The sequence below is a fragment of the Balaenoptera acutorostrata genome, chromosome 2 (assembly GCF_949987535.1).
Source record: "Balaenoptera acutorostrata chromosome 2, mBalAcu1.1, whole genome shotgun sequence".
NCBI lineage: Eukaryota > Metazoa > Chordata > Mammalia > Artiodactyla > Balaenopteridae > Balaenoptera > Balaenoptera acutorostrata.
Window position 1 is genome coordinate 171,008,429 of NC_080065.1, and position 124,553 is coordinate 171,132,981.

The following is a 124,553-nucleotide window of genomic DNA, read 5'->3' on the forward strand; positions in this document are numbered from 1 at the left end:
GTTAAGTGCATCCTTTGAGCAGCTGGAAGCACTGGAGGCAGAAAAATAACAACCTATTACCACTTGAAATAAAAGTCACTTGTGTATTTGCCCTAGGCCTGCCTTCCTAAAAGCTACATTTGCTTGTCAAAAGCATTTGTATTTAGAAACATTTCAAACAAACATTAATGTAGAAAGAAAAATATACGGACCTCTCCTTATATCCACCACCCAGGTGCATAACTACCACATTTGCTTCATCTCTGTCCATTTCTTTGCTGAACTCAATCCCAAAGCAAATCCTAGACAACTTGTCATTCCACACCTACATAACTCAGGAAGGAGTTTCTAAAAAACATGGGCATTTTCTTACAGAATTTCAGGACCTTGTCACATCCAACAATATTAACAGTAATCCTTGGTAGTGCTTAATGCCCGGTGCATAATTAAATTTCCATGATGGACGTAAATATATCGTTTTAGTGCTAGTTTTTGGATTTGGAATCTAAATAAGGCCCACTCAGTCCCCTTTCTGTCTGTACTTCTCCCCATGCCAGGGATGCATTCTCGTGGTATTTCCTTCTTGTAGAAATGAGCTCTAGAGTCCACTTTTGCTTTCTGTTTTCTAATAATCATTGTAGTTGAAGGACACTGCATTTGCTTGTTATTTACTCAGATGCTGTTTATAACTTACAGGACAACATTCTTGTCCCTGGAAATGTCACACATAGAATTTGGGATGTTTCCCTTGTTGACTGAACAAAAATTGCACAACCTAAAAGTGAAGAATTATGTTTTATTTGGTGGTCTTACTGAGGACTAATAGCCAAGAAACAGCCTCTCTGATTGCTCTGAGGAACAGTTCCAAAGGGGTAAGGGAGGAGCCAGGATATATAGGAGATTTTGTGGGAAAAAAACAACATGTAGTCGAACATCAAAAGATTACCGCTAATCACACAAAACATGCAGACAACTCGAGTTAATAATTTTAGTGTTTTTCTATGTAAGGGCACATGCAAGAGTCTGGGCTTATTGAAATCATTTTTTTGATACGCATCTTAATATCTAGGGCCATTATCCTGTTTTTTCCATTTTTCTCCATCCTAATTCCCCTTAGGGTGCAGCTGCAGTGGCTGATGGCTTTAAGGCCCCAACATCTTTTGTTTACTGAAATCGCAGGTGACATTCTTTGTCTACACCCTCATGTGAGAAAAACAGAAAATGGATTCAGACCAGGTCTCCTGGGTTCTGTGGCTTCAGCAGATTTAGGAACCCTCTATGATTGTGTGTGAAAAATTGAGTGTGGCCTTTTTTTGGGTGGTGGTGGGGGTGGGTGGGGGATGTTGCTTAAAGATTTAATAAAATTCTCAAAGTCCCGGGACTTCCCTGGTGGCTCAGTGGTTAAGAATCCGCCTACCAATGCAGGGGACAAGGGTTCGAGCCCTGGTCAGGGGAGATCCCACATGCCACGGAGTAACTAAGCCCATGTGCCACAACTACTGAGCCTGTGCTCTAGAGACCGCGAGCCACAACTACTGAGCCCGAGCGCCTAGAGCCTGTGCTCCACAACAAGAGAAGCCACTGCAATGAGAAGCCCACGCACCGTAACAAAGAGGAGCCCCTGCTCTCCGCAACTAGAGAAAGCCCGCGCGCAGCAACGAAGACCCAACATAGCCATAAATAAATAAATAAATAATTTTTAAAAAATTCTCGAAGCCCCTCAAAGTCCCTTTGTTGAAGGAAAGGTAAGTGACAACTGGCTTAGAAGGGCACTCCCCCAAATCTTTTGAATGAAACAATTCTGGGATCTTACTGCCAAAGCAGAGAAGAAAAATGAGAAGACAGAAATGGGAGAAGAAGGCAGGTAAGGACAGAGACAAAGACTGAGCAGAGAGAGAGAGTTATGCGGAAGGCAGGTTATGTGACAGAGCCCCTCAAAATGGGTAGAGGTACAAACCTGCTCTTAATATCAAGCCCCTTGCCCCTGGCCTGTATTTTCAGTCCAAACTCAAATGGAGACTTCAGTGGGTAAAAACCAGCCCCAGGACCACGGTCTGGGCAGGATCATTCAGGATTGGCCCATTTGGAACCACAGTGTTCAATGAAAGTCAAGGCCAAACTGATCATGCATCATCAGTTATCAGGCAGATTACTCCTATTCACTTTGCATTAGTGAGGTGTAAACACCTCACCAGTTTTCATGTTGGATTGGTCTTAACAGTTTAGAAAAAAAGAGAGTGTAATTCAAGTTTGTTACTTTACTCATTTACGTGAATACTCGTTAGGTCAACTGGCCGCTTAGTCTGCCAAGTAAGCGAGCAAGAAATGAACCATTACACATTTTGAGCCATTATACATTTTGGCTCTGATACAGCAGTCTGACACTTCAACTCTCATAGAATTCAACTTTTTCTCCTGACATACACTTGGCTCTGGAGTATTTGTTTTTATGCTTTATGTGACAAAAAATATCTATAATACTGGAAACGGAATGGGAATGGAGAAGTGGGGGCAGGTATCCAGCCATACAGGGAAGCACGGGGAAGCATGAGCACCTCCTTCCCAATCCATCTTCAACTCTTCACTCCTTCTTTCATTTCTTCCTCCACCGACAGCTCTGATCACTTCTGGGTTGAGAAGGACAGCAGTGCATTGCCAGGAACAGCCTAGACAGAAGGGTGGGTGGCAGTTCTGGAGAGGGGAGAGACAGTGAGCCTGGTCTTCCCAGGTGCTTACCTGCCCTGTGCTGAAATCCCAGATACCCCTCTCTTCTCCTTTCTTCTCTTGCCCTTCCTCTCACTCTCCACTGCAGGTTTCAGAGACGTTCCCACAGGCCTGTTGTGTCACCCTGCAGGTATATCTCTGCTCCTCCCCAAGGATGGCCTCCACTGACGTTCACTTCTGTGAGTCTCATGTCTGGAAGTTCCTCCCAGGCCATGTCATCAGTGTGCTTTGTGTCTTAGGTCAGCTCTTCCCTGTCCAGTAGCCATCCAAGCATCGCTTTCTTGAGGGAAATTTAGACAAAATGTCACCTGCCATTTCAGTAATCAGTGAATGTTGCAGCTACCAAGTCATCAGCCAATCTGGATGGTGCAACCTGAGAGGAACTAAGGATGGAGATAAACCGGATACTGGCCCTAGATGGTTAAGGTGCATATCAAAGGAATAATTCAATAAGCCCAGATTCTTGCATCTTCCCATACAGAGAAAAGCACTAAATTCATTAACTAGAGATGTCAGATTGTCTTTAATTAACAGTAATCTTTTCATGTTCAGACTACCTGTTTTGGGGGGGTTTTTTGTTTTGTTTCGTTTTGTTTGCAAAAACTCTTATATATCCTGGCTCCGCCCTCACCTCTTCAGAACAGTCCCTCAGAGCTATCTGAGAGGCTGTATCCCAGGCTAAAATCCTCAGTAATGCCCTAAATAAAATATAATTCTCAGCTTTTACATTGTACATTCTTTTTTGGTTGACAGAAATAGCTAAGAGCCCAGCACTTGAAAATGGTTTCTTTTGCACCTCAGTGAGTGTGTGAGTGTGTGTGTGTGTGTGTGTGTGTGTGTGTGTGTGTGTGTGTGCGTGTGGTCACCTGTGCTGATGGAGAACTGGAACTGGGCCAGTGGAAATGGGGTTAGGGTGAGACAGAGACTGAAGGGGCTATACCCTGGAGCCCTGTCCCCACTCCCATGAGCTGGAAAATGGGGGGCTTGTTTGGGAGAAAACTCTTCCAGAGACAGACTCTGTTTTGAGTTTCTAGGCTATATTAAGTTGGGGCCATCCACCCCAGGTTAAAGGAAGAGTGGGGAGTCAGAGCTGGCTGCTCAAATATACCCGTGAATTTGCTAAGTGGCATACATCCAACATCATTCATTACAGCTTCACCATAGATGGAACTATACCAGAAGTCCATCCATGGGGACTGTTACTTACGTGATGATACGACCATATATGTAGAATATTATGCAGCATGAAAGAATGAGAATGATCTCTATGTACTGACATGGAAAGATCTCTACAAAAGATTGTTTAGTGAAAATGGCTGTCTATTATGCTACTTTTCCAGAGAAAAATAAGAATCCATATTACTTCCTTATATATGCATAAGGAAACTATAGAAAATATATCTACAAGAAATTAAGCTGTCATATAAAGAAGACATGTAAAATATAAATAAATAAATATAAACATTTTTAAAAGAAAACATGTAAAAGACTTATGTAAAGAAGACTTATTCACAGGTCAGAACTTTACTATAGTAGTGGTCGGTTCTTCTCAATTATCCTATGGATTCAATTCAATCTCAGTCTAAACCCCAGAAGGATGGATGGATAGATGGATGAATGGATGGATGGATGGATTTATTTACTTATTTATTTATTATTTAAAATTTTAAAATAGAGGTAAATTCACATAGCATAAAAATTGCCATTTTAAATGACCATTTTAGTGGCATTCAGTACATTCACAATGTTGTGCAATCTCTACGTACTTCCAAATATTTTTATTGGCAATGAAAATTCGGAAAAATTTCCAAACATTTTCAGCACCTGAAAAGGAAACCCTGTACCCATCAAGCAGTTGCTCCTAATATCCCCCTCCCCATAATGCTGGTAACCACCACTATTAGTTTCCTATGACTGCTATAACAGAGTACCACAACCTGGTCAGCGTATAAAAAAAGAAAAGCAGAAATTGATCCTCTCATGGTCCTGAAGGCCAAGAGTCTGAATTCAGTGTGTTGGCAAGGCTTCCAAGGCTCTAGGGGAGACTTCTTTTGTTGACTGAAAAAAGATGCTCAACCTAAAAATTGACAGTTATGTTTTATTCAGCAGACAAAACTGAGGACTTAAGCCTGGGACGCAGCCTGTCAAATATCTCTAAGGGACTCCTCCGAAGAGGTAAGGGAGGACATAGGATATATAAGAGTTTTTGCAAAAAGAGCAGGTAGTCGGAACATCAAGAGATTACTGTTAATTAAAGAAAACCATACATCTCAAGTTAATGAATTTAGCACATATCTATGTATGAGAAGATGCAAGAGTCTGCTCATTGAAATCATTCTTTTGATATGCACCTCAGCTACCTGAGGCCAGTATCCTGTGCTTTCTCATCCTGAGTCTCCTCAGGGTGCATCACTGGGGTTGGCTGCAGTGTGACGGCTTAATGGTTCAATATCCTTTGTTTATTGATATGGCAGGCAGCATTCTTTCATTGACATTTTCTTGCTTCTTTGAGCTCCTGTTAGCAACAGGCATTGCTTGATTTGTGACAGCCTCACTCCCCTGTCTGCATACATCCTTCCTCACAGGGCTGCCTTCCCTTTGTGTCTCTTCTTTTCTTCTTAGGGACACATGGTTGGATTATGACCTACCCAAATTCAGTGCATCTGCAAAGACCGTATCTCCAAATAAAGTCACATTCATGGCCACTGGAGGTTAGAACTTCAGCATATCTTTTGGGGGATGCAATTCAACCCATAATGCCATCAATCTGCATTCTGTCTCTATGGATTTACCTTTTCTGGATATGGGATTTGGATTTTTATTGTAGATTGCCATGCTGATTCTAAAATTCACATGGATGAGCAAGGGGCCCAGAATAGATGGGACAATTCTTGGATTCTCAAGCCTGGGTTCTCTGTCTTCCTCCTAGGAACCAAGAACCCACTCCCTTTTGCCAGCTCCATGTGGGTGAGGAAGAGGGCCTGGGAGAGGAGAAGTGCGAGGAAGTCAGAGCCAGGGGAACCTCTCCAAGGGCCAGGGAGGTGACACTGCCTGCCTTCTTGTGTAGGTAGGCTGCAGACCTGGAGGACAGCATGGGAACTGAGATTACGGGAAGAGCTGCAGCGGTGTGGCTGGAAGCAGATTCCAGGGCTATGGAATGAGAGGAGACAGAGCCAGTTTTGTTGTTATTCACTGTGCTGTTTGTCATCCTGGGGTGCCTGTTTCCAGAGCTGGGAGGCCCTTACTATTTGGCAGAATGATTCTGCCAGGTCTGCCTCTTCCCTCTCCCTCCTGCCTCTCCTCCTTCTACAAAGGGATTACAGGGGATTGGAGGTCGGCCGGGGGAGGCTGGTACAGAGAGATTCGGAGCAATCGCTTGTTGACTTCCTTACTGAACAAATTCACAGTCGGGGTGCCAGCACCCCACTCTGGAGGAGCCCAACTCTTGCTCCTCATGATGCAGTTTTCGGCAGAGCTGAGAGACTGTCCAAAGTCCTGTGAATTGGGTACCTACGTCATATCAGACCAAATCGTTGGGCAGGCCTGTAGTAACCATGTTTCCTTTTTATTGTTCACATACTTATAATCCATGTTATCTCATGTTTTGCCTTAAATAAGTTTTCAAGCAAAGTAGAAGCGTAAATATATGATAAACACTAAGTGCTTTTTTTTTTTTTTTTTTTTTTTTTAAGGATTTTCTTATTTATTTATTTATTTTTGGCTGTGTTGGGTCTTCGGTTCGTGCGAGGGCTTTCTCCAGTTGCGGCAAGCGGGGGCCACTCTTCATCGCGGTGCGGGGACCGCTCTTCATCGCGGTGCGCGGGCCTTTCTCTATCGCGGCCCCTCCCGTCGCGGGGCACAGGCTCCAGACGCGCAGGCTCAGCAATTGTGGCTCACGGGCCCAGCTGCTCCGTGGCATGTGGGATCTTCCCAGACCAGGGCTCGAACCCGTGTCCCCTGCATTAGCAGGCAGATTCTCAACCACTGCGCCACCAGGGAAGCCCCAACACTAAGTGCTTTTAAAAAATTCAACTATGTTTACGGGATTTTCCACCCTGAAGGTAGACATGGGCAAACACCTGTCATAGACAGTTCCTTCACTTTCAGCTGGCATCGGCATGTTGGAGTTGTGTCTTAGTCCAGTTTCCAAAGAAAACAGAGCCTGAGGCAAACATGTGCTGACACTTTAGCATATCCCTTCAGTGAGGGCTTCTACATTTTTGTCTTCTATCAAAAGATGATTAGAAACACCCCTCAAGTGTACCACCACTACAAGGGTGGTCTCAAACTTGGACTTGTATGTGAATTCCACAGAGGACGAGAGCTCCTAAACACTGGTTGCTGGGCCCACCCCTGCATCTCTGATTCAGTGGGGCCTAGAATTTGCATTTCTAACACATCCTCAGGGCATGCTGATACTGAAAGTATGGGACCATGCTCTGAGAACCACAAACCTTCCTCCTGCCAATCCTAAATTCGACCTCAGCAAGTGTCACCTCCTCTGCAAAGCTTCTGGGCCCTTCAGCTTCAAGGCCCTAGCACCCTAAAAGAGACTTATCTGTGGCTCCCTCCTTCCAGCATTGTGGATAAATGCAGTGTTTCCTTTCTGTTTTTGATAGTTGTACCTTAAAAACTAAGGTGTGGAGAGTCAAAGTTGAACCGTTGTTTACTGATTGGGCCTGTGGGCAGCTGGTCATCACAGCACAGAGCTGATTATGAGGAAGTTCAAAGGTTCCTTTTGTGTTTCTTTCAGAAGCCAGTGGAAAACTGTGAGCAGTCGGTCTGAAATTTCCTGGGACGGGGAGAGGGGATGGAGAGGTTGGTGGTGGGCTGGGAAATAATCCATACGTCTCACAGCCCCTGTCTCCTCCTGTCCTGCTGACTCCCAGCACTCAGGGGACCCGGGTGAGTTGGTGATTATGGGGGAAAGAGAAGTGACCCTGCCCTAGGCCCCTTCTTCTGGGTCTTAGGCTGCAGGCACCAAGGTAGCCATTGCTGGTCTCCTGTGTGATCCTCCTTCCCTTCCTCTTCCCCTTGGTCCCATGGGCCCCATGCTCTCCACGTTCCCAACCTCCCAGGTAGCCAGATCACAGACTTTTGCAGGGGGTTCTCATTGCTCCAAAAAGGACACTGAAAAAAAAAAAAAAAAAAAAAAAAGACACTGATCCCCCAATGGTGCAAAGGCCACATGCAGTTAGTGTCTGTGTGGGGACCAGAGGTGGAGTTCCTGTCTCCTTGTCACATTCCTGACCCTTTGGTTCCCTCCACAGGGCCTCCTCCCTCAACACCCACTAGCCGCATGTGTGTAGGACTAGCATTCCAGAAGATCCCGTGTTAACCCTGGGGAAGTTCCAGGGGGGAAGCTGTGAGTAAGTGATAAAGGAGGAATCTGGGAGAGGAAGACCTGAGGATTTAGGACACCAGATGTGAGATCAGAGGAGGGTTTTATAGCCCAAACCCACCCTTACCTTGGAAGGGGCCTGGGGTAACAGAGGGGTGGTCAGCAGGAATGTCCCCTCTGAGAATGCTGAAGGAAAGCCCATGTGCCCAGCCTCTTGGTTTCATGTCTGGTTGGCATGGCAGTTGACAATCCCACTGGCCACCTCACACAGAAGTCCTCCCAGCTTATAGCAAGGGTTTGGATGCGGCCACCACTGGGCTTCACAGCCCCAGATAATCCTCTCCCTCCTTAACTTTTAAGCTTATTTTTTTTTCTTTCTTTTAAAACCGTTACCAAATTAGGACATATGGACCCCCCACTCAGGCCATAGACTGGCCAAGGCCCCCTGTCTCTCAGTGGAGAACGTACTTTTTCCATGTGAGTTTGCACAGCCAAAAACGAAACCAAAGCTTAGACTGGAGTGACGCAAGCTTTATTCAATGGCCAGAGAATGGAGAATTGGGAACTTAGTTCACAAATCGACTTCTCACCTTAGTGGCAAAGAGGATTTGCTCTTAAAGGGTAAGAACAATGAGGGGTGAGACTAACGATGGGAAGGCATAGGCATTAGTCTTCTGAGAAGGAGGCGGGACTTTCCTGGAACTGGGATGCCACTCCTTTTCTGTCCTTTTTTGGTCTGTGACTTCCGTTCATGGCCGCCCGTAGGTGTGTCACTTAGTGGCTAATGCAGTAAAATCAGCGTATAATGAGACTCAGGGTCTGTTGGAGGTCAGATTCGGCACCATCTTGGTTTCAGCTGGTTCTATCTGGTTTTTGTCTTTCTCTTGCTATGGCTTCCTTTCTCTGCGTTCTGACCTTATGACTTAAAGATATATGTTAGTTCCTGTTCAACGGAGGTGTTGGTGGGTTTTTAGCAAGGGTCTGTGGCAACTCTGGTAACAAAATCAATCAACTTTTTTGGGCCTGCTGTCCAGATTAAATTGGCCCTGCTGTCCAGATCATGGCAAAGCACTGTCTTTGTTTAGTGCACAGCACACCTGTTGTTTTTAATATTAGCTCATTAGTGAATCAGGTCCCGTTCCTGCCCCATGCCCTCATTCTGCTCCTCTCCCACACAATGGCAATTGTTTCCTTTGATAAAAATTGTTGAATTCAATTTCATCTTTAAATATTCTGTGCTGTATTTTTATTTTAAATTTACACAACTAGTGCTATCCTCTGGAACAGATTCTTTCTTACTTTTTCCTCACAGCATTGTGTCCACCTTGCCGCGTGGACAGACAACTACATGATAATCCGCAGCGAGTCCTTGCTGCATCCGACTCATATCACATCCCTCTCCAGTCCCCCAGGCTGGCTCCCAATCTCTGCTACCAACTCTGCTGCAATGCACATTTGGGCCATGTTCCCGCCTATGCCTGTGTGAGAAATTCTGGCACTGACGACTTTGCCTGACTGCTCTCCAGAAAGACTGCGCTACCTGCCCTGGGGCCAGCAGAACAAAGATCTTGCTTCCCTCCATCTCCCCCCACAAGTGACCCTCCTCTGATTTCTCATATTTGATAGGCATGGAGGGGTGTCCCTCTTTTGTCTTCATTTCCATTTTTACTCATGACACTTGATTTTGAGCAACCTTTCACCTATCTGTTGGCCGTTCTTTTTTCAATTTCTATAAATTGCCTCCTCACAATTTTATTTTTCCATAGTGATTTCTGTCCATTTCTTCTCAGGTTGTAGAAGTTACTGGTATATTCTGGCCATTGACAGCTGCTGTAAATGTATTTTTTCATTGGTTCTCTTCTGTGGTGTATGTGGTGACCACCTTTGAAGAGGTATCTTCCTTTTTGCTGTCATCAAAGCTAACAATTTTCTTCCTAGGTTTTTGTTTTAGAGATTTTTTAAAAAATAATATCACCTATTCTTTTCATAAGACTTTTTTATTGGTAACATCTTATGGGAAAATGCGAATGAACTTTTTGGCCAGCCTTATATTTTGAGATAATTGTATATTCACATACAGGGTTTTTTATTTGTCATTTTTTAAAATGTAGCAGTGTGTACATGTCAATCCCAAATCTATCCCAAATACCAATCTATCCATCCCCCACACCCTTCCCCCCCGGTAAGTTTGATCTTTAAGTCTGTGAGTCTGTTTCTGTTTTCTAAATAAGTTCATTTGTATCATTTTTTTTAGATTCTACATATAAGCGATATCATATAATATTTGTCTGACTTACTTCACTTAGTATGATAATCTGCAGGTGCATTCATATTGCTGCAAATGACATTATTTCATTCTTTTTTATGGCTGAGTAATATTCCATTGTATATATATGCCACGTCTTCTTTATCCATTCCTCTGTCAATGGACATTTAGATTGTTTCCATGTCTTGGCTATTGTAAACAGCACTACAACGAACACTGGGGTGCATGTATCTTTTCGAACCATGTTTTTCTCTGGATATATGCCCGGGAGTGGGGTTGCTGGATCATATGATAGCTCTATTTTTCATTTTTTAAGGAACCTCCATACTGTTCTCTATAGTGACTGCACCAATTTACATTCCCATCAACAGTGTAGGAGGGTTTCCTTTTCTCCACACCCTCTCCAGCATGCATTTATTTATTTGTTTGTTTGTTTTTTGTTTATTTTTGGCTGTGTTGTGCCTTTGTTGCTGCACGCGGGCTTTCTATTTGCAGCAAGCAGGGGCTACTCTTTGTTGGGCTGCGCAGGCTTCTCATTGTGGTGGCTTCTCTTGTTGCAGAGCATTGGCTCTAGGCATTGGCTCTAGGTTTCAGTAGTTGTGGCACGTGGGCTCAGTAGTTGTGGCTCGCAGGCTCTAGAGCACAGGATCAGTAGTTGTGGCACATGGGCTTTGTTGCTCCATGGCATGTGGGATCTTCCTGGACCAGGGCTCGAACCCTTGTCCTCTGCATTGGCAGGTGGATTCTTAACCACTGTGCCACCAGGGAAGTCCCCTCTCCAGCATTTACTGTTTGTAGTTTTTTTTTTTTTTTCATATCCAGTGTTCCTAATTTTTTTCATTTTTATTTAGTCAAAATTATTTTCATTAGGATCAGTTCTTTTCAATTTCAAATCAATTTGAGCCATGGAGCAGTTTCATCCACAAACTTTACTCATTATACAGCCTATGCCATGGAGTTTTCCATTATTTCTGTCAAACTCAATTTTCCTGGACCAATTTTTGCAGATCTAAAAATGTGTTGAACATATGGGACATCAATTTTTAATCAGTCCCAAATGTTACCATGTACAGTTTGAGCCATTATCAGTTAATATTAAACTGTATAATATAAAACATATTAAACAATATATATTACAAATTACATGAAAGATCTATGGTGCGTATCTCTCATTAGAGAAATACGAGGAAGCCGTGAGCAGTCTTAAGAGACATCGTACAGGGCGGCCTGCAGCTGGTTTAGTGGAAGGCTCGTCAATAAATCAGAATGTCAGGAGTCCTGCCTCGCCACCCTCCGTGCCTCCCAGTAGGGCTTCGAGTCTTCCACAGCTTTGCCGATTTTCTTCACCAGCTCATCTAGTTTCACCGTTGCCTCAACCAGAACAGAGCGGAACTTCTGACGAATGTCCTCAAGTTCGGTCTCCCGTCTGTTGATATCATCCGTGGATTGATTTAACTTCTCCAGTTCTCCCTGGATCCGGGGGTCCACCTCTTTCTCCTCCTCCAGCCCCGGCTCCATCCCCTCCTCCTCCTCCTCCTCCTCCTCCGAGTCCCGGGCTAGCGGCGGCAGCTCGGCCGGCTCCTCCGGACGGCTCTGCTTCGGCGCCGCGTCCATGCGGGCAGCGGACTTGGGAGCGCGGGGGTGGCGGCCGCAGACTGGGCCGGAGCCATCTGGCCACCGCCCGGCGTGCTCGGAAGGCGCCGCTCGCCGCCGCGGGCTCCCGGGCCCAGCTCAGGAGGAAGTGGGCGCCTGTTTGTAGATTTTTTGATGATGGCCATTCTGACTGGTGTGAGGTGATACCTCATTGTAGTCTTGATTTGCATTTCTCTAATAATTAGTGATGTTGAGCATCTTTTCATGTGCCACTTGGTCATCTGTATGTCTGCTTTGGAGAAATGTCTATTTAGATCTTCTGCCCATTTTCTGATTGGATTTTCTGGTTTTTGGATATTGAGCCACATGAGCTGTTTGTAAATTTTCGAGACTAATCCTCTGTGGGCCACATTGTTTGCAAATATTTTCTCCCATTCTGTAGGTTGTCTTTTCACTTTCTTTGTGGTTTCCTTTGCTGTGCAAAAGCTTTTGAGTTTAATTAGGTCCCATATGTTTATTTTTTTTTCCGTTACCCTGGGAGACAGATTTAAAAAGATATTGCTGCAATTTATCTCAGGGAGTTTTCTCCCTATGTTTTCCTCTAAGAGTTTTGTAGTATCCGGTCTTACATTTAGGTCTTTAATCCATTTTGTGTTTATTTTTGTATGGTGTTAAAGAATGTTCTAGTTTCATTTTTTTTACATGTAGCTGTCCAGTTTTCCCAGCATCATTTATTGAAGACACTGTCTTTTCTCCATTGTATAGTCTTGCCTCCTTGGTTGTAGATTAATTGACCATAGGTGCATGGGTTTATTTCTGGGTCTTTTATCCAGTTCCTTTGATCAATATTTCTGTTTTTGTGTCAGTACCATACTGTTTTGATTATGGTAGCTTTGTAGTATACTCTGAAGTCATGGAATCTGATTCCTCCAGCTCTGTTTTTCTTTCTCAAGATTGCTTTGGCTATTTGGGGTCGTTTTTGTCTCCATACAAATTTTATTTATTGTGGTAAAATATGTGTAACAACAAACTTACCATCTTCTAAAAAAACTGAGGTATAATTGACTGACAATAGTATATTACTTTCAGGTATACAACAAAATGATTCAGTATTTTTATGCATTACACAATAATCATCATGATAAGTCTAGGTAACTTCTATCACCATACAAAGTTATTACAACATTATTGACTATATTCCCTATGCTTTACATTACATCCCTGTGACTTCTTTATTTTATCAGCCAAAGTTTGTATCTTAGTCTCACTCACCTATTTCATTCATTCCCCTACCCCCTCCTTCTGGCAGCCATGAGTCTATTCTCTGTAGTATCTATGAGTTTCTTTCTGTTTTGTCATGTTTCTTCATTCATTTTGTTTTCTAGATTCCACATATAAGTAAAATCATATGGTGTTTGTGTTTCTCTATCTGACTTTCACTTAGGACAATATCCTCTAGGTTCACCCACATTGTCACAGATGGTAAGATTTCATTATTTCTTATGGCTAATATTCCATTGTGTGTGTTTGTATATATATATATATGCCACATTTTCTTTATCCATTCACCTATCAATGGAGACTTAGGTTGCTTCCATATTTTGGCTATTGTAAATAATGCAGCAATGAATTTTGGGGTGCATATATCTTTTCAAATTAGTGTTTTTATTTTCTTTGGAAAAATACCCAAAAGTAGAATTGCTGGATCGTATTTTAGTTCTATTTTAATATTTTGAGGAACTTCCATACTCTTTTCCATAGTGGCTGCATCAATTTACATTTCCCTTTAATTCGGTAAGAATCGTACACTCTCAGAAGGGAGAGCGGGCAGGCTCATGTGAGTAGCTGCCCTGAATTCCTTTGGCAAACTGGTTCTATGGTGTGTAAAAATGTTTGGGCAGAATATTCATTGAGGAGGGGAGGGGGTTTATTGTACTGATACTTCCTGATTTTCATCCCAGCTCCACCTTCCCAAGTGGAGGAGGGATTTTAGTTCTTATTTGGTCTTTTTTTTTTTTTTTGGCTGTGTTTGGTCTTTGTTGCTGCACGTGGGCTTTCTCTAGTTGTGGCGAGCGGGGGCTACTCTTCGTTGCGGTACACAGGCTTCTCATTGTGGTGGATTCTCTCGTTGCGGAGCACGGGCTCTGGGCACGTGGGCTTCAGTAGTTGTGGTGCACGGGCTTAGTTGCTCCGCGGCATGTGGGATCTTCCCGGACCAGGGCTCGAACCCGTGTCCCCTGCATGGGCAGGCGGATTCTCAACCACTGCACCACCAGGGAAGCCCCTTATTTGGTCTTGATCAGAAGTGTCATGGCTTCAGTGCATGAAGGGAACTTCTTATCTGCAAGGCTAATTTTACTGTAATAAGGGCATAATGAGCAAAAGGTTACATTCTGACCCCCAGAGATTCCCACCTTTTGCCACCTTTCTTTGTCTGCCTCTAGGACCCCTGTCACCACAAGATGTATGGTTTCCTGCCACCTGGCCCATGACCCCCTTTTTCTCTGCTCATATCTAGCAATCTGCCTGCTCTAACTCTTAGAAAGCACTTGCTTACACACTTGCTGCATTCCCTACACCAGCTGCTACCCCTGTTGCATCTACAGCTCAAAGCAGAGACCAGCTAGAAGCAACCTCTTAACAACACAAGCAAGGACGGTGATGCTTTTCCTGCTTTTGCCTCATTTACACCACCACCTGGAAGATATGACAGAGGATCCAGGAAGGCCCAGTGGAGAAAAGAGGTCTTTTGTAAACCAGAGTAGTGCCTCCCTTACTCCATCCTGGGCTCCAGGCTCCTCTGGCCAGCAGCTAGTCTCCGGGGCTCTCTCCAAAATCCCACCACTCTGTCAACACCTGTTCCTAGGTCTCCAGGACACCCTCTGTGGGGAAAAAACTCTTTCCCAGTGTTGATGGATCTGTTACAGAACCGTTGACTGAAACCTCCCTCCTTGGCCAGGCACAGTGATAACCACTTGCATGAGCTGTCTCGCAACAAGAGGTCCCAATAATGAATGCCGTGCTACCACTGAAAACTAACCTGAAGAATCTGGGAGGGGCCAAAAGGAGGGAGGAGACACCAGTCCCTGTGTCCTACCAACCTCCCAGAATCCTCCTCACTGGAATCCATCTTGGCTGAGAGATGTGTGCCACCAGGAAGGACCCTGAGTCAAACCAAATATGGGCCAAGCAAGATGATTGTCCAGAGACAATCCAAAAACTAACCCCATTACCATACAACCCAAGACTGTGAGCCACGTGGCAGAGCAGTTCTCCTGGGTTCCCTTCCCCTGCTGCTCTCAACCCAGGTGCCACTTCCCAATAAAGTCTTTTGCTTTGTCAGTACGTGTGTCTCCTCAGGCAATTCATTTCCGAGTGTTAGACAAGAGCCCACTCTTGGGCCCTGGAAGGGGGTCCCCCTTCCTGCAACAGATCTGTCCTTAGAATGCATTTCTAAAGGAGCCTGGCTATTCCCTGACCCTCCTTCTCTTCCCAAGTATAACTCACCTCAGTTAGGTTTCCCGGGCTACCTCTGTTTCATCACCTCCTGAGGGTTGACACCACTGCCCACACTGGGAGGTGGAGGACTGAGCAGCTGAAATCAGTTCAAGACTAGATGGTGGCCTCCGAGAAGGGGCCATCTCTAGAGGGAGGGACCTGGATAGGCCCCTGTCCTCTGCTTCCCCTTGTCTAGACCCTCCCAGTGTGGCTTTTGTTCCCATCCCTGTCTCCTTTCCTTCTTCCCTGATTTTAGGTGCAGCAAGATGTAGAGGGATATGAAGTCCCGTGTGATTCCCCAGGACTCCTAGTTCCTGGGGAAGCCCCAGGGCCCAGCTCTACCGCTAGTGACACATCTCCCATTGTGCAGCTCTGTGTATACCCACCTCTCCCAGTCCCCAGCCAGCCCTTCACCCAAGTCACTGCCCACCCACCTGCCTCAAAAAGAAAAGAGATTTAGTATTTTAGAGACTGTTGTCCAAGTTACACAGTTAGCAAGGACCAACCCAGGGCTGGACCCCAGGGCTTCTGAGTCCTTGAGGGGTGGGAGTGTGGTGGCAAAATCACTGCGGTTTCCCTCCAGACTTGCAGGGATCCTCTGTGTGCTCTGAAACCTCATGGTCTGGCTTCTAACCCAGCACTACTGCTTCCCAGCTCTGTGATCATGAGCAGCGGCCTAACCTCTCTGTGCCTGTGTCCTCATCTCTAAAGTGGGGATCATGCAAAGGGCTTGAACCAGTGATGGCAGAACAACTCAGGTCACTTGTGACCTAGAGATGGGACCCTCTGCCCTTCCCAGTGTTCCACTCTCTGCTGTTCTTGCACATGTGGCATCAGAGGCTCAGCCCAACATACCTGGGTACATTGCCTTCACGTGCCTGGGGGTCCAGATGGTCACCTAGTCTGACAGTGAGCATCGGAACGTGGAGTCCTTGATGCCAGGGATCCGAGATAGGAGGGAGCCTCCTGGGAGTAGAAGTGACCTGGGTGCTGGGCTGGCAGTGCTTGTTCCAGGACTACCTGTATGCCATGATGGGCTACTTCAGTGACAGCCAAGGTGAGTGATTCAGGAGGCAGCACAGCTTCCTGCTGCAGAGACCCCAGGCCTGAGGTCAAGGGCCTCTCACCTCGCCCAGCAGGTCAGGGGGCAGCAATGCAGCCCCTGTTTGGCTGGCCAGTGCCAGTACCCTGGGGAGGGATAGGCTGTCAAGGTTGGGGTGGGGGAAGCAACCCTGAAAAATGGGCAATTCACCTAAAAGCACTGTGTAGAGGGGAGGATCATAAAACAGACTCAGAGGGCTTCCAGTCATTCATGTTCAATGTCACCAAAAAGCACAAATACAAACTGCACGTTTTGAAAGGGTCCTCAGGCATTTTTTTTTTTTACATTTTAACATTTATTTTGCATATTAAATATACATAAAACCTTTTCAAATAGTAAATATTCTCAATAATAAAACTTTAATAGTGACAATGTGTTTGAATATGCATCATTATGTTTTTTTAATATTTATTGGAGTACAGTTGATTTACAATGTTGTGTTAGTTTCAGGTGTACAGCAAAGTGAATCAGTTATACATATACATACATCCACTCTTTTTTTTTTTTTTTCAGATTCTTTTCCCATATAGGCCATTACAGAGTATTGAGTAGAATTCCCTGTGCTATACAGCAGGGTTTTATTAGTTATCTATTTTATATATAGTAGTGTATATTTGTCAGTCCCAATCTCCCAATTTATCCCTCCCCCACCCCTTATCCCCTGGTAACCAAAAGTTTGTTTTCTACATCATGCCTCTACTTCTGAGTTGTGAATAAGTCCATTCGTACCTGAAAGGGTTCTCAGGCTTTGAGCAGAAAACCAGTGTGTGAGGCAGCCTGTGTGACCCCTGGGTTCTCACCCCCCCCACCACCTCCCACCCCAGAGCACCCTTGATGAGTCTGGGGCCTTCCAGGGTTCACGTTCTCCAGCTCATGGCCAGATTCAAGGTTCCGGCTGATGGCAGCGTCCAAGGGTTTTGTCAGTTTGCTCTGATGTGGAGAACTACATCACTTAGAGACTGATGGCTGCCATCATGTCACCCTCAACACCAAGTGCAACTGGGAGACAACGTGGCCATTGAAAAGCAAAGGAAGTCTGGTCTGGGGCATGAGTGTGTCTACCTCCTGAAGAGGTTCCTAAAGGACCAGAGCAAGCCCGTGGGTCAGACAAGTACCCGTCCCTCCAGCCTCTCATCCCAGCAGCTCACCATGTCCAAGGTCCCACCAGGTATAACAGCAGGGTTTGGGACCATCAGTGTTGAAGCGGTGCCCAGTAGAGCTGATGGCCAAGCTGCACCGCCCACTGCTTCTCCCGTGATTAGAGACTATGCATCCACAATATCAACACCTCATTCAGCAAAGGCGGAAGCACTACCCCTGTGCCTGTCTTCTGGGGATACTAGGCTGAGAACATCCCAGTGCCCACCCTGGGGCTTTACCATCTCCTGGACAGAGGCTGTCCTCCTACAGGAAGGGCTGAAAATTAATTAATTTTGAAATTAACGTTGAGCCAGAGCACATGGCACATGAGTCTTGATTCCACATCTAGCAGCACCTGTCTACGTCTCTAGCTCTTCATTTGGAAAATGGGGGTAAATTGCATGCACCTCCACACTGGTACAAGGACCACATGAAATTTTGAAAGTGTCCAGTAAGGTGCGAAACACCGTTCACAGGTAAAGTGACGTCATTATTGTCAATGGATGTAGCAGGACACAGGGGCTCTCTGGGGGCATCTCCCTCCCCCTCAAGTGTACAGGCACTCACCTGAGCTTACCTGAGTGCCAGTGTGAGTGTACAAGAGAGGCTGTGAGGGACTGTCTTTCTCTTGTGTCTCCTTTCAAAATGAGGCTGTGGCTCTGGGTGACCAGAACTCAGTGGATTGGAGAGCAAGCTGAGAGGTGCTTCCAGGACCTGCCCCGGAGGTGCAAACGCACCCCCTTATCTCACTTACGGACTAGATGTTTCTGTTTACAGAATGCCTCCTTGACTGGAAGAACAGAAACATGGTGCATTTTGCTAACCCAGCTGGGCTCCATGCTGCCTCTCTCAACCTGCCTCCTCCGATATGAGTCCCAGACCCTCCTCCATTTCCCATCCTGTTGCTGGAGGCAGGTGGCATAGAGCAGCCTTAACTCAGGTCTTGTCCTGGGACTTGTAAGGGGGCGGTGGGAGGGAGGTCCAACAGGGAGGGGATATATGTATACATATAGCTGATTCACTTTGTTGTACAACAGAAACTAACACAACATTGTAAAGCAACTATACCCCAATTAAAAACAAACAGACAAAACAAAACAAAAAACAGCTCCAAACATGATGGAACACCTGCTGTGCACCCTGCACCCTCAAATGTGTGTCATCTCAGCTAATCAGCCTTCCTTCATTTCCTTGTCTTTTTTTAACATCTTCTAAGCAAAACTCTTTGCTAAACTCTCGGTAGATTACAGTTTACCTCTGTGGTTAGTGAATTTCCAGAACTTCAAAGATCAGATGTATAGAAGAGTTATTTTACCAGCAGTAGAGGGTTCCCCGGGTGAGGCATTTCAAGCAGGTGTAAAGGGGGTCCTCAACTCACAGACGTCTGGGGCTCCAAGGGGAGGGTGCTGGTAAGTGTGAAAACCCAGGTGCTCTGGGTTCCCAGAGCAGAGGTCCTGGGGTACAAGTATTCGCTGCCTGGGGTTTGCCCCCAGAAACCAGGAAGGGGACAGGGGCAGGGAATGCACCCTCTCATCTTGGAAGGGATCAAAGGCTGGGTACCTTTGATCAAAGCTGGGTACCCCGTGTGGCTCCTCCTGGTCCAAGGTGTGGATGGAAAGACTCTCTGGCAGGAAGCTCCAGCACCCCGCATCCCCCCTGTAGCTCTCTCTTCCCCTCCATTAACACCCTCTTCATGGGTGTGCTGCCATAAGGCAGGTTTCTGAGGATAAGGTTGCCAGGACCATGGTCACTTTAGCTTCACATCCTCACTGGCCAGGGGCCCTCATCCACTTCAACTCCTCTCTCTCCTTCTACAGCACACACGCCCCAGTGTCCCTCCTGACTGTGGACCTGGACAACTTTTAGTATTTCTTCTCTTGCCTTGTCTTTCTCTGAAGGTGAGCTAAGCAGACCTTGGAAGGTGGGGGAAGTGTGAGAGAGGGCAAGGGCTCCAGCTCAGAGAACTTTGTGGTTCCTTCCTGCTCTTAGGTGATGGTAGCCAGCACTCCCCCACAGAAGGAGGCCTGTTTACCATCTTCCTTCCTCCTTCCTCCCCTCAAAGCTCTCAAGCCAGAGCAGTGAAGACCTTGGCCAGGGAGTCTCTTATTGGTAGATGAAGCTTACCCAAAGGATGTGAAGGGTGAGAATTTTTTTTTATAAATTTATTTATTTTTATTTATTTATTTTTGGCTGCATTGGGTCTTCGTTGCTGTGTGCGGGCCTTCTCTAGTTGTGGCAAGCGGGGGCTACTCTTCATTGCAGTGCGTGGGCTTATTGCAGTGTCTTGTTGCAGAGCATGGGCTCTAGGCGCCCGGGTTTCAGTAGTTGTGGCATGTGGGCTCAGTAGTTGTGGCTCACAGGCTCAGTAGTTGTGGCGCACGCCTTAGATACTCCGCGGCATGTGGGATCTTCCTGGGCCAGGGCTCGAACCCGTGTTCCCTGCACTGGCATGTGGATTCTTCACCATTGTGCCACCAGGGAAGTCCCTCGATTAACTAGATTTTTCTGATGCCCAACTTCCTCTATTCTTTCCCCTCCTTGTGTTCTTTTGACAATATTAAAACTCAACAAACGTTGTGTTCTAGACTCAGATCATTACAATCCGGCTTCTCCTCTCCTGTTGGCCTGGCAGGACACCATGTGTGTGGTGGCCCCGAGACAGTGCAAAGCTGTACTTCTGGCCTTTCCCTCTGTTGTGTAAATTGCTCCCCTCACTCGCCCCAATCAGGATCACCAAAGCTCTACCTATGAATTTTCAAATATCAGAAAAGGCCCAGCTGAAAACTATTATCCTGAATATGGGAATCCCTGGTCAGAATTCAGGGGGTCTGTGAACCCAGATGGGGAAAATAACCTTTATTTTCGCTAACTTCTAGCTGAAATTTAGCCATTCATCCTGTGATGAGTAGAGGTAGCAAAGCTCAGTGGTGGTAGCAGGACGGTTGCCTCGGTCCCCAACAGAAACCACAGGTGTTTTCGAATCACATGACAGTTGTCTCAGACACGGCCCGACTTTCCAAATGCTTGTAACTTAAGCTTCACTGCCTGGTCTCGTGGTCTCATTTCGTGAGGCAGTAAAGAAGCATATGTGCTGTATTTCACAATTATCACAAACGATTGGGGGTTATTTCATGTTTTTTTCCCGAGACCACCAGAGGGCGCCATCAAGGACCTGCGGGCGGGCCCCAGGGTGAGTGCGGTGGAGCCGCAGCCAGAGACCGGCCAGAGCCTGAACCTGAGCCAGGACTGGGTCGCAGCTGCCGGGGTCGCAGCTCTCCCGCCCGGACCCCGGCGAGGGACGCGTCCTACGGTCGGACGGCGGCCGGCGTTGGCACGAGGCCCCTGCCCCACAGCTGAAGACGGACTCCACCGGGACCGGCACCCTGGGGCAGCGCGTGAGGCTGCCGATCAGGCGGCCGCAGAGTCCCGGGAGTGTGCGGGACCGGCGCTCGCCGCCGCCACCGCTGCTGCTGCTGCTGCTGTTGGGACTGGTGCGGGAGGGCGCAGCAGGTAACCGGGCGGAAAAGTGTGGGAGCCGGGGCGGACCCCCAATCGTCCCCCAGCCTCCCGTCTGTGGCGGTGCTAGGGAGAGATCCGCCAAGAACGCGGAAGCTATTCCGGGTTTGGGGGAGGGGGCGGGATGGTGAATTGGAGAGCTGATCCAAGATCGCAGGGGTCGCTGAGGCCCGGGCTAGGCAGGACCCCTGTTTTGCCGCCTCCCATTTCAGACCCCTGATCGGACTGATCGGCCAAGAGGGTGGGAACCCCGGGGGGCTGGCGGGGCGCGGGGGCTGGCAGTAACCCCCCCTCCCCCGCCCGGGACCCAGCCGACGCCGCAGCTTCCTGGGGGTCCCTTGGCCTCTCTGGAGGACGCCGCTCGCGCTCGGCTCCCAGGGCTGGGTCCTCCAGGAAGGCCCTGGGGAAGCTCCGTGGAGGCAGGAACCTGAGCGCCGCCTGCACAGCCTCTGCCTGCTAGCTCGGCGAGGCACCTGTCCATCGCTAAAGGTCTCCCTGGCTCCTTGGCGAGGTTCTCTCGGGTTGCCCGGGCAGCCCCTTGTTGAGGTGGCGGGTGATGCGGAGCAACAAGGATTTTTCTGACCCAGCGGGGAATTTCCATCCTTTAGCCATTTCCGTGCGGAAGCACGCAGAACTGCAGGGCCGGACCTCCCCCTGGATTCCCAACCGCTCCCACCGAGCACCGCCCACCCTGACCGCACAGATGCCTGAAAGTTTATTAGCACAGGCGGGGAGTGTCCACCATCATGGCAGTAATAATAGCTGATGTCCTTTATTCCAGGCTGTGTTCTAAGGGCTTCACGTCCAAGAAGCCATTTCGGCTCTCAGAACACACAAAATTTACAATTTACAGATTTAAAATAGGGCCCAGAGCGGGCGCTAGGTGGCAGCACTGGGATCCAGAGTCGGAGTTCTTAACTTTTTTGTGCTTGGACCCTGTCTCAGAATGTTTCTAATACATAAAATGACATACATAGGATTCCAAAGGAACCCAATTATGTTTTTATAAAGCTATTAAAAAATTTAACTAGAAATATAAGTTTGTGATATATAATATATGTGCTTCTAAGTTAGCACATTAAAGAATGCATTAAATTAGCAACAATTCCCAGAATTTGGAAGTAGTGAGGGTAAAGTATATTTCCAGGTGTCTGCAACAACTGTCATGTGATTCGAAAACATCTGTGGCTTCTATCGGAGACCAAAGCACAGGTTCTGCTAATCCTGCTGAGCTTTGTTGCCTCCATTCAGCATGGGAGAAAGGCCAAACTTCAGCTAGAGGTTAGTGAAAATAAAGAGGTTATCTTTTCTCTCCAAGTTGAGGCTCCTGAACGCAATAGGATGCACCTCCAGGAGGATTCAGCCCTCAGCTCCCCATGGGAAACACTTGAAGGAGAATCACCCTGGATGTCTGGGCAGGAGATCAGTGGAGAGAATGGATCCAGGGATGGGGAAGAGTTTGGCCATTGTCCCTGGAACAGGGACCCCAGGGAAGTGGGGCTGTGAACCTGAAAACCAGGACTGGTCACACTGTGTCTCTGGGCCAAGACTGTAACCAGTCCTGGTTCTCAGGTTCACACAGCCCCTGAGGATCCTTCTTACAGCTCCCCCCAGGGGTGATACAGGGGCGCATAGGCGATTCCAGTTCTGCATGGCAGGGATGGTCATGGGTGTGTGTGCATAGACCCTGTAGCCTTGTGAGGGGAATGGTCAAGGCTGGCCCAGGGGGACAGGTCCCCAAGCCAAGGAGGGAAGGAATGGAGGGTGACCCTGGTGTGTGCCAAACTGTAGGAAAGAGGTGGCACATGGCAGGGAGGTAGCTAGGCATCTCCAGCAAGCCCCCTCACAAACACTCCTGGATGCCAGGCTTTCCCTGCAGGAGGTGGGGAATGAAGAAGTGGATTTCAAGGGGCAGATATCATGAGTCATGCAGCAGGGAGTTCTAAGCCTCATAGCAGCACCCTATGACAAGGATTCAATTATTATCCCCATGGTAAATATAGGGAAACTGAGGCTCAGAGAGGTTAACTGGCTACCCAGGGTCTCACAGAGTCTCACGGCTGGTTAGGATTTGGATTCCAGGCTGGCTCTGGAGCCCATGCTGCCTCAGGCAAAAGCTGAGGCAGGGAGTCCTGGCCGGGTGAGAGGAGATGGCAGAACTAATCAGTGGCCCTTGGGATCAAAACTGTGAGAGACAGATTAAGTAGAGATAAATGATTACAAAGCTGGTTACTACAGCAAAGCTGGAATTAGGGCCTGGGGAGTGGGGGTGAGAGCAGGGTAAGGGCCGTACTCTTGGGTATCTGGCCTGGGCAACCAGCGGGCACCGAGATAGGAGCAGCATCAAGGGCAGGCTAGGGGAGGGACTGCAGAGGCCAGTCCTATAGAACTTCAAGGGCCATGACCACTGAGACTGCTTCTTGTCTCCCTCTTCCCCTTTCCACCCTCCTCCTCACGTGACTCTGCGGGCCCTTGTTACTCTGCCTCCCCCTTCCTGCACTCCATCTCAGGTTCATCTAAGCCAGGGATTCAGGGTCCCCTCCATGCTGTCCACAGCCACACCCTTTCTCTGGCCCAGACCTTGCCCTTGAACTCCAGCCCGTAGGACCTGACCCAATTTGGCCTCAAGGAGAAACTGAGGCACGAAGAGGCAATCTAGCCCTTATTTTCCTCCCCAGACTCATCTCTTGCATTTGCAGTCGTCCGTTGACCTTGGTTTTCCTGAACACACCACACTCTTTTTCGTTCCAGCCATTCCCATGTGCTAGTGCTTTTCCCTAGAGCAGTCCTCAAACCTTAGAATCACCCAGAGGGCTTGCTGAACTACAGAAAGCTAGGACCTACCCCCAGAGCTTCTGATTCAGTAGGGCTGGGGCCCAAGAATTTGCATTTCCCCAGGTGAGGCTGATGCAGCAAGTTCTGAAACTACACTAGACTCACGAGCCCCAAATTTTCTTCCCTCCTCACCCACCCTACTGCCTGGTAACTCACACTGGGGAGGTCTCCTCCAGGTTTCAGCCTACAAGACCTCTGACCTCAGCACCCTCCTGCCCCAGGATGCTGGGCACCTGGTACCTCCTGCTCCCCAACACTTGTCAGCCCCCACTGGCCTTACTGGATCTGCTTGTTTAATTGCTCAATTGTCCCCTTCCCTGCCAGACCTGAGCTCCCTGGAGGCTATGCCTGTCTCTCTGTCCCCACACACACTCCCACCTGGCTCAGTTGCTGGCTTGTAGTAGGTGCTCAATAGATGTTTGTCAAATGAGTATTATTGCAAGGGGAGAAGTCAGGGCCAGCACAGCTGAGCAGGTGGACAGGGCAGAGCCAGGTAGAGCCAGGAGTGTACCTGGGCTCTCCTCCTGGCAGCACATGAGAATCACCTGGGAGTTTTCAACGCCCGCCAGTGTCCAGCCCTCCCTTACCCCCAAATCCACTAAATCCATATCAATGGCAGGACTGTCAAAGCAGTGTTGGGCAGCCGGATGGAGAACCTCTAGCAAAGCCCAGTCCTGGTTTCCCTCCTCTCCAAGTGGGAACAATCAAGACCTGCCTCACAGGAATGCAGGGAAAACACCACGAATCAATACTTGTAAAGCTCAGGAACCACGCCTGGCACCAAGGCCCAGAACTCAGCCCTGCTGGCTTTGTGCCTGGATGCTGGGGGGAGTTTCCAGCCACTCTTGTGGCAAAGGCGCCACGTCCCTCTTCCCTTTCAACGTGCCTCTCATTGTCATTCCATACTATCTCTCCCAGTGAACACAAGGATGCGTAGGATGTTTATAGCTTGAGATTCATACTTCCCTTTTCCATTTCTCCCTTGCAGAGAGTCCCTGGGGGCTGCCCTTGGTGGCCGATAGCCCGGCGGCCAGGGCAAAGGTAGTGATGGCAGAACTGGCACACCTGAAGTTGGAAAAGAAGCCGTGGCCTGCAAGTAAGATCGTGCCTGCCTGCTCAACAAGGGGTAGGATGGTGGAGGCCAGGAGCCCCCAGTCTGCAGGAGGCCGTGTGCACAGTCTGGGAATCTGGTGAACTGTCTTGGGGTGGGGGAACTCTACCAGAGTAGAGGACACAGAGGCCAGAGCCTTTGGAGGGTGTCCCAGGGGATGAGACCTGACCTCCAGCAAGCTGGCCCCGCACTCAGGCATCTTTCCCCACCCCCGACTCCAGCTCTCTCCTTCCCACGGCCACCTCTCCCTTCAGAATAGGAAAGGACTGAGACTAAGAAGATGAGGTCTCCATGCCTGTCCTTCTTCCTTATCTTCATTATCTCACTGAATGCTCTAGCACTCTGGAGCAGGTCCGTTAATTGCACCCACTTACAGATGAGGACACCAAGGCTTGGAGCTGTGAAATGACTTCCTCAAGGCCACTGGCAGTGCTACATGATTGTGGGGGAAGTGAGGCAGAGGCAAAACAGTCTCCTGGGCAGAGTGGGAAAGGGGCTGGTCTCCTCCCTCCTCCACCACAGTCAGAGGAGGTAAAAGGCTGGGCCAAAGCGGGTGCAGGACTGCTCCTTGTTAGGGGGCTGGCCACACGGCCCAGTGACCAGGAAGTGGCAGTGGAGGGGGTCGGGGGTGGGAAGCTGATGATACAAACAGGCCCTGAAGCAACGATGGGCGTGTAGCCACTTCCTTAGGCCATGTCACAGCAGGAGCAGGTCCCCCTGGACGCCTGCTGTGTGTCCCCCACTTCCTCCTGCCATGGTCCCACAGTGCCTGGCACTGACCTCTCCCAGCCTGGCAGGTGGTATCACCTCCAAAGCCAGGAGATGGATGGCCTCCTTCGGCTTCTTTTGCCACACTCTGGGCTGCAGCCCAAGGCATGCTGATCCCTCCTGGGCCCAGTTAGCAAGTGGGAGTCTAGTCCCAGCTGAGACTGTCCTCCTGGGGAAAAGATGGGAATGGGCGGGGTGTGAGCCCCTGCAGAGAGCCGGCTGGGCTCTCAAGACCATCTGGCAGGCAGAGCAGAGAGCAGTGGGATTTTCAGAGAGGAAGGGATGGCAGGCCCCTCCCTGGATACATGGGAGGCAGTGCCTGAGTCAGCTGAGGGGGTCACAATCATGAACTTGCCCTAAAAGCAGGTCCTTGACTCTCAGGATGGGTACCAGATGCCAGGATGTAGGCCATGGTGAAGCAGTCCAGGGCAGAGCAGATGCCAGGAACCAGAGCCCTCGTGGCAGGGAGGGCTAGGCCAGAGGGCTATATCCAGCTCATTCCAGACACCATCTGGACAAGCCTGGGAAGGATTCAGAATTCAGCCCCTTCTTTCACCCCTACACCTACTACACTGAATCACACCACCATTTTGTTTTTCCCCTGCATTCTTGCAGCAGCCTCAGAACACCCCAAGCATGCTCCTGCCTCAGGACCTTTGCACTGACTTTCCCCTCTGCAGACCTGGAATTCTGTCTCCCAGATCTTTACATGCTGGTTCCTTGCTACCATACATTTTATTCATTTATCTTGCTTATCCTACATTCATGTAAGCTTCCTGAGAGTAGGCACTTGGGCTCTTTGGGTTATCCCAGCATCCCCAAGGCCTCAGAGATAGCCAAACAGTAGGTGCTCAGAAAGTACTTGCTGAGTGGGGCGGCAGGGTAGGCCCTGCTGGGCCATATGATCTAGGCTGCCAGAATGAGCAGAGCTGAGCCATCTTAAATTGCAGCCAGGATGGTGTCTTGGGAGGGCAGAGAGTGGAGAGATGCCATGGGGAGGGGCCTTCTCATGTGTCCCTCAGTCTTTGGCACAGCTTTCAGAGGATGTCCTTGCTCCCAGATGGTGCATCCTCCTCTCTCTCTCTCTCCCTCCCCCCTCCACTACCCTCCCCCGGCCCCAGGACTCACTGGCCACCAAACTCTCAGGACCTAATGGGCTTCAGTCGAATACTATTTGTTTCCTGTAGCTGCTGTAACAGATGGCCACAACTTGGTGGCTTAAAGCTACACATTTATTCTCTTACAGTTCTGGAGGTCAGAAGTCCAAAATGGGTTTCACTGGGCTGAAATCAAGGTGTTGGCAGGGCCATCTCCCTAAAGAGGCTGTAACGGAGAATCTGTTTCCTTGCCTTTTCCAGCTTCTAGAGCTGCATTTCTTGGCACATGGTGCCTTCCTGCATCTTTCTCTGCTTTCACATCACCTTCTCCTCTGACGTCATGGACTCTGCCTCTGCCTCCCTCTTCTAAGGACACATTTAGGGCCTGCCTAGACAACGCAGGATAATCTCTCCATCTCAAGATCCTTAATTTCATCTGCAAAACTCCTGTTACCATATAAGGTAACATTCAAAGATTCCAGGGATATCTTGGGGGGCCATTATTCAGCCTACCACACTATGCTTCCTGAGCTGGGGAGACAGAGGCAGGACAGGAAGCCCAGCTTGCATGGCTTCCTCACCACCCAGGAGGCCAGCAGCTACCCAAAGGCACAGGATCTTTGCCCTCCCTCACTTCCAGGGCAGGTAGAGCTGCTGCAGATCAGAGCTAAGGAGTGGGTGGGTCACCTTGACACAGAGAAACCGTAGCCTCTGTTCTCCCCAACGCCTTTGTGCCCGTTCACATCTGCCAGCACAGGAGCACGCCACACTGATCTTAAGTCAATGGTGTGCAAGCAAACAGCACCGTGAGAGAGACTCCAGGCGTTTCCCAGGAGGCCCACACCAGCCCAGACCCGATGTTAACCCTTCACTCAAACACTCTTAACATTGACCCCTCTTGCCTCCCATGAGGAGGTTTCTCCAGCCGTGAGAAGAGAACACCTCTTTCCTCAGCTTAGAAAAAGGCAGCAAACCCTGGGGAGAGAATCTGGGCTGCCCTCTTTCTAGTGCATGCCTTTGAGTGCTATACGTGGCCTCCCCTGGACCTCGGTTCCTTTATCTGTAAAATGGGGCCAACCACACTGACCTCTTAAGTTTATTGTAAAGATCAGCTGAGATAGTGAGTGAGGAGCAGTTAAACCAGTGCAGGCACACAGTGGTCATTCCAAAAACGTCAGCTGTGATTATTGTCACTGCCATTCATGTTCTTATTTTTTGTCCAGTTCAACAAAGGCCGGAAGTAAGTGCTCACTGTGTGCCAGCTGTGCTGCTAGGCCCTGGGGAAACAGCGATGACAGAGTCGGATGTATTGCCCACCCTCATGGAGTCCACAGTTTCACAGGGAGCACAGGAAACTATTGAGACCCCTCTGAGGGACATCAGGCTGAAATCAGGAGGACTTCCTGGAGGAGGGGACACCTCACTGCAACCTGAGGGATGAGGAGACTGGCTGAGAGAAAACAGAGAGGGGAGTGCCCAGGGCAGAAGAAACAGCAGGTTCAGAGGGCCTGGGCGGAGTTTGGTGTGGCCTGAAGTAACAGGAATGCAGTAAAAAAAGAGCTGTGAGTGTGGAGATGTGTTTGACTTCTTCTTTCTCACTTGAATGTTCAACCATCGAGCACCTACTGTGTGCCAGAAGCTAATCTAGGTGCTGGGGAAACAGAACAATCCATACAGGAATCGCTGCCCTTAGGGAGCTGACACTGCAGAGGAGAGACAGACCATTAACAAGACAAACAAAGTGCATATTCTCAAGGAAGTGTAGTGCTATGGAGAAAGATAACACAGAGACAGGAGTGTTGAGGGATAAAAACTTCTGAGCAAAAAGTTTTTTTTTTAATTACGTAAGAGAGTAAGCCAGGGATATCTCTGAGAAATGTGGCCTGAGTTTCTTAAGATACAGCATTTGGGCCTTCCCTGGTGGCGCAGTGGTTACGAATCCGCCTGCCAACGCAGGGGACACGGGTTCGAGCCCTGGTCCAGGAAGATCCCACATGCCGCGGAGCAACTAAGCCCGTGCACCACAACTACTGAGACTGCGCTCTAGAGCCCGCGAGCCACAACTACTGAGCCCGCGTGCCACAACTACTGAAGCCCGCGCACCCTAGAGCCCGTGCTCCACAATAAGAGAAGCCACCACAATGAGAGGCCTGCGCACTGTAACAAAGAGTAGCCCCCGCTCACCGCAACTAGAGAAAGCCAGTGCGCAGCAATGAAAACCCAACACAGCCAAAAATAAAATAAAATAAAATAAAATAAAATAAAAAGATACAGCATTTGTTTTAATAGCTTGAGTCAGGACTGGCTACTAAGTAGATTTCATCTCCAGCACCAAGTTTAATTGATGAGTTGGCGCTTTGGGAGACATAGTAGAGAGGCAGCATTTGGACTCAAAGAGAAAAGAGATTGGCTAGTAATGTCTGCTGTGGGAGCAGGAGGGAGTGGGAAATGGAGTCAAGATGCTACCAGCTTGGCAGCAGTGATTCAAGCTAAGAATGATGGCCAACCTTTCCCAGGCATGTCTGGGCAATGAATAATTTCACATAAATTAAGCTTCCAAACAACCAACTCTTAAAAAGAAATCTTTTTAATTCTGAAATGGGAAACCAGACAATCATACTTATTAGAGATGAGTATAAAGTATGAGTAAGGAGGCCCTGAGTGAAGAAGAGCTGAGAAACTTCCTTAATGCATGAACTTCGTTCTCAGTGTTTGACTGATTCTGTCTATATTTAAACTCTTTGGATGCCCTTATTTTTTCCGCTGAAATTCCCAGTTCTTGCTCTTGCTGATAACGAATTCTCTGGATAAGTCTCCACTGCCAACCCTACCCAGCACACTGACCACCACCCCCCGACCCCCACCCAGTGCAGACCCTGGCAGTCCACGTGAGCCTGAGACCAGTTTGTGTTTCCACAGGGACACACTCACTCCACTACTATTACCTGGCCCTATCAGAGCCAGGCCCGAGCCTCCCGAAGTTTCTGGCTGTGGGCTACGTGGACGACCAGCCCTTCATCCGGTTTGACAGTCGTGTGGGCAAGGCTGAGCCCCAGGCCCCATGGATGACGCCAATGGATGCCCAGTACTGGGAGACGGAGACCAAGAAGCAGGAGAAATGGGCGGAGGTGCAGCAGGTGGAGATGTGGACGGTGATGGGCTACCACAACCACAGCAGCGGTGCGTTGGGCGGACTCGCCATGCTCCTTCCTTCATGCTCTGCACACTGACCCTCGAGGCAGCCATGCCTGTCATAGGGTGTGGGGCAAGCTTCTGATACTTGGCTCTTCTCAGTCTCCTTCCCCCCACAGCCAAGCAGGGGCCTCAGGGCCTCAGAATCAGTCGGGGCTTCAGCAGCCAGCCCACAGGCCAGTGCAGCAAGCATCCACAGGAGCAGAGGGCCCATGATACCTCCCCCTCTCCCCTTGGCTACCCAGGGTTCTGCACCTCCGCAGACTGGGAGAGGCTTTTCCCTGCCTCACGCACCACCCTCAAATCACGCCTGCCCACCCCAGGTCCTCAAGATGCCATCTCAGCTTCCCCATCTCAGCAACAGCGAGCTTACACCTACCACCAAGGCTGCTGCTAATTCTTATTAAAGTGCTTATGGAGCACAGCTTGTTCACACAGCACCCTCCTGCTCTGTGCCCAGACACACCCAAATGACCAGACTAAAAGCCTTGGGTCCCCAGAGGCCTCAGAAAGAGTAGATAGAAAGGACTGAGCCTGGGAAGGGCTGTGCATCAGCCCAGGGCCCCCGGGATAAGCATGGCATGACGTAGTCTTAGCACTGAGGACATTATACACCCATAAGTAGTGTGGGATATGAAATAAGGATGTGTCTAATTATGAACTTGAGTGTTCGTCCCACATGAGAGGCCCAGCAGGTTTCTCAGCCCAGGCTGCTTATCAAAATTACTTGGGAGATTTTTTTTATAAACTTATTTATTTCATTTATTTATTTTTGGCTGCATTGGGTCTTTGGTTCTGCACGCGGGCTTTCTCTCTAGTTGCAGTGAGCGGGGGCTACTCTTCGCTGTGGTGCACGGGCTTCTCACTGCGGTGGCTTCTCTTGTTGCAGAGCACGGGCTCTAGGCGTGCGGGCTTCAGTAGTTGTGGCTCACGGGCTCTGGAGTGCAGGCTCAGTCGTTGTGGCCCCCGGGCTTAGTTGCTCCGCGGCATGTGGGATCTTCCCAGACCAGGGCTCAAACCCATGTCCCCCGCATTGGCAGATGGATTTTTAACCACTGCGCCACCAGGGAAGCCCCAGTTTTTGTTTTTGTTTTTTTTAAATGCTGACACCCTGTCCCTCCGCCCTTTGGAGGCCCCTCTGGGTGGTGGGCTTCTCCGCGGCTCTCAGGGACTTGACGCCCCCGGCCACCACTAACCAAAGCCTTCTTACCTGCACACACAGGCATGCACAGCACTCAGCGCATGTTCGGCTGTGAGATCCAGGAAGACGGCCGCTACAGGGGCTTCTGGCAGTTTGGCTACGATGGGCAGGACCACCTGTCGCTGGACCTGGAAACCCTGAGCTGGGTGTCAGCTGAGCCCGTGGCCACGCGGACCAAGCACTGGTGGGAGACAGAGCGCTGCTACGCAGAGTACGACAAGGCCTACCTGGAAGGCCCCTGCCTTGCCTCCCTGCACAGATACCTGGAGCTGGGAGGCCAGAGATTCAGCCGGAGAGGTAAGGCCCACCCTGTGGCAATGCAGAATGGCCCCATGCTCCCATTCTCGAGAGCCATCCCATTTGACAGAGAAGCCTTTGGCGGGGTGGTGAGGAAGTAGGCAGTGTCCCCCTGGCTCAGACAAGCCCACCGGGACCCAGAAAGATGGCCAGCTAGCCAACAGCTTTTTCCTGCAGAGGAGGAAGAAAGCCCAGACCACAGGCCTTCACTCCAAGTGAGGTGGAGTGGGGAGTTCCGGAGTCTCCCCTGTCCCAGTGTGATCTTGGAGAATAAACCCTCTTATTCTGGGCCTCATTTTGTTCATCTACAGAGCGAGTGGGTTCAACTAGGTGCTCATAAAGTCCTTTTGGGGTTTAACATCCTTTGGCTCTGCTCCTTGGGAAACAGACCCCAGGCCCCAGGGGATAGCATCCCTCACCACTCCCTGGACCACTGGGGACTGCCAGGGAAACTGAAGCCCTTTGCCCCTCTCCTCCCTCATACCCCTCATGCTAAACATGCTCCCCAGACTCCAGGTGCATCACAAATTTCTCCTGAACCCAGTCAGCAGGGCTGGAGACACAAGGGCTGGGATGGACACTAGGGAAGGTGGGTGCTTTGGGGTGCCGAGGGTGAAAGCCTCACGGCTGTGGTGGTCAGGGAGGTTGCTGGGGGTTGGGCTGATCAGAGCACCCAGCACACCGTGATGTCTGGTGATTGAGTAGTGGGATGTGAATCAGTTGAGGTAATGGGGAGGATATTCCTCAAAGGGAGGACAGGACAGATAACATCAGGAGCAGAAGATGTGATTATGAGAGCAGAGCGTGGTGGTTCAGGGCCCAGGCACTGGAGCCTAGCCTCTAGATACACATCCCAGCTCCAGGATTTGCTGGCTGTGTGACCTTGGGCAAGTTACTTGCCCTCTCTGTGCCTCAGTTTCCTCATCAGTATAATGAGGATGGTAATAATACCTGCTGCCTCCCCAAAGCAAACAAACATATTGGTGTACATTAAATAAGTAGTGTAGAACTCTCATTCAGCACCAGGTGTTGTCCTATGTCCTTCACCTGGTAAATTAGTCAGGATTCTCCACAGAAACAGAACCCACAGGATGCATAGAGAGAGAAAAAAAGAGATGTGTTCTAAGGAGTTGGGTCACATGACTATGGAGGTAGAGAAGTTCCAAGATCTGCAGTCAGCAAGCTGGAGACCCAGGAAGAGCTGATGTTGCAGTTCTGGTCTGAGACCAAAGGCCTGAGAACCGGGAGAACCAGTGGTGTAGTTCCCGTCCAAATGCTGGAAAGTTCAAGACCCAAGAAGAGTCAGTGTTTCATTTTGAGTCTCAAGGCAGGAAAGACCAGTGTTCCAGCTCAGTAGTCAGGCTAGAGGAGCTCCCTATTACCCAGCCTCCTTGTCCCATTCAGATCTTCAGCTCAGTGAATGGGCTCACCCACATTGCTGAAGGCAATCTGCTTTACTGAGTCCACTGATTCAAATGTTAATACCACCCAGAAACACCATCACACACCCAGAAAGATGTTTGACCAAATGCTTGGGCATCCCGTGGCCCAGGGAAGTTGATACAGAAAATGAACTATCACCCCTGAATTACGTCATTTGGAACTCGAACTCTGAGCGGAAGGAATGATGAAGGAAGGCCCTGAGCGCTGGCAGAGGGTTGTGGACAAGAGTCAGACTGGGCTTCATATCCAGGATGTCCAGCTCCGGAGCCCACAGTCATAACCATTCTCATTATAGGGTCAGAGAAGTATCATCCTTCTTGCCCTCATTTAACAAACTCTTTTTTTTTTTTTTAATAAATTTATTTATTTATTCATTTATTTAATTTTTGGCTGCATTGGGTCTTCGCTGCTGCACGCGGGCTTTCTCTAGTTGCAGTGAGCGGGGGCTACTCTTTGTTGCGGGGCGCAGGCTTCTCATTGTGGTGGCTTCTCTTGTTGCAGAGCACAGGCTCTAGGCGCACGGGCTTCAGTAGCTGTGGCATACGGGCTTCAGTAGTTGTGGCTTGCGGGCTCTAGAGCGCAGGCTCAGTAGTTGTGGCGCATGGCCTTAGTTGCTCCGCGGCATGTGGGATCTTCCCAGACCAGGGCTCGAACCCGTGTCCCCTGCATTGGCAGGCAGATTCTTAACCACTGCGCCACCAGGGCAGCCCCAGCAAACTCTTATTAGGCACCTCCTGTATGCAGGAAGTCACAGGGGGAAGTATGTCAAGTCTCTGAGAAAACCCTAGGGTCTCTGTAGGGAGAAGGGGGAGGGTCAGTCTAGGGCCCAACAGCCCCACCCAGGACCCTCCTTGGAGGTTGAGGGCAGGAAGTCATATCCCCCTCATAGAAGTTCCCGGGACAGTGCCCCTCTGGAATGGTGGGCAATGGGTTGTCCCTGCTTGCAGCAGTAATTGGGTGCCTCCCCTGGAGAGAGACCCTGTCCCTATTTCCTTGCCCTCCACCCTGGAGGCTGCGGGAGGAGCCCAGGATTAAGCATGAGGGATGGGCAGAGAGCAGGCACTCACCAGCCTTCCTCGCTCCACCTCTCCCCGCAGAGCCACCCGCAGTGCGGATAACAAAGCACTCGGCCAAGGATGGGGGCACCACCCTGAGGTGCTGGGCCCTGGGCTTCTATCCACATGACATCTTGCTGAGCTGGTGGCTGGGGGAGAAGGAGCTGGATTCTGAATACGTGGAGACACGCCCCAGTGGGGACGGCACCTATCAGACGTGGGCGGCTGTGTGGGTGCCGGCGGGGGAGAAGGCCCAGTACACCTGCCACGTGCAGCACTCCAGCCTGAACCACACGCTCACTGTGTCCTGGGGTGAGGAGCTGGGGCTTGGCCCGGAGCGGGTGAGGAGGGGCAGGGGAGGGCCCGGGGCACCTGGAGACAGTCCCCTGGACTGGGGTGAGGGGGTGCCCCCTCTTCTCTGTCTTTTCTTAGAGTCCTCTCATCCTGGACTTATTGCCATGGTTATCTCCCTCATCCTGGTCTTGCTGGTGGTTGTTGGTGGTGTAATCTTGACCAAGTGCATTCAAGGTAGGTGGGGAAGAAACAAAGGAGTGGGAGGCCCTCTGGCTGGTCCAGCCTTATAGGGAAGAATGCTGTGCTCCCATCCCTGCAGCTAGAACTGTTCCCTCCTGGGGAGCAGCAACTACTGCTGAGGTCCTGCCCCCTGTCCCCCACCTGTGGAAAAGCCCAAACGTCCCCACCCCACGGCTGCACCCCACCCCGAGGACCCTGCAGATCCCACAGTCAGGGGAGACCACTGGGCCTGACTTTGGAAAGGGCCCAGAGCGGGAGCGGGAGGGGGAGGGTGGGGACACACCACCCACCTCCTCTCTTGTGTTCTCTTTCCCCACAGCCAGGAATAAGGAATCTTACGAGCAAGCCCCAGGTGATTGTGGGATGGACCGGTTGGGGAGAGGAAGCCCCAGGTGTTCTCAAGCATGGCCGGGATGCCTTGGAACTCAGGATGGGGGCGGGGCATGGGGTGGGTGCCTTCCCTGGCCTCAGCCTCCCGCCCCATCCCACCATCCTGGAGCCAGGCAGAGGGGGCAGGGAGCACTCCAGGGAGTCACCACCTGGGCTTGGGGGAGGGCTGGGGTCACCTCCCTCCTTTCTCCCTGCAGGTGGAGAGGACCCCCATAATTCCCAAAGCCCAGCAAGAGCAGGGGCTACTCAACTCATCTGCTGACAGAAGGTCACCGTCACAGATCAAGGAGGTGTTTTGTGGGGTGTTTGGGAACCTGAAGGCCCCCTGCGCGCGCTGGCTGGCTGGTGTGAAATCTGGCTGTGAAGGGCCCACCCCACCCCAGCACTGACGCGTCCTCCCCCCTATCAGCCTTGTTACAAGCGGCCTGTGCCACTAAGACGGCTTTGCCATCTTCCTGAAGTCCTTTTAAAAGTCTAATTATTTCCTGTTTCGGGGATGGGGAGGAGGGCAGTAGTAATTCCTCAGATTGTTTTACACTTGACAAGTTGCAAAATGATTTCATGTTAAGTGTAAATCCCACTTGAGCCTCTCAGGCCCCCTGTGAGTTTGGCTATGTTATTCTCATTCCCACTTCCCCAACGTGAAAACCAAGGGTCTGGGCAGTCAGGGAAGAACCAGAACAATAGTCACAGAGTTACAGGGGTAGCACCCTTCATGCACCTGCCAGCATCAGGAAGAAATGGCTGAATGCCTGCCTCATTTATAAGTGTGTTCTTTTATGTATGTCTGATCCCCTTTTGTAAAGATTAGAGTGTTGGGGCTGTGAGGGTGTAGGGGAGGTGGCAAGGGTGGGAACATGTGTATGTGAGGGTGTGTGGGTGTGTATGTGTGAGGGTGAGAGGATATAGGGTGTATGTGAGGGTGAGTGTAGGTGTGGTGAGTGGGTGTTCTGGCGTATATGAGGAGAAGCTCAGAGAGACAGGTGCCTGGGGGCTTGTTCGTTGGTCCCAGGCAGCTGGAGGATGAGAAACAACACAGGCCATATTTTCCATTATTTCCTGTCCTTTTAAATGATTTGAATTTTTGCAATAAGCACGTGTTACTTTTACAATAAGGGAAAGACCCCTTTTCGCTGTGTCCTGTGGAAATGCTTGTGAAGGATATGTCTGGAGAAGGCCCAGCCTCATCTCTGCATTTTCAGTGGAGCAGAAACCGCATGTCTCCTCTATGAACAAGAATCCAGTCTCACGGCCATTTGATGTGCTAAGGGGCTGGGACTCCAGAGCCCTGGCAGAGAGAGGGAGCGCTCCACTGTCATAAAGGACACAAGGCCAGACCCCTCCCAGGGCACCCTCTGCCTCCCCTTCAGCTGACCCCAAGGTGTGACAGAGACTCCTGTGGGGACTTTTGAAACCTCCGTGTCTGCAGCCCTGGGAGGTTCCGAGCCTGAGGATGTGAACGACTGTAATACTGGAAAAAGATTCAGCCTGCCCTGGTGGCTTGCAGGACCTCAGCAGTGAGCTTGTAATTATCAGATTGTCCTGAAGACGTGTCTTAAATGTTTGTCTTTCTCAGTGATGTTGTCATGTTCCATATATGCTGAGCAAACCACATACTAAGCAGGGTTCTAAGCACTTTACTGTATACTAAGCTGTTTAATCCTCAAAGCACATCTGTGCAGGAGAATTAATACTCCTGTGCTATAGGTGAGGAAACTGAGGCCCAGGGTCCCACAGCTGGTTCATGCCAGAGCTGGGATGTGAGGCCAGGTAGTCTGGCCACTGCACCAAAAGTCTCAATGACAACTGTGCTGTTCTGTAAATAGGCAAGCAAGTACAGGTCTGCAATCCCTTATCTGCAATTCTGAAATCCAAAAAAACCTCCAAAAGCCAGAAGTTTCTTCCTAACTTTGTCATCATAACCTGACCTGAGGGACTTCCCTGGTGGTCCAGTGGTTAAGAATCTGCCTTCCAATGCAGGGGACATAGGCTCGATCCCTGGTCGGGGAACTAAGATCCCACATGCCGCGGGGCAACTAAGCCCATGAGCTGCAACTACTGAGACCGTGTGCCACAACTAGAGAGCCTGTGCACCACAACTACTGAGTCTGCTTGCTCTGGATCCTGTGCACCACAACTAGAGAGAAGCCTGTGTGCCAAGAGGAAAGATCCCATGTGCCGCAACTAAGACCCAACACAGCCAAAAATAAATAAATAAATATTAAACTAAAACTAAAAAAAACAAAAACAAAAAAACTGACCTGGGAGAGAGGTGGGAGGAAAAACAAACAAACAAAAAACCCTAAAGTGAAGTGAGGTTCTGTGCTTCCACTGCAGGGGGCGTGGGTTGGATCCCTGGTCGGGGAACTAAGATCCCATATGTTGTGTGGTGTGGCCAAAAAAAAAAAAAAAAGTGTTATTCATGCTCTTCATTTATTCCTCTAGTGCGCCTTTTCACAATTTTCCACAGAAATGTTGATCTGGGGGATTATGGGGTGTCACCCCAGACCCCTCTGGTAGTATTATGTAATATTCAGCATCCATACCTGGGTAGCTTTCTAAAGCCCAAAGAATTCTAAATTCTGAAATACATCTGGCCCTAAGGGTTTCGGGTAAGAGATTATGGACCTGTATTAATAAGGTTTTACGACAATAAACATGTTTTATTTTTACAGTTGTCTGACTGTATGATGAGACAAGTTAGGAAACAGGGCAGGTCTGGCCCCCACCGATAGGAGGCACAAGTGCCCAGGTGGACCCGCAAGGCTCTCTCAGCCCTGGATGCACTTAGGTCCTCCTGAGCAGAAGTGAAACATTCTTCCCTGGGGAAGGGGTAGAGGCAGAGTGTGTTTGGGGAGAAGCAGATTGGAGGAGGCTTCTGGTCAGTCATTCTCTCTTTGAATTGGTACAGCTGTGTCACCTTTCTGTACCCCACACATACCGCCAAGGCTTCAGGCTCCTCTACACACCTCACAGACCCACCTCCTCAGCTTTGGTCCTGCCCAGCCAAGTGTAGACCTTAGACTGGCAATTTGCATGGCTTCTTTGATGCAAGGGCATTGAATATTCAGGGAGCCTTAGATAGAGGGTCCGGCTTCTATAAGTGCAAGCCCTGGGCAGAATGGGCCGGAAGTTCCTGTCCAGTTCTGTGCTTCTCTGTGTCTAGGACCCTGAATACCTCTGGGGCCGCGGGATTATAGGACCATCCCTCTAGATGAGGAAAAGGGGCAGAGAGGCCATGGACTGGAACAGTCCCATAACAGCCCCTACAGGACAGTAGCAGGGCCCCAGGCACCTGCCACCCAAAGGCTACAGTCATTTCGCTCTTCCATTAGCCTCATTGGCTACTTGGTTTAGAAACTGCCAGAGGGCAAAGGCCGAGCAGTCAGTATCTGTCCTGGATATCCATCAGCAAACCCCAGTTTTTGCACCTCACAGCCTTTTCCTGCTGGCTTTCCTCACCCTCTGTCCGCTCGGCCTCCCGCCTTCTCACCAGAACACGACATCTGCAAGAAAACCTGGAGCTCTGGGACCAGGGCACTGGTAGATGGAAGTGCCTGAGTTGAAGAGACAGCCGCTACGCCTACCCTGGCCTGGGGGCCCTTCCTCCCTCTTCCTGAGTCCTAATAACCCTTCCCTGCTGAAGCCACCCTCACCCCAACTTCGCACCCCAGGCAGAACCTACCAGCCTTTATGCTGCCAGTGGCACCACCGTCCTGACGTTCAGGAAGTGTCTGCTCCACAACTGGATGATGAGATCCTTGGCAACTGGGCAACTTCAACTTTATTTTGTTTTAATCATATTTCCCTTAGAGGCTAGTTCAGTGTTTTGCCCATGGAACCATAAAATACATTTTAGGGGAAAAAAAAAACAAAAAAATATATAAAAATAAAAAATAAAATAATGCATTTCAGACCTAAAGGGATCTTAAAGCATCTCTAGGAGCCCCTGATAATTTGACACTCTCACTAACCACCCCACCCCATCCTGCGACTTCCCTATGCTGAGGTCTTGAGGCCTCTCACATTACAGTCCTTCCTGCCCAGGCTGTGAGCTCTCTCAAGTGTGTCTCTCTCTTACCTCCCACCCCCTCCCCAACACAGATTGGTCTAAGTCTGGTGCACCTGCAAAAACTGAAGCAAAGGAAGATGATTCAACTAGCACCTGCCAACCAGGTAGGAGGCGAACCTAGGGGTCCTGAGTCTGATTCTACAGAGGGATGAACAGGCCCAGAAAGCATGGCAGTTTCCCCTAACCCAGGCTTTACTCCACCCTCATTTTTGTTTCCCTGCTTAGTAGCAGCTTGTCAGTGGTTTCAACCAAAGTCCGGGGCTATGGGCCCAACTGGACCAGCCCAGATGCCTGCCTCTCTCCTGGGTTCCTTCCTCAGCCACCCCTACCAGGTGAGAAGCTTGTGAGGGGACAGAAGGCAACCGCAGAGGGAGTTCATCTTAGCCCTGAGTGTTCCCCTCAGCGGCCCCAACAGCTACCACAGTCTCAGGAGTAGACAGAGAGAGGAAGGCAAGTAAGGAGGGCTCTGAGTGCCCTTGGAAGCAGAGAAGGGGCATGCGAATCTGGCAGGGGTGGGATGGCAGCTTTGCAAGGGCTCTTCCCTCAGAGACCTGAGGCAACAGCCTTCCTACCCAGCAGGGCACTGACTTTGTGTCCTGAGGGCACTGCCACAGACCTCTCATGGGAATTGCTTCCCTCTGTCAGCCAGACCGGCCTGGCTGTGGCTCAGAATTGTGGGATCTCCACCCGAAGACCCACCCCTCGCTCACCCTGTGGGTAGAGTCCAGACTTCAAGGCCTCAGGCCACCCTGATATCCTCCGCACCCCCCTTTGCACAAATCTCACATGCTGACCACTCACTCAGGAGTCCTGTCCCAAACCACAACTTTTCAGGGGCCACTACATTCAGAGCAGAATCTCTGGCTGCTCAGTGTGGCCTGGTGCTTTGTGATTATGTGTCAGATGAATGAAGGAATTCATTAATGAATAATAATGAATGATGGTTATTCAGTGAATAACATTAGAATCCAAACTCACCAAATGGCAAGCCTGTCTTACAAGCCATCTTCGACGCAGCCTCACTCCCCCAGTTACCCCCACTGTTCCAGCCATGCCTGCCCTCCCCCAAGGCCTTCCAGAATCCTGGAGACCTGGCCATCCCTGCCCTGAGTACCATGATGAATAATGCAGGACATAGCCAGGCAGCCAGGGCCTGGCCAGATGGGAACATACGACAAAGGCCAACTGAAAGGCCCAGCCCTGGGCTGGTCTTTTTTTTCTCCTCTAACTTCCTAGCCCCTCCAGGCACCTTTGCTCCACAGTGACAGAGTCAGGACAGGTAAGAGACCCAGGAAGCCAGAGCTATCTGCACTGCAGCAGGGGCAGTGGAGAAGCTGGGCCTGAGTTAAGGAAAAGCAAGGCTGACCCACTGGTCATACTCACTCTGTCCAGCCAGGACCTCTGGAATCTGACGGGAAGGAGAGAGTGCTAGGGTGTTGGGGACAAGCCTGAGTCTTGAACCCAGAGGGGAGAAACAAGCCAGAATTGTAACATCAGAAGGCATTCTGGAGGTCCTCCATTCCAGCCTCCTAGCACAGGCGTCAGTACACTTTTCCTGTAAAGTGTCAGATAGTAGATATTTTGGACTTTTGTGGCCACATACAGTCTCTGTCCTAATGTTCACCTTTGTTTTCTTTTTTTACAACCCCTTTAAACTTTAAAAGTTGTTCCTTGCTCTTGGGCCTTACAAAAAGAAACTGAGGGAGCTTCCCTGGTGGCGCAGTGGTTGAGAGTCTGCCTGCCAATGCAGGGGACACGGGTTCGAGCCCTGGTCTGGGAGGATCCCACATGCCGCGGAGCAACTGGGCCCGTGAGCCACAATTACTGAGCCTGTGCGTCTGGAGCCTGTGCTCCCAACAAGAGAGGCCGCGATAGTGAGAGGCCGGCGCACCATGATGAAGAGTGGCCCCCGCTTGCCGCAACTAGAGAAAGCCCTCGCAGAGAAACGAAGACCCAACACAGCCATAAATAAATAAACAAATAAAAATAAATTTTAAAAAAATAAAAATTAAATTAAAAAAAAGAAACTGAGGGCCAGATTTGCCAACCCCTGTGTGACCAAGACCGTGCTAGACTGCCTCTCTGGTACCTCTGATAAGTGGTCCCCAGTGTCTTTGTGACAAGTACCTGCCTCGTCAGCATAAACTGGAATTTAATCATCTGCAGTTGTGTGCGGTTCTTCAGCCTGAAAAGGCTGATGTAAGTTTCCATGGATAAATTTTCTGAAATCAGAGTCCTGAGAAAAATGCACTGGCAGCCACCACCATTGCTGAGCCCTTGTTCCTGAGTGCCCTCCGCTGCAGCTGTTTTCCCAGTGCCCCTGGGACAATGGCACCTGAGGCCCTGTGTGTGCCAAATGGTCTACTCCAACAACCCCCAGCTCCCAGCTGAGTTCAGGAGAAGGCTAGCAGTCTTCCTATGAATAGAAGAGTGTGCCTGGTTGCTGGGGATGTGGAATTTGCAAGAGGGCTTAAAACCAAGCCTCCCGTATACCCTGATAAATAACAGCTAAGCCTCACAACCTGAGGGAATCTAAACAAAGCCCCTTTCCCAGCTGCCACTTGGATTTGAGGAGACGTAATTCAGAGGAAAAAGAAGATAAAATAGGTATTGAACTTTACAGGTCTTTATTCACCTAGGTATTCTTTTTTTTATTATTTTTTTTTTATTTTTGGCTGTGTTGGGTCTTCGTTTCTGTGCGAGGGCTTTCTCTAGTTGCGGCAAGTGGGGGCCACTCTTCATCGCGGTGCGCGGGCCTCTCACTGTCGCGGCCTCTCGTTGCGGAGCACAGGCTCCAGACGCACAGCCTCAGTGGTTGTGGCTCACGGGCTTAGTTGCTCCGCGGCATGTGGGATACCCCCAGGCCAGGGCCTGAACCCGTGTCCCCTGCATTGGCAGGCAGACTCTCAACCACTGCGTCACCAGGGAAGCCCCCACCTAGGTGTTCTTGATAATGGGTGTCCACTGTATGTTCCTTTTAAGTCTCAACAGTTCCTTCAGGATGATCCCACAAGCCTTCTCCCACCATCTTCTTCCCCTCATTCCCCTTTGCTCTTTCTCCAGCTCTCCTTCCCACCTGGACTCTGCTCCCTGGGGCAAGCAGGAACTTGCTTTTATAAGCAGCCCCCTCTTCCCTTGGTCTGCTCCCCAGCTCTTTGCCCACCCGCTTCCACGTGCAGGGGAGAACCTGCATTCAGAGATGGGGAAGTATTCCAGCCTTGAAACTCAATTCCAGTTCTCATTGCTCATATTTTCCCCGTGGCTTCTCAGGGTCAGTCATGAATGACCTCCAGGATGGTTCCCAGATTGTATATGGGAGTTTACTTGCTAGTTTTCTAACAAAAACACCACCAATAGGTGTCCCACCTTAGGCAGGTCAGACCTGGGTTTCAACTCCCTCCCTCTCCAGACAAAAGGCTCTCAGAACCACTCACATGACAGGGACTTCCCTGGTGGTCCAGTGGTTAAGACTCTGAGCTTCTACTACATGGGGGCACGGGTTCGATCCCTGTCCAGGGAACTAAGATCCCGAGCACTGTGGCCAGAAAAAAGAAAAAAAAAAAAAAACCTAGGATGACACATGGCATATTATTTTTCCCCTCAGCGTTCAAATCACTTGACCCTACTCAAAGTGGGAGAGAATAGGAGATAAGGGAGAGTTTCTTCTAAGGCTTATCTACTACAGGAAAGGAATATAGTGGCAGGTGATGAGGATAAAAAGATAACTCCAGTGGGCACTGTTCAAACCATTCTACAATTAATCCAACTTCACAACAACCCAGGACGTGTGTGTTACTATATCATCTTTATGTTGCAGATGGGGAAAGTGCAGCACAGGGATGTTAAGAAACTAATCCAAGGTCATACAGAGAGTGACAGAGTTGGGGTCTGAACACAGCCTGGTGCCAGCCTCAGGGAAGAGTCTCCTTCAGGGGATTATGCCTGAGCAGAGACCTGAAGGTTAATTAGGGATTATATCCAAGTGAAGCAGTGAGGTGAGAGCCTTCTAGGTGAGTGAACAACATGCCCAAAGACACAGAGGCAACAGCTTGGCTTGAGTGTGTCAGACTTTCATTTCAGGTGAATGGTACTGGTGGCTGAAAGATGGACTTAAATGAGGCCAAGTGACCCTTCAGGAAACTTCTTGTCCATTTGGAAGCTGATGGGGTCAGATGTAGGCTGGAAGGAACAGAGATAGAGAAGACCTAGATTTGAGGAGATAAAAACCAGCAGGACTTGATGGTAGCAATTTGTTGGGTTTCATTTATTTACTCAGCAGATATGTAGGGAGTACTCGCTATATGTTCAGCACTATGACAGAGGAGCTAGCTATGTGTACAGTGTTGAATAGCACGTTTACCATTCTTGCTCTGTGGGACTTAGAGTCCAAGTTTGGGCCCAGAGAGGGAAAGGAAGGGATCCAGGGCTCGTTGAAGTTTCCATTAGGGCAGGTGGAGTTCCTCAAACCAAAGTGACCAATTATTGAGGGGTGCAATCACTCCAATGGGTGTTGAACAGCATCTTATTGAAGTAAAACAGAACATACCAGAGTGACTTGAACGCCCTAAGGAAACGAACAATTTCCCCCAGTTTTGTTTCTGTCATATATGTGCAAGTCTGCATTGGATAAATATGTGCAATGTACTTCTTACTGAGGGTCAAGTTAAAAAAAGAAAAAAATAAACCTTGTGAACCTTCAGTGAAGGACGACCGCTCGCCTATAACTCTATACTCCTTGAAGGAACAATCATGCCTTACTCATTTTTTTGTTCCTATAACGTGGATAGATGAAAGTGGATGGATAAATGGATGGATGGGTTATGCATGCATATGATGGATGGATGGAGAGAGAGGGATGGATGAAAAATGAATGGTTATTTGGGCGGGTGGATGCATGCATGGATGGTTAATGGAAGGATTATAGATGGAGGTAAAAAGATCCACAGGCGAAGTTGGTGCCTGCTGAGGGCAGGCAGCAAGAAAGGGGTGAATTGGTCTGAGGAAAGTTGGAAGCACCCAAGTCTTCACGCGAGATTCTTTGAGCTCACCGCCACCCAACTGCGCAGCGAGCTCGATCCCACCAGGTTGCTACAGACCACGCCCTCGAGCGCTGCAGCAGTGAAGATAGAATCCTCCCTACCACAAAGGCCTCTGGGTAGAGGGGCCGGAAGTGCACGAGAGCACCAGAGGTCGGCCACCGCAGTCCCCACCCTTTTGGGTCCATCTGGGGACGGGGTTTTCTGAGCGGCTGTTGGACCCTCTGCGTCTGGCTGATTAGGGCGCTCAGTGGCTTAAACTGATTCTCTCGCAGCCTCCACCCATTCTGACCAGGCCGTCTTTCCTGTCTGAGGCGGCTGGATGGGCTGCAGGGGTTTCCGGGGGGCGCGTCGCCGGGGGAAACCATAGAGAGGTGGCCCTCCATCCGCCCAGTCCGCCCCCTCTCGAGTGTGGGTTAACGCGCCTACGTCATTTTCGGTCACCTCTGGCGGGGTGAGGAGCGCCGGCTTCTGAGGTGGACGCCTGAGGTGGACGCCGCCGGGTCAGGCAAAGCGGGAGGGCGGGGTGAGGAGCGCCGGCTTCTGAGGTGGACGCCTGAGGTGGACGCCGCCGGGTCAGGCAAACCGGGAGGGCGGGGTGAGGAGCGCCGGCTTCTGAGGTGGACGCCTGAGGTGGACGCCGCCGGGTCAGGCAAACCGGGAGGGAGGCGAGAAACGTGGAGAGAGCTGAGTTTGCACGCTGAGTTTCGAAGGGAAGTGGGGGCCGCAGCCTGGTTCCACCCCCACTGCCTTCCGAGGGCAGCTGTGAGTTCGGGCCTGGGGCTTTCGCACTTAAAGCTGGGGAGAGTCTGAGAGAGTGGAGCAAGGCTTCTCTGAGGGCCCGAGTAGGCAGAGCAGGGTTGGGGACAGCTTTGGATCACCAGCGTAGCTTGGAGGCAGGCCTGCAGGTGTGTCCCCTGCTTCTCAGCTGTGAGCTGACGCATCCATACCAACCGGCAGCGCGTTAAGATGGCTGGCTATGCCGCTGCTCCCAACGCCTTGCAGACACTTCAGGAGGAAGCGGTGTGCGCCATCTGCCTGGATTACTTCAAGGATCCCGTGTCCATTGGCTGCGGGCATAACTTCTGCCGAGGGTGTGTGACGCAGCTGTGGGGCAAGGAAGATGATGAGGAAGTCAGGGACGAAGAGGAAGATGAATGGGAGGAGGACGACGAGGCGGTGGGGGCCATCGGTGGATGGGGCAACTCCATTCGAGAGGTTGTATACCAGGGGAATGCTGACGAGGAGTTGCTCCAGGACCAAGAGGGTGATGAACTCTGGGACGGTGACGGTGGCGTAAGGGATTGGGACGACGTGGATTATGTGTGGGACCAGGAGGAAGAAGAGGAGGATACGGACTATTACCTGGGAGGCGTGAGACATGACCTGAGAGCTGACGTCTACCCAGAAGAAGAGGAGGAGATATTGGAAGAATACGATGAGGACGCCCAAGAGCTGTATCCTGACACTCACCGGCCTCCTCCCCCAGCCCATCCACGGCAGTTCACCTGCCCCCAATGCCAAAAGAGCTTTACGAGTCGCAGCTTTCGTCTCAACTTGCAGCTGGCCAACAGGGTCCAGATAATTCGCCAGATGTGCCCCACTCCTAATCGAGGGAGCCAGGGGAATGATCAGGGCATCTGCTCCAAACACCAAGAAGCTCTGAAACTATTCTGTGAGGTGGACAACGAGGCCATCTGTGTGGTGTGCCGAGAATCCGGGAGCCACAAACAGCACAGCGTGGTGCCAATGGAGGAAGTGGTGCAGGAGTACAAGGTGAGCGGCATGAGGGAATGTGGGGATTTGAAGGGAGTGGAGGAGAAACCAGGGGAGCTGGGGACTTGGTAGTTGAGCCTCTTCGGTGAGGGCTGGGGCACAGGGTGGAGAGAGATGGGCATATGTGGAGGGAGGAGACATTGGCTGAGGCTGACTGGCTTCCCCAGAGGAAACTGAGTAAAGACAAAAGACAGTAACTGGGAGCTGACCACTGTTGTTACTCCCTTTCAATCTACCGAAGTATAAGGGGGTATAAGTGACAGACCCCACCCCCACCCCCAGTACTTAATTTCCCTCTGATGTGAGTCCTGAGTCTATACCTGACCAAGACTCGGGGATCCCTAATACATAGGAATGGAAAGCCACAGTACTTGTAGATAACAGACATTCAGGACGTCAGCACAAGCAGCGTCAAAACAGAGGACTAATACTGGTTAGACCAAAAAGCCAGGTGTGATTCCTGGACTAAGAAGAGCAACTGGACACACCCACCCTCCCAAAGTCTGGGGTCACTTTCCCACCTTCAGTAGGACCCATTTTCCCTGTAGAGAAAGGCAGAGGGCATAAACATCTTCGATGGATCAGAATAAACCTCTTGGCCTGATCACTTTCCTTACCTGGCATTTTATCAGAGTGGAAGAAGTTAAGGATTTAGGATCAGATGACCTGGCTCTGCCATTTACTGTCTCATCTTGGGCAAGTCTCAACCTCTTAGCTTTACTTTTCCCCTAGGCTTGTTAAGATGAAAAGAGATCATATATGTGAAAGTATTTTATAAACCATAAAGTGCTAAACAGATGTTTCTTTAGTTTGACTTTCCTCTAGTTTCCTTTCATTTCTTTGGGTTCTGATTTGGTTAATACCTTGCTTTCTAGGCCTGATCTGAGTATTAGAAAATTGTCTCAATGACAGCATGAATACTGTCAAAAAGCCTAGATGGATGTGACTCCTAGCAATACCCAAGGAGGGAGAGGTTGTCTTCAAGTCCATAAAAGTCTTATAATCAATAGCAGCTGCTCACATCTTAGTAGTGCTTTACAGTTTATAAAATGTATTTCCTCATGTTCTTCTACAGCAGTGGTTTTCAAACCATAGATTTTGACCAATTAGTGGGTCTTAAAATAAATGGATTATGCCCAGCATTATTTTTAAATGAAACAGAAAATATCAGAGTGCACGGGAGCACTGTAAGGGTAAGTAAGTATTGTTTTATGAAACTTTTAAATTATATGTACACAGGTGTATACTTGGTTTCAAAACACAAACAGAACACTGCCCTACAGGCATTATATATTAGATAATATCATCACCACCACCCCCACCCCCCCCCCGCCGTTTCACAGTAACTATTGGCAAGTGCACAGTTAAGACACAAATCTTCACTACAAACCACTGCTAATTCCATCATATTAATATGATTTAAGGATAAACCCTACTACCATGCTTTCCCCCCAGGGTAATAATTAAGTTTGCTTATAGAAGAAACTATGTCCTATATTTCTGGGTTTTGGTACATTGAAGCTGAGGAGAGGAGGTAACCTTTCATTCCTCTGCTAGGATTTTCTAGAAGGGATTTTGAAACCAAAATTTTAATTGAAAGCCAATTTAGACAAGAGAAAAGAGGTGGTCTTTTCATCTGGGGAGGCCAGCTGACTCTCATTTGAAACCTCAGAAGTTATTTATAAAGCACCTTAGTAAGTATAAACAGCAAAACCAAGTTAAACAAATTGGAGATAATCCCTTTCAAAATATGTAATATTTAAAAAATAAATAAAACTTTTATTTTCAAACATATACCAGAACTTAGGTTGATGGTGTTACCAAACATACATAGGAGTTAACACTGAAGGCGTAAAAATTATGTAGGCTATGTGTAAACTGTTATTAACTGACATATTCTTTCATTCTTTCTACAGTTTATAGTTTTGTCACTTCCTTTCATTGGTAAACATGCACCTTACAGTAGCATGATTTAGAATCGTAGTATACAAAACTCTCACAATAATAGTTAACATTATATGGAACTATTTTTATATAATGGTTTATTTAATATGCTATACATTAGCCACCACACAGTTCTGGTTACGTTAAATTCTCTCTTGTCGGCTACTAATTCAACAAAATTTTAATCTTACTTTGGAGGTGATCAAGCTTTTTTAGCTTTAGGGGCTATAAGTCGGGAGTTGTTACTCATAGACTCAAGGAATAGCTCAGTGATTTTCAGGAATAGAAAAGAAAGGCATTCTCTCCCCCTCCCTTCACACATTGTATCAGCATTGCAGGGTATGGGGAGAGTTACCATTTATAAAATCATATTTAGTATTATAATGTTAAAAAGAAAAAAAGATTTAATTTTTCATAATATAAGAAATAAATTGGAAAGAACTCCTTGGTTGGTGGGAATACAAAGATGGAGCAAGAATCATTCAGAGTAAGGCCTGTTGTCAATGAGGTGTATAATTAGTTGGATACCCAGAGATGTTTGTTGTGGATATGGTGCCATTTATACTGCTATTCCTTAAAGTTTAATTTTGTATAAGAAGAGGCTTTTTAGCTCTGAAAAGTTTACTTATTTACATCTTCCATTTTGTCCATCCCATGAGTTAGAGTTCGTCTTGACTCTTCAAGCTAGAATCAGAGGATTATGAAAATAAGATCATTTAGATTGACCAAGGGCACCATTAAACGATGTCAGGTTTTAGGCGGCAGACAGGTGTATAAAAAGCAAATGGGGACTTCCCTGGTGGCGCAGTGGTTAAGAATCTGCCTGCCAATGCAGGGGACACAGGTTCGATCCCTGGTCTGGGAAGATCCCACATGCTGTGGAGTGGCTAGGCCCACGTGCCACAACTACTGAAGCCCACACGCCTAGAGCCCGTGCTCCCCAACAAGGGGGGCCACTGCAATAAGAGGCCCGCGCACTGCATCTAAGAGTAGCCTTTGCTCTCTGTAACTAGAGAGAGCCTGTGTGCAGCAAGGAAGACCCAATGCAGCCAAAAAATTAAAAACAAAAACAAAAACAAAAAAAAAAGCAAATGAACAAAGATTTCACTTGTTGAGGCTCAGGCATAACTGGATGCCTGTATTGCCCTGCCACCCAGCTGCCGCTGATAAAATCATTCATCGCTCTGCAAGGGGGACCAGATGCTTCCATCATCAGTACTCCTTGTTTTTCTGTTTTCTCCTTTGAGGTAGCTAAAGATGGCAGCCAAACATTTTTTGAGGCTTTTATCAAGTATGGATTTATGTATGATGCAGAAGATAGGGTCAACTTCTTCAGCTGAGTTATCTGAAAGTGTTGGGCAGTGACACATGCCAAACACTGTTAAAGTTATACCACTAAAAACAGTATTCTGCAAAGCACAATTCTCTGCAGTTTTAAGATTGGACAGTATTGGAATATTAACAGGAATCTTCAAAGGCAATGAAAGCTTACTATTAAATAGCCCTTTTAATTGCAAAGGAGAAAAAAATGGAGAAACTTGTGAAACCTTGCATTCCAAATGCTGCCACAAATTTGAGAGGAAATTGAGGAATTCCAGAATTTCTTCATCGACTTCTGCGTCTGAACTCTGAATTCATTGACTGAGCATATCAAACGTCAGGTTTTAAAAAAAACAGTTCATCCTTCTTTGCTATTAGTTGAGATTAATCTGCTGATGAAGAAAATTGTGCTTTGCTTATGTTCAGAATAAGGCTTTAAAAACTGTGGATGTGCTTTTTTCAGTAAGCCAGCACTAAAGACAATATTTTTGAAGTTGTATGAAATGAACTTAGTTGGAAGAAAAAAAGTATAGGAGTATATGTTGGTAGTGCTACAGCAATGGCATGTTTTAGATATGGGTCTTTGTCAAAAATTCAAGAAAACTGGCATTCAAGATGTACTGCAGGGCTTCCCTGGTGGCGCAGTGGTTAAGAATCTGCCTGCCAATGCAGGGGACATGGGTTTGAGCCCTGGTCTGGGAAGATCCCACATGCCGCGGAGCAACTAAGCCCGTGTGCCACAACTACTGAGCCTGTGCTCTAGAGCCCATGAGCCACAACTGCTGAGCCCGTGTGCCACAGCTACTGAAGCCTGCGCGCCTAGAGCCTGTGCTCCGCAACAAGAGAAGCCACCGGGCTTCCCTGGTGGCGCAGTGGTTGAGAGTCTGCCTGCCGATGCAGGGCACAAGGGTTCGAGCCCTGGTCTGGGAGGATCCCACATGCCGCGGAGCAACTGGGCCCGTGAGCCACAACTGCTGAGCCTGCACGTCTGGAGCCTGACCGGCAACAAGAGAGGCCGCGATGGTGAGAGGCCCGCGCACCGCGATGAAGAGTGGCCCCCACTTGCCACAACTAGAGAAAGCCCTCGCAGAGAAACGAAGACCCAACACAGCCAAAAATAAATAAATAAAATAAATAATAATTAAAACAAAAAAAAACACACACACACACAAAAAAACCCCAAAACATAACATTGTAAAGCAACTATACTTCAATAAATATTTAAAAAAAATAAAAAATAAATTAAAAAAAAAAAAAGAGAAGCCACCGCAGTGGGAAGCCTGCACACCGCAATGAAGAAGAGTAGCCCCTGCTCACCGCAACTAGAGAAGGCCTGGGCACAGCAACAAAGACCCAACACAGCCAAAAATAAATAAATAAATAAATTTATTTTAAAAAAGAAAGATGTACTGCAGCAGTCACCACCAAGAATCGACTTCCATCAGTCTGCCCATTATCTACTGGAAATCTTAAGCCTTGCTGTCAGCATAACTGTTGTGAAAAATAGTACATTTGATCCCAGTTTGCCTTGGTTTTCGAAGATCTGAATGCTGTTGAGAGTGTTTTCTGTCATATACTGAGGTTCCTTGGTTGTCAGAGAACTTAGTTCAGCTGAATTTATGGACAGAACTGATTTTGGGACACCAGTGATAAAGAATCTGTACTTTAAAACTTCAAAAATTAAAACTTCAAGCATAATTTAACACATTGAAGCTTAAAATACATTGATCCTGAAATGTCAAGGGGCAAACACCAACATCACTGCTCATTATGAAATACTGTAAGTACTTGCCAAAAATCTAGCTACAGATAGCAAACTCATGCTAAAAATGTCTTAATTTTCTTGGCCAATCTTTAGAGAATAGGATACATGAATGTTATTTCCAGGAAAGGAAGAAAGAGAGAAGGAAGGAAGGAAAAGGAAGGAAGGAAGGGAATCTAAAACTATTTTGGGTGATGTGTTCTTGACCTTGCTCTTGAAACCTACCTGCAGTAGCTTTGGGGAAGAATGTTTCGCACTGATGTTCAATCCTCACTGGAAAAACTTAAGGAGGAGTTTGTGGAACTCAAAGTCTGATTGTTTTGACTAGAAACTTTCAGACTTTAATCCATTCATTATTCCATTTTCTCCTTATATCTTAAAAGCTTTTTTTTTTGGTATAACTTAACTGTGGGAGAAAACACTGCAAGAGCGCTGTCAAAGCAGCTTGTGTTTTGTTGCATCTTCTACACCATCCAGGAAAGAAAAGTTAAGGCTTAATAGTGACATGGTTATTACATCATCTGAATAAATTTTTGCCTTCCAGAATTACCATTGCTTTGATTAATTTTAATCATGAAACTTAATTTTGAAATTTTAAATAACATTGAAGGAGACAGAATGTGAGATGTTAAGGTATATGGAAGGTAAAGGTGTGGGTTACAAAAACATTGAGAAAAACTGATATCTATATGCACCAGACGCTCATGTGTTTGAATGTCTTCCCTACTAGGTTCAGCTGTTGACTGCTGTATCACAAGTCAGACTGTTTAAACTTGCTCCTTGTACCCTGGACCTCATCTTCACAGACTTGCTACACATCTGAAATCCTGAACTCCAATTGCACCATGACCGTAGCTCTTAGCATTCTAGTGCAGTTAAACACACTCCAGTTATACCTGCCCTTCAGCTTTATGGAGGTCACTGTTGCACTGACTCCTAATTTTTTTCTTTCCCAATTTATCAGACACTTGTTAGCCTTACTTACTATCCTTCTGACCCTGGACTGCATGATTAGTCTTGTTAGCCTTACTTACTATCCTTCTGACCCTGGACCGCATGATTAGTCTTGGCACGAAGAACTGATCCATGTTGTGGTCTAGACCAGGGTTTCTCAGCCTCAGCACTCTTGACATTTTGAGTGAGGTAGTTCTTTGCTTTGGGGCGCGGGGGATGTCCTGTGCATTCCAGGATGCTTAGTAGCATCCATGGACTCTACCCACTAGGTGTTATGTAGCACTCCTCCAGCATTGTGACAGCCACAGATGTCTCCAGACCTTGCCAGATGTCTTGGGGAGGGGTGGTGCAAAAGCATCCCTGGTTGAGAACCACTTGTCTAGTCTCAGGGAAAAGTGGTCGTATCTACAGACGTGCCATTACTAGCCTCACTTAGGCCCTATAGCCAGTGCCTAGCACAGGTGTTCAAAAGTGTTCAGTGGAAGAACAGCCTCACCTATCTGGAATTTTATTAAATGTAGCCTTCGCATCAGTGGATTAATTGATATGACCCCCACTTCTCCCAGCTCTTGGCATACAGGTGGCAGGGTCAACAGGCCTTCTGTAAACATTAGAGCTGCCTACATCACTGCCATCAAGGACTAAAACAGATAAAGCAGTATATGAAATTAAAATCTAGAAACAATTAGTAAGAAAAGGCAATCACTTCAGCTATTCCTTAGTTTCAGCAGGGCCATAGGGCAATTGTTTATTTTGTTTTTTTAAGTATTATTCAGAACTTACAGGTAAGACCAGAGCCTCTCTGTTCCTGTCAGAGTGGGAGAAGCCCTGGGCTGATACATGTTATATACCATCAGCCCTTAAAGCACTTCCTTAAAATCTAAGGCTCCTCCTTAGATTGGCCATCAACCTCTGGCCCCTATGCCTTGCCTTCTGAAACCTTTATAGGACCAAGAGATTCTATGCTGTTTCCCACCCCTGATCCCTGACCACCTTTGAAAGCTATCCTGTAACAGTGAAGTTATCACAAATATTTATTGACTGATAAAATAGGATTACAAAAAGGGGGAGACAGGGACACTAGCCCTCTATACCAGCTCTAAAAGGACTTTCTGCAATGATGGAAGTGTTCTAAATCTGTGCTGTGCAATATAGTAGAGGTACCACTGGCTACATATGACTTGAGCTCTTGAAACGTGGCTAGTGCAACTCAGGAACCGAATTTTTCATTGTATTTAATTTTAATTAATTTTAAATAGTCATATATGGCTAGTGGCTGTCAAATCATGTTGAACTGTACAGTTCTATACAAAAAAGGCAGGTTGAATTCTGGTCCTTCCTAGGACCCTCAGGAGTAGTAAAGTCCAAAGGGAAGAAGAAAAAGGAGAAGTAAGACAACTTTCTTTTCTCAATCAGGAGAGAGACGGCTGTAAGGTGATATTTTTAGGTATAAAAGGAGAAAAGGCAGCTTTTTTTTTTTTTATAAATCTGACCAAAATGGCCTTGAGCCGGTTACAGTTGCGATCCATGTGGATCACGTGTAAGAGACGTGACAGGGGAGAACTCTAGTGAAAAGCAGCTAAAAAAAAACCATTACCCCCGTCCCAAAAAGAGCTGGGGCTAGAACCTCAAAACAGGAGTGTAAGTATAAACAAGGTTTTATTTGGTGCCTGACTTTTTGAAAATGGGATGAGGAGCAGAACCTAGTATTAAAGCAGGTAAGTAGGTTCTTCCCTTTCTCCTTTCACACTAGATCCTGACAGAAGGTGGTGAGGAGGTCTTGGAGTCCTGGAAGGGAAAGCAGTGTGTACTGGCAGTGTTAAAGAGAGATGATGAAGTGAGAGATCCTAAGAATAACAGGGCTGAAGAGGAGACTGTGAGAGCTAAAGGTAATGATAAATTTAACTTTTAATGATAGTGTTTGCCCACAAACCAGAGTCCTCAGAGGTATAGTATGAGAATCTGGGGCTTGGGGAAACAGCCCATCTGTGCATGTGGGAAGTACAGGAGGAGATGCCACAAGGCTCCTGTTACTAGGAGACCTGCTACTCTTCTCCCCAACTATCCTCCTTCCAAAAAGGGAGGAAAATGGATACCTCAGGGATTTGAATTAGATATAGCCTTAAAGAACAGGGAGGTTCATTCCTCCATATCTATCTCACTAACTGAGGTTCATGCTTAGGCCTTCCTTGCCTTTTCCCCCATCCTAAAGGATTCAGATCCAGAGTTGGTCAGAGCCTTCTGGTTGACAATTCCACTTGGCATCTAGCAGGGCCCCTGCAAAGATAAATGGGGATCCAGGTGGCCTGCAAGAGGATCCCTGGAGGTCACACCCCCATTTTTGTCTACCATTTCCTAGGCATATAAAATCCCTTCTCTCCCTCTGTAGCAAAGCATGGAATTTCTTAGCAGGCTCTTGGCTGTTTAACCCAGGTGTGAGCAGGGAAGGGTTATGAGAGCTGAGGGCTGTCTCCTCAGCTCTCATATCCTGTAGTGAGCTAGCTAGCCTCAACGTTCCATTTCAACATAATCTCCTGACCCTGGTTCATATGATATCCTCTTCCTGGTAAAAAGCTGAGAACAGGCACCTTGGGTCACCTTTTGTTTCTCCCTACCACCTAATGCTGCTTTAAATCCTTTAACAAGGCAAGAAGCTTGCCTTCTGCTGGCATTTCTTATAGTCCTGCCTGGAATATAGCCACCTGACCAGATCATGCCCACTTTCATAGCCTCTGACTCTGCACATCTGGTAAAGCACCCAGGCCCTGGGGAATCCCACAGTCCCTCTCACAGGGAAGACCCAACAGAATGCCTTAGCAGCTTTCTGGGCGACTGTTAGACCTCAGATTACTGACTAAGATGGACAAGGAATCTTTTTCAAGAGACATTAAAAAATGGCATGTGATTTCTTTGTAAGATCTGTTCCCAGCATTGATTTAATGCTACATCCCCACCTCTCACTAGGAAGAATGGAACAGAACCTATAATTACAGTCTCACATTTCCTTGTCTCCAGCCTTTTTGAACTTAATTCTTTAGGCCTCAATCATTAAATAGCTTCTGTATACAGAACCCAACTCTAGACCCTGGAGTAAAGGAAGCAGGGTAGAGATGGATTGGAAGAGATGGTCAACCCCTCACTCGTAAGGCCTTTGGTTAAGTCCTCTGTCCTTTCCTTTGTAAGACTCTCATGATCCTCTAGGAGACCCTCCTGTCCAACTTCTGAACTCTACTTGTTTCTAGTCTTACTCCTCCAACCTAGCCTTCACTCTGACTACAGATGCCTTTCAGTAAAATCAAGGCTAGGCAGGAGGGATGAGATAATCCTAAAGAGACTGTCCTGGGTTTCAGGACAAAAGCACTAGGGTTCCCTGCCCACCTTGGGTTTCACTCTACTTTCCTTGAAACCATCACTCCCAAACTTGTGCATGCAAACCACTTGCACACCTCCTCCCCCAAGCTGATCGCTCTGCCCGGAGCGCCCTCCCTTTAACTACTTGCCCCTAACTACTCAGCCTGTGAGGCTGGCCACCAAGATTAGAACCTTCCTCATACCAAACCCTCTACCAGGTGCTGGGAATGCAACATGTGAGCAGAAACAGCCTAGTCCCTGTCCTTAGGGCACTCAGAGGAGACGAGACCCAACAAACACTGCACCACCACTATGACAGCATGAAATAAAAGGAGCCTGACCTACATCTGAGGGTCACAGAGGGCTTCCCAGATGTGGCAACCGGAGCTGAGACCTGAAGGAAGCTTAGATTTAACTAAGAAAAGGGAGGTTAGACATGGTGGGCCTTCCAGGCAGAAGAACAATGTGTGTTCTGTGTGGGAGAGAACTGATGAGTTGGAGGAGCAAGCGAGGGCCAATGTAATCACAGCAACAGAGTATGAGGCATGCCAGAACCAACCACACTGAATCAGCAGGACAGTAAAATGAAGGGAAACCGCCTGCCCAGGGCTGGCAGTCAGCAGGCCCTCTGGTCCTGGCCACACACCTTTCCCTCAGTCCCTTACCCAGCACCTACAGAAGCCCTCACCTCAGCATTCAAGGGAAGACCTCTCTCACCTCTTGAATGCTGGCAGGAGGGGATGGAGGCCTCTGCTCCTGGAGATCATGGGCCTCTGGCAAGAAGCCTAAGGGGCTCTTTCCAGCTGTGTGGGTCCTGGGGGCTCCCTTCAGAAAAGAAATAGTGAGACAGACTTCCTTAGAAGAGCCTCTCCAATTTCTTCCGTGGGATTCTTACCTTGTGTGGAATGGAGGTGGTGCCCGTCGGGACGGGAAAGATGGGGCAGCCCAGGGGCTCAGATGATAAGTGGGTGAGACAACACTAAACTCGGGGCCAGGACCAGTTCTGCCTATAGGGCGTGGGCGGCCTGGAGAAGTGGGAAGGTGGCTTGGAGGAGAGCTGAATCTTCCCCAAAGGGCAGGTGAGAGCAGGCTTCCACCTCCCTGAGGTTGGAGAAAAGATGCCCTGGGTGAGAAGGAAGAGGCCTGGAGGCCCGGCCCAACCTGGCTGGGGTAGTTAGTAGACTTTGTTGTGAAAGGCACAGCTGATTCTCAAACTGTCCAGCAGCGGAGGGACATCACTCTGCTGGAAGGGGCCAGGCTCCCTTTGCTAACCGAGAGTGAACCTACAGATTCCTACTTGAGAGGAGTGAGGAGACCAGGTGGACCCTAACCGGGCCAAGCGAGGACCTGGATGCCCAGCAGGGAGCCACAGATGCCCTTGAGGGAAGCGGGCGTGGATGGGGCTCAACTGCAGCTGGGGCTGGGCAGGAAAGGCTGCTCCACCCCAACCCCCGCCCCTGCCAGAGCTACTGCCAGAGGTCCCCAGCGTCCCCAGGGCTGGGGCAAGGCCTCCTTCGGCTAAAGATTGTCTTTCAGTGGCATTGTGGCCTGTTGGCCTACCCTCCAAGAAAGGATAGGCCAGGTGGTGGTTGGAGGAAAACTCTGAAGTGGAAAGCCTGAATCCTGCAGGGTCTCTGGTTGACAGGAAATTCCACTACATCCCATTTCTCTCTCTCCTGCGCTGGCATCACTGGCTTAGTCCTGGTGGGCTCCAGGGCAAAACCTTGAATTCCCTCCTTGGCCCCATAGGAGGCAGCACTGCGAGAATCATCTCAAGAGTAGAGACAAGTGTGGGGAGAAGCCTGCGGGTTGGGAAAGGTACCTTCAAGGGTCTCGGCCCAGAGGCAGGGCAAGGAGGACTTGGGAGGGGCTGGGCAGAGGTGGGCTGGGGAACCCGGGAGGGCAGGGATTGTCTGGGAGGCTTCTGGAAAAGAGCCTAGTGTTACAGAAAGGTCCCATCTTTGAGCTGGCATGAAGGGCCTGGCTGGCCCCTTTTAAACCTAGTCTCCTGGTGTCCTACCTCAGGGATGCAGATTCCACAGGGGCACCCCGGTCAAGTTCAAGAAACAGGGAGCCGAATGAGGTTTCTCGAGGGGAAAAAATGTAATAATGTGATTGAGTGATGGCGTCTTTGGAGAGTGCAGGTAGGAGGTGGAGGAGCCAGTGTTCCTGAGGGCAACACATCTCACATTCCACACTGAGATGACAAAGAATCGCTCACCTCTCCGCTGTGCTGAGCGCCCAGTGGGGGGCAGGCATGGCGGGGGTCGTGCGCAGCGAGCTGGATACTGGGATGAGTAAACGCAAGGGTCTACCAGGACCACAGGAAAAACAAAACACGTGGGTGGGGGTAGAGTTCAGTGTTGGAAAAGCGACAGGATAGCCAGTTGGGGGCGCCATGGAGTCAGGTGATGTACAAGCCTGGAAGCCTTAAAGGATAGTTGTTAGGCTATGGAGGAGCCCAGCATGGCTGCGGAGGAAGGCAGGGGTCTGCAAGGGACCAGGAGAGTAGCTGCCCTCAGGGACGGATTCTGGCCTTCTTCGCCCACTTGAGTGGCCATAACCCACAGCAGCTTTGCCATTGCCCCTCGCCTTTTTTCCCAAAGGCAGGCGTTCTAGCACGGCTTTCCAAGGTCCTTCCCCCAGACTGCGAGGCCCTCTGTCGACCGCCCCCCACCTCCATCTCATTGTTTTGGTCCCCACGGCCTCCAACGCTCCAGCTCTGTACTTTTGCACTGACTCTTCCCTCCAATTGGAACATTATCCCCCCCATAAATTCTCAGGGCTTTCTCCCACATCTTCCTGTCGGTGTTAAAATCTCCCCCTCGAGCTCTCTTCTCCCCATCCCATCGGATGTAAACTCAAAAAACAACAAAGAAACACATACGTTTTATCTTGTTCACAGCTGTATTCCCAAGACCTAAAATAGGGGCTGGTACCCAAGAGGTGCTCACTAAGTTGCGTGCATTTACTCTGCCAGGCATTTTTTCTGGGCGTTTTACCTATCTTAACCCATTTACTCTCCACACCATGTGAGGTAGGTACTATTATTCCCAATCTCATTTCACAGATGAGAAAATAAAGTTAATACATGTTACAAACAGGAATGAAATACTTGAGCACGCCTGGACCCGCAAACCCCTCACCTTTCTGTGAGTGGTTTGGCCTGAGTACCGAGAAGTCAGAACCCGGAGGTCCTTCCTCTTGGGGCCTTTCAGTTTCTGCCTAGGCGGGAGCGGGCTACTGTCCAGAAGCCCACAGACTGATTTTTCCTTCATCCCCGGTTTTCCGCTCCGTGACCCATTCCTGCCTTAGTCCTGGGTGGACTAAGTCTTTCCGGGCATGGAGTTCCTCAACCAAAACCATCAGAGCATCAATCTCTTGAGGGACGAGCTGCCCCCGCCCCGCGCGCAAGGAAATCTGTTAGGGTTTAATAGTTCACCTGAGCACAGTTTATTTTTAAAATTTAATACCGTATTTTTCACATTGCCCACCGTTACTCACAGTTGCGCCCACGAAATTACGCTCCCTCTCCGTTGCCCTCCAAGCCACCAAGCGGAAAGGGCGGGGTTCACGCTGAGCCACGTAGGGACAGTGAAGACGCTAGGCGATCCTTATGGGAATGGGCCGTGCACTTTCTTCCGCTTCTTAGACCTCATGCCCCAACCGTGAGGAGCCTTTTTTAAATACTCGGGCGTGTTGGTTTCGGAATGTATTTGTAAGGTGTTGCCAAATTATGTTGCGCGGCGGAGGAGACCATGAGGTCTTATTATTTTACATCCCACCGCGCACTACACGGCGCCACCATCCTGAGCAGAAGTGAATTATAGGAGGGCGCCATTTTGCTCGAGAGGGCGGATATTTCCGGTTCCGGCTCGGAGCTGCTCGTTCTTTTTCTCCGCAGGGCCGCGGCGGGAACGTGTGTGTGTGGGTCGTCTCTCCGAGCCATCCAGTTCCATCCTTGTCGCTGCGGCGACACCCGCACCCGCCGCCGTCATGACTGAACAGATGACCCTTCGTGGCACCCTCAAGGGCCACAACGGCTGGGTGACCCAGATCGCTACCACTCCCCAGTTCCCGGACATGATACTGTCCGCCTCTCGAGGTACGGCTGAGGTGCCAGGTAGAGGATGGAGGGGTAGGGGGCGTTGCGCGCGTCGCATGACTGCGCCCGTGGGCCGCGAGGTGGGGCGTGAGTTGACCCGTGCCTAGGTGTCAGCACGGTCAAACCCGTGAGGCGTCCCCACTTTGCAGACTCCGAAACACGGATGGCTGCCGGGAGGGTTGCACGGTTTGGGGGCTTTTTAAAAATCTCTGGCCCACTAACCCGCGTGTGTGGCTGTGTGCCCAGGAGCCTACGGGTCGGGCGGCGCGGTGATGATCCCAACATGCCATCTGAGTGCCCATGCTGAAACCCAGAGGCTGTTTCTGAGCTGCCGCCCGGCCGTCTACTCGGTGGGAAGTGGGGGGACTCCACGGAGAACCTCGTGACACCAGTCTCAACGGCTAACCCGCGTCTGCCCATTCTGCTCTGGGTTTTTCTTATTCACTGTGTACCTGGTTGCGTTTGGAGACTTCTTGTGCCTTGCGTTTGCGCCCACGCTATTTAAAAATGGATCATCTAAGGCTAGGATCTTGTCTGGCACTTACTAGGAAAGCTTGTTGAGTGGAACACGTTGCAGGGAAAGCATGCAGTCCTGTAGCGCCTAAAGTGACTCCTAATTCCAGCACTTCTTGCAGCCCTCAGCAGTAGTCTCTGGAGGCCCACAGCTAGTCTTCCCACACCCAGGCTGCTGTGTTCATGCATTAGATCTCAGAATATACTTAAAATAAATGTTGTATTGGTCTGAATCTCCAAAAGGGGCATCCATAACCTGGTAAAGTTTCACACACCTGAGTTAAATTCTCAGGGTACCACTTAGCTCTACTTGACTCTTGAATAGAGTCACTTGGATTTGGCTAGTAACTGCACTCATAGTCTGTAGTTCCCCTACCCCCTAAATGCCCTTAATTTATCTTGTGAGCCCACCAGTCACCTTGAGGCATTATCCAGTAGGTTAGAGGGTGGGCTGTGGGGTTTCTCACTGGGTTTTCTTTTCTGTTTTACCTGCCCTTAGACAAGACCATCATCATGTGGAAGCTGACCAGAGATGAGACCAACTACGGTATCCCACAGCGTGCTCTTCGGGGTCACTCCCACTTCGTTAGTGACGTGGTCATCTCCTCAGATGGCCAGTTTGCCCTCTCAGGCTCCTGGGATGGAACCCTTCGCCTCTGGGATCTCACAACGCAAGTAGCTGCTCTGGGGCACTGGGGGAAAGCTGGGTAGAAATGAGGTAGATAATATCTGGAAGTGGTTTCCCAGGGGTGATTGGGTTCATTGTGGGAACTATAAGGCAGAGAATACCTGGAGAAGATAGTTGTGGTTGCTTGGCCACCCTCCTTGTTTTTAATGTTATAGAGAATTGCTGAGGAGTGGTCTGGTTGAGCAGTTTTATCAGATATTGCACTTGGGAGTAGGCAAAGTTTGACCGTGTTGTGTGCTGGTAGCTCAGTCTTTGGATGGTCAGGCATAACGGAGGATCCTGGTGATGAGAGGTGACATTGTCAGCCAATCCCCACATGGGAGTGAGGACATGTCCTGCAATTCTGAAGGGATTCTCTGGCATATTCTCGGCCAAGGGTCTGCTGTTATCAAAGCCATGTCCAGGGTTGTGTGAGTGATGCCACTCCACTGGGAGAGGAACCAGGCCAGGGAAACAGTCTGTGTAAGAATGTTTGCAAAGTTGGTCTAGAGCGTAACCACGTCCTTCCTCTCAGGGGCACTACCACGCGCCGATTTGTAGGCCATACCAAGGATGTGCTGAGTGTGGCCTTCTCTTCTGACAACCGACAGATTGTCTCTGGCTCCCGAGATAAAACCATCAAGCTATGGAATACTCTGGGTGTATGCAAATATACTGTCCAGGTAAAGTGAAGGCACGTGTAGGGAGCACATGTTGAACACTTTTCTCCCACCCTTCTTCATGGTGCCTTTATACGGTGATTTCAAGCCTCATCTGGAACCTAAAGGGGTTCTGTCAATCTTAAAGGTTTGGGTTCTGAAGGTATGAATACAAGACTGTCAACATAACATCCCATGTAACTGAGGGGAGGGGTGGGGGTCTAGAGTTTCATGGGACAAGACAGTTTATCGTTTCCTTTCCATCCTTTGCAGGATGAGAGCCACTCAGAGTGGGTGTCTTGCGTCCGCTTCTCGCCCAACAGCAGCAATCCCATTATTGTCTCCTGTGGCTGGGACAAGCTGGTCAAGGTGAGCTTGGACCCAGGGTGTAAGGCCTTTACCAACCAGAATGTGTTCCCACTGCCTCCCAGTTGGTCACTCTGAAAGCTTTGTTCCTCAACTGACCATTTCCTTTTTGATATTTTCTCATTACAGGCCATTAAATTTTGACATTTGGTCTGAAGTAGCTAATTGGGAACCCAGAGTCCCTTGTAAGATGGCAACACAGAAAGCTTTTTTTTTTTTTTCCAGTTTCAATCCTCATTGTCCTTAGGTGGCCAAGACAGATTCTTTGACCTTTTTTTGTTACTGATAGACTGGAAATTGGCTATCCTATCTAGGAATACTTTTAAGCACAGTGCCATGCCTTTTATTTGAGCTGAGCCCTCTTGACCCTGATGGATCCCCAGGCCAGGTTCTTCACCTATGACCCACAATTTCAGGTATGGAACTTAGCAAACTGTAAGCTGAAGACCAATCACATTGGCCACACAGGCTACCTGAACACTGTGACCGTCTCTCCAGATGGATCCCTCTGTGCTTCTGGAGGCAAGGTATTCAGAGGCCAGGAGTCTCCTACTCAGTGGGGGACAGTGACTTAGAATACCTAAGATAATGCAATAGCAATTTAAGAGTAAATGTTTCTGAAGAACATTCTGAAAATGACATAGATACGGTATACCCTTTTCTGTGAAGCTGGTTTCTTAAAGCTGCTGATGAGATTAGGATCCTGTGTTTTGGGAGCTTATAGTGATGCATTTTGAAGTTGTCAGAGACTCTTGATAGGGTTAGTGAGGTGTCATGTATTAAAGGAAAAGCATACAGAGATAAATGTTGATACTTGAGAAGTTGGCTTTTGGGAGGTCAGGGTACTGTGATAAGCAGTTAAGAATTAAGGCAGAATCTTGAGACAAGGTGGGTGGGATTAACATCCGGAAGAAGTCACATTGCCCTGACTCGTTCCTTGTCCACCCAGGATGGCCAGGCCATGTTGTGGGACCTCAATGAAGGCAAGCACCTTTACACGCTAGATGGTGGGGACATCATCAATGCCCTGTGCTTCAGTCCCAACCGCTACTGGCTCTGTGCTGCTACGGGCCCTAGCATCAAGATCTGGGTGAGTGTGGGCTGCAGTTGAGGCCAGATACCTGGCTCTGCAAGCCCCGGCAATGTTATTTCCCAGTGTGTCATCTGGCTCACTGGTGGGATTTGAACTTCCTGAACAACTGAACCATCACACTGCCAGTGGATACCTGAGAAGAATGAGTAAAGCTTCTTGGGATTGGGATTTGCAGTGGTGGGAGATCTTTGCCTACTAAAAAAGAAGGATGACCAAGTGTAGCAATTTACTCAGCCTCAGCAACTGTCCCCAAGGGGGCAAAAAAATCATTCTCTTTTGAGAATTACTGAATTACAGATGAAAGAGGCTTTTGAGAGTGGCACTGAAGTGTTGAGTGTCCTCACCCTGGTTTTACCCCTTCCCCAGGACTTGGAGGGCAAAATCATTGTAGATGAATTGAAGCAAGAAGTTATCAGTACCAGCAGTAAGGCAGAGCCGCCTCAGTGTACCTCTCTGGCCTGGTCTGCTGATGGCCAGGTAAGTGGGTCTGTCCTCAGGTGATTCAGCTTTTAACCTTTCTCACTTTCTGCTCGTCAGCCATTTACAAAACCAGTGTCTTTGACATAAGTAAAATGATTGCTTATTGTCATTTTACTGACACAGCGTCAGTAGGAAGATTGTGGTCCGTGGGGCAGTGGTTACCTGTCTTCAATTAAGACCTTGATTAACCTGGCCATTTTACAAACCTGTGAGTGCTTACTGCCAGCTGTTGCTTCCTCTAGGAATACATAATCACCCGTGAATAGTGGGTGACTAAAAAGAAGGGCCATCTTTGTTGCACTAGCAGGACTGTAGAATTCCATGGCTCTGACTTAACCTGTCATTCCTCCCTTGCAGACTCTGTTTGCTGGCTACACAGACAACCTGGTGCGAGTGTGGCAGGTGACCATTGGCACCCGCTAAAAACATGGGAGAGCTTTGAACATTAAAAAAACTGGTTTTCTCTTATGGTGACTGTCTTCTCTGAAAACTTCCTGAAACTCATCAGGTTTGTGCAGTCTGCATCAGATTGGGGCTCTGGTTAAAAAGGTTTCGCTTTTCTTGTTTTAATCCTGTAAGGCAGCGCTCCCCAACCTTTTTGACAGCAGGGACTTGTTTCATGGAAGACACTTTTTCCACGGACCAGGGTTTGGGGAGAGGTTGGTGATTTGGGCGGTAATGTGAGCAATGGGGAGCAGCAGACCAAAGCTTCCTTACTTGCCCGCCACTCACCAGAGGTTGGGGACCCCTGCTTTAAGGCAAGGCAACTCACCAGAAGAGCTGCTGCGTAATGACTCCTTTTCACTCCTTCCATAATTGAAGATTTAAAATAGTGTGGGATGGTCTGGAGGTGTTAATACAATCACAGAGATGGCTTTTCCTCAAGGCAGCTAAATGACAAATGTGCAGCATATTTGAGGTCTCTTACATATATCCTCCAACTCATAATGGCAATGAGTCTTTTCTTTGACTTCAATTTAGTGGGACTTCAGCTAGATATAATGACATATAAAAGGACTTTGGAGATGTAGTGTGCCTGAGTCGTGGGCTTGAGGGCCATGGTATGGTATAAAGTCTCATAGCAGTGGTAGAAAAGAAGTGGCAAATGATCTTCAAGTAGGTATTCTGAGGGGCCTGCCAGTAACAGGCTAGGCAGGGCATTCAAATGGAGGGGGGTAAGATTTATACCTCAGTCTGTTGAAACAGAATCACCCCTGATAGGGAAGGTACAATTAATCTGTCCTCCATTAGGTGGCATCTCCTTGCTTTATACTTTTCTAAAGGAGTGGACTCCACAAAAGCAGCAAATAAACTTTTTATTTCCGCAACACAACCCATCTTCCCTTTCCCCCAGGAGCATAAATTGACCTCAGCCATCAAAGCAGAGGACAAAAGCTGATAAGTGACAGAAGGCAAAGGGTTACTAAAAAAATAGATTCTGCCCAAGGCTCTCCTCCCAAGGATTCAAATCCCTGTCCCCAGGCTCCCCTCCAGGGCTCACCAAATGGAGGGAACTAAGCACAAGAAGAGAGGCTGGAAACCTGACAAAAGGAACTCCACTGAACAAAAGGGAAAGGAGCCTGGCAGTGAAAAGACCTGAGGGTTTGGGGAGGGGAGGAGCTTTGCTCCTAGATTAAGTGCTGGAAAAAAGGAAGGGGGGAGGAATAATTTATTGGGTGATGTGATTTATGTAGTTTGGATCATGTCGACTATTCCAGATCTCTCACTGAAGCTAAATTCTGGCCAGTCCATGGAGGTAGAAATTGGGGATGGAAGGAAAATTAGAATCCTTCCTACTTCCCCCAGAGAGTAGACTGTTTATTATCCAGGTCTACCCTTTTCCCAGCCTGCCTCCCCCAAAAAAGATTCCAAATCCCTTAGCTAAAATTTGCATCAGAAAATGGAATTGGAATGAGGGCTGTCATGAGTCTTGCCCAAATCCTCCAGTCTCAGAACTGACATGAAAGTTGAACAGGGATGGAAAAAGGGAAGTTTATAATGAGATTACAATCTCCCCTCATCCCCTACTCAAAAACTCAGATCCCTGGGCAGAGGGAGGGAGGGAAGACCAGGCAGCTGTTCTCATCAGGGACCCATGCAGACCTGCTGGACAGACAGAGTAGGTGAGAAGACTGAGCTGGAGGCTAGGGGAGTTCATTAGGCTCCTAGAGGGAGAAGCAGGGGCCTGGGGTCAAGGAGGAGCATGAAGCAACACAGTTAACAGAGGAGCCTTTGAGCTCCCAAACTTATGGGCTGCTTTCCACCACCACCCGCCCCCCCAGTGCTAACCAGAGGGGCCCCTGCGGGTGGCAGGTTGATCAAGGGCAGAGCTTGATACGGGTACCCTTGGAGAGCACCCGGAAGAAAGGGAAGACACGCTCGCCCAGGAAGGCAGCCGAAAAGGTGTGCACATGAGCCAGAGTCTCTGCATTGTAGAAGCCCAGGCGCCCGGCCTCATAGTCCAGGTACACACCAAAGCGCCTTGGTTTCTCACTTGGGCTCAGCAGTGTCTGCTCCGTTGAGCTCTGTGCCTGGTAGCGTTTGCCATTGGTGCCCACACACCACACTTCCCGCTGGAGCAGGGGCTGCTGGGGCAGGTGGAGCCGGCGGCGGCGGTGGTGATGGCGAGAGGAGGAGCTGGCATCACTGCTGCCCACAGAGGACCCCCCAGAGCCCACCTTCTCCTTATGATGGGTTGATTCACGGGCAGCACCCACTGCCCAGCCCCGCCGCCCGCCCACCTCTACCTCCCAGTAGTGCCGGCCAGAGCGGAAGCCCTGGGCCCCCAGCACGCAGCAGTCTGCAGAGAAGCGCTTGGAATGGTCAGCAACCTCCTGCCGCCGCTCTGCCAGGCGGACCCCCCGGCGGTCAGGGGACAGCATCAGGGCCGGGTGAGCCGTGTCAGGGTCCAGCGTCAGGTCCACTTGGGAGGAGGGAGGACAAATACGCCAAGGCTGGAACGACTGTTCCCCATTAGCAGCTAACTCCAAGGTTTGGCCTTTTCCTGCTGCCCTTCCCTTCACCTCTCTCCCTCCCCACCATCCAGCTGTCCTCAGCTCCCCACCCCAACCTAGAGTCCAGGCTCAAGTTCCTAGGGGCTCCCCTTATTTCCCCACTCTGTTTTCAGGACACCAGACAGGTTTTCCCTCTGGCCCCAGCTCTTATTCCCCAACACCTACCTGAGCTAGGACAAAAGCTACTCTTGGCTTGAAGCCCCCCGCCATTTGGCCTGCCTGTATCCTGCTCCACCTCAGCACCCACTATTCCCCCAGGGCCCAACTTCCCTCAGAACCCAATCTCAGGTATGTGAAGAAAAAGGCAAAGGAAGGTCAAACACATGACCTCCCTACCTCGGGCAGCCTGACAGAACATCCGGCTCATTTTCCTCACGATGGCGTCTGTCAGGAAGTCATGGCTATGGGGTTGACACGGGTCAGGGGACCAGACCTCCGGGGGCTGCAGCTGTACCTCTTCACACCTGGAGGAAGGGGACCGGGCAGGGGGTGGGACCATGGTATTCCCAGAGGGAAGAGCAGAAGCTGAGGGGAAGGAGAGGGTCCAGGAGGCAGAAACTCGGGTCCTGGGGAAGGAAGGAGAGGAGCAGGATATCCAAGAGAGGCAGGGATGGGGAACCAGATGCCACTGGGTCACAAAGGATAAAGGGTGGGAACACACCTATTGAAAGTCTCCTTGATGTCCTGGGAATAACAAACAAAAAGGGGGAGAGGGAGAAAGAGACAAAGAGAGAGTCAGCTGCACAGGGATGGCTCCCTTCTCCCCATCTGATTCCAGCCAGAGAAAGAACTGAACTTGAACAAGGGAGTGAGAAAAAGGACACAAGGCCCTCAATAAACATGCATCCATCTCAACCACCCCTATGCCTCCGTATGCCTAATTTAACTCATCCTGCTGTGAGTCCAATAGAATTTTCAACCCCAGTAAAAGAATTTTCACAATACGACTTGGTCATGTTTTTCAGGATGTCGCTATCAAAAATTCTTTCCTCAACTCGTAAAACCCTCCTTCTACGAACTGAATCTTCGTTCTTTTCATTGCGTATAATCAACACACACACCACATTTGGCATCAACTACTCTGCAGCCTCAAACCTTTTGGTCTTCAGGTTAAATCATTGTGGGTTCCTCCCAATGAGAGGAGAGGCAGCTCTGGACAGGTGTTTGGTAAGCACCGCCTGACAGAGCAGACACAGGGTTCTGGAGGGTGGACAGGGAAGGGGCCATTGCTCACCTGGAGCAGCCGCAGGCCCCCCTGCTGGCTCCGCTCCTGGGCCTCAGCCAGCAGGCGGCTCAGCTGGGCAGCCTGCTCGGAGAGGCGGCTGGCCGCTGCTCCCGCGCGCCCCAGCTGAGCTTCGTGCATCTCTCGGAGGCGCCGCTCTAGCCCTGCCTGCTCTTCGGCCAGAAACCGTGTCAGCCGCCCAAATTCTGAGGCCACAGCTGCCAGCTCTGACTTCATCTGGCTCTGGGATGATGCAAAGGGGATGGTGGATACCACCTCAACACACAGAAACATAAACCTCCAATTTTGCAACTGTTGCCCCTCAATCCAAGGCAAAGGAGCCCTACATTCTGAATGGAAAAAGGGCCCTGTCCCCTTCCCCATCTCCTGGCTTTAGCAGGCACCACTTCCATGCTCCTGGCACACTGGTCCCAAACTCACCAACCACTGCCTGCAACACTTATCTCCACCCTGGCTACCTAACTTGACTCGTTCTTCAGGTCTAAGCTTAAACGTTCCTAAGAGAAGTATCTCTCTTCCAGATCTAAATCAGGACCACCCTCATAAATATCATTGTATCTCCTCATGGCATATATCTCAATTTGAAATGTTGTATTTACAGTGGAGTATCTTTTAACATTGTCTTCACCCACTTCTCTGTAAGCGCTGTTGCCACAGGGTCCTCGGACCCTGGCAAAGTGCCGACCACAGAGTAGGTGCTGGTAAGAAGTTTTTGAAATGAATAAAAAGTTCAGGAATCAAGATATGAAATTAGGGTCCTGGCTATACCACTAATGACCTTGGGAAAGTCACCCAATCCTTCTAGATCAGGAGTCAGCAAACTTTTTCTGTAAAGGGTCAGATAATATTTTACACTTTATGGGCCAAGAGGCAAAATCAAGGATATTATTATGTAGGTAACTTCGATATGTAATGAGAGAAAACCTCTGCCCATTCCCACCCCTTCTGCCTGAGGTGGACAATCCCAGATGATGGGCACACTTTTCGCCCAGATATAAGCTGGAGACATTCTTTGGAAAAAGAGTAACAGGCCAGAGTGGGGAGGAAAGTCCCGGCTGGCCAAGTGGGTGAAGGAAATAGTCAGTTTTACTCTCTGTCCCAGTGAAACTCAGATCCTGACACCTCTGCACTCCAGGAGCCCAAAAGTCTCAACTTGGGCAGCTGGCTAGAAGCAAGATAACTCCCCAACTCCCAGACTCAGATTTCACCACTCAGTGCCTAGCAATTGCCAGCAACAGAGTCCCTAATGTGTAGGTGGCAATGAATGAGCATGGGCCCTGGGAAGTGGCAAGGCTCAGCCACCCTGTCAGGGTGGCAGGCATTGGAGGGATGGGGGAAGAGGACAGACAGAAAGGATGCCCTGGCTTGGTCTCCAAAGCTCAGTGCCGGGCCATTCCAGTGCCTCCCGGCCTTACAAAAAGAGGCAGAGGTAAGGGGTGGGAATTAGGGGGAAAATATCTAAAAATACTCCTTAGGGAGGGGTGAGCAATAATAAAAAAAAAAGGCTGAGAAACACCAGACTAGAAGATATTAGGTCTCTGCAGTGCTAACATTCCTCCCCTCATGCTCAGGGCTGCTTTGCCCACCATTTGTCATCTATCCTGGAACCTGGAGCTTCTCTGATAGCTGGTATCTGAATTTTGCCTTGCCCTCTTCTGCCCTGTGTGGTGGGCACAGCAGTATGGGGCAGCAGCTCTTGGGTTAGGTGTCGGGTGGTAAACCTGCTCTGCAGCCTTGGGCCAGGCACCAACCCTCTTCCAGCTAAACCTGTTTCACTCCATTTTGGAACCTAGGAACAAACATGCCTCTTGATCCACTAAGGCCCCTCTCTCCTCACAACCCTGGGAAGGTGTCTACCTCTCTCCCAGGCCTCGGCTGCCCCTCTTCAGCGGATCTAGTCACCCCTTGTGAGAGCCCATCTTCCCTGCTCTGACCACAGAGCCCTGTCAGGGACATTCACTCACCTTCAACTCTGTCACCCGCCTCTCCTCCTTGGCCTTCATCTTCTGCACAGCCTCCAAGTGCTTCCTCAGTGGTTCCACATGCCCCTGCAGTTTGGCCTAAGGAAACGGGGAAAGGAAGATTAGAGGCCTGGGATGCGAGAGGCACCTGCTCTCAGAGCCCACATACCCCATTCTCCCATTTTGGGTTGGGGCTCAAAGCCTGATCACCATCACAGGTATCAAAGGAGCAGCACACTCCCTTCCTCCCCTTTCTTCTCTTCAGATGATGACAAAGGCCTCCAACCCTCCACCTGCTCTCATGTACAAAGCCCTGGGTGTGCTCTGAAGGTAGGATCCTGGGACTTCCCAGGTGGTCCAGCAGTTAAGACTCCACACTTCCACTGCAGGGAGCGAGGGTTCGATCCCTGGTCAGGGAACTAAGATCCCGCATACAGTGCAGCGCAGCCAAAAAGTAAAAAAATTAAAATTAAAAACAAAGGTAGGATCCTGATGACTACATAGCCCCACACTCAGAGTTGGAGTAAACCTGGCTTGAGCCCCTCACCACACAAAGTCCTTCCATATGAATGTTCCTACCTATAGTCCCTTCTCCCTCATAAGCAATCTTCCTCGTAATTTTCATCTCTAAATACTTTTCTGATGATTTTACACCTGTGCTAAAAATCTTTCAACAGTTCTCCATGACTTGCAAAATATGAGGCTCTCATTGCTCCTTCATTTCTAGCCTCCCCTCCTACACCTCCCCTCCTACACCTCCCCTCCTACACCCACTCAACATAGACTCTTAGTTTTAGTCACATAAAACTTGTCTTTTCCTGAGCATAATTCCATACCTTTATCCATGCTGTTCCCTCTGCCTGGGACTGCCATTCTACACTTAGCCCAAGGCATTCTTCCTTTAAAACCCAGCTAACTGACCATGCCCCTGATGGTCCCCAACTTCCTCTGTGATCCCAAGGAACATGAATACACCTTTACAATACTCCCCTGCACTGCAATCATTTACAAGTGTGCTGCCCCCAGGACACACAGGCTCATGGCAGCAGGAACCCTGCTTTACTTAACTGTAATTTCTATGCTTCTCTCTGTCCACTGGCTTTCTCTCCTACTCAGTTACTTGCTAAATGGAAAACAAATACCCTCTCCTCCTAAAGTTTTAACTCTCTCAGCAAATATGCTCTTGAGCTCTGTGTTCTAATCATCTGTAGCAGAATGTTTTGCTTTAAAGGGCTGTTAGACTGGAATGGATGAGGTAAGCCCGACTTTTGTGCTCTTTCCTTTTTTATGCCATCTACTTCTTCTGCCTTTCTCCCTCCTTTTTCCTTGAGGGGTAATACAGCATAGAAGAGCTCAAGCCTAGACTCTGATCTGAACCTGAATGCAGCCCGAGGCAAGCCATGCTTCCGGTTTCCTCATCTCAAAAAGGGAACTGGGAATAACAGAGTCTACCTCACAGACACTATGCTTAGCACAGTGTCTGGCATGGAGCAAAAGATCAGTACTAAATGTTATCTAGAATTCCCTACCCAAGCCTAAGCTGCCAACGACAGCCTGATAATGACCCTTGATCTAAAGAGGTGAGTGTCCCAGAGCACAAAAGGTAGTTGTTGCACAGGTTAACTGGTCGAAGAAAAAAATCATAATAAAATTACAATCAATCCATAACATAAAAATAACATAAACTACACAAAATTTTGCCTTTTGCTATTACTGTCTACTTTTCTCCACAATAATTTCAACTCTATTAAGTCAGAATTCATGATGCATAAACTTCTCATTTAATATTTTTCCTAAATTGTTGACAAAAAATTCATACACACAAATCCAAATAGAGTGCCATTTAAGAGAAAGTTTCAAGAACGTTTAACTTTTTTGAAGCTTTATTTATACATCATTTGTGCATTATTACCTATTCAATAAGGAAATATCTCTACAAAACAACACTGTGCCAAGCTAATGCTAGTTAGTGTACATATCTGAAAAGAAACTACCTGCCTGTAAAATATCCTGTAAGTTAGAAAGGGAGTCACTCAAATTAGTTTGATATAATAAAACTTATGTATTGCATTTGCTGATCAGATTATTTGTGTCTATGTGGCCTCTCCAAATTGCACAGCTCTACTGGCCTGGCATTCAACAGCTATGGCTAACACAAATTAAAATCCAGTTTCAGAAGCTCTTCAGAAGAGTTCTGCAAGGGGAAGGTAGAGAAGGGGTGGAATGCCCATGGATATTCCGCCCTGGGATCCAGTTAACAAAGTGACCGCACATTGTGTGACGAGTACAATTAACTAGAAACTGAGGGGATGCAAAATGGAAGGACAGAAGGAGCTCACAATCTCCCCTAATAATGTAGGGCCTAAAAGGCAGGCGGTATTACCAGTTCAGTGATTCCCATACTAGCTTGGGCTTTCTAAAGATATTCTCCCTGTCACTGATTCAGAATCTCTAACGGTAGGGCGCACTGTACTTCTGAAAACCTCCACTAATAATTGGGACAATCAGCCACGTTTGACAATCACTGTGTGCAAGGAATAGTTACTTGTCATGAGGGGTGTAGGTCTGTGTTAGCTGTATGTATCACTCACAGCTGAGAAGCTCTAGACAGCTCACTCTAAAACTGGGGTAATGATAATAATACCTAAATAACGTTACTGTAGGAATCAGGGGAAGGTGTGAAAACACAAGTCATAAAACAAAAAGCTCTGTGCAGACTACACAGAAGAAGCTACCCGCTCCTCCTGGTTCCACTGCTACAAACCCATCTGGGCCTTTGCTAAATAATGTTGTTTCTACTGGTTGTCTCACACACAAATCTCCTTTATCTGTGTCCAAAGAACCAGGATCAGAAGCAGGAGGCAAGATATTAACTAAACTAGAATCAGACTCCAAGAAGAAAAGTCACATGTCAGAAAAGTCAAACAAACAACAGACATCCAAACGGCAGTGATGCTGTTAACAGTATAGGCCAGGACGGGGGGTGGTCATAACCAAGTCCATCAGTCACTAGTAGCTGTGTGGCCCTGTGTATATTACTTAAATCTCTCTGTTTCCCAATCTGTAAAACAGAAATACAAACCATATCAAACTCACAGGGTTGTTCTGAGTTTTAAATGAGACAGTCCATGAAAAGTGCTTAGTACAGTGCTGGGGTACATACTAAGACATTAAAGTTCAAAGACATTCAGAGACTAAAAGCCAGGTCTTCTGACTTAAAAACCTCTCCCTTTTTTCTGAATTCCCAGGAAAGGTAAGAAGCCCTGGCCACTACACCAGAATGATGCAGATGCAAGGAGAGAACCAAGCTGTATCTTGGAGTGGGTGGGGAACCCCTGAGAAAGCAAGTGAGCAGCATATGGGTGTGATACAAGTAGTCAATACTACATTCCTGCTCCTCAAAGCCCCTTCTTATTTGAGCCCCAAGTTCTTTCCATTTCTAGGGGTTTTAGTCAAGGATACATTTAAGAGTCACCCAGAGTTAAATGAGACTGGTAGTAAAGCCCTAGGGGCTTGTCACTTGCATTCCTATTACTTAGGGACAGTGGGAGTGTAAAAGAGCAGTGGCTTTTCCCCAGAAGACAAAGCCCAGAGATATGGCATCACCAATTTTGCCAGATCTCCTTTAAGGAAGCCAGTCTTCCCTGGTCTCCTTCACTGTGTCTACTTTATCTGTGTCCAGAATCCTTCTCACTCTAACCCATCCTGGTGCCAGTAAGTGCTTAGGTAAGGAGAGTCAGCTCAACAGTACATGAGGTTCTTCGAGTGGGGGGGGGGGGGAAGACATGTTTCCTTTTCCCAGCTCCTCTTACTTCTTCTCCACCCCCACTGAACTCCCATCTTCTACTTCGCTCACCTTGTACTCTTGCACCACCTCCTCCAACGGCACCACGCTGTGCTGTTTGTGGCTCCTGGATTCTCGGCACACCACACAGATGGCTTCTTCATCCACCTCGCAAAAGAGCTTCAGGGCTTCTTGGTGTTTGGGACAAATGCCCTGCTCGTTCCCACGGCTCCCTCGACCAGGGGTTGGGTGCATCTGCCGAATCACCTGGACCATGTTGGCCAGCTGCAGGTTGGGGCGGAAGCTCCGCCTGGGAAAGCTCTTGCGGCACTGGGGGCAGGTGAAGCACCTCCGAGGGGCTGGAGGCGGGGGCAGTGGGGTGACGGGATCTAGCTCCTCTTCCTCGTCCTCCTCCAGCACTTCCTCATCATCCTCCTCATCCTCCCCCCTCAGGTCCCCCTCCACGTTCCCCAAGTAGTAGTCCAGGTCTTCCTCCTCGTCCTCCTCCTCCCACACGTAGTCCATGTTTTCCCAGTTGGACCCGCCCATGCCACTGGTCCAGAACACACCCTCCTCTTCCTCCTCAACTTCCTCCTCCATGTCGCCCTCATAGTCTTCATCCCGCATTGGGGTGTCCCACCCCCCACTGGCCCCCAGAGCGTCCACTTCCTCCTCCTCTCCGTCCTCCTCCTCTTCCTCCCGGTCTAACTCATCCCTGTCCTCTTCATCCTCCCCTCCCCACAGTTGGGTTACACACACTCGGCAGAAGTTGTGCCCGCAGCCGATGGACACAGGGTCCGTGAAGTAATCGAGGCAGATGGCGCACACCGCCTCCTCCTGAAGGGTCTGCACAGGGTTGGGTGCCATGGCAACGGCAGCCATCTTAGTGTCCAGTCAGCCAGTGTAGACGGGCGTTGGGGGGGGTGGGGGGCGGGGGGGGTCTTCACTCTCAGACGCCCTGACGACCCAGCCCCACCCCCAGCCCTGCCTCTCCACACCTTGCCTCAAGCGCAGCGAGAGAAATGTCCTCCCGACAACCCACCCCTCCGCACAGAGTTCCCTACTCCCAGACGACAACCGTGTCCCTGAGAGGGGAGGGGACACAGCTGAGCGCTACCGCCAAGTCCCTCAGGTGGCCCTGAGTGCAAATCTACCCCAAAGCTACCTTGGCCTCCTCATAAACCCCCGCCCCTCCTCACTTCCTGGCTCCGCCCCCTCATTTCCGTCCCCCCAACACTTCCGGTGCTGCGAGCCACCCAAGCTCGCGAGTTCCATCCGCGCTCACGCTACATCCCTTTCTACCCCTCTCCCGACCCTTACCCGCCCCGGGCCCCTGGTGACAGGAAACGGTGAGAAGACGCTCTAACAGGCACTCGGGAACAGGGCGGGAGACCTAGAAAGACGGAGGCGCAAGCCTCTGTGATGCGAGGGAGCAGGGAACGCAGACGAAACAGAAAGCCCGGCCTCCCCCATCGCCCGCCACTGGGGATAAACTTCGGGGGACGGTGGAAGGGCTTGGCGCCCGTCTGCTCTTGGTGCTATGACCGTATCGGCCCGGCGCCATCCTACCGACCGGGCACGGAGAACTGCAGCAGGGACTCCGCACCGCCGATTCCGGAAGCGGAGGGGCAGCGGTTGGTGAGCGCCCTGAAGTACTTCCGGCCCTTCTAGGCGAAGGACTTTGTTGTTTGAGGGCTCTGAGCGTCCCTCCGAGACTAGGGGGCGGGGCCTGTAGAGTGCGGTGGAGGTGGGACCGGAGACCCTCCCCCTCCTCCTCCCCTCTGTAGTTGGCATTTCCACACCCATTTTAGAAACTGCCGTCGGTCACTATCGCATCGTTTAGATGAACTTTCCTAATTGCCATCAGTAAAGGAACGGTTGCAAATCATGACATGCACATTCACACAGTGGAACGCTTTAGATATAAAAAGGGAATCCTCTTCAAAATGTACAGTATTCTGAAGTGAAAAAAGCAAGGTGCTGAATAGTGTGTAGAGTATATCTGTAAAAAATGGGAGGGGGGAATAGGATGTTAAATGTATGTAATAGCTTTATAGTCTTGTGTTTACTCATAAAGTAAGGGCAGTTGTTCCTACCTCAGAGGGTTTAGTGAAATTAATGTAATGCAAAGCTATTAGAATGTTGCTTAGCACATGGTAAGTGAGATACAAGGTTTAGCTACCCATTATTATCATCGTCGTCGTCTATCTCTGGAAGAATACTAGGTTCTCTGGGAAGTCTGAGGATCCAGGATAGGAAGGACACTTTTCCGTACGTGTCGTTGTGTGTCTTTTGAATTTTGAACCATGTCAATGTATTGCCTTAAAGAAAAAAAAGTGTTTTTTTTCCCCCAAGTGCTGTCGATTCATTTAACACTTTCTGAGCTGTGCACCACGCGTGCTCCACGCCCAGAATACCTCGAGGTCTGTCTTCGTGGAGTCGCAGTCTAAGAGCAGGGACTCAGACTGGGTTTTCGGAATTGATTTTACTTGAGAGAATCCTAGGGGGCATGTAGAACGGTATCAGTAAAGATACTGCTGTGGTACTCAGAGCAACTCTGCCAAATAGATTATTTGTGCAATAGAAATAATACTTGATGCTTTAAAAATATATATATCTCGCTTAATTAAAAATTAAAAAAAAAAAAACTGCGGGGAAAGTTACAGGACCTATATCCGTGTACAGAATCCCCAGCGAGTGTCGGACGCTGCGCGATGCCAGGGCTGGGCACGCAGAATTGACCCTGATCTCGAGGCCCTTCCCGCCTCTTGGGGAAGCTCCAAATGGACGTGCTTTCTAAAGTGGTGGTCCGAACGCGCCAAAACCACGAATCCTCGTGTGTGAACTGTACTAGGCCGTGCCGGGAGCTGCGAGCGCTACTGTGGCAGAGAAATGGGGCCCCAAGACCTGAACACGGTTCAGCCGGCCCCTGATGGGAGCCCCTTGTTCCTCTGGATTTGTGGCGTTTCTCAACCCCGCCAGTTCCGGCCACGTGTAGATTTCAGGGTGTAATCAGTTACAGTGTCGCTGTGGGTGTTTCCGTAGTGTAGTGGTTATCACGTTCGCCTCACACGCGAAAGGTCCCCGGTTCGAAACCGGGCGGAAACAACTTTTGGTCCTAGTCACCGTCTCTCCCGCATCCCGGAGAATGAAGGCTGTCACATGAAGGACAAGTGTGTGTGTTTATCTCTATTTCTGTTTCTCGGAGACTGGCCGTGAGGCGGTACCCTAGCGGTCTATATTCTCCATAAGTGCTCCAACGTAAATTCGGGTCTCGTTACCTCAGCTAATCTCTTTGCTCTTCCCCCCGGAAGCCTGCACGGCCACCTCTTCCGTGTCGAGGGGGCGTAGACTTCGGACCCCTCGGCCCTAGTCATTAGGGCAGAGCCAGGCGCACAGTTGGCGCTCCATAATACTTCTGCGGTTGCTTAGCAGTGTGTCTGCATCCTTGCTTGTGGATCTTGGTCCCTTGGGACAGAAAAAGTACCTCCATGAGTCGCCCGGCTAGCTCAGTCGGTAGAGCATGAGACTCTTAATCTCAGGGTCGTGGGTTCGAGCCCCACGTTGGGCGCTACATCGTTTTGGAAATTAGGATAATAAAAGAGCTTTTGATGCAAGGGCAGCAAGGTATTCTCCAGACCAAGACCCGCACTCGAGATGGAGTGCACCCAGCTCTAAGGCCTATCGCTTCCCTAAAAGGGAGAGTGAAGGGTGACTGCCGGCGGACAAATTCCTAGGGGCCTGTTCCTCAGACCACATTCCGCTTACTGAAATCCGCCTATCAGCGCTCAACATGTATTGGGCGCCCTCTGTTTACGAGACGACCCGCCCGCGTGTGCCGGGCAAGCTGCCCTGGGAGGGAGGGCACTGAGTGGCCCCTGGAAGCTGCGGTAGGACCCCAGGGCCCCCTGATTAGCGACCACCTTACCAGGTGATTTAGAGGTTAGTATTCTGCGCTCTCACCGCCGCCGCCCTGTTTCGATGTCCGAGACCCTCATGTTCAGTATACTCTCTTTATGCTCAATATTGAGTCGATCTTTTGTGAAATGTTGCCCCACACATCCCAGCCTCCACATTCCCCACACACACAAAGGAACGTTAAAATGTCCTTTCTTGGAACACCCTAACATGAACATCTTCAGTTTACCGGTCTTGTCACGAAATTCTTCCTTAACTTCACTTGAATTCATTCTTTTCCATTTATTGTTCCTTGGTCCTGCAAATTCAGCCCATTTTCTATTTTCCGTCTGTAGAAGTCTCCCCACATACATACCAGACCACGAGAGAAGTCTGTCGATTATATAAAGCTGGTTTATTAAACTTGCTAAGCGAAGGATAGTACCACCTTCAGTCTCAGAAGTGTATCAAAAGGGAGCGTTAGGGAGGATTTAGCATGACACCCTCTGAGAGCAGTGTGGACAGGAATTGGGCAGAGTTGGTAAAATAGGCAGAGTTGCTAGTACAGGCCTACCTCACGCGTCCCTGGGGAGTTAGTGTTATTATGGTCTTTTCTGGGAACGTTTGGGTCTAAACAAGACGGTGTTAGAAGAGTTCGAACTTTGGCATTTCGTCTTGCACAAATGCTTGTGGATTCGTTTGCAAAGTGGTTTCAGGGTTATTTTTTACCACCCTTAGTGGGACTGGAAAACATTCCTAAAAGATTCTGGCTTTTTCATTAAGAGAAAGCCGAAGTGCTTGACAGGAATAAAGATGCAGACGTAGAGAATGGACATGAGGACACGGGGAGGAGGAAGGGTAAGCTAGAACAAAGTGAGAGAGTGGCATGGACATATATACACTACCAAATGTAAAATAGCTAGTAGGAAGCAGCCGCATAGCACAGGGAGATCAGCTCGGTGCTTTGTGTCCATCTACAGGGGTGGGTTAGGGAGGTTGGGAGGGAGATGCAAGAGGAAGGAGATATGGGGATATATGTATATGTATAGCTGATTCACTTTGTTATAAAGCAGAAACTAACACACCATTGTAAAGCAATTATACTCCCATAAAGATGTTTAAAAAAAAAAAAGAGAGAGAGAGAAAGCCTAAGTGGACAAGCTTCTCTTCCCTGTCTCCCAACAAGCCCAGGGCACGCCCGCCCGAGATTTTTGCTACAATTCCTGCTGTTCTCTCCTCTCCACCCCTTCCACCGCCGCCCCTCGGGCCAGGTCTGGTTTAGAATCCCTGTGATAGTAAGTGACCCACGTTGCTCTTGGCGTTCATAGGTTCAGACGTTAGGCAAACGCATGGTAGGATCTTTGGTCTTTTTCTCGAGCGGTAGTAAAAGCTGCAGAGGCAGAAGGACTCGCACCGATTTACGTCTTGGATTCTTTCAGGAATGATGAGCAGGAGGTGTGAGGGGACTGAGACCGCGTCAGGGAGAGGGGCTGGAAGGACACAGTCACGGTCCAGACAGGAGGCGGCTGGCGCCAGGGACAAGGCAGCAGCAGCCAACCGGAGAAGCGGTGAAGGAGCTGGATGTATGGTTTGTACTCAGGGCAGGAGAGGGGTCTCCTGGATTTCTGCTTTAGATGGTTTAACAACCGAGATCGGATACTGAAGATTGGAAGTGGTGGGGGAGAGAGGAGAGAGGAGAGAGGAGTAATGAGTTCAGTCTTGAGCAAGTTGGGAGACGTCTAAAGGGGCATGTGCAAGACAGGGGAGAGCAGTCTTAGCTGGAGTCTCAGTTGCAGGGATAGAGTGTGGGTCAAGCTGTGAGCTGGGATCTGACCCTCAGGGAGATGGCCTCAGGTACAAGAAGGAGTCGAAATAGGAGGAAAGCCAGCTGCGAAGCTTCTATTGAAGCCAAAGGAGTCAAGATGTGCAAAAAGGGACGACAAGTGGATAGAGTCAAATTATAGTCTAGGAAGGGAAAATGGTAAAGCGTCCATGGATTGGGCCACTTGCAGGCCCATTGGTAACCTTGAACTAGACTTGGACAAGAGGGCCTCCTGCCCTGTGCTCTGGGGGAGAGGGCCTTCCGTGTCACAGACACTTTAAGGATCCCTACTCAGTAGGACTCAGCCTCTGTTCCAATTCCTGGTTACCTAGGTCTTTGGGAACAAGCATCGGCAACAGAAAAACATTTTTCAATATTATACCATCGATACTACTCTTAAATTTGCATACATGTAGATCTACATATAGCGTATGTTAAACCTCATCCCGATTCTGGACATTGAATGAGTTTTATTTTTATAAAATACTTAAAAGATTTCACTACGTTTTCAAAATTTAATAAATTTTTTCAGCTTTATTTAAATAACATCGACTTAAAATTTGATATTCACTAATTTCAATCTCCCCTTTATTCTTAATAATTTTGTATAATTTCTAAGAAATATATAATTATTTTGAAAGCATATGTGAAATTAATTTCATTGTTGCTTGTTCGTATCTAATTTACATTTTGACGAAAATATATTCAAATCTCATATATTTTGAATGTATTTGAACCCTTTAGATCTAACTGTCAATAGAGCACAAATTATCTGAAAATTTAAACCCGGCAGCTGTCTCCCTAGAAGACAGAGAGATAATGCAGAGGGTTATCCAGCCTCAAGCCACATGTTACCTTCCCTCCCACGAGGGCCGCTGCTTTCATTCACACTTTTTTTTTTTAATTGCTACACTTGATTGATTTCACTACCCACTAACGGATCGCGCTCCACAGTTTGACAAACACTGTTACCCGAGCCCACCAAGGGACCGGTAGTCCGGGGCAGAATGGTTCCGGGGGCTCTGAGCCAGCGGGTGGGCGGGGCGGAGGAGAGGATCCTGGACATTGACATGATCATAAGTCCTATAAAAGGTATGGAAAGAAAAGTTACCGTGTGTTTCCGTAGTGTAGTGGTTATCACATTCGCCTAACACGCGAAAGGTCCCCGGTTCGAAACCGGGCGGAAACAATGATGTTCCATCTTACCTTTTTTCCCCTGCTAAAAAGAGTTTCTTCCAGTTAACTTGCCTACTTCTGTCATTTGTTGCTGGAATGCATGTGCATAAAAGTACGCATAACTTTTACAGTTTTATCCATACTCCTGTCTTTTCCAGTCTATTACCAGTTCCCTTCAAGCTAATATGTTCCAGATCTCTAGGTCTGTAGTGCAAAAGCAGGTGGTCTATGTCATTAGAGCCAGACTTCACAGAACTTAAAATCCTAGAAGATTTAGAGGCAGCAAAAGGCGGGAATGCCACTCAATGACAAATGAAATATTAAAAAAAGTGCAAGAAGGAGTGCGTTGGAAACGTAGAGTGGAAGTCAGGCCGGGGAATTGTTCACAGGAAAGATAGTAGTAATAACCACACCATCTATCACAGCATGTTGACTGTGTCTGGTCCTGTTGTAGGTGTCTCCCTCTACTGTAGGTGAGGCCACTGTGGCACAGACACGTCACATAAGGTGAGCAAATGTGGGGTAGAGGAAATAGTAGACGGTGCTGAAGGACGGAGAATAGGGGAAGAAACAGGGCACCGAGAGAAGTTCAAGTTAGCACAGCCGGAAAAGCACCTGGTTCTGCCAGTGCTCTGCTGGTGCCTGGCTCCCGCTCGGCGCTGCTGGCTATCGCGACAACCTCCACCTTACGGACACCACCGTGAGCGAGTCTGAGTTTTTCTACCCTGACTGGTTTCACTCCCATCCTGCGCCTCCTCATCAACCTGTCCTCAGCGGCAGTGCAGAACAGTTGTAAAAAGAACCGTCAGTCTCTCCAGAGGTGTCTCGGTCAGCTGCCTTCTTCACCGATCCTCACTTCCTGCACATCTGTTTCGGGCCTGTGCGAAGTGACAGGTGTGTTGAGAAACGGGCTCCAGAGATCAAGGGAAAAAGGCAGCGAAGACTTCACAGAAGCAGACCAGAGGTGCTTGGAGTCCCCCAAACAGAGTTCCCGGCCGGAGAGATGTCAGTAGAGAAACACACGGTGTGGACTTTTGCAGTGCAGCCTGGAAAATGGGGTTCACACTTGCATACACCTGACGGTACACCAACTTACACGTGAGAGAAGCAACTTCTTTCCCAGGACTTCTGTCAAACTTGAAAGTCAAGTAGAGAAAACATCAAAGTGGTAAATCAAATTCTCTTTCAAGTTTCACGCTTTTTTTTTTTTCTTTTTTGGCTTCACCTCGCAGCTTGCGGGATCTCATTTCCCAGACTAGGGATCGAATCCTGGCCCTGGCAGTGAAAGCGCCGAGTCCTAACCATTGGACCTCCAGGGAATTCCCTAAAGTTTCACACATCTTAAATGCAGACAGAGCATAACCAAAAATAGCCCAGTGACGGCAAAACTTGTTAGGCCACCTGCATTCACATAACTTACACACACACAGAATCAATATCGGGCCCATCTCTTTATCATTGCTCTTTTATACTTATTTGTATGCCTTACCTGGGTTTACAGATGTAAACCCAACCAAGAATGACAGGGCCCTGTCATGCAACTTAGAGCCCTAGAAGAGTGAAGAATTTTGGACCCCACTTGGAAGAATTCTCCCAGGCTTTCCCCTGCTGACCCAATTTCTTTTTTTTTCCTCATGTTTTTCAGACTAATTTGAGATGAGTCAGTACAGTCCCTGCATCTGAGGCTCTGGACTGCCAGAGGTTCTCTTGCACCCCCTCCAAGCCGACCCAGGACTCTGGGAGGCCAGGACCATCACTCAGTCCTGTCACTCTTCTCCAGGTGGATTTAGGTCTGTGCCTCAGCTAACATAAGAGTTGTCATCGGACTTCCTTGGGGAGACAGTAAACAAATTCAATGCAACACAATTAACACCAAAGAACCAGCTGGACTGAGCAATAAGCTCCACAGAAAGCTGTCTCACGTGAGTCATATTTCTTTTGGGTTACATTTAATGCTAACTTGTCAATAGGACTTGACAGCTTTCCTAGATTCATCTTGTTTCAATTAATGCTAAAATTATTCTCTTTTTGTTGCTTAAATTGTAGCTGCTTGTCAGGGGAAGCCCCTTTAAATTGGCCCCTTGGTCGTTTCAGCATTGCCCTGGCAATTTGAGAGCATCCTTGTTTCCTGGTAGAAACTCACATTTCGGGCCTATCTATAATTTTTCCTGGATGCAGGAGAATGTTCAGGGAGCTTGATTGATTGATTGATTGATTGATTGATTGATTTTCAGTGAAGAGTAAAAGAAAAGAGCCAAATCTGGGTGTCAGGACAGTGCATGGGGCCAAAAGTCCCTGGCTCCCCCACTTCTGAGGTACCCTAGGGAAATCCTTTAAAGGATGTAAGCTTACACTGAGAGCCTATTTAATTGTAGCTTTGCTAGATCTTTACTTTTTTTTTTTTCAAATAAACCTCAACATCATTACTCTACAAAATTATTTACCTAAATCTCTCACTCAAAAGTAATTGTATTCCTTTTTGCTTTCATTTTTTAAACTTTTGTTAGAAAATTTAAAGTAGACAGAATGGTATTAGGAAACCCCAAGTACTCATCACTCAGCTTCAACACTTTTCTCTCTTCCACCATTTCTGTTTTTTCTCTACATCTACCACTTCCCATCCCACTGGCTCTTTTCTTCATAATCCTCATAGATCTCATGGAATAGCCTTCTATAGTCACTCTATTGATAATCTCCCTTTCCCTCTGGTTCTTTTATGTGTAAAACTTCAAGGTTAGGAAATAATGTTAATAGCTACAAATCTCATGAATTGGGTCCTTACCGTGGACTAGAAACTGTTCTAGATGCTGGGCATCATTGACTCCTTTGCACCGTTGCAAACCAACCTGTGGTGTGCCACTAGTAAAAGGAAACTTCATTCACTCATTCATTTACATTGCAGTGAAAAAGACAGACCAGGTCCCTGCCCTCCTGATGTTTACCTTCTGATGGGCAATTAAAATAACAAACAAATAAGCAGATAGAAAAATAATCTCAGAGAGCGATAAGGACTGTGAGAAAATTACTGAGGGTGATCTGATAGAGTGTCAGGCAGAGCACAGTATTAGAGAGATATGCCAGAAAAGATGCATCAGAAGAGGTGACAATGAGCTGAGTCAGGAAGATAAGAAAGAGCCAGCCTTCCAAATATCTCGGGGAAGAGGCCTTCGGGAGAGGGAGCAGAGAGTTCAAAGGCCCTGAAGTAGGAGTAAACTTGGTGGGTTCAAGGACGGAAGACCAGGGGCTTGGAGGCTAAGGAGCCACACCTGTACCTCCTTGGCTCTGCATTCGGATGACTGCCTCCGCACCATTTGCTGGTTTTGTTTGCAGGTGGATAGAAAAATTAGTGGAGGACGTGGGATCTTACGTCTTTGAGGACTCCCAGGCAAATGAAGAATACAGTAGAGTTTTTAACACAATGTGGAGTTTTTAAGGACAAATGAATTAACACATAGGTTCATTCAGAAAATTTCAAATAAACAATAAACACCAGCTCTAGATTCCATCTGTGACCTAATCAGTGCCTCCCCAGTGCCTCCCTCACCTCACCACAAATTGAAGGTTCAGATAAATTCTGTAATTGTCATTGAAAATGTCTAAGAGAATATCACCAGTGGCTTAGATGTTCAGGAAGATGTCTTTTGGTAACCTTAATTCATGAAAGAACCAGTGAAAGGGATTGTTCCAGTTGTTTCAAACATTTCTAGCTTTATAAGAAGAACAACAATATTAGTAAATTAAATTTAAAACCTTGAGGAAAACTAGACTTTAACATTTGCAACTGTAATACATTGAATATTAATCACAAAAGAAGTATGTATTGAAAAGAATACGTACTTTTCCCTATTCAAAAGCCTCCGCCTTGCCCTTAAGACACTAAACATCTCAAATGATAGCAGAGAGGGTTTCCCAAAATAGCCAGTGATTTTAGTTCAGTTGGTCCTGACACAGACTAGAGGAGCAGGTCGTTCTGGGTCATCTTTTTTGGCCACTCTTCCTTTTGCAGGCAGTCCTCCAGAATTAGCTTGCTCTGGTTGACATTTTGTCTTCCTCCTTACCCACAATTCACATTCCCCATGACACCAGCATGTGACTGAGACCTGCCTTTTTCCTGGGGGGACTTGCACCCTTAAACCAATGTGATATGACATAAACAGCAATGAAATAATGGGTGAGCATTTGATAATGATTGAACCTTCTCTCCTGATGCTACACAGACCATAGAAGAATGATTTTCTCAAGTTTAGTAAAGGAAAACCAGTGGCTATTAAAGATGATACTGGAGTATTTTTAGACTAATTAGAATATAGCCATGAATATATTAAACCTGGAAATAATCTTCTGTTTCAAATGAGGTTTTTAAATAAGAATATTCGTGTGGGTGGTTGATTAATAATTTACACATAATTTATATATAAACATTGTTTTAGACCACTTCACAAACTACATGCATGATCTGATAATTTATATATCCCCATATGACACCAAGACCTTTATAACATCACATACAAATTTAATGTCTTATATCTGGTTGGAGTCTTCTTGTCCAAGGAGAAAATTTGCCGAGTAAAAAATAACTGAGCAGGCCTTTCCAATGATGTCATGGCTTTGCAAGTGAAGAAAACATGATGGCCTCCCACAGAAACAGGACTGAAAAGAGAAAAAAATAATGTTGTCCTGTAGAATTAGATTAGAAACCATAAATTAGAGTGACAATGTGACCTTCAAAAATCTTTTGTCCAAGTATGTGCCTGTGAGAGGCAAAAGGAAGGTCCCTCTCCCCGTTGGCCCTGCAATGGTTATTATCCTATAGGACAGACAGTGAGGGACCCTGTTAATTTTAAGGGGGTAGGGACAGTCACATGTTAGGTTTGTTGTTAGAGCATCCCGATGCCACCAAGGCAGTGAAGAAACAGTCAATCTCATTCATGACGGGTGGGAGGTAAGATCACCCTGTAGGACCCATAGCCTGGTGATTTGTCTATTTTACATTACAACTTCATATATACCTTGACCCAGGAATCATACTTCTTGGGAATTTGCCTTTCAAATATAAGTTCAAAAGCACAAAATGACAACACTACATGCTTATTAACTGCAGCATTGATTGTAATAGCAAGAGATTGGAAACTATGAATATCCATCAGTAGGTGATCTGTTAAACTAGGATTCATCTACAGTGGAATATTATGCAGCTGCAAAAAAAGACTGAGGAAAATTTCTATGTCTTGAGATGGAAAGATCATCAAAATATAACAGAGCTGTAATTATATTATTGTGTAAAATAGGGGAAAACAAAAATATATTTGCATTAAAAAACTCTGGAAGAATATGTACATAGATCCAAAACTTGTTACCTAAGAAGGGAGGATGGAAGTTAGATTCTTTTCACTGAATATTTTTATAGATGGTTCAATTTTTGAACAGTACAGTTTATTACCTACTCAAAAGATGTTTTAAAAACTCATTTTGTGGTGCAGCCTCTGTGGAAAATGGTATGGCAATTCCACAAAAAATTAAACAGAGAAATACCATATATCAGCAAATCCACTTCTAGATATATACCCAAAAGAGGTGAAAGCAGGAATTCAAACATGTGTACTAGTAGTACACCCACGTTCATAGCAGCATTATCCACAATCGCCAAAAGATGGAAGGGACCCAAGTGTCTATCGAGAGATAAATGGATAAACAAAATGTGGTATATACATACAATGGAATATTATGTAGCCTTAAAAGGAAGGAATTCGGACACATGCTACAACATGGAAGAACCCTGAAGACATTATGCTAAGTGAAATAAGCCAATCACAAAAGGAAAAATATTGTATGATTCATCTTATATGAGGTCCCTAGAGTAGTCAAATTCATAGAGACAGAGAGTAGAATGGTGGTTGCCAGGGGCTGGGAGAAAGATAGTTAGGGAGTTAATGTTCACTGGGTACAGAGTTGCAGCTGGGGAATATGAAAAAGTTCTGGAGATGGATTGTGGTGATGGTTGCCCAACAATGTGAATGTGTTTAAAGCCACAGAGCTGTGAACTTTAAAATGGTGAAAATGAATAACAAGGTCCTACTGTATAGCACAGGGAACTATATTCAATATCTTGTAATAAACCATAATGGAAAAGAATATGAAAAACAATCTATATCTATATATCTATATCTGTCTATATTATCTTTGCTGTACACCAGAAGCTAACACAACATTGTATATCAACTATACTTCAATTTTTTTAAATGGTGAAAGTGGTCAATTTTATTATGTATGTCTTAAACAAGTTTTTAAAACCCACTTTGTTAGTAGGTAAAGGATAGATTTATCAGTGAACGGGAAAGTGACAACAAAATGCCCTAGTGAATATCACACACACGGAATTTCCCGCACAGAATTTCTTTCTTTCTTTCGAAAGCGGGTCAGGCAAGGAAGTGCTTCGTGTGACCAAAACGGACACCTCGCCCAACGTGGGGCTCGAACCCACGACCCTGAGATTAAGAGTCTCATGCTCTACCGACTGAGCTAGCCGGGCGTGTGTACGTTTTTTTTCAATAATTCTTACTTCAAGGTAGGATTTGGGCTGTATCTAGCTCCACGTTTGAAGTTAGTTGGGACAAGATCTGGCCACTAAAGACAAGATTCTTAGCAGCCCAAGAAACTCAAACTCTACCGATCGTGCTTGACTGACCATCCCTCCTACTTCTGTCCGTTTTCTGCTTGCCCTTTTCTGCCAGCGACCTCGCCCTTTTCCATCCCTGGAAAACGTACGGCTCAGTGCAGGGAAAAACTGCGCACGCTGATGCCATCGAAGAGCTCACCCTGTGATTTTTCAGTCCGAAGTTAAAGGCAGAGCCGCGGGCTTGGGCTTGTAGTGGGTGAGGGCCGCCGACTCCTCCAACCTGTGCACTCTCCACTCTTTAGGGTTTTTTCTAATGTTCTGCAAACACCCTGCATTTCGAAACTTGGAAGGAGAGGAAGCAAAACACTCACGCATACCTGCGCTGGAGATGCCGGGGATCGAACCCGGGGCCTCATACATGCAAAGCATGCGCTCTACCACTGAGCTACATCCCCACCCTTCCAGCTTGCGTTTTCCATGTTCCCTTAGTCCTTTATTGGCGAAAGGCAAGGGTGAACGGGTGGCACCGCCAGTCGCGACAACCCAAACGCAGCAAAGCTCGGCGGCCAGCGTCGGGAGCTGTTCCAGGGTCCTCTACTGATTCTAGGCGAGCGGACCTCTACCGAGGGTCGCGCGGGGGGAGCACAGGACCGGGATAAACCCTTGGAGGCAGCGGGGAAAAAGAAGGGAAAGTCATCCGGTACGATGCCCAAAATGAACTGTGAGCCGAAAAAAGGAAAGTTAAGACGGGTGCAGGATGTTACTTTTGTTAAACAAAAAGAGGGGGGAGTGTAGCAAAATATGTAATATTTGTATAAAGTAATTCAGAATTGCAAAGTTGATTGCTTGGGATTGTAAGGGGACTGGGACGTAGGCGATGGGCAGATTTTTCACTGTTAACTGCTCTGTATATCTGAATTTTGAGCCACATTTAAATCAGTTCAATCCAAGAAAAGTTTACCGAGCTCTACTATGTACCAAGAACTGCTCTAGAAAACTGGAGGTTCAACCGTGAACAAAACTGACATAGTCCATTACATCTATCAGCTCGTATTCCAGAGGAGGTAGAGTGCTAGAGAGAAAACAGAGCCAGCGTTGAGGGAGAGAATGTAGTAATGTGTGATTCTGAGAAGATGACTTTTGAAAAAAGGCTTGAAGGAGATGGGACCTGAGCCATGCAGGTATCTGAGGAAAGAGAGGTCCAAGTAAAGGTAACAGCCAGTTTAAAGGCCCTAAGGTAGGATCTTTCTGACATGTTATTGCAGGAATAGAAAGGAGGTCCATGTGGCAGGGGAGAGTGATAGGAGATGAGGGTGGAGAGGTTGTGTGCAGGGGATGGAGAGGAAGAATGGGTAGGGCCTTTAGACGATTGTGAAGCCTTCGACTTTTACTTTGAGAGAGATGGGAGCCACAGGAGGATTTGAGCAAAGGAGAGCCCCTATCTGATTTAACATTTTAACAGGATTGTTCTCACAGCTGGGTGGAGAAGATAGGGCAGGAGTGGGACAGAAGGGGAGAAAACTGTTGTGATCATCAAATTATAGGAGATGATGCGGTGGAGGGGGTGAGAGAGTGAGGAGATGCTGAGGACTGTGAGTGGGGCCTTCGCATTTCCCCTGTCTGGGGGAGCCCCAGAGGACTCAGCCCTTTGGGCCTGAGCACCTGGAGGGGTGGAGGTGTTAACTGGGATGGGGTGGGGAAGGCTGTGGGAGGAGCAGGTGGAGGGGCAGAGCAGAAGTGCATTGTGGAAACGGTGAGTGTGTGCCTCCCCCTTAGAATGCTGCATGTGGAGATGCTGCCCAGTGAGTTGGATGTGGGAGCCAGGCATCCTAGGAAGAGCTGGGCTGGGGATTTGTACTGTGGAGCAGGGAGAAGGTCTTTTAAGCAAGAAAGTGGAAGAGATCACAAAGAAGTGAGTATAGACAGAAGTCCAAGGGTTGAGCAAGGGCTGGGAGAGGAGGAGGAAACCACCGCGGTGGCCAAGAAGTGGGTAGGAGGCCATGGAGGTGGGGGGAGAGTCAGGGAGTACAGCATCCGGGAAGGCGCTGAGAAAGGGTGTCCGGAAGGAAGAAGCATCAGAGGAGAGGGGAGGTAAGGCCTGAGAAGGGGCCTGCTTTCACCTTTGGGTTAGGATCGCTGTGGTCACTGGTGACCTTGACAAGAGCAGTTTCTGAGGAGGTTGGGGAAGAAAATCTGCCCCAAGTGCCCTCCAGAGGGAGTGAGGTGAGAGAGGGTGTGAGCAAATCACACTGGCAGTTCTGGGCGGGGGTTAGGGGGACTGTAGAAACGAGCTAGAGAAACAAAGGATTAGGTTTTGGAGGGGTATAACACCGAATAAAGTGGGGGAATTGACTGTAACTGTATCTTGCTTTAAAAAAATAAAAATAAAGAATAAACGGGGAGGCGGGGGGGGGGCACAATCGCGGGAGAGGTAGCTACAAAAGTGGATACAAGGCCACGCTTGGGGGTCGGGGGCAAGAGTCAGGTTCCAGACTCTAAATTTAGCTCAGCACAGGGCCGGACAAACCTGAGCTCCAGGAACCTGACACTGGTCCGGCGCCAGGCCCTCGGGCTGTGCTGGGTCGGCCTCGGGCGGCAACTGGGAGTGGCGCCCAGATGGGCGTGTGCTTCCACCTGTCCCGGCCCGTTTCCCAAGGCTGACTGGGTCAGGCTGGGGCGGCCCAGACAGGCTCGCGTCAGGGTTGAGAGAAGGGAGAGACGGAGAGAGGGCGCCGCGGGACCCAGGAGGCCGCGGGCCAAGGCGGGATATTGAGGGGCCCAGAACGGGAGCGCGGAGCACTGGCCTGCACTGAGATCCCCTCGCCCCGTGCTGCCCGGTCAGCTATCAAAGCGCACCCTCCCCTCACGTTTCCCATCCTGGCGCACCCTCCGCTCAAGTCTCTGCCAGCAGGCGTCAGCCCCGCCCTTCTTCTTCCCGTGGGCGCTCGGAGGCCCGCCCCGGCCGCTGCGCCGGGAGCGGCGTACCGTAGGGTAGGGTAGCCTCTCCCGCGCCGCCCGACTTGGGTGAGCCGAGGGTGCGCATGGCGGCGGTGGGGCCGCGGACTGGCCCGGGCGCCGGGGCCGAGGCGCTGGCGCTGGCGGTAGAGCTGCAGGGCGAGGCGACCTGCTCCATCTGCCTGGAGCTCTTCCGGGAGCCGGTGTCCGTCGAGTGCGGCCACAGCTTCTGCCGCGCCTGCATCGCGCGCTGCTGGGAGCGCCCGGGCCCCGGGGCCACCGCCGCGTCCCACAAGTTGTCCTGCTCGCTGCCCTGCCCGCAATGTCGCGAGCCCGCGCGCCCGGGCCAGCTGCGGCCCAACCGGCAGCTGGCCGCGGTGGCCACGCTGCTGCGGCGCTTCAGCCTGCCAGCGGGCGCGCAGGGGGAACGCGGGCCTCCGGAAGCGGTGGCGGCCGGGTGCGCGCAGCACCGCGAACCGCTCAAGCTCTACTGCCAGGACGATGGACGTGCTATTTGCGTGGTGTGCGACCGCGCCCGCGAGCACCGCGCTCACGCCGTGTTACCCCTGGACGAGGCGGTGCAGGAGGCCAAGGTGAGCGCCGTCCCCACCCCTGCGCGTCCCCGGGACCCCCAGTCCCCGTTCCGCGTTCCCGCGCAGGCAGGAAGGCCCAGGTGAGCCCCTGCTTCTTTTCCCTTATCCCATGCTGCGCAGCATTGGCTTCGGAACTGAGCGCAGCTCTCCCGCTGTCACCCCCGACACCACCAATACCACCTTCCCAACCCCCTCGCGTTTCCCTATGGGCCCCTACTGGACCGCCTGCACGATGCCCCACAGATTTGGAGATTTTCTTTCTGTCGGTACCTGGCTTTGAGCGGTTTCTCCGTCACACCCACACATTCGCTACCCCCAGTCTCAGCCCTTTCCCTGGGCATAGCTCTGTTCGATGTTCTCACGTCCTGTGGCCGAGTGGGACGACCTTCCCAAGAGGTCGGGGTAAGGGGGTGGGCGGCTCCAGGGCTGAGTAGAGAGCCAAGAGCCATCTGGGATTCTGGCACCTCCCTTTCCTGCCAACTTGCTAGGGTGTGCGCGGAGGCCTGTGGCACAGTCCCCAGGCTTTCTTTGCTCTTACCCTGCTCCGGCTCTCCCACCCAGAGGGCTTTCTGATGGTGGTGAGGAGAGCAGAAGAGAGGACTAGGCAGGTTGGGCTGCTGGGGGGGCTTGATTTCAGCCTGGATTGTGCACCGATGGTCTTGAGGACGGGAGACCCTGAGGCCTTTGGAGTCGCCCAGCAGTTGTCCTGTACCCTTACGTGTAGCCTGTGCAGGCTGTAGCCATCCCGACGTCCAGAGGTGGCTTCAACCCTGCCTCCTCCTCCTCAATGAACAGGGCCTTCCCTTTCTCCTGGGTGGCTTCAGGAAGGCACGCGTGGGAGTTGCCAGAATCCTCTCCCCACAATGTCCTCCTTCTCACTCTTCCGCAGGAGCTCCTGGAGTCCAGGCTGAAGGTCTTGAAGAAGGATCTGGAGGACTATGAGGAGTTTCGTTCCACCGAAGAGAAGGAGAGCAAGGACCTCCTGGTGAGCATGGCAACCCCCAGGTTGGCTCCCCTGGGTGACAACAGAGGGCCACCCGCCACTCTGGCTAGGTGTGTGCAGCTTTGGAGTGTGTGCCTGTGGAACAGCAGAGGTGGATTTTAGAAATATAATGAGATGCATATGATATAGGGTGACCGTGTCATTTATCATATAACCAGAGCTTTTGAGAGTGAAAGGGAGGGCTGAAATAATTATTTTAGAACAGCTGGCTTGAAGTGGAACTGTCCAGGTGAATCAGGATGTATAGTCCCCCTAATATTACATAACACCCCAGTTAGGGTCTGTGGAGCATCTTGTAATTGAACACATTAATATTTCTATAGCGCAACATGAATATTCATACTAAGTGGGAGTCTTCTGTCAGTCTGTGGCATATTTTACCACCAAAGGAGTTATGAAAAAAACTTTTTTTCATTTTTAGAGTTTTTTAGATTTTGACATCGAGGCTAGGGGAGAGGGGTTGGGGGGATGGGGGAGGGGGATGGCAGAGCTGCTCCCCACCCAGCAGAGGGCGGGAGGTTCCGGGACTTGGGTTTTCAGCAGCCGATTGTGCTAGCACCCACCTGCCCAGCGCTTGGGGTGATATTTTGTCTTCCTTGAAGTGGAACAGGAAAGTGAAATGGGGTTCATTTTGGTTAAGGTGGGCAAATGTGGGTCACTGTCATTTTCTATCTCGAAAATTCAGTGCCTAGCTCAAAAAATAAGGGTTAAGAGAATGAAAGGATCCACTAGGGCCTGTTAGGGCAGGGCTCTTAAGTTCTGGAGTTGGAAAATGGAGGGAGAGGAACCTGAGGGCCGCCCCCCACCCTTAAGGGAAGGAGGTGTGGGATGAAGGGGAGGACCCTGTGTACAGGTGCCCCAGGGTCCTTCCCTGACCCTGAACTGCATCTGGTACACCTGCATCCCATGCACATCTCAGGCATTCTCTTCTGAACATTCACTTCCCTCCACAAGGAAGGGCTCACCCCTCACCCCTCCAGATCTCCACCCTGCTCTGCTGGAAAAAAGAGTAAGCGTGTGGCTCTTTGGCCATTGCTGTACATCCATGACCCAGAGGGCCTTCTCCAGCTTGGGCAGCTTCATGATCTCTGACCCCACACCCCATGACATTGCTTAGCACTTTCTACTCTGTCCTACACCCACCCAGCCTACCCCTCTCTGGCCCACACATCCTTTATGATTACAAAATACCTGCTTAATGAGACAACCATTGCTGCTATGAGAACAAGGAGAATGAATATTTTTATTTGAAAATGCTCTTACCATTTAGAGGAGTGGTTCTCAACTGGTGGCAATTTGGGGCCCCAGGGGACATTTGGCAATGGCTGGAGATATTTTTGGTTGTCAACACTGGGGCAGGCGTGCTACTGGTGTCTACCTGTAGAGGCCAGGGTACTGCTTAAACATCCTGCAATGCATAGGACAGCCCTCCACCACAAATAATTATCTTGCCCCAAATGTCAATAGCGCCGAGGTTGGAAACCCCGATTTAGAGTATTTTGGTAAATATTGTCCTACTTGTGTTATTTCCTTGGGAGACCACATGCTATAATTGCAAGAAGCTTGGACTCTGGGGTCAGACTCCCTGGATTAGAATCCTGACTTCCCGCTTCCTGGTAACGCACCTCTCTGTGTTGGTCTTCTCATTTTTAAATCAGGATGAGAGTGCACCCACGTCACTGGGTGGTTGTCAGCATTGAGGGAGTTAATGCCCGTAAAGTTCCCTGTGCTGCTGCTGGCTGCTCGCCCAACATCCTGAAGACTGGGGAGCAGTGAACTGAACCCAGGTCTCCTGACTTCAGAACCCACTTATAGTCTCCTCTTCCAGCCACCCCCTCCTCCCCTAGAGTTTTCAGGGAAGAGGAACTTTGACATTTGAGCTTGTCCTGGAGGGATGGAATCCTTCTCACTGGCCACGAGAGGCCTCACTGGTTATATCATGCAGAGTCCCTCCCAGGTGTTCATGTAAAGAATCAAGAGGATCAGGAGCGAGAGTCTGTGTCTGAAAACACAGGGGTGAAAATCCCGTGGATAGTGGTAATGCAGAGAATAGAATAGAAAGCTTGCACACAGCATACTCTTACTTAGGTCGCTGTGGGTGTGCTGTTACCTCTGATCACTGGCATTGATTTCCCTTCCTTCTTTCTACTTTTCTGCATTTCCAGGTTTTGTATGATGAACATGTGTTGCCTTTGCAATTGCTAGACAGAAAAGGTGCTCTTTAAAATGAAGTAAAGTGAAGAGTGAAAGTTGGAGGGGTGACAAATGTTAAAGTACAAAATTCAAATGAGTAAAATTTAAAGATCTTACTGACTTTATTCAGTGATTCATAAATCAGCCAACATCCCATCTTGCGGAAAGAAGGAAGTTCTGAAGAGCTGTACAAGGCAAGAGACTTTACAGGCAGAGGAAGCAGGAACAAGGAAGTTGTACTAGGCAAAAAAGTGGGTTGGCCACAGAGGCTCATGAGTAGAATAGTTGTTTTGACGGTTAAGAAGGCTTTTCATTGGCCCAACAGCATGGGCTCCCACTCACCAAGAATGATCTAGCAACTGCTGCTGCCCAATGTTCAGCCTGGCAGCAACAGAACCACTGCAGAGGCCTGATATAACATCATCCTTGAAGGAAACCAGTTACTTGGTAGCAGATGGATTGCACTGGACCTCTTCCACCCTGGAAGGGACAGCATTTTATCTTGGCTGGAACTGACACATTTCTGAATAAGAGTTGTCTTTTCTGCCTGCAGAGCCCAAGCCAGCACTACTAAGGACTTATAGACTGTTTGATTCATCAACATGATTTATGATCCCAAAGTAGTTTGGGTGTCTGATTAGGGAGGGCATTTAAACATAAGAAGTGCTGTGAAGGTAGATGTATTTTAAATTTATTTCCAATCTTGCAGTTTTGATATCCTATTAGTACATGTTTTTAATACTGTGAATATGCTTCTTTAAATGTGAGACCTGCCATCATCTCTCCATGTAGATACTTCCCTCACCCTTGCAGCCTAACAATGAATTAGGGCACTTTGTTGGCCTGCTTGTCTGACAGCCAGTGACATCGTTGATTTACTTTAAGTTCCTACGTCTTAGAATGAGTTTTCATCAGCAGCCCTCACTCCACAAAGGTTTTGCTTCAAAGCCACACCTTAAAGTTGCCTTATAAATCATATATTATATCATTGCTGAAAATGTTGAACTAAACCGAAGTGAGAAGAGTTACATACAGCATTACGTTTGAGATCTCACTCTGTGCTATCAAAGATGTTTTCCAACTCTACAATAACTTGAAACCATCATGTGTTTGGATGCTCTAATTTCAGCAGAATAAAGATCGTAAATTTGGTCACACACACAAAAAAGTGGGTTGGCTATTGCAAAGTTGCTTTCCCTGTAGGGGATGGCAGGGGTTTATCAGGCAGATTACTGAACAAATACTGATCAGGCCATTCCTTATAGGCTGGTTTAAGGTAACATTTGTGGGAGAGCTGAAACTGTCATTAGGTCTCGGTTCGGTGTTGTGGGGCTTAACATAAGCGACTCCATTTGGGGCCTGTTGTCTTGTTTTTAACACAAAATGAATGTGTTTGGGGACCTCAGTTTAATCCTTAACAGTGACTGCAGGAGGCACTATTTTATCCCTCCCACTTTTCAAATAAGGAAACTGCAGCCCTGGGGGGTTCTGGGGTGAGTTTGAAGTTGCCCTAGGTTGGTGGGAGAGCCTAGGTTGGTGGGAGAGCCCAGGTCTAAAGAGACACATGGGCGCCACTGTGACAGGGAAAGGGAAAGCACGTGTCGAGGCTGCTGCGTGCTCGGAATTGGGACATTTAAACCAGAGCGTGTGCACGGTGGGCATGCGTGCGTGTGTCTCTGACCCCTGAGCAGTGAGGGGGATGGACCCCTGCCCTGTGGGATGGCTCAGAGGCTTCTATCCGAATGCTGTGTCTCAGATGCCCACATCCCTTTGCCCTCTTCAACTTCACCTCTCCTGGGACAGAAGCAGATGGCGGCCGAGCGAGAGAAGGTTGGGGCGGAGTTCCAGGCTCTGCGGGCCTTCCTGGTGGAGCAGGAGGGCCGGCTCCTGGGCCGCCTGGAGGAGCTGTCCCGGGAGGTGACACAGAAACAGAATGAGAACCTGGCCCAGCTTGGGGGTGAGATTGCCCAGCTCTCCAAGCTCAGCAGCCAGATCCAGGAGACAACTTGCAAGCCTGATCTTGACTTTCTCCAGGTGAGCCTGGCTTGGCCTTGGTATGAGTCATTTATCCTAAGGCAGGAGGCATGAATTTATCCCTCCCACTTTTCAAATGAGGAAACAAGAATGGCAGCGAGAATAGAATCAGATCCTATGAGTTTAGCAGAATCACACATCTGGAGCCAAAGTGAACTAGAGAGAAGAGCGCTGATTTTCCTGGGGTTAGAGGTCTAAAGGGATGTGATAAAAACTTTCTTGACCATGATCCACAATAATATATCTTACGATGTATTCTATTATATACATTGTGACAAAAGTCTCAGAAAATGACACTTACCTGTATTACATGTGATGCACGTTGATGTTTTTTATTCTGTCTTATTTCCTTCTAAAATAAATAGTCACAATCCACTAAATAAACTTCACTAGTCACAAATGGATCAAGAATGGTCATTTAAGGGAATTCCCTGGACTCTGTACTTCCACTGCCGGGGGCCTGGGTTCAGTCCATGGTCAGGTAACTAAGATACCACAAAGCCATGAGGCCAAAAAAAAAAAAAGGTCATTTAAAAGGCACTAATCTGAGTGATGACCGGTTGTTGCATAAGAGCTGTCACTTGTCTTGGATGATGTTGAAAGCAGAGGCAACACTGGGTCCTAGCACTTGGCTCCAGTGATGATTCTGTAATAAATGGGAGCATCGGGAAGCAGTTGCCACCTGGGGCCCATGCAGGAGGTAGGGGGTGATACACCTGCTTATTGCTTATTCCTCTGGAAGGAGGGCAAGGGTCCAGTTTTATTTTCTCAAAGGTGAATGCTGATTTGGTTTTCTCTCATTGTTCTTTCCAGGAATTCAAAAACACACTAAGCAGGTGAGTGGACCTAACGATACCTTGGGCCTCTCTAAGCTGGCTCTTCTTTTCCACTTAGCTTCCTCTCTTCATTCCCCACCCCTGACCTCTCACCGCCCGATCCCCCCACTGCCTTACCTGGGTACCTTCTGAGGCAAACATCTGCTGCCTGGCCATGGGTATTCGGCACGGGGTCAGGCTCTCCTTTTCACCTCTCCCCACCCAGAGGACCTCACCATCCTAATTGTCAAGCCCAGTGGGAGTGGGACAGTGTTAGTGGGCCTTCCTCAGGGTCCTTGTCCTGCAGGTGCAGCAATGTGCCTGCCCCCAAGCCAACCACAGTCTCTTCTGAGATGAAGAATAAAGTCTGGAATGTTTCTCTCAAGACCTTTGTCTTAAAGGGGCTGCTCAAGAAGTTCAGAGGTAGGGGCTTGTGTGTGGGGCTGGGCCCTGCAGTCCTGGTGGTGGTGGTGTGTTTCTGGTGGTTTGGGGTCCTGAAGATGTGCCTTTCCAAAAGCTGTGTGATAAAACAGGAACTAGGGTGTGTCAAGGCCAGACTGGTGCGGGGAGGCGGTGGTGGCTAATTTATTTAGAACCCCCGCCCCTACCCCAGGGCATGAAGCTTCCCCTGGGGACAGATGGAGTAGAGGGGCACTGGGGGCAGAAAGAAGGATGAGGAGGGAGAGCTCAGCTCAGAATGGCTCCAGACAAAAGAGGGGGAAGTGGGAGAGGTAGAGCTAGAATACAGCCCCCTCCCCACCCCCATGATTGGCCCAGCACTTGCCCATCAACTAACTCTAGGGTATCTGGGGAGTGAGTGAACCCCCAGATATTTGACATTTACAGTGGGGCTGTAAATGTCAAGAGGTGGTGTCACCGTTGTTGCCAAATAGAAATTTCCCATGTCATTCACACACAACCTGCTTTGTTTCTCCTCTTCAGAGGATCTTCGGGGAGAACTGGAGAAGGAGGAAAAAGGTATGATGGCTGTTTTAACAGTGAGTGCCCGTCATTTGGCCATGTAGAGATCCAGTGACTGTCTCTCGGGGCTCTGTGCATGGTTGGTTCCTTCCGCTCATCCACCTCAGCAACTTTGCCATCGACTGCCCTTTCTTCCTCATCCTCACAATTCTGATTCCTTCGGGCCACAGTGGGGCCCATAGGCCTATAAGTTGTTCCAGAGCAGGAGTGCCCTGCATCTTGAGATACTTAGATCAGGGAGTGCTTGTCGGTCACCTGGACAAGCCTCTCGTCCCTGTTCCCGCTCCCAGAGAGATGGAGACCTCTCCTGGGGACAGGGATTATGTGTAGGGATCAGGGGAAGCAGGAGGAGACTGAAGACAGGAAGGGAGGCGGTTATCACTCCTGCAGGGCTCTGGGGTGAGTGGGATCTAACCCCAAGGGGAAGGGAAGTGGGGAGGAGAGGGCACATATTCCTGATGCTGATGACTGAGCTAAATCAGATCTTAGTCGGGAAGAATCTATACCAACTGAGTCAGACTATGTCCTCCTCTGCTCAGAACCCTGTGACAGCCCTGCCCCTCTCACTCAGTAAGGGCTGGAGTCCTTGCAGTGGTCTTCAAGGCCCTACGGGATCTGGCCTCACTGCACACTCTTCCCCTGGTTCACTCCGTGCAGCCACACACAGTCCTTGCTGCTCCTGGAAGGCACCAAGCACACAGCTACTTCAGGGCCTTTGCACTGCACTGGCTATGCCAGGGCCTGGAACACCCTTCCCCCAGACAGCTGCATGCATATCTGACTTGCTCATCTCCTTGATGTCTGTGCTCAAATGCACCTTTTCAGTAAGGCCTTCCCTGGCCCCTCTAGTTGAAATTACAGCCTGCTCTCCTGATCCCTCTATCATTTATTGTCTCTCCTCCTTCTCCCCATAGAAAGGAAGCTGCAGGAGGGCAGGGATACTCCACGTGGGATTCTCAGGGCCCAGAACAGACCTGGAACATAGTAGCACTTACAACAAGTGTGCATATTTTAACTTTTTATTATGGAAAATTTCAAACATACACTAAAGTAGAGAGAAGAGCATAACGAGTATTATGTACTCATCATACACCTTCATCAATTATTGACTTGTGGCTAGTATTTTTCATAAACACCCCTACCCACGTCTTCCTACTGGATTATTTTGCAGCAAACCACAGATTACTCTCATTTCCGTAAATATCTCAGTATGTTGTCTTTAACGAGATAGACTTTAAAAAAAACATAAACACAAAACCATTAAAAAAGCATAAACACAAAACCAACATCATAACTAAAAAATTAATGATTCTTTCCAGTATCTAGTGTCCAAAATCCCCCACTTGTCTTTTTTTTAAATTTTATTTTTTCAATTTAAGTATCATTAATTTACAATGTTTTGCCAATCTCTGCTGTACAGCCCCAATTGTCTTTTTTTTTCTCTTTTGGGCTGCGTTGGGTCTTCATTGCTGCACGCAGGCTTTCCTCTAGTTGTGCGAGCGGGGTCTACCCTTCGACGGGGCGCACGGGCTTCTCAGCTTCTCATTGTGGGGGCTTCAGTAGTTGTGGCTCGCGGGCTCTAGAGCGCAGGCGCAGTCGTTGTGGCGCAGGGGCTTATTTGCTCCACTGCATGTGGGATCTTCCGGGGACCAGGGCTCGAACCTGTGGAGCCTGCATTGGTAGGCAGAGTCTTAACCACTGCGCCAGTGGGGAAGGCTGCCCGGGGTCTTTTAAATTGGATTTGTCAATCTGTTTGAATTGAGATCCAAATCAGGTCCATAAATTGCCTTTCTGTGATTTCAACACCTACTTAATGAGGGGGCGGTGGGAGTGGGGGGAGGGGAGCCGTGCAAGGACGCTGCATGGGACGTCTCCTCCCTGTCTTCCCCCCTCCCCAAACCCCGCAGTGGAGCTGACCTTGGACCCCGACACGGCCAACCCCCGCCTCATCCTCTCTCTGGACCTTAAGAGCGTGCGCCTTGGACAGCGGGCCCAGGACCTGCCCAGCCACCCGCGCCGCTTCGACACCAACACGCGAGTTCTGGCATCCTGCGGTTTCTCCTCCGGGAGGCACCACTGGGAGGTGGAAGTGGGCTCCAAGGACGGCTGGGCCTTCGGCGTGGCACGCGAGAGCGTGCGCCGCAAGGGCCTCACGCCCTTCACCCCCGAGGAGGGCGTCTGGGCGCTGCAGCTCAACAGCGGGCAGTACTGGGCGGTGACCAGCCCTGAAAGGACGCCCCTCAGCTGTGGGCACCTGTCCCGCGTGCGGGTCGCCCTGGACCTGGAGGTGGGGGCCGTGTCCTTCTATGCTGCGGAGGACATGCACCACATCTACACCTTCCGTGTCAACTTCCAAGAGCGCGTGTTCCCCCTTTTCTCTGTCTGCTCCACTGGCACCTACTTGCGAATCTGGCCTTGAGGGGCATTGCCTGGCCTCCCCGAGGGGGTCAGTCAGTCACGGGGGAACTCCTCCTAGTCCTGGCTGCCCACGGGAAGGCATGTTGCCCTCGGATGGAGCCTCCTGGTCACTCTGGGTATGCCCTCCAGACTCTTGCCCCAGGCTGCCTTAGAGGGGCTTCCGCAGACTACAACATCAAAGACATGAGAATGGGCTGTTGGGGAAAAGGGCTCTGAGGTCAGTTGAGCAGGGGAAGAGATGCTTTGGACCCTCCTGGCATGTCTCCTGCCTGTTGTCCGCGTGTGGATTTGGCCTGAGCTGTGAGGAGGTGCAGGTGGATGAGGACAGGAGCCCAGCTCCACCAGAGGTGCTTCCTATCACTACCCCAACTCAGCAGGGCTTCTGGTTCTGTGGAACAAAACCAAGCTCTGGTCCCGTGCCATCCTCAGTTGCAAGCGGGCAGGTTCCTGCCAGGCCAATCAGGTTCATGATCCCTTCTGCTTTGCCTTCCTGTCAGCTGCCAGCTCTGCCTTCAGAGACCTGAATCTAGCTGGCCTGACGAAGTTGTCTACTCAGGGAGGATCACTGTACTTCCAGCTCAGTGGAGAGTTTGGGCCAGAACTGGTAGGAGACCCTTGATCTGTACATGAGGGAAAAGCCCAGGGTAACAGCATATAGGCATTGCTGCCGTCCCATATGGCTTAGCCTGATGACAGAGTGTATGTACAATACATCCTTGGCCACAGTGACTGCTCTGTGTTCTCAAGTTTGCCTAAACCCTTTTCAAGTGCCAAAGTACAGTCTCCCTTGGGTAAGGAGACCAAAGATTCTGGAATTTTGAAACTCAAGGTGGCACTTATAATTTTACAGAAGAAACTAACACCAGCATGGAAATGCACAGAGCACAGGCATGCCCCTGACAGACACTTCCTGGAGCTTCCCAAATGTATGCCAACAGCAGAAGACCCTGGTGCCAAGGCCTGCTCAGCCTGTACCCTGGAGGGTGTTATTCCCTTGGCTAATTGTTCCCCAGCTTCTGCATGGCTGGGCTTCTGGGAGAGTGGAGGTGGGCTGTTCCCTGCTTAGTATGCTCCAGGAAAGGGGGATGGGGAGATGGAAATACAGACTGTGAGCTCATTCCTAGGGTGCCTTGGCTCATTCTTAACGCCCCCAGTCTGAATGCAAGAGCACAATTATGAGCAAAGGTTTCTGCCAGACTGAGCATGTGTGTTTATCTGTGTGAGGAACATCTGCATGTGTGTTTATATCTCAGATCTCAGGAACGGGGGGCAGGGCCATGTGGATTTTGGAGAGGGCGTTTATGAGCATGCATATAGGGTTTAGGTGCAAACAGACATAGGTCAGTATGGTCACACCCTATTTTTGATTTGTAGTTGTAAAATATTAGCCACCCCATATTTAGGTGAAAGCCAAAGGTTTCCTTCCCCCACGACCTAGCTACCCAGCTAGATGAAATCCAGTCTCAGACCTAATTCTGTCCTGCACACATTGTTTAGACAGACGTGTTGGCATGCAGGGGCAGTGACCATCAAACAGTCTGATCTGCAAGCATCTTGGAGTTTCCATGCTCTGTCCCTGAGATACTTCAAGCACACTTTGCATACAAGGGACGGTAAGAGAGATGTTCTTGTCGGGGCAGGCATGACACTTTTCTAGAGGCAATCTAGAGATACAGCACTAGGCAGTCAGAATCCAGTGTCCTATGGGCTGGGGGCAGGACCATTGAAGAGTCCAGCCTACAGCAGCATCCCAGAGGGTGAACCCTATGTTGTGTTCATACATGGAGAGTAGCTCTAGAACACTGTAGCTAATCCATGTATTTGAATACCACTGATTTCCACAAGGAAAATCCATTTCTAACATTCACTTATTAATTAAATTGCCTAATGCTATCATCAAGCCTTAATGTTATCCGGGCTTGTATGGCTTTTGGATTGAGTAGCACAATTACCCTTTATATCATCTAACAACTGTGCTGAAGTATTGCAGCACATTACAGGTCACAGAAGGTAGGGTGACTGTAGGTTCAGGTCTGGGCACTGCAGGGGTGGCTGTGTTTATATTTTCAGCTTTTGTATTTGTGAATGTGATTGTGTGTCTATCAGAGTTTGCAGAATAACTATGTAGATATATACATATTCGAAGAGATGTAACAACAATTACATAACAATTACACGTGGACAGTACGACAGATGTTCTCTCTTGGTCACCAGGGTGGTGCAGTGACTTAGGATGTCACAAGGCTGGTGTGAGAGTATGCCTGTGTGTGTGCATTTTCCTCTCCCATCCTTTGACCATCATAAGATCTCTGAGATGTCTGGGCCTCTGAGAGTAATGACTGGCCTAACTTGGGTTCCTTCTGACTCCATCCATTCATTGGTCCTAGATCCTTGTGAGCTGCTGAGACATGAAAACCCACATCCTTGAAACCAGACCCTCTCACACCACTCTTCAGCATCCAGACAAGAGGGCACCCAGTGACCTAAGTCATCTGGCCTTGCAGGGACCAAAGGGCGGGTTGGGCCATCAGACCAAGTTCCACCAACTACAGCCGCAGTTTCTGACCATTTCCGGGCTAGGGCTCCTGTCCCTCACCTGGGCTCTCAATCTCTTCCCTTTGCCCCGTGGGCCCTTTTGGGGGCCTCGATGGAACCAGCTCCCCCAAAATTCAAGACGGGCCCCTAAGGATTTCCTTTTCCTAATTTGCCTTAAGTTGCGGTAGGGGCTAGGGACCTCCTGTCCCATTCCAGTCCTTCACACACCGACCTTTTGATTTTCCCACCTTTCTCTACCAATCTTTCCCTCCTGATCACCCATCCAGCCCAGACCTGGATTCCTCTCAGGACAGGCATACTGACACCCTTCCTCTAGCCCTCCTCTTAGAGCCCCGACCTCGGACCCCTACTGTCATAGGACCTCTATCCTCAACAAGTCTTCGCCCCAGACCCCCAAGCCGGGCGGAAGACCCCGGGCCCTCCTCGTATTCAGCCCACTGGTGGCCCCGCCCCCTCCCGCAGCGCGCCCCGCCCTCACCAGATCTCTCACAGCTTCCGCTCCCCAGCGGGCGCAACGCCGTCCTCCCTCCTCTGGGCCCTCTCCCAGGATTTGCAGCTCGGCCTGCGACACTGACACTGACGCCGCAGCTGAGGTGGCGGCAGCCGGACGGGGCGCTCACTGGCCGAGGGACGTGGGCCCCGCCTGTCGTCGCTTAACTCCTGCATGTTGGTGTCTGCGGCTGCGCGGTGACCAGAGCGGTGTCAAGTACTCGTGCGCAGAAAGGCGACTCGCAGTTGGCTCCATAGCTCAGGGGTTAGAGCACTGGTCTTGTAAACCAGGGGTCGCGAGTTCAAATCTCGCTGGGGCCTACCTTAATTTTTTTTCCATCCCTCTCTTCTAAGAGCTGAAAATACACACCCCAACACGAATTTCCGCCATTACGTGTTTTTGCCCCTCAAGTGCCCCTTAGATGCTTGCCACCCTTCGGTCCCTCCCTCCCGTCTACTCTCGCGAAGATCCAGACCCACTGCGTCCCCGGCTTTGAGATCACAGGTTCTGCTGGCCCCGCGCGCCTTCTCCCCCGCGACCCCTCTCTCGCTTCCTTATGCGCGCCCTCTCCGCGAGTTCACGGCGGGTCTTTCCGTTCCCCTCCTGTCGCTCCACTCGGCCAGGGGCTTGCCCTGCTCTCTAATTCTTTCTGCGTTGCTTGGGGGATCACCTGTGAAAGCCCTCCCGCCCCCGCCCCCTGGGAATCTATTTTAGTCGAGAGTGGAGCGATGTTTAAGACCCCGCGTAGCTTGCCATTGGTCCCCGCAGGGGCTTCTTTAATGAGGTGGCCTTCCAGTAGGGCAGTCACATAGGGGTTGAAGGATCCCGGGAGTCCGGGACGCGCAAGTGCCTCAGCGTGCCCGTGTGGGGCGAGTCCCTTCGCGTCTTGATGGAAAGCCTGGCTCTTTGGACGGGAGCTGGCTTGTGTGAAGGAGGGAAGTGGGTCCCTCCTCTGCCACGCACCCCACCCACCTCATTCACCCCTCCTGGGCGTCTACCCAAGTTCCCGCGAGCGGTTTTCTCTCCTCTGGTGAGACGGAGGCCCGGGTTCTGTTATCGAACGCTGAAGCTAGACCTCACGTGGGATGGCGACTCGCTCAGGGCTTTTCTGAGGGTCCTCATCCGCTGGAGAGAGGGCTCCAGCGGTCTCGGATGGCGCGGCGGGGCCTAGTCAGGTCTCGCTTCTGCCAAGGCCCCCCGGATGGGTCATGCCCGCGAAGGCCACGGTGGGCGGGCGCCCGAGACCTCCAGCGGGCCTGGTTCTGCCCATTGGGCAGGGCCCCCATGTTCACTGCGGATTTAGGGTCATTTTGTACACTTGACTTCCGTTAACAGAATAAATAAGTCAGAAGGTCAGCATGTATTACTGTTTTTTGTTTGTTAAAAGGAAAACTAAATAGTTGTTTTAAAAAAAGACTGGAAGCGAATGTGACAAAGTTACACTTTTTAGGTCCAGGTGTCACGAGTGTGGACATTTGTTTGCACTTCTCTTTATATAATTCCACAGAGAAGAGAAGCGAATGCTTACAATACGGAGGCGGTAGTGACTGGGAGGCCGAGGACGCACAGCCGCCGGAAGCAGAGGAGAGCCCACCTAACGCTGAGTGCGCACGGGAGGAGGGGAAGACCACAGCAGGTGGGGGTGGAGTGCGTTAGTCTCGCGGTCTCCCAGGAAGAGGCCGAGAGGAGGAGAGGCAGCGAATAGAGAGGTCAGGTCAGAGGGCTGAGCAAGATCTCGGCGAGTGGCAATGGAAAAAATAGCACTTTTTCCCCCTCGGAGTAGCTTAACCACCATTCGTCTCTCTCTTTTGTAACAGCCATCTGTGTAGGGAATTTCTCTGCTGGTGGCACAAAAACAAACTTTTGGGTCCACTCTGAGTGGATTTTCGTGAACTTTGAAAGCAGGGATTCCGAATCACTGCTTTTTACTACTAAATAACCCAGTGGAATTGGAGGAGGAAAGCGCCCGCACAGCCCGGGCCTCTGGTTCACTGGGCGGGTGACTGTTCTGGGGCGATCCCGGGAGAACGCAGCTAGGGCGGGGAGCCAAGACACGCGGCCTGGGCACCGCGTGTGTGTGTGTGTGCGTGCGCGCACCGATGCTAACCTCGGGGGGCTGCGCACCAACTACCGTGGTCGGTCACCCTTTGAGGGAGCGGGGTTCCTGGCCATCTCATTTATGATTCTCATTTCTCACTTCCCTACACTTTCTGAATATTTTGCAAATAAGTATATGTTGTTTTTAACATTTTCATAAAACGATAAAGAAAAGCAGCCCCCCCCCCTCCCCGCCCCTCCTCCCGCCCTTACCAGGCGCTTCATAGGAAGGAACTACCCAGGTTTCATTTCGTCTGTTGCGGCTCGGGACCTAGTCCATCCCGCGTCCCCTACAAGCCCGGCTCCCGGTTCTCTCCAGGAGCCCCCCGGCTCTCCCGGCTTCTGTACCCTGCCCTTGGGCCTCCAGACTTGCGCCTTATTTGGGCTCCCCTGGGAGAGGAAGAGTCCCCAAAGTGGAAGGATGCCCCTGCCTGCTGCGCGAGTAGCCTTAGCAATGAGGCGCTCATTTGGATTCCAGGAGATCTCAGAGGGGCCAAGGGATACCGAGCTTTTATGCTGAGCGAACTATCTACCGCTGAGAGTTAACAGCTGACGCGAAGACGGTCGAACAGGGATAGGTTGGGCGTTAGAGACTCGGAGATCCAGAGAACGCTTTCATTATAGCAGAAAAAAATGTTCACTCTCTCGGCGATTAAACGACTCCACATAGAAGCATATCAAGGATTGAACCAATACTTCTTTCAGCGGGTGGCTCGTTGGTCTAGGGGTATGATTCTCGCTTTGGGTGCGAGAGGTCCCGGGTTCAAATCCCGGACGAGCCCCGGTTTGTTTTTTTTTTTTTTTCCTTTTGTCATTTACCTTCTGAAAATGTCTTGTTATGTGGACAGTTTTCGTCCTGGACGGGCAGTGGGCATCACCAAGAGTTCCGGGATGGGAAAGAAGTGCAGGTAGAAGAGTGGGTGAGCAGCTTGCCGGTGAGAGATTGGGTGCAGAGCCTTCTGTGGGCGTTTCCAATGATCTGGATCGTGGGACCATTGTTTCACCACCATAGAGCTGTATATACACTGTACTCACAAGAAGTTTTCCTAACCAGAGATTTTCAATAGTTTTATGAAATAGCGCTAGCAGGCCTGTTTCCGTAGTGTAGTGGTTATCACGTTCGCCTAACACGCGAAAGGTCCCCGGTTCGAAACCGGGCGGAAACAATGTTAACTATATGCTGGCTCTCCATTTTGCTTCTTGAAATTTATTACTTTGGAGTAAGTTTGGTTCCAGTTCAGGACATCCCATCATCAACTCTCCCGGTTTTCCAGGGAGGGGAGAACCAGCATCTACAGCGCTGGGTTCCCCTACTCATCCTCGGGCCCCCGCAGAGACCTTAACCCACTCAACTTGAGGTCTGGGACTTCGGCGCGCCCTGAGCTGAGATATATCTCAGCAGGCTGGTAAACGCAGTCCCATGCTCCGAGTGAAGGCGGGGCCCGCGGTTGAGCGTCCAATTTGCATAATCCTTTTTGTGATGAATGGGGGGGGGAGAAAAAAAAAAAAAAGGATAAACAAGCTGGCAGCGGTGGGATTCGAACCCACGCCCCCGAAGAGACTGGAGCCTTAATCCAGCGCCTTAGACCGCTCGGCCACGCTACCCCGGTGTTAGTCACCTTTTAGGTATTATTTTTCAATTTAGCTAACATCCGCAGGGTCCTGTGGGAAATCAATTGTTGAGGTGGGTCTACAGGTCAGGAGAACCACACTCCAACTAGCAGAATTAGATTGCCCAGAGCCACCGAAGCACAGACGCACACGATGCTTTCGGGAAGGATACTCAAGAAGTCACTCCGGCAGTTCACTTTAGGGGAGTGGGCGTGGACGCAGGGGAAGGCTTCTACACTATCACTTGTTTTGTTGTGTTTTACCCGTGATCTTGTGTTGTTTTTACGAATTAAAAAAAGGAAGGGGAAACACTGCACTACTTCCTCCCAATTCTTTTTTGTTTAACCCATAACTTTTTTTGGCAATAACACCGACACATTCAGTAGTGGTTCATTAGTGACCGCCTTGGTGGTCTCAGAAGCCTCCATCCATGCAGTTCTGTTGCCTGATGATGTTTCCACCCTTGAAACAAATGTTCCAGTTGGAGGTATGGAGGTACAGGGTCTTGACAAAACATGCTTGACTGCACACTGTACGGAGACAACCCCTACCCCCGCCCCGCATTATAAAAACCCACTTCTTAAAAAATAGCAAATCCAAGAAAAGTATAAAGAAAAAAATTCATCTGCAAGCCCAAACTCAGAGACAACCATCACTATTTGGTGAACTAATCTCCAGTTTGGTTTTCTGTTGATTTTTACCTGCATCAGTGAGTGATTTTGCTTCAGATACAGACTTGAATTGTGCTTTAAAAAAAAAAAAATTACCTCGAATGCCAGTGCATAACCAATAACAAGCTTAACTAGAGAAGGAGACTGCGGAAACTTCAGATACTGAGGGGGATTTCTGGGCAAGTTTAAAACCTTTAAGGGTTGACGGACATGAGTGTTCATAAAGTCTCTTTTAGATGTAGGGCTTTCTTTTTACTTGACAATTTTCACTTAACAGTTCTTACATTATGAAGTTGAAACAGTCTTTTACCTGTAAAGTTAAATGAAAAACAGAGAGCAAGTAAAACAGACACTTTCTCTAGAGTGTAAGGATCTTAGAAATAGTTTGTTTTCTTGTACTTTCACATACATTTTAATGTCTCAAATTTGAAACTTTATTAAGGAAGTCTTAAGTTTGACTTATAAAAATAGTCAAGACAAGGTATTTTCTTGAATTATAGATCACAGTAGCTATCTAAATGATTAAGATACAAGTACAAGCAAAATTTCAGATGATCTTGGAAACACATTTTAAGACATAGCACACACAATACATATTTCTTTGGGGGCTTGATTATCCTTTAGGGATACTGAAGAATACTCAATTTATCTTACACTAAAAATTTAGCCTTTGATAACCACAGCTTGGATAGATCACAGAGTGGAATCTTCAAAGTTTTCTCCGTATACTTGCAGACAAGGGAATTCCCTGACAGTCCAGTGGTTAGGACTCGGCGATATTACTGCTGAGGGTGCGGGTTCAATCCCTGGTCGGCGAATTAAGATCCCGCAAGCCTCGCGGTGTGGCAAATAAATAAATAAAAAATAAAAATGCTTTCAGTCCAAATAACTCAAAGAGATCTTGTGTCCTTAATTGGACAAATTAGTTACTCTTTGTCATGCAACTAATACAGTGGGCTCTTGTGCTGGTAGTTTGTCTTGGTCATGACTTATTCTTGCAAAACCATCCCTTACATATGAAAGATATTTTCCCCAATGCAAGGAAAATAATCTGGATCAATAACAAAGTCAAAGCCATAAGTGTTTTAGGACATTCTTGAAAACAGGATTCAACAGTACTAACAGCCTTTTTCTTTACCAATTATCTTCCTTTTTCATAACTGTGCTGTCCCTGCCCTATTCTACTCTGCAAAAATAAATAAATTAATTAATTAAATAAGAAAAAAAAATTTTTTTAAGATCAAGTTTTCCATTGGCACGGACCTATTTGGAATGAACCCGAGAGACAGTGGAACGCTGGGTCTCTCCCAAATCGCTTAACTACTCTGTATCACATCAATAATCTAATCACAGCCGAGTTCTTCGGTCAAACGATTGACAACCATAAGTGAAAAAAGCTTTTCCATAAAAGCCAACTGATCAGAAGAGGTCTTTTCATAACGCATTTGAAACCCACCATCCAGAGCTGCTTCTCTTACTCTGGAGGTTCTCAGAAACACGTTGGCTTCTTCAAGGGCTGCTGAAACTCTGTAGCCTGCACCACTCAGCTGCTCCTCTTCCGGATAGGCGTAATCATCCTCTCAGTCATCAAATTCCCAGTCTTTCTCGTCGTACCCCCCTCCCCCCTCCCCCACCTTCTCGAAGCCAGGGCTGGCGAGCCGGCCTGGCTACTCTCCAGAGCTGGGCCGGTTAGCAAGGCCTCCGTCCCCCTGGGGCTCCGCCGTTGGCTGGGCCGCCTCCTCCGCCGTTGGGCCGTCCTGGTCGAGCTGTGGCAGGGCTCCGGTGCGGGGGTTCGGGGATGGCTCCCGGCTCCCGCTGCCTACCTCTCTCTGTGGAAGGTCCCTCTTGCCAGGCATCAGGTCCATCTGCACGTCATTGCTCTATTCATAGAGCTGGGACGGCTCGTTCATTCCCAACATTGTGCAAGCGGCTCAACCTCCCAAAAGGCGTTTTTAGCAAGATCGGAGCTACGCCTTGAATCACGTTTTCTAAACTTAGATTTTTATGTTATTAAATTTTCCAAAACCTCATTTGTATGGTTGGCTCAAAGTCTAGAAGACAAAGGTAGCTTGATTTCTGTCCCTAGGGCTCTGAGTTTGGACGGGAGATTCGAAGAGAAGAGGGTAAGCAATACTAGAGTAGAATACACTGGGATTACTGCTGCATTCGGTGCCTTTATTCCTGGTGCTTATGTTAAATCTTAATGTAAAGATTGTGGTGTGATTTTTATAACTTTGTATAGCTGTCTGCTTTTCAACCAATGTGTGTGTCTTTCAGGCCTCACGGGCCTGCAGATATTGGCCTTAGCTGAGTATTTCGTGTTTTACTAACACGACCTTCCACTTAGTCATTTTATTAACAGGCCCTTCCACTGCTCCACAGTGAGGTCCTCAGTGTGGATTAGAAAATGTGTCTGTAAAACAACACGGAATCATAAACTAACCACAGCCCCTGACATTAGCAGGGCTCTTACTATCTGCACATCAGAGCATTAACTTCTTAGAATGTTAATTTGGAATCTGGGCTCAAAGAAAGAGAGAAAGGAAGGAAGAAAGAAAATATTTTGAAATAATTATAGATTCACATAAAGTTGCAAAGGCATATACAGGGAGGTCTCATGTACCTTTCACCTGCTCTCCCCAATGATGACATCTTGTATAAGTATAGTACAGTAACAAAACTGGAAATTGATATTGGTACAACCCATAGAGTTTATTCAGATTTCTCCATATCTCTATATAGCAATTTTTTTTCCCCAGCACATTCATTTTCTCATTCTTTATTTGCACTGGAATCAACTCACTATTTAAACTTATATAATTTGCATTAATTTAATATGTACATCATTATTCTTTTTTTTTCAATAACAGAAGTAAAACTTTAATTCACTAATTTGTGGAAATTAAACAATACAATCTTAAACAACCAATGGATCAATGAAGAAATCACAAGGGAAACTGCAGAACACTTAGAGACAAATAAAAATGAAAACACAGCACACCAAAACTGCATGTTTTTTCAATGTCATGATTGAACATTGTCTATTAGGCTACCCAAGATTTAAATTTACCTAGTTCTCAAGAGGCATGATTCTTTGTTTGACTCACTACTTCTTATTTTTTTTTAAGGGGACGGGGGAGGATCTAAGAGATGGCACTGGGCCACAGTCGACCCCCAGTGACAGGTAACAGCTGCACTGCTGCCCCTTCCTGCCCCAGGACCTGATATATAGCAATTTTATCACATGTGTAGCTTCATGTAAGTGTCACAATCAAGACACAGAACTGTTCCATCACCACAAGACTCCCTTGTGCTACTCTTTTATAGCCACATACAACCCCTCTAATTTCTCCTGTCTCCCATCCCTAACCCCTGACAACCACTAATCTATTCTCTGTCTCCAATTGTGTTGCTTCAAGAATGCTACATAAAAGGAATAAGACAATATGTAGCCTCTAGAGACTGGCTTTTTTACTCTGCATAATTGCCTTGGGATCCATTCCAGTTATATCAATAGTATTTCTTTTTTTTTTAATTGCTGAGTAATATTCCATGGTATAAATGTACCACAGTTTGTTTAACCATTCACCTGTCTACTTTTATTCCTAGTCTGTTGAATGCTTTTATCATGAAAGGGTACTAAATTTTGTCAAATACTGTTTCTGCATCAATTGAGATGATCATGTGATTTCCCCCCTTAATTCTGTTAATGTGGACTTTTTAAAATATTAAGTTTTGATAAGTTCTTTATTTAGTCCAGCTACAAGTCCTTTGTCAAATATGCGGCTTGCAAATGTTTTCTTCCCAACTAATTTTTTTGTCATTGTTGTTGCTATCTTTTTTGCTGCTTGCCTTTATTTATTTATTTATTTATTTATTTTTAATTAATTAATTTATTAATTAATTTCTTTATGGCTGTGTTGTGTCTTCGTTTCTGTGCGAGGGCTTTCTCTAGTTGTGGCAAGCGGGGGCCACTCTTCATCGCGGTGCGCGGGCCTCTCACTGTCGCGGCCTCTCTTGTTGCGGAGCACAGGCTCCAGACGCGCAGGCTCAGTAGTTGTGGCTCACGGGCCCAGTTGCTCCGCGGTATGTGGGATCTTCCCAGACCAGGGCTCGAACCCGTGTCCCCTGCATTGGCAGGCGGATTCTCAACCACTGCGCCACCAGGGAAGCCCTATTTATTTTTTTTTTGAGGTAACATTGGTTTATAGCATTATATGTTTCATGTGTAACATTACATTTCTACTTCTGTATACACTACACTGACAAAGGGGCAAAAGCAATTCAGTTTCTCAGAGAAAGGATAGCCTTTTCAACAAATGTTGCTGGAACATCCATAGGCAAAAGAATGTATGTTCTGCTCTCCCTGGAATTTCCTCCACTCAAGTCTCACTGGCCTCCCTTGCGTTCCTCCAACAGAGCAGGCGGAGGCAAGGCTTGCTCTTACCTCCTCATATAAGGCTCTCCCCAGACATATTCCACCTTGTTCCCTTACCTGCTCCTCACCTTGTTAGCCAGGCCTTCCATCACATCTATTTAGAATTGAAATCCTTTTTTCCTTCTCATTCCTAACCTGCCTTATGTTTCTCATTGCACTGAACACCCTTGGGCATGCTACATTTAATTCACATGAATTTTGTTATACTCCTAATTTCTCAACTAAAACCTATATTCACTGATACCACTTTTGCACGTGGTGGGATCTCAGGCTCTTAGGACAGTGCCTGGCATATATTTTGTTCTCAGCACATATTTGTTGAATGATTAATTGTATCATGCAAAACAATTCAAGAAATTATTCTGGCATCTCACATGCTCATTTCTTGCACTGTAACGTCATTCCTTTCTCTGGGTGTTTAGTTAGCGAGTTCGTTTTTCTTCCTAGAAATGACACCATAAAACAAGTCACCTTTTGGGGAAAAAGCGACTCTACATCCCCTCTCCTCCCTGCCTCTTTACCTGCATCTCTCTCCACTCATCCTTTGTCTTCCTGCTTTAGAAAACTCTTCAACCCATCACTGTGGCCCCCCCAATCCAGACAGAGGGAAAGAGAAAAGAAAAAGGTCAATGAGACACTAAGTTAAGAAAAAGGGAGAAGTAGATCAAAGGAAGAAGACTGGAAGAAAGAGTGAGAAGAGGCATAACACTAGAAGATATATGCCCACCCCCTCATCCCCCCAAAAGAAAATAAAAACTAACCTAGGCAGAAAATAACAGGAAGAGAAAATGCTGATAAACAGAAATGCAAAATGACCAGCAATCAGTAATAGGAACTGCAAAAAGGAGAGAGGTGGGTAACAGGTAAAGACCCTCACCTAAAGGTGGGTTCCCTGGAAGAAAACAAACTCAGCAAATACCCTGTGAAGGAGATTCCAGCCTCAAAATCATTTCATCCTCCTTTCTTTGTTTGCACTTACTGGGTCAGCGGGGTCACGGAGGAGCCCCCCGGCTCTGACCTCCTTCCTCAGCTCCCACCGACCTCTCAGTCCAGCTGTGGGTGTCCACGTCACCCTCAGCCTCCCTGTGACTCTCTAGCTCAGACAATGGGCCTCAGACAGACAACCTCCTCTCAGCAAAAGGGGTGTGGAGAAAGTGAACTTAGTCAAGGAGACGGTGGTGGGCAGATGGGGACAGAGCCGGGATCCGTGTATCTGAGCCCACTCCCTGATGCCCGTCCCCCTTCCATGGGCTGCCTCCCAGCCTGGGTTGCAGAACTGTCTCCCGCTGCCCATGCAGGTGCTTAACACTGAACCTGAGTGAGGAAGGTAAAGCTGTGAAGTCCCAGGGGAGCCCACAAACTCCAGCCCTGGAGCAGAAGCTCCCAAGTTTATAATTAAAGAAATCCAGACAGGGAGCTTGGGGACAGGACCAGAAGAAGCGCCAGTGGGACAGTGTGGGGAAACCTGGTCATGGGAGGGGCACAGGGCAGCCAGGGCACAGGAATGGGGGCAAGTTTCTTGGTGCTCTATCCCCCACCACAGACACATTTCAATGGTTCCCCAGTGACCTCCCAGGCCCACATGGGGTCTTTACCTGTGACTGCCCCAATTGGCTCTCCCTGCACTATGCCATCCACACCTGTCCTTTTCCTGCCCTGTGAAGTCAGCCTGCATCTACAGGAGGCCTATGGTATGCAGAGCACTGGGTGAGATGTTGCACTTGAATCAAAGGTGGGAACTGAACACAATTCTGTCCCTCCTAGTGGGAGGGAAAGAAAAGCACCCATCTTTGAGAGAGTCAGATGGTGGCATGGGAGCTGGGTGTCTTCCCAAACCCTGTTAGATGGTTATCTAAGCTCAGTGCCCTTCACAGTTTGCTGTGGACAATCCCGTGGTCTTGTTATTATGCCTGTTGTCCCAGCGTAATCGTGGATAGCACTCCCTTTCACTCTCAAGAGTGTCTCATGTTGAATGATAAATTTTATGGTTTCTCTCTTTTTGGCTTTATGTCCTATAGAATTAAGTAATTTTCTCACTGACCAATATGGTGGCATTTTACCTGCCAAATGGCTAAGTCACCAGACTTGTTTCTTCTAAATCCTTGTATTTTTAGGTGTCTGTAGTATAAGCTCTGACAGTGGCTTTTTTTGTTTGTATGTTTGTTTGTTTGTGTTTTGGGTTTTTTTTTATAATGCAAGTACCTGACTTAAGCTTTTTTTTTTTTTTTTTTTAAAGTTACCCTGCTCTTTCTTTTTATTTATTTATTTATTTTATTTTTGGCTGTGCTGGGTCTTCGGTTCGTACGAGGGCTTTTCTCTAGTTGCGGCAAGTGGGGGCCACTCTTCATCGCGGTACGGGGACCGCTCTTCATCGCGGTGCGCGGGCCTTTCACTATCGCGGCCCCTCCCGTTGCGGGGCACAGGCTCCAGACGCGCAGGCTCAGCAGCTGTGGCTCACGGGCCCAACTGCTCCGTGGCAGTGGGATCTTCCCAGACCAGGGCTCGAACCCGTGTCTCCTGCATTGGCAGGTGGATTCTTAACCACTGCGCCACCAGGGAAGCCCTTAAGCTTTGATTGCCACTTCTTTGAAGGCATCCACTTCAAAGAAGACTATGTGGAATGAACACATTGCCAGCCATGTTGCCAGACAAAGAGCCAGAGCCTAGCTGCCTCTCCCCACTGAGGCTCCTTTGTTTTAGACATCCTGGTTGATTTCAATAATTGGCCATTTGGGCTGCTTGTTTTTTTTCTCTTCCTGTGATTTAAATTCACGGTCTTATGTTTAAATTAACTAATAAAGAGTGATCCCCTAAAGTCCTAGGCCCCCACCCTTGACCCCTGGAAAAGCAGGACCCCAGGCCCACTCTCTTTCTTTCTCTTTCTCTACTTGCTGCCTTGCTGTGTGGTCCCAGGTGTGTTGTGTATGTAATAAACCTCTATTTTTTCAAACTTTCCTGATGGCTATTGCTGAAGGGTATGTTGCAATCATAATAGGAACCACAAGGGCTGGTCCAGCCACAGCATTGGTTATTGATAAGATGAGACCATCATAAAACAGTGTCTTTGTTATAGGTTTTTTTTATGTACCCCTTTGTCTGCTCTTGCTTCCAGCTCCTTCAGCTGGAGGCAAGGAACACACTGAGGGGGATGCTTAGAGGGAGAGACAGGAAGACCAGAGAACAGAGAATGGAATTGGGTTCTGGCAAATTGCTTTTCAGCACATTGGCTGCTGAGGACATGACTTAGAGCATTTACCACTCTTCTCCCTTTTCAGCCTTTTCCTCTTATCCTCCTTATACATCTGATGTTTTTCAATGTCCACACTTTTGCTCAAACCATTTTTCCCCATTAGAGATTACAGTCAGCCCTCTATCTCTGGGTTCTGAATCTGCAGAGTCAACCAACCATAGATTGAAAGTATTCAGGGAAAAAAAAAAAAACTCCAGAAAGTTCCAACAAGCAAAACTTGAATTTGCCATGCACTGGCAACTATTCATATACCATCTACATTGTATTAGGTTAAGTAGTATTATGATGATGATTTACAGTATATGGGAGGATGAGCACAGGTTATATGCAATTTAACCATTTATAAAAAGGACTTGAGCATGCAGAGGTTTTGGTATCCACTGGGGAGGGGGGATCCTGGAGTAAATCTCCCATGTGTACCTGGGGATGACTGTACTATGTCTGTTTCCTCTAGTCTTCCTTGGTCATTATTAATTCTCCAAAATCGAGCTTGAGCACATCTTCTCCTTTCAAACTACCCTAAAACTCAATCCACCATGATTTCAGCCTCCCACGAATCACTGCAAGCCTACTGTCTACATTCTGGGAAACATATACTGTATTGCCATGTGACATCTCCTATATTACCATTCATTATACTGAACAGGCTCCAGTTGATCTTGTACAAACAAGGAAATGCCTTTATTTTTGTACAACCACTGCTTTTAAATAGGACATCTCAATTCTTTCATCCCCATTTTTTCGTGATATCTCATGCATATTCAAGAGTTGGGTGGTTAAACTAAAGCTCATTTAAGTATTCTAAATCCAGTCCATTAAAAATCAAACTTGAATCTCATATCCAAATTCAGTGTTTTTCTCCTTGACCCATCCTAAATCAAGATAGCTTGAGGCTTGAAGACCCACAGTAGGGAAGCGAGAAAAGTCTATTAATAGCAATTATTCCTTATCTTTAAAGATTCTAAAGGCTATAGACGTAGTCTTTGAAATGCCCATTTTCTCAAATAAATTACTAGGAAGTCTGAACTGATACCTTCTTTTTTATTTTGAAAACTACCTTGAATAAATAGAAGTATTCTGTTTTACTTTAATGTGTAAGTGTAATTTTCTAAAATAATTTTTCAAGTGTCTGAGGGTATTCAAATTACTCCCCCAAACTTTAAACACTATGAAGAAAGCAGTAACTGTGACATAAATGTCCATGAGATATCAATATCAATATTTCTCTGTTAGAAATTCTTTTAAAATGTTCATTCTATTATTATTTTTAATTTCCTTATCTTTTAGAGAAACACACTAATGTATTTACATATAACGAAGTTATATGATTCCTGAATTTTTGTTTCCAAATAATCCACCGATGAGGGAGGCAGGGAGAAGTGGGTGGGAGAGCAGATGAAACAATATTGGCCATTAGTTGATAATTGTCAAAGCTAGGTGATAGGTACATGGACATTTATTAAACTATTCTAACTTCATACATGTCCAAATTTTTTTCATAATAACAAAAATTGAAAGCTCACTAAAGGTGGTCTGATCAAGTTATAATATAGCCACATGATGGAGTACTATACACTGTAAAAAGCCACACAAAGTATTTCTATCTGCTATGCTGATCTTCAGGATATAATGTTGAGTGCAAAACAGTGTACATAGTATGCTATCTCTTGTGTAAGAAAGGAGGATAATTATATATATATGTATATATATACATTTGTTTATATTTTCAAAATTCAAAAATGAATGGATAACCAAAAACTAATAAAAATATGTTTCATGTAGGAGGAAGGAAGAAATTTTGGAGAAGACAGAGATAGAAACTAGGCATCTTTGAATGTACTTTTGTTTATAGTTTGGGTTTTGGCAAATGTTTCACACAATTAAAAATAGAAATTAAATAAAGAAGAAAAACTTTCTAGCTATAGTGGAGTAATTTGTATTAGAGCAACTTTCACAATGAGAACAATTATAGAAGTTGTATAAAATACAAGAAAGCAAAATTTTTTGAAGGCATCATAACAATAGCAAAGCAACCATGACTTGAGAGGCTGAGGTCCCAGCTAGAAGGGAAGAATTTTGAGATGAGTTGGATGTTCTGTGGTGCTTTTTCTTTCAAGGAATTTGTTGATTTAAACAGCAAAGGGTCTAATGGCTGGAAAGCTGAGCAGAACTTTCAGTAATCTCATAGATCTGGGAGACAAAAATTGGAGTTCACAGCTCTCAAAAACATCCCAGGTTTCCAGCTAAGACCACAGAAAGACTATATCCTAGGAATAATAATTAATCAGAAATAGACAAATTCTCATAAATACTGACCCAGCTTCCTACAGATCAGTCATAGGCTAGATTAAAATCTGCTGAAAATTTAGCTGCATGACAGAAGGAAAAGATTATCATCCAGAGCTTCAGACTACCTCTATAATTTGTAATTCACAATGTTATCCATTCAAGAAAAATACGAGGTATTCCAGGGCAAGGATAAAATGACCAAAAATCAAGAGAGAAGAAAAAGAAACAAACTCAAAGGAGATCTATATATTGACATTACCTTTTAGAGACTTTAAAATAACTATTATTATTATATTCAAGAGAAAAGAAAAGAAGATGGATAATTTCACCAGACAGCTGTAATCTATGAAAACATTCAAATAAAACTCTAGAATGAAAAAAAATCAAAAACTAAACTAAGGGGCTTCCCTGGTGGCGCAGTGGTTGAGAATCTGCCTGCCAATGCAGGGGACACGGGTTTGAGCCCTGGTCTGGGAAGATCCCACATGCCGCGGAGCAACTAGGCCCGTGAGCCACAATTACTGAGCCTGCGCGTCTGGAGCCTGTGCTCCGCAACAAGAGAGGCCGTGATAGTGAGAGGCCCGCGCACCGCAATGAGGAGTGGCCCCCGCTTGCCACAACTAGAGAAAGCCCTCGCACAGAAACGAAGACCCAACACAGCCATAAAAATAAATAAATAAATAAAAAAACCTAAACTAAGAACTTAATAAATGGATTTAGGAGCAGGTTAGACACAAGTAAGGAGAGCAGTAGGTCAATAGAAAAATCAAGGCTGAAACACAGAAAAAGAACATAAAATATGGGAAACAGCATGAGAAATATATGGACTCAGTGAGGTCTAACTTAAATGTAACTGGAGTCTCAAAAGCGGAGGGGAAAAAGAGAATAGGGCAGAAACAATATTTGAAAAAAATAGTGGTAAAGAAATTTCCGAAAGTTATGGAAAACATCAAGTCATAGAAGCTCTATTAGTCAAAAGCAAAGTGAATAAAAAGAAATTCATAGTGTAAACTGTGGATAATCAAAACAAAAAGAAAAAGTTTAACAGCATCCATCAAAAAAGACAGATTACATTAAGAAGTGCAGTAAGAAGACTAAGAGTTGCCTTTTACAAAAAATAATGGGTAAAGTGTTCTGAGGTCCTCATGTTAAGCAGGAAGTAGTAAAAATATTTATTTGGATTAGACACTAGTAATCAAGTATGCCAGCTGTAATTTCTAGGTAACGACTAAAAGAAGAATAAAAATAAGGATAACTAACAAGTTATTAGAGAAAAAGAAAAGAATGAAAAATATTACCTAATTAATAATAATAATAACAATAATAATAAGGCAAGGAGAAATTAGTACAAGTGGGACAAGTGAAAAACCAAATAGTAAGATTATGAGTTTAAACTGAAATATATCACATATTGTTAGGGGCTGAATTGTATCCCCCCTATATTCATACATTGAAGCTCTAACCCCCAAGTACCTCAGAATGTGACTATATTTGGAGATAGAGCCTAATAAATGTGATTAAGTTAAAATGATGCTATTAGGGCAAGTACTAATCCAATCTGAGTGGTGTCCTTATTAAAAAGAGGAAATTTAGACACACAAAAGAGACATAAGGGGCAAAAACACACAGAGGAAAAAACATAGTGAGAAGGCAGCCATCTGCAAGCCAAGGAGAGAGGCCTCAGAAGAAACCAAACCTGCTGACATTTTGATCTTGGACTTCTAGTCTTCAGAACTGTGAGAAAATAAATTTCTGTTGTTTAAGCCACCCACTCTGTGGTACTCTGTTATGGCAGCCCTAGAAAACTATCACAGACATCATACTAAATGTAAGTGGACTAAATATGTCAAAAAATGATGAAAATTGTCAGGCTCAATTTTTTAAAAAGCATAAACTGTACACAAAATATTCTCTTAAAATTAAGGGTATTAACAGTATAAAGCAAAAGAATGGACAAATACATACTATGCCAACAATGTAAAAAAATGTTGATGAAACTATGTTAATATCAGGCAAAACAGACATTAAAGTAAAAAGCAAAACTAGAGATATAGTGGGATATTTCATAAAAGGGTCATTCAACCAGAAAGGTAAAATAATTTAAAATTTATATGTACCCCAAGCAACTATATGCCAATAAAATGGAAAAACTGGAAGAAATGGACACATTCTTAGAAAGGTACAATCTCCCAAGTCTGAACCAGGAAGAAATAGAAAATATGAATAGACCAATCATAAGTACTGAAATTGAAACTGTGATTTAAAATCTCCCAAAAAACAAAAGTCCAGGATCAGATGGCTTCACAGGCAAAGTCTCTCAAACATTTAGAGAAAAGGTAATACCTATACTTCTGAAACTATTCCAAAAAATTGCAGAGGAGGGAACACTCCCAAACTCATTTTATGAGGCCACATCACCCTGATATCAAAACCAGACAAAGATATCACAAAAAAAGAAAATAATAGGCCAATGTCACTGGTGAACATAGTTGCAGAAAGCCTCAACAAAATACTAGCAATCCGAAGCCAATAATACATTAAAAGGATCATACACCATGATCAAGTGGGATTTATCCCTGGGATGCAAGGATTCTTCAATATCTGCAAATCAGTCAGTGTGATACACCACGTCAACAAATTGAAGAATAAAAACCATATGATCATCTCAATGGATGCAGAAAAATCTTTTGACAAAATTCAACACCTGTTTATGATAAAACTCTCCAGAAAGTGGGCATAGAGGGAACCTACCTCAATATAATAAAGTCATATATGACAAACCTACATCTAACCTCATACTCGATGGTAAAAAGCTGAAAGCATTCCCTCTAAGATCAGGAATAAGACAAGAATGTCCACTCTCACCACTTATACTCAACATAGTTTTGGAAGTCCTAGCCCAGCCAATTAGAGAAAAAAAAGAAATAAAAGGAATCCAAATTGGAAAAGAAGAAGTAAAACTGTCACTGTTTGCAGATGACATGATACCATACATAGAGAATCCTAAAGATGCTACCAGAAAACTACGAGAGCTCATCAATAAATTTGGTAAAGTTGCAGGAAACAAAATTAATACACAGAAATCTGTTGCACTTCCATACACTGACAATAAAAGATCAGAAAGAGAAATGAAAGAAACAATCCCATTTACCATTGCATCAAAGAATAAAATACCTAGGGATAAACGTACCTAAGGAGACAAAAGACCTGTACTCTGAAAACTATATGATGCTGATGAAAGAAATCAAAGACGACACAGATGGAAAGATATACCATGTTCTTGGATTGGAAGAATCAATATTGTTAAAATGACTATACTACCCAAGGCAATCTACAGATTCAATGCAATCCCTATCAAGTTACCAATGGCATTTTTCACAGATCAAAAAATCTTAAAATTTGTATGGAGACACAAAAGACACTGAATAGCCAAAACCATCTTGAGAAAGAAAAACGGAGCTGGAAGAATCAGACTCCCTGACTTCAGACTACACTACAAAGCTGTAGTCATCAAAAAAGTATGGTACTGGCAGAAAAACAGAAATATAGATCAATGGAACAGGATAGAAAGTCCAAAAATAAACCCACGCACCTATGGTCAATTAATCTATGACAAGAGAGGCAAGACTACACAATGGAGAAAAGACAGTCTCTTCAATAAATGGTGAGGGAAAACTGGACAGGTATATGTAAGAAAATGAAACGAGCTTTCTTTAACACCATACGTAAAAATAAACTCAAAATGGATTAAAGACCTAAATGTAAGACTGGATACTATAAAACTCAGAAGAAAACATAGGCAGAACACTCTTTGACATAAATCACAGCAACATCTTTTTGGTTCTGTCTCCCAGAGTAATGGAAATAAAAACAAAAATAAACAAATGGGACAGAATTTAATTCAAAAGTTGTGCAAGCAAAGGAAGCCACAACAAAATGAGAAAACAGCCCACAGAATGGGAGAAAATATTGGCAAATGATGCTATGGACAAGAGATTAGTCTCCAAAATTTACAAACCGCTCATGCAGCTCAATATGCAAAAAACAAATAACCCAATCAAAAAATGGGCAGAAGACCTAAATCAACATTTCTCCAAAGAAGACATACAGATGGCCAAGAGGCACAAGAAAAGATGCTCAACATTGCTAATTATTAGAGAAATGCAAATCAAAACTACAATGAGGTATCATTTCACAACAGTCAGAATGACCATCATCAGAAAATCTACAAACGATAAGTGCTGGAGAGGGTATAGAGAAAAGAGAACCCTCCTTCACTGTTGGTGGGAATGTAAATTGGTACAGTCACTATGGAGAACAGGATGGAGGTTCCTTAAAAATCTAAAAATAGAGCTATGGTATGACCCAGCAATCCCATTCCAGGACATATATCTGGGAAAAAAACATGGTTCAAAATGATACATGCACCCTAATGTTTATTGCACATCTGTTTACAATAACCAAGACATAGAAGCCACCTAAATGTCCATCAACAGATGAGTGTATAAAGAAGATGTGGTACATATATACAATGGAATACTACTCAGCCAAAAAAAGAATGAAATACTGCCATTTGCAGCAACATGGATGGACCTGGAGATTATCATATCAAGTGAAGTAAGTCAGACAGAGAAAAATAAATATCATATGATATTGCTTGTATGCGGAATCTAAAAAAATGATCCAAATGAACTTATTTACAAAACAGAAACAGACTCACAGACTTAGAAAATGAACTTATGGTTATGGGGGGAAGGGTGGGGGGGTGGGATAGACTGGGAGTTTGTGATTGACATGTACACACTGCTATATTTAAAATAAACAATAAGGACCTACTGTAAAAAAATAAAAAAATTTTAAAAATTTAAAAAATTATATGTATCTAACAATGTGGCCTTATATAAAGGGAAACTTGAAAGAACTAAATGTGGAAATAGACAAATTCACAACATAATGTGACATTTTTGCACACATGTCTTAGTAACTTTAGAATACAGTAACAAAAATACCAGTAAGGATACGGAGGATTTGAACAACTAGAGTAGCAACTTGACCTAGTGGACATAGTAGAAAATTGTAACCAACTACCACAAAATACACATTCTCTTCAAGTGCACACCCAACAGTTGCCAAAATTGATCACATGCTGTTCCATAAAGCAAGTCTTGACATATTTCAGAGCCTTGAAATCCGACAGATTTCAATATTCTTCTAGTATTACACTAGAAATTAATTGACAAATAAACAAAACTAGAAAATCCATTTATATGTATTATGAAAAATTAGTAAACAGAAAACTCAATTAAATAGAGCTGTGAGACAAGAAGGGTGAGCTCTCATGCCCTTCCATGATAGCAGAGCCCAACAGGAAGAAGAAAAACTTCTTTCCTGACAAGGACTCAGCAGATGAAAAGCTGTGGATTCTGTTTGCTCTACCCCTCCCAACTTGTGACTACCTGGAGAGGTGGGATAGGGAGGGTGGGAGGGAGAGCCAAGAGGGAGGGGATATGGGAATATATTTATACGTATAGCTGATTCACTTTGTTATACAGCAGAAACTAACACAACATTGTAAAGCAATTATACTCCAATAAAGATGTTAAAACAAAAAAAGGTTCTCCTTCCCTTGCTGTTAGGGCACTTGCATATGGCTCCCTGTGGTAGCAGACCTTGAATTGCAATTTTCTGCTGATCCTGAATAAATCCATCTTTGCTGGATAAATATCTGGAGTCTATTTGTTTCAGGTCAACAGTATATTTGTACATATGGAAATTAAGGGATAAGCTTCTAAGTAACCCACGAGTTAAATAAGAAATTACAATGGAAATTTTAAAATATTTTGAAAAGAGAGATAACAAAGATATGACATGTCCAAACTTGTGGAATATAGGTAAAGCCATGCTTAGTGGGAAATTCATAACTTTAAATGGATATATTTAAAAATGAAAAAGGCAGAAAACCAACTGTCTAATTTCCATCTCAGGAAGTTAGCAAAGAAACACTACATATATAAATCTCTTGTATACATTATATATATTTTAAAATAAAAAACTAAAAATTAGAAAATCAAGGTGTAGAACAGTGTTTATAGTGTTCTAACTTTTGTGTAAACATGGGGAAGGAATTCATGTATGTACTGGTTTTTAAATGCACAAAATATCCCCAGAAAGATACATTCGATACTTGGGAGAGAATTTCACTCTACACCACCCCCCCCCCTTTGTTTTTATTGGGGTATAGTTGTTTTACAATGTTGTATTAATTTCTACTGTACAGCAAAGTGTAGTTCCCTGTGCTATAGAGCAGGTTCTCATTAGTTACCTATTTTATACATATTAGTTAGTGTATATATGTCAATCCCAATCTCCCAGTTCATCCTACCCCCCATCCCCCTTTCCCCCCTTGCTGTCCATATGTTGTTCTCTATGTCTGTGTCTCTATTTCTGCCTTGCAAACTGGTTCATCTGTACCATTTTTCTAGATTCCACATGTATGCATTAATATACGATATTCATTTTTCTCTTTCTGATTTACTTCACTCTGTATGACAGTCTCTAGGTCCATCCACGTCCCTACAAATGACCCAGTTTTTTTCCTTTTTATGGCTGAGTAATATTCCATTGTATATATGTACCAAAACTTCTTTATCCATTTGTCTGTCGACAGGCATTTAGGTTGTTTCCATGAGCTGGCTATTGTAAATAGTGCTGCAATGAACATCGGGGTGCATGTGTCTTTTTGAGTTATGGTTTTCTCTGGGAATATGCCCCATAGTGGGATTGCTGGGTCATATGATAGTTCTATTTTCAGTTTTTTAAGGGACCTCCATACTGTTCTCCATAGTGGCTGTATCAATTTACATTCCCACCAACAGTGCAAGAGGGTTCCCTTTCTTCACACCCTCTCCAGCATTTATTGTTTGTAGATTTTTTTTTAACATCTTTACTGGAGTATAATTGCTTTACAATGGTGTGTTAGTTTCTGCTGCATAACAAAGTGAATCAGCTATATATATACATATATCTCCATATCCCCTCCCTCTTGCATCTCCCTCCCACCCTCCCTATCCCACCCATCTATGTGGTCACAAAGCACCAAGATGATCTCCCTGTGCTATGCAGCTGCTTCCCACTAAGCTATCTATTTTACATTTGGTAGTGTAAATATGTCCATGCCACTCTCTCACTTTGTCCCAGCTTACCCTTCCCCCTCCCCGTGTCCTCAAGTCCATTCTCTACGTCTGTATCTTTATTCCTGTCCTGCCGCTAGGTTCTTCAGAACCATTTTTTTTTAAGATTCCATATATATGTGTTAGCATACAGTATTTGTTTTTCTCCTTCTGACTTACTTCAGTCTGTATGACAGACTCTATGTCCATCCACCTCACTACAAATAACTCAATTTCATTTCTTTTTATGGCTGAGTAATATTCCATTGTATATATGTGCCACATCTTCTTTATCCA

General features: G+C 47.8%; 6 protein-coding genes, 3 long non-coding RNA genes and 11 other non-coding genes across 29 annotated transcripts; 12 read left to right on the forward strand and 8 right to left on the reverse strand.

Annotated features, from left to right (window-relative positions):
• Positions 1 to 20,827: 20,827 nt before the first annotated feature.
• LOC103007740 (H-2 class I histocompatibility antigen, Q10 alpha chain-like) lies at positions 20,828 to 37,754 on the forward strand. 2 transcript variants are annotated; one of them, XM_007173495.2, is made up of 9 exons: positions 20,828 to 21,153; positions 24,983 to 25,090; positions 29,890 to 30,150; positions 31,385 to 31,660; positions 34,201 to 34,470; positions 34,591 to 34,686; positions 35,012 to 35,044; positions 35,280 to 35,372; positions 36,199 to 37,754. In XM_007173495.2, the coding sequence occupies exons 2-8, from the start codon at positions 25,042 to 25,044 to the stop codon at positions 35,342 to 35,344; spliced, it is 1,050 nt and encodes a 349-aa protein (XP_007173557.1). In that variant the 5' UTR covers positions 20,828 to 21,153; positions 24,983 to 25,041; the 3' UTR covers positions 35,345 to 35,372; positions 36,199 to 37,754. The 2 variants fall into 2 exon arrangements, with proteins under 2 accessions (XP_007173557.1, XP_007173556.1); XM_007173494.2 differs by having other exon boundaries at positions 35,280 to 37,754.
• A 5,643-nt stretch (positions 37,755 to 43,397) lies between these two features.
• Positions 43,398 to 59,150, reverse strand: LOC130707415 (uncharacterized). Its single transcript, XR_009007312.1, has 2 exons — positions 58,802 to 59,150; positions 43,398 to 45,297 (listed from the first exon to the last, which is right to left on the reverse strand). It is a non-coding gene; the product is annotated as an uncharacterized LOC130707415 (long non-coding RNA).
• Positions 45,160 to 49,498, forward strand: TRIM52 (tripartite motif containing 52). Of its 2 annotated transcripts, none has more exons than XM_007173492.3 (2): positions 45,160 to 45,966; positions 49,430 to 49,498. In XM_007173492.3, the coding sequence occupies exons 1-2, from the start codon at positions 45,160 to 45,162 to the stop codon at positions 49,496 to 49,498; spliced, it is 876 nt and encodes a 291-aa protein (XP_007173554.2). The 2 variants fall into 2 exon arrangements, with proteins under 2 accessions (XP_007173554.2, XP_028020113.1); XM_028164312.2 differs by lacking the exon at positions 49,430 to 49,498 and adding an exon at positions 49,225 to 49,337.
• RACK1 (receptor for activated C kinase 1) lies at positions 58,947 to 63,644 on the forward strand. Its single transcript, XM_007173493.2, has 9 exons — positions 58,947 to 58,965; positions 59,202 to 59,402; positions 60,415 to 60,586; positions 61,118 to 61,265; positions 61,515 to 61,610; positions 62,024 to 62,134; positions 62,557 to 62,697; positions 63,067 to 63,177; positions 63,538 to 63,644. Exons 2-9 carry the CDS (start codon positions 59,294 to 59,296, stop codon positions 63,601 to 63,603), a joined length of 954 nt encoding a protein of 317 aa, XP_007173555.1. The 5' UTR covers positions 58,947 to 58,965; positions 59,202 to 59,293; the 3' UTR covers positions 63,604 to 63,644.
• On the forward strand, positions 59,666 to 59,733 carry LOC114236638 (small nucleolar RNA SNORD95). Its single transcript, XR_003622534.1, has one exon. It is a non-coding gene; the product is annotated as a small nucleolar RNA SNORD95 (small nucleolar RNA).
• On the forward strand, positions 60,879 to 60,957 carry LOC114236642 (small nucleolar RNA SNORD96 family). Its single transcript, XR_003622538.1, has one exon. It is a non-coding gene; the product is annotated as a small nucleolar RNA SNORD96 family (small nucleolar RNA).
• Positions 63,645 to 64,483: 839 nt separating the features above from the next.
• On the reverse strand, positions 64,484 to 74,837 carry TRIM41 (tripartite motif containing 41). 6 transcript variants are annotated; one of them, XM_007173488.2, is made up of 6 exons: positions 73,255 to 74,835; positions 69,402 to 69,497; positions 67,429 to 67,692; positions 66,856 to 66,878; positions 66,531 to 66,760; positions 64,484 to 66,103 (listed from the first exon to the last, which is right to left on the reverse strand). In XM_007173488.2, exons 1-6 carry the CDS (start codon positions 74,062 to 74,064, stop codon positions 65,499 to 65,501), a joined length of 2,028 nt encoding a protein of 675 aa, XP_007173550.2. In that variant the 5' UTR covers positions 74,065 to 74,835; the 3' UTR covers positions 64,484 to 65,498. The 6 variants fall into 6 exon arrangements, with proteins under 6 accessions (XP_007173550.2, XP_007173551.2, XP_007173552.2 ...); XM_007173489.2 differs by having other exon boundaries at positions 67,429 to 67,659; positions 73,255 to 74,834; XM_007173490.2 differs by having other exon boundaries at positions 66,531 to 66,658; positions 73,255 to 74,834.
• A 1,380-nt stretch (positions 74,838 to 76,217) lies between these two features.
• TRNAV-CAC (transfer RNA valine (anticodon CAC)) lies at positions 76,218 to 76,290 on the forward strand. The gene has a single exon. It is a non-coding gene; the product is annotated as a tRNA-Val (tRNA).
• A 390-nt stretch (positions 76,291 to 76,680) lies between these two features.
• TRNAK-CUU (transfer RNA lysine (anticodon CUU)) lies at positions 76,681 to 76,753 on the forward strand. The gene has a single exon. It is a non-coding gene; the product is annotated as a tRNA-Lys (tRNA).
• Positions 76,754 to 80,017: 3,264 nt separating this feature from the next.
• Positions 80,018 to 80,090, forward strand: TRNAV-AAC (transfer RNA valine (anticodon AAC)). The gene has a single exon. It is a non-coding gene; the product is annotated as a tRNA-Val (tRNA).
• A 4,437-nt stretch (positions 80,091 to 84,527) lies between these two features.
• Positions 84,528 to 90,638, reverse strand: LOC103005610 (uncharacterized). The gene is made up of 3 exons (XR_450246.3): positions 90,512 to 90,638; positions 86,893 to 87,035; positions 84,528 to 84,727 (listed from the first exon to the last, which is right to left on the reverse strand). It is a non-coding gene; the product is annotated as an uncharacterized LOC103005610 (long non-coding RNA).
• On the reverse strand, positions 86,534 to 86,606 carry TRNAK-CUU (transfer RNA lysine (anticodon CUU)). Its single transcript has one exon. It is a non-coding gene; the product is annotated as a tRNA-Lys (tRNA).
• On the reverse strand, positions 87,077 to 87,148 carry TRNAA-UGC (transfer RNA alanine (anticodon UGC)). The gene has a single exon. It is a non-coding gene; the product is annotated as a tRNA-Ala (tRNA).
• TRIM7 (tripartite motif containing 7) lies at positions 87,360 to 100,802 on the forward strand. Of its 3 annotated transcripts, none has more exons than XM_007173486.3 (7): positions 87,360 to 87,393; positions 91,131 to 91,226; positions 95,241 to 95,471; positions 96,285 to 96,307; positions 96,594 to 96,709; positions 97,229 to 97,264; positions 99,175 to 100,802. In XM_007173486.3, exons 3-7 carry the CDS (start codon positions 95,247 to 95,249, stop codon positions 99,684 to 99,686), a joined length of 912 nt encoding a protein of 303 aa, XP_007173548.1. In that variant the 5' UTR covers positions 87,360 to 87,393; positions 91,131 to 91,226; positions 95,241 to 95,246; the 3' UTR covers positions 99,687 to 100,802. The 3 variants fall into 3 exon arrangements, with proteins under 3 accessions (XP_007173548.1, XP_057397749.1, XP_057397748.1); XM_057541765.1 differs by lacking the exon at positions 87,360 to 87,393 and adding an exon at positions 89,425 to 90,241; XM_057541766.1 differs by lacking the exons at positions 87,360 to 87,393; positions 96,594 to 96,709 and adding an exon at positions 89,420 to 90,241 and having other exon boundaries at positions 99,175 to 99,365.
• LOC130707417 (uncharacterized) lies at positions 98,611 to 102,887 on the reverse strand. Its single transcript, XR_009007314.1, has 2 exons — positions 102,720 to 102,887; positions 98,611 to 98,938 (listed from the first exon to the last, which is right to left on the reverse strand). It is a non-coding gene; the product is annotated as an uncharacterized LOC130707417 (long non-coding RNA).
• A 91-nt stretch (positions 102,888 to 102,978) lies between these two features.
• On the forward strand, positions 102,979 to 103,051 carry TRNAT-UGU (transfer RNA threonine (anticodon UGU)). Its single transcript has one exon. It is a non-coding gene; the product is annotated as a tRNA-Thr (tRNA).
• Positions 103,052 to 105,538: 2,487 nt separating this feature from the next.
• On the forward strand, positions 105,539 to 105,610 carry TRNAP-UGG (transfer RNA proline (anticodon UGG)). The gene has a single exon. It is a non-coding gene; the product is annotated as a tRNA-Pro (tRNA).
• A 311-nt stretch (positions 105,611 to 105,921) lies between these two features.
• On the forward strand, positions 105,922 to 105,994 carry TRNAV-AAC (transfer RNA valine (anticodon AAC)). The gene has a single exon. It is a non-coding gene; the product is annotated as a tRNA-Val (tRNA).
• A 357-nt stretch (positions 105,995 to 106,351) lies between these two features.
• On the reverse strand, positions 106,352 to 106,433 carry TRNAL-AAG (transfer RNA leucine (anticodon AAG)). Its single transcript has one exon. It is a non-coding gene; the product is annotated as a tRNA-Leu (tRNA).
• Positions 106,434 to 108,426: 1,993 nt separating this feature from the next.
• On the reverse strand, positions 108,427 to 109,029 carry EID1 (EP300 interacting inhibitor of differentiation 1). Its single transcript, XM_028164321.1, is given in 1 exon segment — positions 108,427 to 109,029. A coding segment is annotated over 1 exon segment (603 nt).
• Positions 109,030 to 124,553: the final 15,524 nt, after the last annotated feature.

Excerpts from the sequence above, each read along its gene's own strand:
- TRIM41 (XM_007173488.2), bottom strand. The coding sequence starts at position 74,064 with ATGGCTGCCGTTGCCATGGCACCCAACCCTGTGCAGACCCTTCAGGAG. Across the intron at positions 66,879-67,428 it reads GGGGCCTGCGGCTGCTCCAG|GACATCAAGGAGACTTTCAA; the intron begins GTGAGCAATGGC and ends TGTTATTCCCAG. Across the intron at positions 66,104-66,530 it reads GTTCTGTCAGGCTGCCCGAG|TGGACCTGACGCTGGACCCT; the intron begins GTAGGGAGGTCA and ends CCTCCTCCCAAG.
- LOC103007740 (XM_007173494.2), top strand. The coding sequence starts at position 25,042 with ATGGCAGAACTGGCACACCTGAAGTTGGAAAAGAAGCCGTGGCCTGCA. Across the intron at positions 34,471-34,590 it reads CACGCTCACTGTGTCCTGGG|AGTCCTCTCATCCTGGACTT; the intron begins GTGAGGAGCTGG and ends GTCTTTTCTTAG. Across the intron at positions 34,687-35,011 it reads CTTGACCAAGTGCATTCAAG|CCAGGAATAAGGAATCTTAC; the intron begins GTAGGTGGGGAA and ends CTTTCCCCACAG.
- RACK1 (XM_007173493.2), top strand. The coding sequence starts at position 59,294 with ATGACTGAACAGATGACCCTTCGTGGCACCCTCAAGGGCCACAACGGC. Across the intron at positions 59,403-60,414 it reads GATACTGTCCGCCTCTCGAG|ACAAGACCATCATCATGTGG; the intron begins GTACGGCTGAGG and ends ACCTGCCCTTAG. Across the intron at positions 61,611-62,023 it reads GCTGGGACAAGCTGGTCAAG|GTATGGAACTTAGCAAACTG; the intron begins GTGAGCTTGGAC and ends CCACAATTTCAG.
- TRIM52 (XM_007173492.3), top strand. The coding sequence starts at position 45,160 with ATGGCTGGCTATGCCGCTGCTCCCAACGCCTTGCAGACACTTCAGGAG. Across the intron at positions 45,967-49,429 it reads AAGTGGTGCAGGAGTACAAG|GAGAAAAAAATGGAGAAACT; the intron begins GTGAGCGGCATG and ends TTAATTGCAAAG.
- TRIM7 (XM_057541765.1), top strand. The coding sequence starts at position 89,735 with ATGGCGGCGGTGGGGCCGCGGACTGGCCCGGGCGCCGGGGCCGAGGCG. Across the intron at positions 95,472-96,284 it reads CTGATCTTGACTTTCTCCAG|GAATTCAAAAACACACTAAG; the intron begins GTGAGCCTGGCT and ends TGTTCTTTCCAG. Across the intron at positions 96,308-96,593 it reads TTCAAAAACACACTAAGCAG|GTGCAGCAATGTGCCTGCCC; the intron begins GTGAGTGGACCT and ends CTTGTCCTGCAG.